Source organism: Bubalus bubalis, chromosome 15, assembly GCF_019923935.1.
Source record: "Bubalus bubalis isolate 160015118507 breed Murrah chromosome 15, NDDB_SH_1, whole genome shotgun sequence".
NCBI lineage: Eukaryota > Metazoa > Chordata > Mammalia > Artiodactyla > Bovidae > Bubalus > Bubalus bubalis.
In genome coordinates this window covers 40,262,406-40,406,584 of record NC_059171.1, presented here as the reverse complement: position 1 = coordinate 40,406,584, position 144,179 = coordinate 40,262,406, and the positions used below count along the sequence as shown (strand labels likewise).

General features: G+C 37.4%; 1 protein-coding gene across 2 annotated transcripts; it reads left to right on the top strand.

Annotated features, from left to right (window-relative positions):
• Window positions 1–26,180: 26,180 nt before the first annotated feature.
• PKIA (cAMP-dependent protein kinase inhibitor alpha) lies at window positions 26,181–124,951 on the top strand. Of its 2 annotated transcripts, XM_006071475.4 has the most exons (4): window positions 26,181–26,304; window positions 84,188–84,315; window positions 117,508–117,685; window positions 121,472–124,951. In XM_006071475.4, exons 3-4 carry the CDS (start codon window positions 117,535–117,537, stop codon window positions 121,549–121,551), a joined length of 231 nt encoding a protein of 76 aa, XP_006071537.1. In that variant the 5' UTR covers window positions 26,181–26,304; window positions 84,188–84,315; window positions 117,508–117,534; the 3' UTR covers window positions 121,552–124,951. The 2 variants fall into 2 exon arrangements, with proteins under 2 accessions (XP_006071537.1, XP_006071536.2); XM_006071474.4 differs by lacking the exons at window positions 26,181–26,304; window positions 84,188–84,315 and adding an exon at window positions 109,180–109,308.
• Window positions 124,952–144,179: the final 19,228 nt, after the last annotated feature.

Below are 144,179 nucleotides of genomic sequence, written 5' to 3'. Positions count from 1 at the left end.
TCTGTACCATGTGCAAATGTAATTCCTCGTGGGCCAGTAATCTATAAACTAAAGCTGTCTGAAGCCAAAACAAATAATACACAGTAAGAGCTCACATTTGGAAAAGTTCCACGGCAATTTTAACATCCTACTGGGCACTGATAACAAACATGTTCTTTCTAAGTAGAATCAATTCTTCATTGATTCTCTTCTCGGCAAAGACCTTTTTTTTTTTTTTCTTTTGCAAAGAACTTTTTGTTCATTATCTTCCATAGTCTTATTTGGCAGGAACTTTATTTTTTATCTTTCATAAATTTTACTAGAATATAGTTGCCTTATATTGTTGTGTTAGTTTCTGCTGTACAGCAAAGGGAATCAGCTATACATACATCCCCTCTCTTTTGGATTTCTTTCCCATTTAGGTCACTACAAAGCACTGAATAGAGTTCCCTGTGCTTCTGCTGCCTTTCTTTACATTTTAAAACAAGATGTTGGGAAAAGATTTGCAGCCACAGTTATATCTCCTGCAAAGGTTGGTGCTTTGCAGTCATGTTTTAATACCACTTACATTTTAAGCAGAGAAACATCTGGAGTTTTCTACTCTACATGGCCCTAATTCACCATAGTCTCAATCACTTTAGCTTACAGGCCATAAGGAAATAACACCTCCATTATTAAAGCAACATTTAATCCCATCTCTGTTTGCAGGTTATTGCTGTTGTCGTTGTTATTGTTGTTCAGTCATTTAGTCATGTCCAGCTCCTTGTGAACCCATGGACTCTAATACCCCAGGCTTCCTTGTCCTTCACCATTTCCTGGAGCTTGCTCAAACTCATGTCCATTGATTCAGTGACACCAACCAACAAACTCATCCTCTGTTGTCCTCTTCTCTTGCCTTCAATCTTTCCCAGCATCAGGGTCTTTTCTAATGAGTCAGAATAGGCCGAAGTATTGGAGCCTCAGCTTCATCATCAGTCCTTCCAATGAATATTCAGGATTGATTTCCTTTAGGATTGACTGGTTATGTACATATGAAACTGTATATTATATTTAAATAATTATATATATAAAATAAAAATTATAGTAGACTTTGAACTAAATCTTAATTGAGTATGATTTAGACACTAGAATTTCCCTACCAAGTAGAAATAACTCACTCGGATTCTCTGGTCTTTTCTGTAGAGGACAAACCAATTTTTCCAAGGGGAATTCTTGAACTCATTAGATATGTAATATTCATTATAATTAGCTTTATTTAACACCACAAAAAGGGACTTATTCACAGGCCATTTTACTCTCTTATTCCTCACCAGATGATTAGCGAGGTTCATTTTTAAACCTATAAGATATACTCTAGATATTTAAATGTGGAGCATCTCTTTCTTTCAAATCTCAGAAAGAAAGGTGTGCTTCAGTTTCCTTATAGAAAGGTCTAATATCTTGCCTCTCTTTGGAAAAAGGAACAAATCTTGCTTTCCTTATTCTTCTTTGACTTCCTCCCTTCATCAGCATTGAGCCTTTTTATCATTTTCTCAGTCCAAAGGATTATCTGTCTTATTCCAGGCCATTCAAAAATTGTGCACTACAGAGTGAATGAAAATAGTTAGCTTTATTTATTTAGCTTTATTTATAAAAAATTAAAACTGCTATGGCATTAATTCATAAAGAGTATAAAATTTCAATCTCTCATTCCATCAAAAAACTACTTATGACTTAGGGTTCAATGAAAGGCAATAAACAGTAATGTTTTTGGTGACTCATTTGACATCTTTACTGATAGGTTTTCATTCATAATGGTAAATATCAGACATATATTTGTGCTAGGAAGTTAAATTATATCTGGGCATATTTTAAATTGCCTTAATATTATCAATTAATCTTAGAACTCATCTTTAAGGTAAAATGTACTTTTATATTTTATAATGAAACAGTCAGCAAAATGTGCCATTATGGAGAGAAAAATGTAAAATTAATTATAATACCAACTAATGTTAACTAAGTCACTATTTTACTGAAGTATAGTTGACATAAAATATTATGATAGTTTCAAGTGTTTAACATAGTAATTCAACATTTAAATATATTTTAATTAATCACCATCATTCTAGTAGCCATATATCACCATATAAAATTATCACAGTATTATTGATCATATTCCTTAAGGTATATATTGCATCTCCATGGCATTTATTTTATAACTGGAAATTTTTACCTCTTAATTCCCTTCATTTATTTTTCCCAATCCCCTATCTCCCACACCTCAAGTAATCATCATTTTGTTCTCTGGATCTGTAAGTTTGTTTCTGCTTTGTTTTGTTTTAGATGTCACTAAAGTGAAATCCCTCGTGGCTCAGAGGTTAAAGTGTCTGCCTGCAATGCGGGAGACCTGGGTTTGATCCCTGGGTCAGGAAGATACCCTGGAGAAGGAAATGGCAACCCACTCCAGTATTCTTGCCTGGAGAATCCCATGGATGGAGGAGCCTGGTGGGCTACAGTCCACGGGTCGCAAAGAGTTGGAGACAACTGAGCGATTTTCGGTATAAAGTGAAATCAAACAGTATTTGTTCTTCTCTTTCAGGCTTATTTCACTTAGCGCAATACCTTCTAAGTAAGTCTATATTGCTGCAAATGAAAAGGTTTCATTCTTTTTTATGAATGAAAGGTTTCATTCATATATAATGAACTACTACTACTGAGTAGTAGTTCATTATATATGTATATATATATATGTATATATTTACATGTATGCATATACCATATCCTCTATCGATTCATCTATTTAAGGACACTAGCTACTTCCATATCTTGGCTATTATAAACAATGCTGTAATGAACATAGGGATGCATATATCTTTTCTAATTAGAGTTTTTCTTTTCTTTGGAAAGATACTCAGAAGTTAAATTGTTGAATCATATGTTAATTCTATTTTTAACTTTTGGGGGACCCTCCATACTGTTTTCTATTGTGGTTGCATCAGCTTACATTCCTACTAACAGTAACAATAAGGGTTCTTTTTTCCCCACATCCTTGTCAACACTTGTTATTTATTTCCTTTTGATGATAGCTCTTCTGATAGGTATGAGGTGATATCACATTGTGATTTTTATTTGCATTTCCCAGGTAATTAGTGATATTGAGCATCTTTTCATGTCTCTTTTGGCTATTGTATGTATTCCTAGAGCAATGCAACCCCTGTCAAAATACCAGTGGTATTTTTCACAGAATGAGAACAAATAATCCTAAATTTTTTTATAAAATGATCAAAATAAAACAATCCTCAGATAGCCAAAACAATATTGAGGAAGAAAAACAAAGCTGGCGGTATCACTGCATGGATTTCAGACTATACAACAAAGCTACAGTATTCAAAAGAGTATAGTATATTAAAACAACAACAGACACAGAATAGAAAACCCAGAAGTAAACCCATGGTTCTGTGACCAGTTAGTCTACAACAAGGGAGACAAGAATGTACCATGAAAAAAAATGACAACCTCTTCAATACATGGTGTTGGGAAAACTGGACAACTACTTGCAAAGCATGAAACTGAATTCGTTTCTTATAACGTACGTGAAACTAGTTCAAAATGGATTAATAGCTTAAATTTAAGACCTAAAAGCAAAAAATCCCTAGAAATAAACACTGACATCAGTCTTAGAAATATCTTTTTGGATTTATCTACTTAGGCTAGACAAAGAAAAGTAAAATTAAATGAATGTGACTGTATCAAATAGAAAAACTTTGGTAGAGTGGAGAAAACCATCACAAAATGAAAACATAGCTTACTCAATAGGAGATTTTTGCAAATGATATATCTGATAAGGGATTAATATACAAATATTGTAAAGAAATCATATAATTTAATATCAAAAATCTCCAAACATTCTGATTTTAAAATGGGCAGAGAATCTGGCTCTTGGCAGCTCCATGGGCAGTAGCCTGCCAGGCTCCTCTGTCCATGGGATTTCCCAGGCAAGAATACTGGAGTGTGTGGCCATTTCCTTCTCCAGGGGATCTTCCTGACCCAGGAATTGAACCAGAGTCTCTTGTTTTTTTCTCCTGCATTGGCAGGTGGATTTTTTTACCACTAGCACCATTTGGTGCAACAGAGGATGAGATGCTTGGATGGCACGACTAACTCAATGAACATGAGTTTGAGCAAATTCAAGAAGATAGTGAATAACAGGGAAGACTGATATGCTGCAGTTCATGGTGTTGCAAAGAGTTGGACATGACTTAGCAATTAAACAACAACAGAGAACTTGAACTAGTCACTTTTTACGGTGTTTGATTCTGTGCTTACATGCATTCTTCTTTCACTAACCTTGAGTATCAATATTCTTAATATCTCCATTTATAGCTGAACAAATTAAGACAGAGAGATAAATGACTTGTCTAAGTTACAAAGCTTAAATGAAACAAAATTAGACTCAACCCAGACCTGTGATTCAGATTCCTATACTTTAATCATTATGGCATACTGCAGAAGAGTAGAGAGAGATTTAGCTTTGAAAGCTTAGATTCCAGTTTCTAATGAGACTTCTTCACCATGCCTTGATGTCTAAGAGGAAAAAAAAAAAAAAAAACAGGGTTTATACTGCCATTAATGATAATACTACTTGGTCTTCCCAGGCAGCACTACTGGTAAAGAATTTGCTTGCCAATACAGGAGGCAAAAGAGACTTGAGTTCCATCCCTGGGTCAGGAAGATCCCCTGGAGGAGAAAATGGCAACCCACTCCATTATTCTTACCTTGTTGCAGAGAGTAGGACATGAATGAGCACATGAGCACTTTAGATAAATATTCTGGAGGGAAAAGAAATTGTTCAAATTTATTTTTAAAGTTGTTTCTTTGTCTTTAGTTTGACTTTGAGTCTTAATTTTCTCATGCTAGGATGAGAAGGAAAACAAAGCCTTAACTAAAAATACCAACTATACATGTATGTGTGTGCACATGTGTGTGAGTGTGTATGTGCTTATAAGTATTAAAGTGCAACTTACAAGTAAAGGCAAGGCCAGAATCTGTAAGGCTAAGGATTTTGACTTTATCATAGATGAAAGAGAAAGCAATTAAGTGAAAAGATATTTGAAATAATCAAAATTTGTAGATACTAGTCTGCTCAAGTAGAATGAAGGAGAAATGGCAGTGGCTAAGATGGTGGCAATGAAGATGAAGAACATTATACATGTATTGAGAGAGAGAGAAATGAGATAGGAGGAGATGGGATAAGATGAGTTGAGATTCCAGAGGACCTAATGATACAATCTATGCAGAAAATGAAGAAAAGTAAGAAACTGAGGATCAGTTTCAAAAATCCTAGGCTTTTACATTGAGTTAACTATTATGTGAATCATGGCACCATTCATTGAAGAAGAAGAGACTTGCAGGGACAGTTTGGAGGAAGAAATAATTGAAATTTAATTTTATACATCTTAATTGTAGAGATGTCGAGTAGGGTTCCTCAGATTTCTCCATTGAAAAGAATCACTTGGCAAGCTTATTGAATATATGAATTATCAGCTTTTCTGCATGAAATTCTGGTTCAGTAGTCTCAGTTGAGCATAAAGTACTGGATTTTTCACACTACAGAAGAAAAAAAAAGAATTGACAATCCCCATCAACTGATACAGAGTGACTTCCTACATATATTAAAGACAAAGTTCAAAAGAGTATCTATAGTATGCTATTTTTAATGTAAGGAAAAAGGGACTGTAAGAAATTGCCATGTATCTGCTCATTTGTTCAAAAGGAATTGCCGAAACTATAAACCAGAGGCTAGTGTAACTAACTGATTGTGTTCAGGAAGTAGATGGAAACTGGACAAAATGAAAGGAAGAATGTGAATGGGATATTTAATAGAAAGGATGAGGAGGAGATGTATACCTTTTTGTATGTCCGTGCCCCGGCTAAGTAGCTTCAGTCGTGTTGGACTATTTGAGACTCCATGGACTGTAGTCTGCCAGGCTTCTCTGTCCATAGATTTCTCTAGGCAAGAAAACTGAAGAGGTTAGCCATTCCCTTCTCCGGGGAATCTCCTGGACCCAGGAGTCAAACCCAAGTCTCTTATGTGTCGTGAATTGGCAGGTGGGTTCTCTACTGCTAGCACCACCATGGAAGTCCCACCTTTTTGTACAATTATGATTAAAACAATGAACATATTTTTAAATATCCAAGTAAATAAATAATGAAAATCATCCAAAATTTTGAAATAGCCTAAAAGGGAACACAAACAGTATCAAATGAAATTAATTTTACTACAAACAACAAAAGCACACTAAAGGGGGTGGGAAAGAACTAACCTAAGTAACTTTGGAAAATAATATTTTAATATTCTGTAATTAGACATACATTTAATGCATACTGGAAAACAAAAGGCAAAAAGAACTATATAGCAATATTGGAATTTTTTGCAAATTTATTTTTCAGAGGTGTACAGGTTGATCATTTTCAAGGCTGTATAATGTCACCCTGCTTATTTAACTTATACACAGAGTGTATCATGCAAAATGCTGGGCTGGATGAAGCACAAGCTGGAATCAAGATTGCAGGGAGAAATATCAATAATGTTAGATAGGCATATAACACCACCCTTATGGCAGAAAGTGAAGAGGAACTAAGAAGCCTCTTGATGAAGGTAAAAGAGAAGAATGAAAAAGCTGGCTTAAAACTCAACATTCAAGAAACAAAGATCATGGTATCCGGTCCCATCACTTTATGACAAATAAAGTGGAAACAATGGAAACAGTAACAAACTTTATTTTCTTGGGATCCAAAATCACTGCAAATGGTGACTGCAGCCATGAAATTGAAAGACGCTTGCTTCTTGGAAGAAAATCTATGACAAACCTAAACAGCATTTTAAACAGCAGAGATATTACTTTGCCAACAAAGGTTGTATTGTCAAGCCTATGGTTTTTTGAGTGTTGAAGAACTGATACTTTTGAATGTGGTGTTGGAGGAGACTCTTGACAGTCCCATGGAATGCAAGGAGATCAAACCAGTCAGTCCTAAAGGAAATCAACCCTGAATATTCATTCATTGGAAGGACTGATGCTAAAGCTGAAGCTCCAATCCATTGGCCACCTAATGCTGAAGCTCCAATCCATTGGCCACCTAATTCAGAAGCTCCAATCCTTTGGCCACCTAATGCAAAGAGTGGACTCATTGGAAAAGACCCCGATGCTGGAAAAGATGGAAGGCAGGAGGAGTAGGGGATGGCAGAGGATGAGATGGTTGGATGACATCACCAACTCAAAGGACATGAGTATAAGCAAACTCTGGGAAACGGTGAAGGACAAGGAAGCCTGACGTGTTGCACCCCATGGGGTTGCAAAGAGTTGGACATGACTGAGAATGACTGAACAACAGCAGTGAATTCTAGAATTCAGCAAATAAATAGATTGTGGATGATGATAATCAGGTTTCTAATTATTAAAGAAAAGAGTTACAAATAATGAAAGGGTAATGGAGGATAGAATAAACCCTGTGGTGTTGCATTGGAATAAAGGTACCAATTTGATTATATATATATATACTTATAAATATATATATATAAATAGATATATACAAATATCTGCAGATGTGTGTGTGCTAAGTCTCTTCAGTCCTGTCCAACTCTTGCGACCCATTGTAGCCTGCCAGGATCCTATATCCATGGGATTCTTCAGGCAAGAATAATGGAGCAGGTTGCCATTCCCTTCTCCAGGGGATCTTCCTGACCCAGGGATCGATCCTGCATCTCCTGTGACTCCTGCATTGCCGGCAGATTCTTTATTGCTAAGACACCAGGAAAGCCCTATCTGCAGATAGGTAGGTAGGTAGATAGATATGTGTGTATGTATACACACACCCACATAGATAATATGAAAACAGAGATATTTGTATATGTTTATGTATTCGTATTGGAGAAGACAATGGCACCCCACTCCAGTACTCTTGCCTGGAAAATCCCATGAACGGAGGAGCCTGGTAGGCTGCAGTCCATGGGGTCGCTAAAAGTCGGACACGACTGAGCAACTTCACTTTCACTTTTCTCTTTCATGCATTGGAGAAGGAAATGGCAACCCACTCCAGTGTTCTTTCCTGGAGAATCCCAGGGATGGTGGAGCCTGGTGGGCTGCCATCTATGGGGTCGCACAGAGTCAGACACGACTGAAGCAACTTAGCATAGCATAGCATAGCATAGCATGTATTCATATGTATGTTCTTAGCTCTGTATAATGAAGCGGCAATGGGGTAGCTTAGGTAGCAATGAGTACACCTCATACTAAGATTCTGGTTTCTAAATACCATTATTAATGCAAGGAACAAGAACTCCATGGAGAAATGACTAATTCAAGGCTTAGACAGAGAAAAGTAAAAGATGGATTTGAAGAATTTTATAATGCCAGAAAGTAAGATATTACTCCAAAAATTGTAGGAAAAATGAGACAGCTTGAAGGAGTACCAATAATCAAATATGGAACACTTTGAGAAACAAAATAATTAGTGATAATGATGGATTGTAACACATAGACTAAAATTAATATCCACAAGTTCACACTGAAATATATATATATCTCAGTGTGTGTGTGTATATATATATATATATATGCGAGTAAGCAAATTTGCAGCCATTATTATAGACAAGTCTTCAAAATTCACACCACCAGTAGTAATGAGACTTATAGATTGTTGGCACCTCTAATGTAGTGCACTGAAAAGGGCAAACATCTCTCCTGAAGTGTTTGCATTAAGAAATACACACCCTCAGTCTAACCAAGAGAAAATATCAAACAAATCCAATTTGAGAAAAATTCTCTGAAATAATTGACTAGGATTTTCCATTATTTCAAGGTCATAAAAGACAAAGACTGAGGAACTAGCCTAGATTTAGAGAAGAAAGAGGAGATATGACAAGCAAATGCAATATGGGATCCTGGATTTTAATCAGTACTACAAGGCAATAGGCAATCTCTGAATGCGATTCTATAAATTTGTTAGTAGCATTGTGACAATGTAAAATCCCTGGTTTTAGCAATCATACTACAGTTGTGTCCAACTCTTTGCAACACCATGGACTGCAGCCTATCAGGCTTCTCCATCCATGGGATTTTCCAGGCAAGAGTACTAGAGTGGGTTGCTATTTCCTTCTCCAGCGGCTCTTCCTGACCCAGGGATCAAACCCAGGTCTCCTGCATTGCAGGCAGACACTTTACCCTCTGAGCCACCAGGGAAGCCCCACTATAGTAATATAAAGTGTTAACATTTGGGGAAGTTGAATAAAGGGTACATGGGAACTTATACTGTAATGTTTGAAGTTTTTTGGTAAACTATATGCAAACACACAAAAACTTGGTTTGAACATTTCTGAACCTTTTTTCTGTTTCCTTGTGGAATAAAGCTGCTTGTTTAGGAATAATATTAATTCAGTGGGGATAAGATTTATACCGGACCAATCATAACAGTAGGACTTCCCTGGTGGCTCAGTGGTAAAGAATCCACCTGCCAAAGCAGGGGACACGGGTTCGATCCCTGGGCTGGAAGATCCCCTGGAGAAGGGAATGGCAACCCTCTAATATTCTTGCCTGGGAAATTCCATGGAAAGAAGTCTGGAGGGCTACAGTCCAAGGGATTGCAAAAGGGTCAGACACAATTTAGCAACAAAACAACAACAACAAGTCTTAACATTCATGGAAAAAAAAAATCCATGGAGTGTGGCACAGGAGACGTCTTTGAATGGCCATTTCAAGGCATCATATACTTAAGTGTCACAGTGAATGAAATGCATGAGCTATAGACATGTATGAGGCTTTGAAAAATCATAGAATCATAGAATTTTCTCACTGTAAAATTTCTTTCTTACATTTCCAACTTCTTAACATCAAGTTCTGTTACAACACTTCAGTGACAGGGAGTTCATGTTCTTAAAATACAGTTTACTTTATTGTTTAAGGGTTCTAGTTATCAAAATGTTCATCCTTTTATTAACCTAAATCTAATTGGTCTAAAGTCTTCAGTGTAGGACAGTCTAACTTCTTTTTCATAGGACAACTCCTATAATAGTTTAGAGCCATGGTCACATTCACTTCTTCATCTCTTCTATTCCCAGTTCCTTCAGTTACTTCTTATGTATTTTAGATTCCGGACAGCTTACTGAATTGATTGCTTTATTCAGCATAATATTATCATTCATTCACTGAATGTAGTTCAGTTCAGTTTCAGTCGCTCAGTCATGTCCGACTCTTTGCTACCCCATGAATCACAACACACCAGGCCTTCCTGTCCATCACCAACTCCTGGAGTTCACGCAAACTCATGTCCTTCGAGTCGGTGATGCCATCCAGCCATCTTATCCTCTGTCGTCCCCTTTTCCTCCTGCCCCCAATCCCTCCCAGCATCAGAGTCTTTTCCAATGAGTCAACTCTTCGCGTGAGGTAGCCAAAGTACTGAAGTTTCAGCTTTAGCATCATTCCTTCCAAAGAACACCCAGGACTGATCTCCTTTAGAATGGACTGGTTGGATCTCCTTGCAGTCCAAGGGACTCTCAAGAGTCAACACCACAGTTCAAAAGCATCAATTCTTTGGTGCTCAGCTTTCTTCACAGTCCAACTCTCACAGCCATACATGACCACTGGAAATGTGGTCATTCAAGCCTAAAAGGAGTTGTTTACTATTCTCTCTAGAGAATTCAAATGTAAAAGGTCCAATCAACCAATAATTCTTTACCTAACATGATTCATATGTACTAATTGATAAGGGAAATTAAAAATTCAAATTATCTCATTCTTTTTTTCTTTTTTCTTTTGGCTATGCCATGCAGCATGTGGGATCCAAGTTCCCCAACCAGGGATCACACCCATACCCTTTGCAGTGGAAGCATGGAGTCCTAACCACTGGACCAACAGAGAAGTCCCCAAATTACTCATTTTAAAGAGTGATTAGAGTATGCACTTATCTATAATGCACAGGAATTGTGAATTTTTTTTGGGGGGGGGCATCTAAAGTGAAAGAGGAGAGTGAAAAAGTTGGCTTAAAGCTCAACATTCAGAAAACTAAGATCATGGCATCTGGTCCCATCACTTAATGGGAAATAGATGGGGAAACAGTGTCAGACTTTATTTTTTGGGCACCAAAATCACTGCAGATGGTGATTGCAGCCATGAAATTAAAAGATGCTCACTCCTTGGAAGGAAAGTTATGACCAATCTAGATAGCATATTCAAAAGCAGAGACATTACTTTTCCAGCAAAGGTCCGTCTAGTCAAGGCTATGGTTTTTCCTGTGGTCATATATGACTGTGAGAGTTGGACTGTGAAGAAAGCTGAGTGCCAAAGAATTGATGTTTTTGAACTGTGGTGTTGGAGAAGACTCTTGAGAGTCCCTTGGACTGCAAGGAGATCCAACCAGTCCATTCTGAAGGAGATCAGCCCTGGGTGTTCTTTGGAAGGAATGATGCTAAAGCTGAAACTCCAGTACTTTGGCCACCTCATGCGAAGAGTTGACTCATTAGAAAAGACTCTGATGCTGGGAGGGATTGGGGGCAGGAGGAGAAGGGGACGACAGAGGATGAGATGGCTGGATGGCATCACTGACTCAATGGACGTGAGTTTGAGTGAACTCCGGGAGATGGTGATGGACAGGGAGGCCTGGCCTGCTGCAATTCATGGGGTCGCAAAGAGTCGGACACGACTGAGCGACTGAACTAAACTGAACTGAATATTGCCCTGTTGCAGGGTGCAGAAGCTTCATTGATGCTGCCTAATGATGTGTGCGAGATATCCTGATATTTACGAAGAAATTAGACATTCAAAAGAATTCTTTGTTCTCAAAAGACATATATATACAAATTTTCGCTTTGCTCTCTGTTTTTGTGTTTCTCAGTCTTTTTATTCATCTATTGGCACTTAAGCGCATTCACTAAACTGCATCATAAACTCAAAGTAGATTATTTCACTTTACCCTATATGAGATTATTATGCTTATCAACCAATATTTGAGCCCTTAACATGAGCAAATCATCTAACCTGTTAAGCACAAAAGGACAGAGTATGGAGTTGAAAGTGCACATACTTAGATTTGAACAAATTACTAATCCTTCTAAGTCTTCATTTTTGTACGTGTAAAATCAGAATAATTACAACATTGAACTCATAAGGCAGATGATAGAAAACATCTAGGTGCTACATAAAAAAAGTTTATTTGACTACCTGGAGAAATATCCATTCATTATTAACATGATGTGCTAATGATGCGGAGAAGGCAATGGCACCCCATTCCAGTACTCTTGCCTGGAAAATCCCATGGACAGAGGAGCCTGGTGGGCTACAGTCCATGGGGTCGCTAAGAGTCGGACACGACTGAGTGACTTAACTTTCACTTTTCACTTTCATGCATTGGAGAAGGAAATGGCAACCCACTCCAGTGTTCTTGCCTGGAGAATCCCAGAGTCAGGGGAGCCTGGTGGGCTGCCGTCTATGGGGTCGCACAGAGTCGACACGACTGAAGTGACTTAGCAGCAGTGCTAATGATGACGATGTTGATGAAGCTACCAGCAGGTGTTCTTATTAGGCCGGTAAGAATAGTGAGTAAGGCACAAGATCATGTGTACATTTGCTTTCTAAAGCTTCACGGCCTTTGCCTTCCCTCTGGCTCCACTCCTCATCTATTTAAAGATCTCCCAGGATAGCTCAGGTCTTCTCTTCTATGAAGTTATTCTGAACTACTCCTCTAGAATGAACTTAAAATATGTTGCTTCCACTTACATCAATTCACATCAAGTACTAACTTCTGCAGTGGAATTTAATTTCAGTCTTTGTCTCTCAATCAACTTGCAGCTCTTTTGAGGAAAGAAACTGGTCTTATTCCTTGAAATTAAAACAGTGCCAATCATGTAAGTCATAAATGTCAAGTTCAGCACATTGAAGTTATTTTTTCCTAATATGTTAAAGAAAACACTTTAGGGAAAATCAGACTCCATGTTCATACAGTCCTAAGAATGGACTTTCTTATAACTTGTATAATTCTGTATGTAGAAAGTAAAGATTAATCAATAGCAAACTTTCCTTTATTTATATGTATATAATCTTAAACTAATTTAAGAAAAGGCATTTCATCTTGCTGAGTTAAGTTAAAAACATTAAGCTTCTTAAATATTTAACCAAGAGTGAGACTAGCTTTCTTCACAATTCTGTGTTCTCAAATTTTAAACACTTTCTACTATCATCTTCCAGATTCAGTTACAGTGTAGTTCTTAACATAACCCCAAGTTTTAAAACTAATGAAATAAGGTTAAACATCTAGTGATTTCAGACTTTTTTGGTGAACCTAAACATTTCTTCAAAAATAATTCCCATTAACAACATCTACTCTTTCAGTCTTTTTTCTCTAATAAAAACAAGAAAAAATTCACAGTGACAGTTCCAGAATCATCCACGAGGGGGCAAACATGCCTCATATACACACAATGAAGCAAAAACGAGTAATAAACTGGCTTCTTTGGTGGCTCAGACAGTAAGGAATCTGCCTGCAATGCTGGAGACCCAGGAGGTGAATAATAAACTTGCTATACTGAGAAAAAATAAAAATTATATCAATAGAGAGATTTGACCCATATTAGAAAGAAAAGATGTTACATATCTCTTTGAAGATAATGTATTTGTTGAGCTTTTACATTTTACTCTTATTTTCAGTGCCAGAAGAACACCTGGAGATTAGAGCTAGATGTAACAGTGGACAAATGTCTCTTTAGAGATAAGCAAAGTACTTGAAAACACTGAAAGCTCTATTATACTTATTTCTATTCCAACACCTTTAAGATTAAAAGTAGTCTTACAAAATGCATTTCTAACAGACTTTATCAAAAATGCATACCTCACCTCAGATAATGTCATTGACGCAAAGGTCAAGAAATTGCAGTCAGGAATTTAGCAGAAAGAAACACAGAGAATTCCTGTGTAACAGAGTGAACTGTGAAGGTTCTAACTATGTTGGTTCTTACAATCCCACTATCAGCCCACATTTTCCGCTCTTGTGATCCAACACAGAGTTAAAATCAAGTATAGAAAAATAAGCAAATAAAACAAGTGCAGCGCTCAAGGCCTCATTCCCAAGTTCTCTGCTCTCCATGGTTAGAATGGTCCGCCGTTAGAATCACACTTCCACGTAGACTCTCTGAAGTCCCTTGGCCCTCACTCTCAGTTGGTATTGGCTGTGCAAAATGCCAGCCCCAGTGAAATGGAACTTGATGCCAATTCAGCATCTGTGCCAAACACCTAAACATGACTAGAGAAAAAAAAAAAAGAAAACCAGCAACCTTGCTAATTGGTCTCATTTAAATTCACATTCATTTATCCCATGTGAACTCTTAGTACTTATTAGAAAACTGACTGCTTAATCAATTCTCTTTTCTTCTGTGCTAGACAACAATTTTGTAACTCCTCTTTCTTTACGTCTATAACATGTCTTCCTCTCTCTGAATTCTCGGCTGCTTCTTGTTTCACTGAGACCACAGGAAGGATCAGAATAGAACATCTATGAACTCCAAACATCCAGTCTGCCTCCCTACCTGGGTCTACCTGAAACTTCCTGTTGCCTTCCCTCCTACTTTAGCACAAGACATGTATGTCTTCTGTTCTAAGGCAAAACCCTCTCTTTTGCACTGGATCTCTCATCTCTTGCTTAATCCGGGATTTTTCTTCTACTGTATCTCCTCTTCCCTGAATCTTCCATTAGTTGTTCTCTACCAGATGTTCTCATTAGCATACAAAGATCTAATATCTTCCGTCTTAAAGGGAAAAGAACTTTTTCTTTGTTCCCATATCAGTTCTAATCATTGTCCCATCACTCCACTCCTCTTTATAGCCAACTATTCAAAAAAAGGTAGCTCTTTTCCCCACTTACCTGTTTCTCCCACTTATCTGTTTTTGTCCTCTCCACTATATAGAAACTATTTTCTTCTCAAGGTTATTAGTGATATCTGTGTTTCCAAGTCCTGTATTAAATTATCAGTTCTCATCTTATCCACTAGTAGGATTAATAGTCACTTCTCTTCCTTCTGGGGCTTCCCTGGTGGCTCAGAGGATAAAGCATCTGCCTGCAATGAAGGAGACCTGGGTTCGATCCCTGGGTTGGGACAATCCCCTGGAGAAGGAAATGGCAACTCACTCCAGTATTCTTGCCTGGAGAATCCCATGGACAGAGGAGCCTGGAGGGCTACAGTCCACAGGGTCTCAAAGAGTCAGACATGACTGAGCGACTTCACTTTCACTTTCTTTCACTTTCTCTTCCTTCTAACACCTACCACTTGGCTCATGGGTTCCTGTTAGGGTTAGGGTTAGGGTTCTTACTTCTCTTCTCACTTCTTATATCCTCTGGTGAATTCTCTAGATATTGGAGTGTCTCGTGGTTCAGTCCTTCAACATCATCTATTCTCTGCCTACACCTACTTATAAAATGATTTTATCTTTAAATCTAAAGACTTTACATACCATGTGCTTAATCACTCAGTCGTGTTCGACTGTTTGTGACCCCATGAACAGTAGCCCACCAGGCTCCTCTGTTCATGGGATTCTCCAGGCAAGAATACTGGAGTGGGTTGCCATTTCCTTCTCCATTTACATACCATGATGATTTACAAATTTTCATCTACAGCCATGATGTCTCTTGCTATTGAATTTCAGACGAGTATATCCATTTGTCTACCTCACATATTCACTAAGATCTGATAGGTATCACAAATTTATTTTGCTCAAAAGTAGACCCTTAATCCTCTAAAATTCTCTTGTGACCACTGCCTTAAAGGCCCTAAATTATTTTTTTACTGACTTAACTGTCTAGTCCCGTCTTCTTAGCAATTTCCCTTTTGATTTTGTTGTTGTTTAGTCCCTCAGTCATGCCCAACTCTTTGCGACCCCATGGGCTGCAGCACACCAGGCTTCCCTGTCCTCTGCCATCTCCCAGAGCTTGCTTAAATTTATGTCTATTGAGTCAGTGATGCCATAGCCAGCTCATTTCACTCAAACTCTCCTCCCAGTCTCTGAAACACAGATAGTATAAGCCCAACCACCTACATATGCCAAGCCTCTTTTTCCAATGTATTCATATGGCTTGTTCTCACACTTTTTTCAAATCTCTACTCAAATGTTCCCTAAACACCTTGTATAGTTGACCCAACCCTTGCATCACTATGCTGCTCCTTCATGGTCCTTTCTACCAAATAGCAGGCTATATTTATACATTTATGGTCATTTCCTTCTACTGAAAAGTAAGCTCCATGAAGAAGAGATCTATTTGTTCACTCCTGTATCTCTTGTGTCTAAAACAGTGGCACAAATTAGACACTCCTTCAATATCTGCTGAATAAATGGATATCAACTTGACTGATGACCAAGCGCATTTCATTGAAACTTTCTTTTTAATTAAATTTAAATTTCTTCTTTTTATTAGCTTAAATTTGGTTTGAAAAATAGAGACAATTATTTATAAAAACTATTCAATAATCTATTTATTGGGGCTTCGCAGTGGCTCAGTGGTAAAGAATCTGCCTGCAGTGCAGGAGATCTGCAAGAGATGTGGGTTCAATCCCTGGGTGCGGAAGCTCCCCTGGAGAAGCAAACGGCAACCCACTCCAGTATTCTTGCCTGGAGATTCCCATGAACAGAGGAGCCTAGTGGGTTTCAGTCTATAGGGTCACAAAGAGTTGGACACGACTGAAGTAACTGAGCACACACACACACAGAATCTATTTATTACAATAGAAAAGTTTTTTCAAAGCCCGCTTTTTTCCAGGAGAGATTTTGGTTTTAGTTTTGTCAGATTCTTTAAAAACTTGAGGTTAAGAAATTTAAAAATCATTAGCCTGATTGTTTTATTTCATGACTTTACAAGATAATTTTTTTAAAAAAGAGTTTATCTCAGAATTAGTTATACCACACTATTGAATATATCATATGCCATTTACCAAGCATCTCACTTAAGTAAATATATGCATTTTACAATTGAATCTAGAGTTCCAATTACAGAATACTACCTGTATTATATAGATATGGTATTATGTGGCAATTCCTCACCAGTAAAAACAAGGTGAATTTTTAGTAATGTCTAAAGAAACAGTTTCTGTTCTGTTTGTAATCACTTCCCTTCTCTCATTTTCCTATTTCTGCTATAGATATTCAGTATCAAATACCAATCTTCAGACAATGATCATTTTCTAATACTCCTTTATCAGTGCTTTCATATTAATGCAGAAAATTAAACCTACCTATAATTACCCAAAAACAGTTCTATTTCTGTTACTATAGATTTGCTATCCCTGAACTACACTTGTGCATAATTTACATGATATGCTTTCTGACCTCATTGAAAAGGCAGATGTTTGTCATTAAAATTTTAGAATTCTGTAGAACATACTTAATCAACTTAAGCTGAGTAGCTATTCCCCTCAACACACATAAAAGTACTATTATTATAGAAATCCTCTTCCTATCCTTTCTCATAAATCAATTGCATAAAACAAAATTGATTGTCTTGGACTAAGCACTCGATTCTTTCCTGGTTAACTAAGTTTCTAGCTTAGTTAGAGCAGACCCCTATGCAGTGATGAGGGCAGGAGACCTGGCAGTCAGTGGGTGACAGATGCGTGGGCCAAATCACCCTGGCAACTCCTCTCCATAATAAATCTGAGAAGCTAATCTCTACTAAATTGTTAATGCCTGCTAATGAGATACTGGATACAGGGTTACTCCTTCAGATAGCCTATTTGCATTTTAATGAGTCTTTTCTGGAAGGACTCCTTAACCCAAAGCAGTGGTTCTAATGCTGACAGCTTCAGGCAGGGAGAGCCTCTGGCTCAGGTTTCATATTGTCTGTCCATTGTGGAAACTCATGGTATCTTTCACTATTCCACCTCTAACTCCAGGATATCAAATAGGAAGCATTGCAGACCTCAAAGTCACTATCTGAAGATTGTTTTTTTCAAAAAACAAAACAAAAAGGATTGTGCAATGAAAAGTCATAGATTAAAAAAATGATCTATTTCACCTCACCTTAGCCATTACTCATTAATTTATCTGGCATATTGCTGCATGTCAAGCTCCAAGCACACAGATGCAAACCCTACATGTTGATGTAAGACATTTATCAGTTCACTTTGTAATTTTCTGTTTACCCCTATGTCTCTTGCCATGGTACAGTATCTGAAGCAGTTAATTCCTGCCATTTGATAGCTTTAATTTTTGCTTTTCCCCTAGCACCCTCAACACTTACTGACTTCTATGAATAAAAAGAACCAGGCATACATATGTCTCTTTCAGTGATGGTTTTCTCAGGGTATATGCCCAGTAGTGGGATTGTTGGGTCATATGGTAGTTCTATTTCTAGTTTTTTAAGGAATCTCCATACTGTTCTCCAGAGTGACTGTATCAATTTACATTTTCACTAACAGTGCAAGAGAGTTCCCATTTCTCCACATCATCTCCAGCATTTATTGTTTGTAAGTTTTTTAATGACAGCCATTCTGACTGGTGTAAGGCGATACCTTACTGTACTTTTGATTTGCATTTCTCTAATAATGAGCAAAATTGAGCATCTTTTCATGTGTTTGTTGGCCATCTGTATATCTTCTTTGGAGAAATGTATATTTATGTCTTCCACCCATGTTTTGATTTTAGGTTGTTTGTTTTTCTGGTATTGAGCTGCATGAGTTGATTGTATATTTTGGAAATTAATCCTTTGTCAGTTGTTTCGTTTGCAATTATTTTCTTCCATTCTAAGGGTTGTCTTTTAATCTTGTTTATTGTTTCATTTGCTGTGCAAAAGCTTGTAAGTTTAATTAAGCCCCATTTGCTTACCTTTGTTTTTATTTCTATTACTGTAGGAGGTGGGTCAAAGAGGATCTTGCTGTGATGTATGTCAAAAAGTGTACCCCAGTGTTCATTACAGCACTTTCTACAATAGCTAGGACATGGAAGCAACCTAGATGTACATCAACAGATGAATGGATGCAGAAATTGTGGTACATATGTACAATGGAATATTACTCAGCTATAAAAAAGTATGCATTCAAGTCAGTTCTAATGAGGTGGATGAAACTAGAGCCTATGATACAGAGTGAAGTAAGTTGGAAACAGAAAGACAAATATTGTATATTAACACATGTGTATAGAATCTAGAAAGATGGTACTGATGAACCCATTTTCAGGGCAGCAATGGAGACACAGACATCAAGAACAGATTTGTGGGCATGGTTGGGGGGTGGTGAAGAAAGAATAGTATGGAAAATATACATTACCATATGCAAAATAGAGAGCAAGTGGGAATTTGCTGTGTGACACAAGGAGCTCAACTCAGTGCTCTGTAACAACATTGAGGGGTGAGGTGGCGGGGGAGATGGGAGGGGGATTCTACAGGGAGGGGACATACCTGTGGCTGATTCATGTTGATGTATGGCAGAAACCAACACAATAATATAAAGCAATTGTCCTCCAATTAAAGAACAAAGAAAAGCACCTGGCAAGAGTACTTTGATGGGTGAAGAAAACTAAACGATTATAAGAAACTCCAGTAAGTCCAACTTCATAGAATTAAAACTATAGTAGGAAGGACAATATGGTATGTTATGGGATTGTCCCAAATTACCACACTTAATCCCCACTACTGCACACAAATTAAAAGACATAATGAAACATCTATTTTGGCTCTTAAGGACAAGCCTATGTAATAGCCATTGTTTTCCTTATTTCAAAAAGAGAAAACATCAGGCTATGAATGGTAGGATCCAAGGCCCAGTCTCTTCAACTACAAAGCCCCTTGCCTTCACAGTCATCCTGGTCTTCTGGCTTCCTTCATCTTCTCATCCTCCCCTTAACATTACATGAACTTTTACCTCCAATACCTGATACCTAGCAAGTCCTTCAACTAAATGATAAATTATTAAGGCTTAGCATGTTCTGTCTTTCAAGGTATTTATTATTTGTTATTTCTTAACATCTGTTCCAGATAACTTCACATCATCTCATTATAACCTCACAATAATCTTCCTGCAGTTGAGATTCTAACCTTCTTTTTACTGTGAATCCCTTTGACAATCTAGAGAAGCCCATCTAAATCTTTTTAAAATAACACTTTTAAACTTATAAAATGCAATATATAAATTTCAAATGAAACTAATTGCTACTGTTTAAAAGATTTTAAAATTGTATTTACTTTGGCTGCACTAGGTCTCTGCTGCTGGCTGTAGTCGCAGTGAGCAGGGGGCTACGCTAGTTGAAGTGCACAGGCTTCTCATTGTGTTGACTTCTCTCATTGCAGAGGATGGGCTCTAGGGCATGTGGGCTTCAGTTGTTGGGGTCCTTGGGCTCAACTGCTCAGCTGCATGTGGAATCTTCCCAGACCAGGGATCAAACTCTTGTCCTCTTCATTGACAGGCAGATTCTTAACCACTGGGCTACCAGGGAAGGCCCTAATTACTAATTTTTAAATGCAGTTATTGGAATAACTTACAAACCAAATTTGTGATTTGGAAATTGGAAATGTATGGGCATTTAAGCTCATTAAATAACAAGATGTAACAGAGATTCTATTAACTACTATACTTAAAAATAGTTGTTGTTGTGGGCATAGGTTAACAATTCTGATACATGTGCATGGGAATTGAATAATTAAATAAATAGATGGTGGATGGTGGAAGCCACATTTCTCAATACTGAAATATGAATTTATGGATAAATAAGAAGAGAAAGCTAAAATAATCTGTTAATGGATTATAGTGCAGATATCAGTATATACTCAGCTCAATATAGGTATATCAATTTGTTATTTAGTCACTGAGTCGTGTCTGACTCTTTGTGACCCCATGGACTATACCCACTAGGCTCCACTGTGCATGAGATTTTCCAGGCAAGGATACTGGAGTGGATTGCCATTTCCTTCTCCAGGGGATCTTCCCAGCCCAGAGATTGAACCTGCATCACCTGCATTAGAAGTCGGATTCTTTACCACTGAGCCACCAGGGAAGCGGATATATTAATAGCTATATACAGAAATATTGATTGATATGTGTATATCCATGGGTTAGTACAGACATATATTTCTTTGCTCTCTCAGTTAAGAGAACCTAAAGAAATAATATCCCATTAACAATCAGCACATCTAGAGCCCATATTTTGGTTTCTATTACTACTCTCCAATAAAAGGAATCAGTGTTCCTTAAAGAACTGGGGCAGGAAATACACAAAATGAGCCTGGAGCATCTTGTGGTACCAGAAAGTCAGGAAGTGTTAAACACACCCATACACACACACGATAAACACTAGTACACACACACACACACACACACACACACCCCCAAAAGGTGTATGTCAAAAAAAGATAGCCACCAATAGAGAAAGCTCCCAATGGTGAGAGCTGGAACAATTTAAACAATAAAATAAAATACTACTGGATTATAACCCAAAGTATAAAATAAATATTCATGTATCTATACTGATATAAATAAACAATTGAATTAATTAATATTTAGGGGAAAATAGAACTTCCTATGTGCTCCAAGTGGTAAAGAACCCACCTGTTAATGCAGGAGACATAAGAAATGTGGGTTGGAACTCTGGGTTGGAAAGATACCCTTGAGGAGAAAATGACAACCCACTCCAGTATTCTTGCCTAGAGAATCTCATGGACAGAGGAGACTGATGGGCTACAGTGCCTCAGTAGTACATTGCAAAGGGTCGTACACAACTGAAGTGCCTTAGCACACAGACAAATCTCCTATGCAGAAGAATTCCAAATAGTTTGTGTACATACTCTGTTCTCAAGGAGGTGAAGCTAAACTCTCCACTCCTTGGGTGTGGGCTTCAAATAGTGACTTCTTCCAACAAGTGAAGTATGGAGGGGTGAAGGAGTAACTTTACCAGAGGAGAAATCTGAGACACTACCTCAGCCAGGTTATCAAGGTCAACATCAGCAGTCAAATCACAATGATAGTATGTACCCTTGATCTGACGTTATAAAAATGGCACTTTATCTGAGTGTTCTCCCAATAAACCATAATCCCAGTCTTATCATGGAAAAGCATTAGACAGATTACATTAGTGAGGTATGCTACAAAATCCTTGATCACTACTTCTCAAACCTGTCAAGGTTATCAAAGACAAGAAAAGCCGAGAAACTATCACAGCCTGGAGGCGCCTAAGGAACTTGATAACTAAACTGTACCGTGGTGTCCTGGATGGACGCCTGAAACAGAATGAAGGACGACAGGCAAAAGCCGAAGAAATCTGAATAAAGTACAAACTCAGGTTAATATTATTGTATTAATATTGGCTAGTTACTTGTAACTAAACTACTATTATAGTGGAAAGTGTTAATAATAGAGGAAACTGGGAATGGACTACAGGAGAATTCCAAACTACTGTTACAGGGAGGAATCTGTTTCTTGTACTTTACCTCTGTTTCCCATCTCTTTTATTTACTAAAAGGCTACTATTTATACATAATAGCCTGCCTCAGGGAACCCTGCCCTTCTGCCTGAATGTTAAACCAAAGTGTCTTTGTTCAGGGAAACACCTTGACTGTGTCCACAGGAGAATGGTGGCTTGGTTGCTGTGTCCAATTCTTGGGACCCGATGGACTGTAGCGCACCAGACTGCTCTGTCCTTGGGATTCTCCAGGCAAAAATACTGGAATGGATTGCCATTTTCTCTCCAGGTAATCTCCCAGACCCAAGAATCGAACCCAGGACTCCTGCATTGCATGAAGAAATCTTTTACCAACTGAGCTAAAAGGGAAGCCCAAATGAGAACAGCTTCAAGAAATAAGAAATTAACACATCTCTACCCTGAGGCTGGTCATTCCAGGAGATATTTGTGAGATAAATGGCCTTTTTACTTTACTTCCTCACTTTTTATGTTCTATAAAAGAACCTGGAATCCAGACCCTGGTAAGATAGGTATTTTGAGACATTAGCCTGCCATTTTCTTGGTCTGCCAGCTTTCTGAATAAAGTTGTTACTCCTTTCCTCAACATTTCGTCTCCCAACTTATTGATCCGCTGTGTAGTGAACAGACTGACCTTGGACTCAGTAGCACTATCTTAATTTTTTCTGTATATCTAAAACCATTATAAAAATATACAGTCTATTTAGTAAAATAAAAAACATAATGATGATTTGAGTGTAACATCAGGAGTGATGTTGTAGCCATGCGTTCCCGGAAACAAACTCACTTAGAAGGACAATGCAGATAGTGGAGTGCAGTTTATTACACCGGCAGGCCAAGGCACAGTCTCCTTTTAGCCAAGGGCCCGGACCAGTTTTTGTGAAAACCTTATATACCCTAAGTGTATGTGCATAAACCTGCCTCCCCAAATTCCCTGAAACTAGCTTGAACAAAGGAAAAAGAAAGATACAATCAAAGTTAACCTGTGATTCATATGGCTTAAGCCTAGGTAGTTAACAGTGGATAATTAATAGGCCTGTGGTCATACCCCAATAAGCGTAATAGAATGTATGATTCTATTCAGTTACACAGATAATTCAGTTCTGTTCAGTTCGGTCACTCAGTCGTGTCTGACTCTTTGCGACCCCGTGAATCGCAGCACGCCAGGCCTCCCTGTCCATCACCAATTCCCAGAGTTCACCCAAACTAATGTGCATCGAGTCGGTGATGCCATCCAGCCATCTCTTCCTCTGCTGTCCCCTTCTTCTCCTGCCCTCCATCCCTCCCAGCATCAGGGTCTTTTCCAATGAGTCAACTCTTTGCATGAGGTGGCCAAAGTACTGGAGTTTCAGCTTTAGCATCAGTCCTTCCAATGAACACCCAGGACTGGTCTCCTTTAGAATGGACTGGTTGGATCTCCTTGCAGTCCAGGGGACTCTCAAGAGTCTTCTCCAACACCATAGTTCAAGAGCATCAGTCCTTCAGCGCTCAGCTTTCTTCACAGTCCAACTCTTACATCCATACATGACCACTAGAAAAACCATAGCCTTGACTAGACAGACCTTTGTTGGCAAAGTAATATCTCTGCTTTTTAATATGCTATCTAGGTTGGTCATAACTTTCCTTCCAAGGAGTAAGTGTCTTTTAAGTTCATGGCTGCAATCACCATCTGCAGTGATTTTGGAGCCCCCCAAAATAAAAATAATTAGGGTATTCTTTTAGGTGATTGAGAGCCCCCGGGCTCTTCCTTCCGGGGGCCTGGTTTTCCAGTTGGTATGTCGTTTCCTTAGGTACTGATTATAGAGCTCAAAGTCCACAGTTCAGCCCAAGATGGAGTCCTGTTTTCAAGATAGAGCCTGTTGTGTTTCCTCCTTCAGGATACTTTGAGATAGTTATAAAAACTGCAATAGGAAATTATCTGTGACATATACTAGTGACAAAGTCACAGGCATCCCAATACTATTGTGGTTTGATGTCTGCATTTATAGTTAAAAGAAATGCTAAACACTGTTTCAGCTAGAGATTAGTGAAATCAAAGATACAATATTCCCACCCAGACTACAGACACCTTTTGATACATATCCCCTGCTCTTTGGTGGTATTCATGGCGTAATTTTATGAAAGTGAAGCTCAGAGAAATGAATTAGATTGTTTTAGCTTGCATTCTAGGGTCCAGAATCCTGAGTCTCGCTGGATTCTGTTTGCTACACTATCTCCTAATTTTGGAGCCGCTAAACAGAGGTTTGGGGATTCTCCCTAGATCAAGCCTTGGCCTTGTGCAATTACACTCTTTAGGTTTCTGGGCAAATTCAAGCCTAAGACTGGCCTAGACCTGTTATTGTTGTTCATTCACTAAGTTGAGTCTGACTCTTTACGAACCCATGGAGCGACTCGAGCATGCTAGACTCCTCTATTCCCCATTATCTCCCCAAGTTTGCTCAAATTCATGTCCAGAGTCTTTGTGCTATTTAACCGTCTCATCCTCTCCTGACATCTTTTGCTTTCAATCTTTCCCAACAATAGGTTCTTTCCTAATGAGTCTGCTCGCTCTTCACATCAGGTGGCCAGAGTATTGGAGCTTCAGCTTCAGCATCAGTCCTTCCAATGAATATTCAGGGTTGATTCTCTTTAGGGTTGACTTACTTGATCTCCTTGCAGTGATGGGCAATTCCAAAAGGAAGTTGAGTATAAGAACTTCACTCACAGAACCCGTGTCCAAGAGCCTTTCTCATTGGGACTAACTCAACATTGGGAAAAGAAACCCTGGTTTAGCTGTACAGAGGACATCTCTTTGGCATTTTTTTTCCTTCTAAATCCTCAAATTGTTGATCTAAACCGCTTAGGAGTGGGAGGGAGAATGGAAGACAGAGAGACAGAGATACCTGCCAATTTAAAGAGAGAAGAGCTTATATGCATAGATGCTTATATTATTCCCAAAGCAATTCTGATAAAAATCCTTTAGGAAAGAAAGAGATGCAGCCATCTGTTAATGGGGATTCGGCTTCTTTGTTTCCAAATGTTATAGCTCTCACCAGAGCAGCCATCCCACGTGAGGCAGGGCTGGTATGGGAGGTATTAGAGGGGAAACATCTGTTCACTAAGTACTCTACTTAACAGCAACAAAATCCTGGGCCACCCCGTCTTTGCTTGAGTGCTTTCTCTAGCCGGTCCTACTTCTCCACTCCTCTGGGAGTTTCCTTTTCCATTACGTAGGTAAGAGAGCAAGAAGTCCTGGCTTTCATAATTGTGAGTGGTTTGACTGTGTGTGTACGTGCGCGAGTAGGTGTGTGTGGGCGTGTGTGTGTGTGTGTGTGTGTGTGTGTTGGAGGAAAGTGGAGCCTGCTACAAAGGGCTTAGAAATCTAGTTGCCAATTTAAAATATTTTCGGAGTGCTTGAATGCTAGCTCCAAAGCGAATCCCACTCTCAAATTCAGCAAAATGAACAATACTGATAAGGAAGATGAAGAGGGTGGGAAACCCACACGCCGGAATGGAGCTGTCCATGAGGCGGCAGTGATAGGGGAGCGCTCGGGGGAGAGGCGCTCTGCAGAGAGAGTCTCTCGGCTTCTTCTCTCTCGGTCCACCTTTCGGCGACCCTTCTTCGGTAAAAAGCATTCATAGAAAATAATCCGAAAGCCGGGAACCCGGGCGATTGTCGGGCGCAGTTTCTGGGCGCGGGTGCCCGCAACCGGGAGAGATCCCTCTCCCCCCGCGGCTGTTGCGGAGTGTGGCGATCCGGCCCGGGGCGGGGGATGACTTCATGCGGCCGGAGCTCGGCGGCGGGAGCGGCTGCAGCAGCTGGCAGGTGGGGTGGGGGCCGGCCGAGCTGACCACGCAGCGCCGGGCGCGGCGGCACTGCAGCCCGGGGCAGCGGACGCCTGGGACGTGCGCTGCCTCGATCGCGCCCCAGAAGGTAAGCTGCCGGGCTATCATTAGCCTCGGCCCCGCTGTGCGGTGCTCTGCGCTCGGTTAATAATGGGGTTTGTGATACCCTGGGAAGAAGGCGATTGTCCCTGCTGCATTCTGTATTGGGGTGAAGGAGCAACAATTGGAAATGTTAATCAAGTGCTTGGGATCGGAGGAGCGGTGTTTTGGGGCAGACAAAGAAGGCGGTCAGCCTCTATATTCTCATTAAAGATAATCGACCGTTGCAATGCCAGACTCACTTAGATATTCAAAGAGTATTCAAAATGTAAAATAATTTTGAGTTGCACTTTTAAAGTTGGTGCCTTCAACCTTCGTTTGGGTGTTTTCTGGTTTGTGAGCAGCAGGTCCTTGGCAGGAGCCTGGAGAAGTCATCGAAAATCTTCCCTCTTCTTTTGCCTTCCTCCGTCTTCCCCCTTTCCAGTGCTCAGAATGGGTTCCATGCACATTTCGACGTCAAACGCCCGCTTCAACACCTAACCCTTAGAAAGAGTCTCAGATTAGAGATGAAACTTGCCTTCTGGAGTTCAGGTTGGGTTGTGCAGCACTTGTCTCCACTTTTCCCTTCATTTCTCTTGTCAATCATTTAGTTGATTTTCCCCTCCCCCCGTGGATGCTGTGGCTATGCACCGGCCAGCTCTTGTCAGCCCCTGTCCACCACCTCTTTTCCATGACTGATTTTGTCAAGGACTCAGAACGGGCATTGCCCTCCACCACGTTTGGATTGTTATTGTGTCCTTCCCCCAAATACAGGGCATGAAAACAATCCTTTCAGTCCAGTACCAACATGGTTCCCGATAACTCGCTTCATTGGAGTCACTGCAGCTACCCAAGACGGGTTTCGAGGACGGCAGAATCCGTTGGGCTGTGAGAAAGAGAGCTAGCTATACCTAACGTATTTTGCTCCTGTGCCTAAGAATAGGTGGAAGTAGGGATGTCAGCCAGCCTATCCCGTTTTTCTTGAAGCCTTTTTAGAAGGTTGTGAGACACCTAGCTGGGTAGGATTTGAAGCAAGTCCTCCGGCCAAAGCAAGCAATGCGTTTATCCTAGGATTCCCCCAATACCTCAAAAGAGTTTCCGGAGGCTTTCCCCACAGGCAGTGAGAAAGCCAGGGGAGCTGGCCAGTCTAAGCCTCGGGTTATTGGGGCATCCTCAAGTTTTTAGGGGTTCCGACCTCGGATTTCCCCACAGACGCCTTGCTACTGAGCTCAAGTGCCCATTCCTGTGGCCCACCTAAGGACGTGCATTTGAATGATATTGTGTTAAATGGTTAAGATGGCTGTGATGGGAATTGCAAATGTGCCACTTCCCCGACGGAGAACAGTTGAAATAAGCCGAATTGTGGTGTCTGTGTTAATAATATTCTATTTAGAAAGACATTTATTCTCTTTACATTTGAAATTATAGAGACAGTTTGACTTCAAAGCCCTGCAATTTTAACACATTGAGAGAGGAGATCAATGAAAAAGAGGACCAGGGTTGTATAGCTAAAAAACTGACCTCTGCTTATCTTTTTTTTTTTTTTTTAATACGGCTTTTAGACAAAGATACTGGTTCTGCAAAATCATGTTACCTCTATTATATATCATTATTGTTTTTTCTGATTACAGATTCTCTATTTATAAATACACTGTGGAAAGATTTGAGTTGGTTTCTTTGTTCCTACCTTCAGTATATGAGGCAGAAGGAGTAGGGATGGGGGGTGGAATTTCACTCCAAGTGGTCTACTCCAGAAACTGTTCCTCTGAATCATGAAAACCTTTGGACCGAAAAATTTTTTGGCTTGTTGTTGTTGTTATTATTATTATCCGTTGAATGTGATTTGGGTTTGAGATATTAAATTTTCAAGATTCTGAAATTTTGACACAAGCACATCAACTAGACAGGGAAACAAAGAACAAAAACAGCAAAACCCTTTCTTTTACGACCTTTCTTACCTAATCGTAAAATATTTAACCATATGAATAATTATTCTGAATAATAAGTGAAAAGCATAGTAAATAATATTTCATTTTTAAAATAATAGCCCACGGTCTACAAAATACAGGTTAGTGCAATTGATCTTAAGTACAATAAAAATTTCTATAATTTTAAGAGGCATATTTATGTTGAAGATAGCACATGAAAATATGCTAATGATGGTTAGAAATTGAAAGTGTCTTTTACTTGGTTTCTGAAGAATCTGAATTGTTTGCCAAGAAGTGGGTGAGGACTAGGGGACTGGTGCTGCCTAAAATCATCTTACCTGCCAGTGATTTTACAGGTGAGATGAAGGCACTAAGTTATAGATTATGGTTGGAGAAGCCTTTAGGGAAGAAAGAAAATCAGATAGAAAATAGAATTTCCTATTGTAGTACAACTAAGATAAATAAATTTAAGGGATTTCTGAACTTAGACCTTGCTACATTTAAACAGTTTCTGAGGAAAGTTTCTAAATTCAAAGCCTTGGGAAGAAACAGTTGTGTGATATCCTGACTGAAACTGATTTATGACTTTATTTCTTTTTTTTAAAAAATGTTTCCCAGAGAAAGGAAAAAATAATCGCCTGGTATTGAGGAGGAGGAACATCAAATAGAAGGGTGTGCACTATTAGATGTTAAATGAACTGTAGGAATGTTTTGTAGGCTTGACAAGATAGATTTGAAATCGGTCTGTTGCTTTCCAATCAAGTAAAAATGTATTTAGTCTGGTGGGTGGTCAGTGTTATCAGTAACTTTATTGTCATTATGCATGCATGCTCAGTCATGTCTGACTCTGTGACACCTTGGACTGTAGCCACCAGGCTCCTCTGACCATGGAATTTTTTTTTAGTTTTTTACAAATCCCCTTAAATTACCCCATGACCAGCCTAGACCAAGTAGTCTTTATTCCAGTTTGTGCCCCATGACATCACACCCCTATGTCGTCTTTGTTCCATTCACCCACATGTTGAAAACTTAACATCTTATACTGCTTCTTCCATGAAGCCTTCTCCGTAAGCCTACCCACCTTCCTTTGTGTCTCAGATGTGTTTCTCCCTTGTTTGAATTCCTATGGCATTTTCCATTTTGGTCTGCCCTTTAGTTTGAACATGATCTGCTAGAGAGCAAAGTCTGTGACTAACAACTTTTTATTACCTGCAACTCATAATACAGTGCTTAGCTATGTATATGCAAACTAGATGCTCAGCAATTTGATTTTAGTGAAGAAATTAGTTATTATTTTCCAGGGGTGTAGATCCACCTACTCTCATAGCCAAGTTGGGTGTGTGTGTGTGTGTTTAGTCACTCAGCCCTGCTGACTCTTTGCAACACTATGGACTGTAGCCCACCAGGCTCCTCTATCCATGAAATTTTTTTCAGGCAAGAATACTGGAGTGGGTTGCCATTTCCTTCTTCAGGGGATCTTCCCAACCCAGGGATCAAACCTGCATCTCTGGCGTCTCCTGCATTGGCAAGCAGATTCTTTGCTACTGTGCTACCTTGGAAGTCAAAAGCCAAGTTAGGCTCTAAATAATGTCTGCAAGTACCACTTTACTTGTTTAAAATCCTTATATAATGAATAAATAGTGAAAGTACATTCAAATAGTCATATTCAGCAAAAGTTATTGTGAACTTACATGCCCTTAAATGTATATTGGCTCATCCATATTAAAAAACATAGTAAGCATCATAAAACAAAACTTCCACTTATCCAAAAAGTCATTACCAAGACCCCTGTAATATATAATGAGCCTTATGCTTATATTTTCTTCTAGCAGTTTCATAGTTTCTGGTCTTACACCTGAGTCTTTAATCCAATTCAAGTTAATTTTGTGAGTGTTACAAGATTTATTGGTCCAGTTTCTTTCTTTTACATGTGAATATCCAGTTATCCCAGAGTTCCCTTATATGTACCTTTTCTCTTTTCTCTTGCTGCTCTTAAAATTCTTTCTTTGTCTTTGATTTTGACAATTTAATTACAATGTGTCTCAATGTAGCCATATTTGAGTCCAACCTATTTGGGGTCTTTGGACCTCATGGATCTGGTATCCGTTTGTCATCCCAGGTTTGGGAAATTTTCAACCATTATTGCTTTAAATATACTTTGTGTCCCTTCCTCTCTTTACTCCTGGAATTCCCATAACATGTATATCATTTATTCTTTTTCTTTTGTCCTTTCATTGGGTAATTTCTAGTGTCTTATCCTCTAGTCTGCTGATCCTTCCTTCTGAATGGTTGAATCTACCTTTGATACTCTATTGAATTCTTCAGTTCAGTTATTGTTATTGTACTTTTTAATTCTAATATTCTTGCTTGTTTGTTTTTAATATGTCTATTTTCTTGTCTTGTTCACTATTATTTTTCCTAATTTCGGTTAGCTGTCTGTGTTTTTTTGTAGTTCACTAAACTTCCTTAAGAGGATTATTCTGAATTCTTTGACAGTTCCTAGATCTTTACTTTTTTAAGGTCGTTTATTGGAGCGTTATTAGTTTCCTTTGGTGGTGTCATATTTGCCTAATTTTTTGTGATCCTTGATTCCTTACATTGGTATATGGATATTGATTAATTTGGCTCCTCCTCCAAACTTTACTGGTAATTGTGTTCAGTAGTATATGGGGTATGAATTAGTTTCTTGGCAGGACACCAGGACAGCAACATATATATATACACCTGGTGTATATACACCAGGACAGCAATATATATATACAGAACCTATATATATATATAGCTCACTGTTTGGGGACCCAAGTCAGGCCAGAGTGTGCACTGAATTCCCTGGTCAGATGAAGACACTGGTTTTGCTTTGCAGATGGGGGTCAAGTGCCACTGTATCTTGGGCTGTTGAATGGGCTATATAGCTTCCCATGTGCTCTGGTTAGACTCTTGGTTGGTCAGACTGAAGTCTTTTTTTCCAGTGATGAGTAGGGCTATGAATTAAATTCCCTGCCCAGGCACAGCAGCAGGAGAAGCAACTTTAAAGCCAGCTAAGCTCTTTTGTTGTCTTAATTCAACCTGACCCACGCACCAGGTTCTCTGACTGAACAAGGTCACTGGCTTTTCTTTGCAAACTATCAGCTGTGCCTTCTCTAGGTTTGCTCACTGCTGGGCCACACAATTTCTAGGAGTCGTCACCAACCCTTCTAGTCATTCGGGGCAGGAAGACTCCCTTCACAGAGTGGAGATGGGGGATGGGTGAACTGGGGAAGGGCCACTCCAGCTATGCTTGATTTCTTAAACAGTTGCCCCAGTTGGGAGGAGCTGGGAGCTACTCTCAGCCTTGGCTAAGAATTAATCTCCCTGCCCAAGCATAGTATAGGAACCCTCCACACCTGATACTCTTTGCTTTGGGGGTGATTGCTCTGTCTGCCTGCCTCTTGGTTAGCGTGCCATTGGACCACACAGCTTCAATGATTTATTGCCAGCCCTTTTGTTCAGATGGCCGGAAGACACTCTCCACATTGGTAGGCTGTGACTCTGCTCTTTCCCTGGGGGTAGGCAAACCAGGCTCTAGGGCTATATGAAAATCAGGTAGGTCTGTACCCCTCTGATTTCCCTGGTTGTAGTGCACCCTAACCTGGCTCTAGAGATGAACAAAGACACTAGTTGTGATCATTACTTGGGCACTGCAGGTATGAATTCTGTCTGTCACAATCCATGTGCTGGCTGTTGCATGCCCCTTACCCCTTCATCACCATCCCGCTTTCAGTAGTCAAGCCCTGCAGATTCCCTGCAAACCCAGTGGAGCAGATCAGAGTAGTGGCTCCCACAAAGCTACCCCAATGCTAGGGGCAGTGCTCGCTGTCCCCCAGTTCTCTTCTCCTACTGGAAGAACCAGACCTTCAGTGGTGCTCCACTGGCCTGGGGGAGGAACAGTGTAGTCTAATACAGTCTGTCTTGGTCTCTGTGGTGCAAAAGTGCTTCAGCCTTACCTCTGTGTTCTAGAATTCTCTCAAATAGCGTACTGTTTCCAAATAATTTTTGGTTGTTCCTCCTGTGAGGGCGAGTGGAGCCAGGAATGACCTTGGTGATGTCACCACACTCTGGGCTTACTTTCACAACATGATATTTCTGGTACATGAGATGAGGTTCTCCTTTTATTGTTATCCCAGCTTTAGGACCTGAAATCAGAACTCTTCACTAGCCTTGGCACAAAGGCAGCTGAGAAGACTAGGAAGCAAGTGCCAAGGAGGATAGTGAGTCAAAGAACCTTGATTCATAGAAAAGGAATCCCAGAAGGAGCTCTAAATGTTGTACATTCCAAATGATTTATTTAGGATTTTCCAATCAAAATCATTTTTACGAAAAAGAAACAGCCCTCAGACTTGGAGTACTATACTGCCAAATATGTGGAAGAGCATTGCCAGCAATTGAGTGGTGTAGTCTACTCTGAAATATATTCATTTTCCTTAGGATGGATGTATGTCTGCCTGAAAGTTAGTATTTCTTTCTAATAATGCTATACTACAGTAATATATTTGCTTTTTCCAAGAAATTACATAGCCCTCAGGTTCTAAAACAATTACCAGTATAAAAGTACATTAAGGTTTTTAGCTGATACTTAAGGAAACCAGTATGAGCTAACTGCTTCCTACTGATGCTAGTATTCAGACAGGTGTGAGAAGACCATTAACCTAGAAAAAACAGAGAGAGATGGAAAGATGGAGAGAAAATACTCAAAAAAAGACTACTTAAACTGCTGCTTTCTTTGTTGTTGTTCAGTCACTTAGTCGTGTCTGACCGACTCTTTATGACCCATGGACTGCAGCACGCCAGGCTTCCCTGTCCTCCACCATCTCCCAGAGCTTGCTCAAACCCATGTCCATTGAGTCGGTGATGTCATCCAACCATCTCATCCTCTGTCATCCCCTTCTCCTGCCTTCAATCTTTCCCAGCATCAGTGTCTTTTCAAATGAGTCGGCTCTTTGCATCAGATGACCAAATTACTGAAACTTTGCTTTCTTTATATGTCCCAAAATATGATAATAGCTGTGTAAGTTCCTAAAATAAATGCAAGTTTATGGAAACTTCATAATATACCTAATATGAGGTAAATTTTTACTTTATTTTATAGTTTATTTTTATTTTGGTAAAATGTCCCATAACATAAAGTTTACCATTTTAGCCAATTTTAAATGAAATCTAAGATTTTAATTAGATTAATTTTAAAAATAAAAAGATGAATTTTTAATCTAAAACTACCTTATTTCATATTTAAGTACCTGCATTATGGTATATCTTTTGTTGTTTTTTCTTAGTTTCTCTTTAGAGTATCTTTTAAACTTTATTTTGAAACAAAATAATGAAATCCCAAAGATGCGAGTGTCTTATTTAAGCTAAACTACATAATGTTGGAATATCTGAAGTGTGAACACAATTGGCAAAACTTTTAACTACCTTCCTTAGAAGAAGGCTGCCTTGATTTACATTGTCTCAGAAAGGAGAAACGGAGAGCTTGCTGGGGATTGCATCATGCTTTACTTAATTAGACATTAACATGCTAAAAGGACAAGGATGAAGCAACATGTTATAACATATTTTTGAAAAGCTACATAAAGGTGAAGGGTTGAAAGAATACAGGCAGACACACCCTAGACATTTCACAGCAATATTTAAAGTATGCTGTTTCTTTAGTTGATTGGGATGGAGGAACCTATTAACAAACATTTCCCCTATGTACTTTTGTCCTTATTGCTGTCTAATCAAGCGCTCATTAAACCAAGCATTCTAACTTTGGCCTAGGTAATCAACAAGCCCATATCTTAATGCACTTCGATGAGCATGAGACTGAGGATTCTTGGTCATTGCAACACGAACAGCAGCAAAACCTGCTTTGTTCCTTCTGTTGTATACTGCAGAATGTGGATAGAGAGAAGTCAGTGATGTCTTTAGGCCATTTTTGACAGTTCTCTCCACGAGGTTTCACACTTGGGTTCTCTGGTAATCAAAGTGTAGTGAAAAATAACCAGGGTGCCAATGCTCTCTCTCCATTCACAAAATTTAATGCTTCTGGGATTTGCAGAAATAATGTTGAATTTGAATTGGTTGTACCCAGTAGGCACTGAGAATAATCCATCAGACTCACCAAATCCAAATTCAGATTTAAAGCCAGTGAAATTTTAAAGATTATAAAGATTTCCGTATTTGTGAAGTCACTATTTCACTACAGAAATTAAAATCTGACACCAAAATAAGCTGATATTAAAAAGTCCGTTTAATAAGGGGAGGAAGATTGGCATCTTGGCCATAGTAAAAAAAAAAAAAATCAATAAACTGTTCAGGTAAAATACTTGTGTTTGAATTACCTCTTAATACATGAAATGGAAAATGAAATAAAATGGCAGTATAGCGTTAATGGAAGGAAAGCAATCTGGTTGATTTCAAAGTGTGTGAGTGTAAATAAAAGAGTTTTTTTGTTTGTCTGATTTAATCACAATTTTATTCTTGAAACTTTCAGGCAGCTAGCTTTTGGTCACTTTTAAGATCAATCAAAAAGTTCTAAACATTGTCTTCAAGGTTTGCTACTAGGCCCTCCTCTTCCCTTTCTCTCTTTAATTTTTTATTTATTTTGGGGAGTTTGGGCTACCGTTTATGTCCCAATCATGTCTTTCAGGAAGTTAATTTGGACCTTGAACCCCACCTAGTTTGAATCCTACCCCTACTGTTTTCTATCTTTATGACTTAGGATAAGTCACTTAACCACTGTGAGTTGTTTCTTGATTTAAACAGGAAAATCATAGGGTTGTCATGAAGATTAAAGAAGGTAACATAAGAATTTATAACATAGTAAGGGTTAATAAATGTTTCCAGCTTTTATCTTTTTAATTTTTCTGAGCAATTTACAATGAGATCTCATTACCACAATTGTTCCCCAACTTTGTGAACCTCTTCCTACTGCTCTCTATTTTAAACTAAGCCTTGAAATGACTGAACTTCATGGGAAGGTGTCTCAATAAAGGTAATCCGAGTGGCAGGAGAGGTTGGAGCTACTGCAATGCAAAGTTGTCAGGCTCTGATCTGGCAGAGGCTGTGGGAATTAGACTTAGCTTCTATTTTTAATTATGCAAGTAGTTGATTGGATGAGTTGGGAAAGCTCAGTTAGCATCTTACTCTCTTTCTGAATTGTACCATATGTCTAGTCACTCTTTTCACTGACTCATGATCAGACATGATATCAAGGTTGTTGAATATGGGTGTTGATTTCAGAAGCTAATGTTATAGAAAGTGGGAATTGCTCTCTGTCTTAAAAGCAATAGTTGACAATTTAATTTTTTGGTAATACAGTGTTGAAACTCTGGAAAGAAGGCAACTAAGGTCTTGTTAACATTCACTTCCTCTAACAAAAGCCTTTGAAGATAATCCCACTATCTGCCTTGTTCCCCAACCTTTTTTTTAAATGTGTAACTATTGAAGTTTTTTAAAATGTTAATATCATTAAGTTGTCCAAAAAGGAAAATTAATCTGTAACTCTATTGTACATCATATACAAAGAAATCTTGGCATATGGTATCTTTCTATTTTACTGAATCTCAAAGAATTTAGAGCGTACATGTAAGAATTTTAATGGACTATTGTTCATTACTGTGTGCTACTGAGTAGATTCAATCACTAGCAACACCTTTAAACAGAATTAAAAAAATAAAGCCTTAATTAATATGAAAACTAGTACCAGAAACACCTGCCTATAACAACTTTACTTTTAGTACAAAGACATGCTTTAGTGTGATAACAATTTTGTTTAGCTTAAAAAACACATAATTTTATATTTTTATATGACTTTTATATGAACCATTTTGGTTTAAGCAAACAAGTACAAAAAGTGCCTAAAACCTTCCATTTAATATATGAGCTGTAGTTGTTCAACAAGTGAGCATTTTGTGGTGATAAATAGCTCTTGCCAAATTGGCAGTAATTTATTTCTGTTGGTAGAGTCTAATCCTGTGTGTGTGTGCCTATGAGCATGTACATGCATGCACGCTCAGTGTGTCCAGCTCTTTGCGACCCCATGGACTGTATAGCTCACCAGGCTCCTCTGTCCATGGAAATTCTCCAGGCAAGAATACTGGAGTGGGTGGGTTGCCATTTCCCAGGAGTTCTTCCTGACCCAGGGATCGAACCCGTATCTCCTGATTTGGTAGATGGATTCTTTACCACTGTGCCACTTGGGAAGCCACAAATCATGTGTACCTAACCTAACCTTATTCTTGTAAGTAAAAAGTATAAGACATTTTAAAAAGTTTGTCCTTACTTCCTAAACCAATATTTTTAATCCCCGTTTGAATGCTGAATTCATTAGTTAGTCACCAAAGGCTTGATGCATAGATTTTGTGTATAATCTGATCTTCAAATGATGTTGCACACAGTGAAAATTCCTGTTTTAAATATACGTGTGCATACATGTATATACAAATATTATACAGAAATTATACATATAGACATTCCCCAATTTATAATGGTTCAACTTAACGATTCTTCAGATTTACGATGGTGCAAAAGTGATACTCACTTAGTGGAAAAAATATTTTTTGAATTTTGATATTTTCCCAGGCTTGCACTATGCAGCTTGATGCTTTCTGGTGATGCTCAGCAGCAGCAGCTAGCTTCCACTCCCAGTCAGCCATGTGTCACAACTGACACACTTTACAACCATTCTGTTTTTCACATTCAGTAGTGTTCAATAAAACAAATGAGATGTTCAATATGTTATAAAATAGGCTTGTATTAATTGATTTTGCCCAACTGTTGGCTAATGTGAGTGTTCTGAGTATGTTGAAGGTATGCTATGCTAAACTATGATGGTTGGTAGATTTGGGTATACTGTTGTGTCAATTGCTCAGGCATGTCTGACTCTTTGCGACCCCATGGGCTGTAGCCCACCAGGCTCCTCTGTCCATGGAATTCTCCAGGCAAGAATACTGGAGTGGGTAGCCATTCTCTTCTCCAGGAGATCTTCCGGACCAAGGGGTTGAACCCCAGTCTGCCACAATGCAGGCAGATTCTTTACCATCTGAGCAACCAGGGAAGCCCTGGGTGTCGTATAAGTGTTTGCAATTTATAATATTTTCAGTTAGCAGTGGGTTTATCAGGATGTAATGCTATATAGTAAGTTAAGTATTTTATGTGTATTATATATTAATTATAATCACTTATGTGTCTATTAATATATATACATATGTATGGATTATACATGTCTGTTTTCATGAACATCTGCCTTCTGTTTCAAATATTTGATTATATTTAAGATAAAAAAATTATTGGAGAAGCATTTGAATAATTTTTGTTTCCAGAGTCAAGTTTTGCAAAGAAAATTTATGTTTTCACTATGTATTTTTCAAAACTTATAAGAATATTTTTGAAATTTTAAAGTGATTCTTTAGTATATGAATACAATATATTTCAGGTACTACATATGTTATTTATATATATATATATATGTAGATTTATACATATTTAAGTGTTTTAAACCTGATCTTACTGGGTTATAACTACTATACAATCATGTGAGAATAGTAGTATTGCTGTTTTTCAGCTTGGAATATGTTTCTGTTTCATTTGATTATATTTTATCCATTAAATGCTCTGGGCTTCCATTATCTCTTTTGTTTTAAGGAATACATTTTATGGTGCATTAGAAATTTATTCTTCTGTATTTCATGCCATAATTTTCAGTGTCTCACAGAATCCTAATTTGGAATGTTCTCACTTGAATTGTGTTTCAGAATAGAGACTTGCCCCTTTTGGAACCATCAGATCTGTTGGTTAGGTATTTCTCATTTATTTTGTTGGGGAAAGGGAGGAAGGAAACTGCACTTTGGAACTTTCTAGTTTCTTTCTACACTTGTACCTAAAAAAATTCACTCTCATAATAAAGCTAGAAACATGAGATTGGCAGTTACATAGTCCCAAATTAGGACAACCCAAAATACTGTAGTTTTTTCAAGTAAAAGAAGCAAACTTGGTCTGGCATTCATTTTGATCTTCCTCACCACCCTAACCCAGGTAGTTTACTATTAGCCAGATTTTTTAAAATAGCCACTTGTTGATTAATAATTTCAGTTTTTCCATTCTTAGATTCATAACAGTTTTATACAAAGTTTTAACAAATCTGTGAGATGGATTATTGATTTCCTCTTGATTTCTGATTAGTTCTGTGATTTAAAGATGCTTAAAGAACAGACTTCTCAATTAGAAAATATAAGCATAGTAAAAGCAAACTTTTTAAAATTAATTCTGGGATATATTCTCTTGATGGTAAAGAAATATCTTATAGATGTCTAATGTTTGGATGCTTTATAAATAAAAGTAGTATGATTAATCATGTATTAACCTATACTATCAGAAATGCCTTCTACATCCTTTCTAGGACACAAATATGACATTTCTATATTGTTTTCATTTAATCATTTTAATGAAGTATTACACATGTAATATTTCATAAAAACACACTGCATCAATTGTAATACTATATAGTTTAGGACTTTTGATTCCATATGTGAATATATTAACTTCCGTTGAAATTGCTACGACGTAGGGTCAAAATTAACTGGAAAGTTATTAGTGTTATTATTCTGGTTTCTAATAGCTTCTGTTGCAAATAAGTTATAGAGACAAAAATATCCCTGGTTTAGAGCTTCCGCACTATTAATGACATACTGAGATGTCTCTTGGCTATCAGTAAATGATATATTTTAGACCATAGCCTATGAAATGAATTGCCAGTTGGCAGGCAGCCTTTGACAATAAAAATGCACAGATGTTTGCTACTCTACCTTTGCAAAATCATTGTATCACATAAGTATGATCTTAGTAATTGACATATGACTATTAATGTTCGATCATTCTCTATAATATTCCTGTTACCAGTTATTAATAGTATAATGGGTAGACAACAATTCTGTGGTATGTATTCATATTTTTATTTAAACTCAATTGTAATCTATATTTCAGTGGTGTTTTGGTAATATATCTACCACCTCACTTAAGTAGAAGGAAGTTTTCTAGAGGTTTCATGTCAGCTTTTAAATAAAGTAGTCTTTATCTGGGGCTTCCCTGGTGGCTCAGATGGTAAAGAATCTGCCTGCAGTGCAGGAGACACACGTTCGATCCCTGGGTCAGGAAGATCCCCTCCATTTAATTATTTTTGTTTAAAAATACTAATTTTTTTTCATGGTCTTTAACTATAAATATTGGAATTGTCTATGGAACTTATAAACATAGGGATAAAGCTTATGAATCTTAATATATTTATAGTATATGCTCACCTTTATATAATAGCTCACAGGTAACCTTCACTATTAAGTATTTTTAAATGCTTAGAATAGGAAACAATACAGAAACTAATAAATTAAAATTGTTTTTTGTAGTATGTTAAGTGAGAAGAGAATGTTAAATAATACACAACGCATATTTACAGCTTGGTTTTCAGTGTCATATACATAGAGAAAAAAGACCTAAAGAAAATTTTAAAAATCATTTATCAATGGTTAACTCAAGAAACAGAGTCAGGGTGACTCTTACTGCCTTTTAATCTCTTTCTGTATTTCCAAATTCATTGCAATATATATGCATTACTTTTGGAACTGTTTAAGAAGAAATGTGCCGGCTTGGATAATTTTTTTTTTTTTTTTTTTTTATTTAAACATTGCTGCTGCTGCTGCTAAGTCGCTTCAGTCGTGTCTGACTCTGTGCGACCCCATAGATGGCAGCTCACCAGGCTCCCCCATCCCTGGGATTCTCCAGGCAAGAACACTGGAGTGGGTTGCCATTTCCTTCTCCAATGCATGAAAGTAAAAAGTGAAAGTGAAGTCGCTCAGTCGTGTCCGACTCTTAGCGACCCCATGGACTGCAGCCTTCCAGCCTCCTCCGTCCATGGAATTTTCCAGGCAAGAGTACTGGAGTGGGGTGCCATTGCCTTCTCCTAAACATTGTCAGGTATTGTTAAAATGTTCAAGTTTTACATAGCTCTCTGGAAGACCTAAGTTGGTCATAAAAACACTGAATGTATTAGAGGAGGGGGAGATTTCCCTCATCCTGAAATAATAATGATAATATTTTTAAAGCATTAAATAATTTTCAAAGCATTTTTTACATACATTTTCTCTTCAGACCACCCTAATTCTCTAGAATTGGTAGAAAAAGGATTATACTCATTTAGCAGAGGGTATGGGAGGGAATTAAAGTTCATAAAATTTAGCAAATTGCCCATTTAAGAAGTGCACAGTTATTAAGTATCAGCCAGATTTCAAACCTGTTTCATGCCATGGCCAATCTAGTGCTTTCCTCTGTGCTGTAGGAACTGGACTCGTTTAAGAGAAAGTGGAAATAGACCTGACTTTTGTTCTAGTTACCAATTTGCCCAGAGACCTCACTGGAGCCTGAACCAGGAAAACTTACATGAATTTCTTTGTTCAGTCTAAAGAAATGGCTATATTAGATAAGTTCCTAGGTTTAATTTTTTTTTAAATCTATGTTGTTTTTCACCCTATTCCCATTTGTGTATCTTGTGTCTGTAAATTTCTACAGAGAACCATGCCTCTTACCTAAAGGACTGCATTGCTTAATGAACAAACATTGACAGTGCTGATGCTGAGTGAAGTAACATGCCAGTCTAGTTTGCATGGACATAATGTTGACATTGGTATCTTTCCTAATGGCTCAGAGACGGTAAATAATCTGCCTGCAACACAGGAGACCCAGGTTCAATCCCTGAGTTTGGAAGATTTCCTAGAGAAGGAAATGGCAACCTGCTCCAGTATTCTTTCCTGGGAAACTCATAGATGGAGGAGCCTGGTAGGCTATAGCCCATGAAGTCCCAAAAAGAGTTGGACACGAGTGAGCAACTAAACAACAACAAAATCTAAAATTCACAGAAAATTCTCTCCTATAACGACATTGGTCAACTGAAATGTAATTCACTAAGTTTCTGTGTGTGTTAGTCATTCAGTCACTAAGTTTCTATTAAGCATAGTTTAAACAGATCTTTATGAGATCTGCCTTAGCATTTTTATGCTCCTGAAATATCATCACTATAACCTGCTTTTTAAAATAGTCTTGACACCTACGGAATACTTTCACCTCCTACAGAAAGCAAGAAAAAGAAAGCATTTATGTTTTTAATTTCAGTGAAAGGTTCTTGATTTAAGAATTAGTCATTTACTGTCATTTGAATTTCAAGTGTGCTGTAAGTAGTTGGGGTTCTTTCTGTATGACTTCTCCAGAGTTTTCACATATATCATCATTAACTTCATCTTTCACTTGGGATTGGTAAAATAAAAAGTTTATTTACTACTATTTCTTAGTTTTCTTCATTTCAAATATTCAATGTCTTTTCAAAAATAGTATTATAGTCTTATACTGTTCATTGATAACAGATAATGTTAAGAAATTGTGATTCTTGTATTCAGTTTAAAAAAATGAGGAAGTAAAGAAATAATTACTGTAACAATTGTTTTTTCTCCATTTAGCTAAACATATTTTTTTAGATTCTGAGACTATGAATCCCAATACTAAATGTTATATATACAAAGAAGTGAAAAATAATACTTATTATGATTTCTCTATACTAAACAACTGTTTTACAACCAATTAGAAGGACTTCCCTGCGGTCCAGTAAGACTTCGCCTTCCAACGTAGGTTCAATTCCTGATAGATGAGCTAGGATCCCATCTGCCTCGCAGCCAGAAAACCCAAACATAAAACAGAAGCAGTATTACACCAAATTCAGAAAAAGACTGGTCCGTGTTAAAAAAAAAAAAATTGTAATTTCCCCTCAAAATAATCCTAAGTGGCAAGCAGTATTATTACATATTTTACATATGGACAAACTGAGGCACAGAAAGATTAAATTATTCATAGTCATACAGATAGTATGGTGCAGATAAATGTTTAAAATCAAGTCTCTATTTTTGTGAGATTCCATATTCCCAACCCCTATAATGAATATAAGAGTTTGATACCTCCTATTTGTCATATGCCCATTAACTAGCTTTGTGGAAAGAGGTTGGGGGTGGGAAGAGGGAGGAAAAGAGGAAAAGGAGAAAGAATAAAGGGTGGCAGAATTGTCAGAATTTTGCCAGCTTGTAGATACGGTGTGTTATATCTTATAATAAGGTTCAAATTAAGGACTTGAAGAGATTTACATAGAATAAATAATTTTAAATTTCCTCAAGGGAAGTTTCTGGTAATATTATCAAATGGAGACAGCAAGTCAATTTCTATCTAATTCTAATTCTAATTAAAATGCTATGGCAGGTGCAGTGTTGGAACAAAAACAGTTCTGGTAATTCTCATGGTAATAATTCTACCTTAAGTTTATTATCTTTTTTCCACACTTAACACTCTCAGCTTACTTAATTTTAATACCTACCCTTTTTCAAAAGTACATAAATTCTAATTAGGCTTAAATCATAGGAAAATTGAAGAAGTTTAGAGCCTGTAAAAGAGGGAAAGCACCCATTTCACACTCCCAAGTCCAGCTCTGTCCATTTCTATCAGAGCTATTCCACCAAGAAAGGAGGACTTACTCTGATTGGTCAGATTTATTTGAGCGTTCACTGAACCATGTTCTTTTACATAGGGTCACTGTGTTTATTTAAAGGTACACAACAGCAGTTCCCACAGATTTTTCTTGTCTGTTGCCTGGTTCTATTACAGCAGGTAAGTGGAGTGAAGATCCTCAGAACCGAAGCCTCAGTCTCTTGTTTCTGTTTTGTTTCATGCACTAGCCATAGCCATGTCACTCAGTCGTGTCTGACTCTTTGCGACCCCATGGGCTGTAGCCTACCAGGCTTCTCTGTCCATGGGATTTTCCAGGCAATAGTTACTAGGGTGGGCTTAATCTAGCAGAACAGTAAACTCCTCTGTGTTTCACCGGCCATTTCCATGCAGATGAGTCAAGCTCCATTTAGAGCCTGGAAAATCTTGCTTGCTCTCTCATCAACTTCTTCTTTCAGTATATACTCAGAAAATGGTAACATGCCCCGGGTAAGCTTTTACCTCAGCTCTGACTCAAGGTTATCAGGAATTCCAAATCTCTGACATGTTCTGTATCTTAATCAACAGATAATTTGTACATACTCCCATGCAGTTGTGGCTCAGTAGGTAAAGAATCCACCTGCATTGCAGGAGATGAAGGAGACTCAGGTTCGATACCTGGATTGGTAAGATTCCCTGGAGGAGGGCATGGCAACCAATTCCAGTATTCTTGCGCAGAAAATCCCATGGACAGGGGAGCCTCGTGGGCTACCATTCGTGGGGTCGCAAAGAGTCAGATATGACACTTTTACACTGCTCATGCAACTGGAACCTATATCTGTGTTTATGTGCTTCAAGCTAGGATGACTGTAGATTTTAAACAAGATAATTTAGAAATTTTACTAAACATTTCTTATGTGGCAGGCACTGTTCTAGGTACTCTTGATAAAGTGTTAAACTGAGCACTTATAATCAACAGTCTCAGAAAGGGTGCTTAACATTAAAATTGAAACAAGGAAGATATACAGAAATCATACACAAAACCAACAAAAAGATGTCGGTTTAATATGCATGGTTGGCATTTTGGGGGTAAAAGACATCTAACACAAGGAGTTTTATAAGATTAATAATAAATAGTAATGTCATTAATCTTGTAAATAATTAATGGGCTACAGTCCATGGGGTCGCAAAGAGTTGGACATGACTTAGCAACTAAACACCAAGGCTGTCAGTGTAGTGACCCTTTGCTCTTTATTCTTCAGGTGGCATTGATACTGTGCAGTCAGAAGTAAGAGGGAATTACGGAGCATTCATGTCATAAATTAATGTAGATTGAGCCTGGTGATTATCAAAATCGGGTTGAATCAGAGGTAGTGCAAGAATGATGTTCTTTGGAATTTTTCCTTGATGACATCATTATCTATCCTTGAGTTACAATGATAGAAGCCAGTGAGTAATTTATCAGTTTGGTTCCCTGTGGGAACTAAGTTGAATGATGTTTTCTCCTTTAGTCATTGACTTTCTACAGAGATAGCGGAGGCACTTCAAGTTTCCCAGACAAGAAATCTACCAGTAAACAGCTGTGATGGTAGATGTGTGTTATTTATGGCCATGGGCTTGGTGAGCTGCATTTTGACTACTTGTCAAGCATTCTGACATATTGGAACAGAAAGTGCTATTTAAATATAAACAGCAGTTTTTATTGAATTGCTATTAGTCATCTCTATGAGGAAGTGACCTATTAAGTAATAGATCCAAGTATAGGAGACCTGCCATGAAATAAGATTGATTTCTGCTAAAGAGACCTTAAAGTAACTACATGTTTACATTTGTGGTTTTTCTTCAATCATTTGTAAATTACCACAGAAAAATGCCATATAAAAAGCTATCAGAATTTACTTTCCAGTGTAGTTTCCTAGGCATTCTCTATCTCTCCCTCTCTTCCTCTCTTAGACCCAGACGAAGAGCAATGTGGGTCTCAAGCTTTAGTGAGAATCAGAAGGCTTGTCAAAACAGTGATTTCCGAAGAATCAGCTGGGAATTTGCATTTATAACAAGTTTCTAGGAGAAACTTCTGCTGTTGTTACGTATTTGATGAACCATTGCTCAAGTAAAAGGAATGGGAATTTAGGAAGCAGAAAGATTGAGAGCTGTGAAAAGCTGCCGGCAGCCTCTAATCTGGGTCACCAAGCTGTCCTAACTCTGGGGAAGATCACCACGACTGCCGCAGGGAGCTCATTGAAAGTAAATGGCCTTCCTCTGAGTGGAGGCTGAGGGCGGCAAGATAGAACACTCCTGACCTTCCTTCCCTCTCTTAAACCCAGGTTACCAGTTAATGGGCCGTTTAACCTCTCTTTGCTCCATTCTTTCTCAGATTCAAAGTGGTAATGGTAATTTCTTTTCCCTGTGATTAAAAAACAAGACAAAACAAAAATCTCGATGGTGCTTTCCCTATGTGAAAATTTTCTTTGGATTAATCCATCTATTACTCACTCTGATGTAGGAAGGAAGAAATTTAGCAAAATTTCTCTCACTCTATAAAGTGTTAGGCTTTTAAGTTTAACTCTTTAGCAAAAGTTACCAAATACCTATTCTCCACTGCCTGGGGCTAGCTATTTTCTTGACTAAGACTTGGGGAGCCACAGGGGAACAAGTACTAGAAGAGACTCTAAAAACCCTGTCGAATCCACACCACTTCCATCACCGCCAGCTCTCCATTTAATCCACTGCTCTTCTCACTCTTTCCACACCAGGAACACCAGCCTCTTTGTGCTTTCAATACTCTAAACATCCTCTCGTCCCAAGACGTTTATAATTTCATCTTCTGGAAATGTTTAAGAAAAGTAATCCATATACACATACATAGATTATGATACTAGAGGGTATGATAATAGATAGGTTATGACTACCTTGACGTCTCTGCTCAGATGTCACCACATCAGTGAGGGCTTGATCATCCTATAAAAATAACTTTTGTGCGTCTCCATGCAGTTGCACATGTTAACCTTCACATGCTCCATTCCATCCCTGATTTGTTTTCTCTGTATGTTTGGTCCCATCTGCCAAACAGTGTATTTTGGTGTTGGTTTATTTTCTGTCTCTTTCCTAGGTAGAATGCAGATTTCAGAAGGGTGGAGTCTTGAATTTTTTCATTGCAGAACCTACAATAATCATTGATATGTAAGAGTCACTCAGTAAATATTTCTAGGATGAAAAAAAGAAAGGTGGTATATCCTTACCATAGGGTATTCATGAAAATTTTGGCATTGTTTGCATTACTTACCCAAAGGATTTTATACTCAAGTCATACTTAACTACTGGCAGTTCTTTAGAACTATTGCTATATATGCTCTTTAAATCATGCTGTAGCCTCTGCCTATAATACTCGTTTCTAAACCTTTTTTTGTCTTTCACATTAAAACACATATCAGGTGTACTATTCTTCAAAAGTATTTCATGATAAACTCATTTTTTCTCTGTGTCCTCCTTCCCACCCTGGTTCCCTCTCCTGGTACTTATCTAGTGGTTATGTTATACTATTCGGTCCAGTTGAAATTCTTTCCAATTTACCACAAACCACTTGAAAGCAGAGACAGTTTCTGACGTCAAAAGCACAAGCTCGAATGCCTGGCATATGACAACTCTTCGTAAATGTTCAGTAAATGGATAGTAATCCACCTTAATCTTTTTCTTATCATAAGAAGCTACTCTTCATTTCTCTAAACTTCTAAAATTTCCCTGAGGGATATGAGAGTAATGGTAATAAAAATATTTAACAATATGAAATAAAAGACAATAAAATAATAATAAAATATTAAATAAAAATAATAAAAATCAAGAGGATGGGCACTTATGATAACTAACTTGAAGATTAGCCTAGTAAAAACTGGAATAGTTCTCCCAACTATCCCTGGGTGGAGAAGGTCCCTTGGAGGAGGGAATGGCAACCCACTCCAGTATTCTTTCCTGGAGAATCCCTTGGACAGAGGAGCCTGGCAGGCTATAGTCCATGGAATTGCAGAGTCAGACATGACTGAGCGATTAACACACAAACTCACAGGCATTACACACTCACAGGCTTCCCTTATAGCTCAGTTGGTAGAGACTTTGCCTGCAGTGCAGGAGACCCAGGTTCGATTCCTGGGTTGGGAAGATCCCCCGGAGAAGGAAATGGCAACCCACTCCAGTAACCTTGCCTGGAGAATCCCATGGACAGAGGAGCCTGGCAGGCTACAGTCTATGGGGTTGCAAGAGTCAAAAACGACTTAGCAACTAACTAGCCCCCCCACAGGCATTACAGTTTCAACAGAGGAATTTCAACATAGGAATTCAACATATGAAACATTCAGAACACAGCAGATCTTTAGGAGTCAAAGCTTGTTCTAAACTTTATGTAGCCATGGAGACTGGTAGAATTTGGAGATGTTTAAGGTAGTGTATGTGACTGAGATTTGCATGTTTGAAGATGATAAAGACCCATCCCAGCAGAAAGATCTTACACACAACTGAGAAAAAAAAACCACTGGGCATTGTGAATGAGTGTATGCCTTGGCAGAAAGATGTTACATCTGTTCTTCCTACATCTGTGAGTGAATTATGCATGATATTACAAGAGGACTTTAAAATATGAGCAATTGGAAGCAAAAATAATAAGGAAGTGCATAGAAATGCAGTGAGTGAGTATTGAAAGGCAGATGTGGTGTGCCGGTAGGTCTGGAAGTCAACTGTGAGAACTTTAAGTTGATTAAATGTAACACAGAAAATGTACAAGAAAAAGTTGATGAGATCAAATTAATAGGCAAAATAAACAGTTTCCTCAACAGTAACATTTTTGCTGTATCAAAGTATGAATAAAAAGCAGCACATAAAGGATTGAGAAAATGAGTGTAATAATTCCTTTGTCACATGACTAGATCTAAGGGGAAAATTAGAACTCTATCTCATTGTATGGAGGGAATCATTGTTAGGAAATAGCATTTAAATTGAACAAGGATATTCAGGCATGATCCAAAGATAAGAACTTGCATCCCATTTTCATAAACTATGGTGCACAACTATCAAACAGTAGTCAGTATGGAGGTTGCAGAGAACAAACTTTTATTTGGGAGCTGGTCTTCCCTGGTGGCTCTGTGGTAAAGAGCAGTGCAGGAGATGTGAGTTCAATCCCTGGGTTGGGAAGATCCTCTGGATAAGGAAACAGCAACCCATTCCAGTATTCTTGCCTGGGAAATCGCCATGGACAGAGGAGTCTGTCGGGCTAGAGTCCCTGGGGTCACAAAGAGTCAGACAAAACTTAGCGATTGAACAACAACAAGAATTGTACTTCTGGAGACACAGATTCAGGTAAAATCTAAAGAGTGCTCTGTAGAAAAGAAAGAGTCATTGCTTATAAAGATAAAAGGTACAAGGTTGTTAAAGCTATCTGGCAGGAATTATGATTGACGCAGGAAAGGAAGTATTTGTCCTTAAGGGATTCTCTGCCACAAGTTTTTAGGGTAAGGGTTTGATAAGTATCTTGAGTTTCTGGAACCTGCTCTGGATGCTTACGTCAAAACAATAAGTGATCAAAGTTCAGAGTCCACGTCAGCTGAGATGTGCTAAGTCACACTTGCTCAGTGGCCTCCTCAGAGGCTCCATTTGAGAGAACTCTCCTAGCAATACCAACTCAATTTTGATTTTCGTTTTAAACAACTTACCTTCATTCCTCAAATCTGTTCGGAACTGGTAAGCATATTCTTGTCATAGTACTTACTGTCTCTCACTGCATTAAAATGTATAATCACTATTAGTCGTTTGGTTGTGTCTAACTTCTGCGACTCTGTGGACTGTGGCCAGTCAGGCTCCTCTGTCCCGTGAAATTCTCCAGGCAAGAATACTGGAGTGGGTTGCCATTCCTTTCTCCAGGGGAATCTTGCTGACCCAGGGACTGAACCTGGGTCTCCTGCATTGCAGGCAGATTCTTTACCGTCTGAGCCATCAGGGAAGCCCTATCTATATAGTATACTGTATATAGAAGTATATATATATTTTTTTTTAAATGTGTACTTTTGTAAAAGCTTTGTGAAATAACAGCTAAATTGTACTCAAATATAATTTTCCTTAACATTGGCTTAAATATTCACTATCGTTTATATTTTTTCCGATTAGTCCAGAATTATCAAATTAGAGAATTATCATTTTGAGACTAGTTTTTACTGACTTTAACTCCCATGTTCCTAATGAATAAACTAAGATTTTTTTATTATTAATATCTTCTGACCATTCAAAATTTGGATTGTTTCAAATGATTCTTCTTCCATCTCCACCAGAAATTTAGCTTTCTCTTTCTCTAGTGTAAGAAGAGCCTGTCTGCTTCATACATTTATGTCACTTTCTGATTATTATTTTATAATCTCTGTACTCCCCTAATTTTTAATTTAATGTTAGAAACTAATGTTGGCCCTTTCTCTAGTCAAGTCAGTCCTGTAGCTTCCAGAACCAGTGTCTACGTATACATTTCTAAACGACGTCAACTATAGTTCACCAAGCTCTCTAGTTTTTTATAGTTTTATCACCTATTTTCACCTATACTATGACCTTATTTCTCATTCACATTTCAAAATTAAACTTTCAGAACTCCATTGCAACAATGATCAGTGGTGGTTAAATGAACTTGTAAAAGATAACCAAAAGTTAAAGTACTGTAACCATTAGCAATATAAAAGTCCAACTACTGTCTGTTCTGCAAATTAATAGATAGTTAATACTAAAATTTGTAGTTTCACAATGGTAGTGTGCTTCTTTCGAACATTTATTACATTCCCGTTATATGCCAAGCACTGACTGACTCTTTGATTTCATTTTTGTCTCAATTGGTGACAAGTTTCAAAAATTTTGTTTTCCAAACACAGAGTGATAACTTGGTCTAAAAGCATGCTGTGGTATACACCAAATACTAAGATATGCATTCCTTCCATCCTCACTTTTCTGTTTGCATTTATCCCATCATAGTTTAAATATTTATTTAATTTATTTGTTTGGCTGTGTCAGGTCTTGGAGAAGGCGATGGCACCCCATTCCAGTACTCTTGCCTGGAAAATCCCATGGACGGAGGAGCCTGGTAGGCTGCAGTCCATGGGGTCGTTAAGAGTAGGACACGACTGAGCGACTTCCCTTTCACTTTCCACTTCATGCATTGGAGAAGGAAATGGCAACCCACTCCAGTGTTCTTGCCTGGAGAATCCCAGGGACGGCGGAGCCTGGTGGGCTTCCATCTATGGGGTCGCACAGAGTTGGACACGACTGAAGCAACTTAGCAGCAGCAGCAGCTGTGTCAGGTCTTAGCTGGAGCACACTGGATATTCAGTCTTCGTTGTGGCATGTGGAATCTAGTTCCCTGACCAGGGATGGAACCTGGACCTGCTACACTGGGAGCATGGAGTCTTAGCCACTGGACCACCAGGAAAGTCCACTATCATCGTTTAGATTCTGTCACTTTTCACTTCAGCCCTTATAATAGTCTCCTATTATGGGAAGTCTCCACTTCCCATCTCTTCTCCATTTGTTAATTTCCTCAAACACAGTTCATACACACAGAACATCATCTGAATGATGTTCACTACTGATGGCTGCTTGCTTTCTCAAAAACATTTAAAACATGCAGAGTCTTAGAGGGAGAATGCTATCACCACCTGCTTACTTGAGCCCAGCGTCTCAGAGGATGAAACTTCTTTCAGAAACGAGGAGGCCCTGCACGGAAATGAAATGAGGAAGTGCCACAGAAGAGCTTATGGGCCTTTTAATGACTTCTCAGAAAATATGCGTACACACATACCCCTGCACAAGATGTCCAGTGTGGTTTCAAAGAGATTCTCAGAGACCCCGTATGTCTTGAATACTGGGTTAAAACTCCATTTCCAGACATTCTAAAATTTATAATAATGCAAAATTTGCAATAATGCAATCCAGAGAGCTGTGCAGTCAGACCAAATGACTTATATCCCTTATAGTATTATTTCTGCCAAGTTGCCCCATCTTCTATTGGCTTGCATAACATAAAATTCTTGCATAACAAGAATTTTTCCATCTTCCGTTGCATCCTTTATACAAAGACTATATAAATGCACGTAATGTCTTGCATATTATTTCTTAGGGTTAATAGATACCTGGTGTCCAGTATAGAGTTTCATGGACTACAGGCTAACTATTCTATAAAGGATAAACTAGTTCTTTGAAAACTAGACTGTTTATGTATTTCTCAACGCTCTCTGTTTCGGTTATTCTCTCTTACCATTTCATAAATTCTTTTGATGTCTCTTCTGTACCATTTGTACTGAAGTGAAACAAAGCAGGATGTTTTTGTTTTCTCCATACTTTGACAGAATTGTAAGAATGGAGGCTAAGAGGCTGCCATGGTGGCAGAAGTGACAATCAAAACGAGAGAACCCCTAAGCGGGTGTGGTTTTCCGACTTCAGTTATCTGGGGGTTGTTTTCCAGTGCTAAAACTAGGATGTTCTGAATTTTGCCATCCTGAAAGGAGTTAGTGTTTCCTTCAATTGCTATTATGTTTCCTCTAAAATTCTTATTTAATTCCATTGACCACTGAATAAATCCAAAGTAAACTCCTCTGCCTGCCTCTCTAGACACTTCAGCTATTTAACCTATCACTACAGCTTCATCATCTCCCCTTCTCCTACATATAAGCCTATGCTGTCTTCAACCTGCACAAACCTCTCTTTGCTCCAGTGTTGGGGAGTTCTTCTAATCTCTGAGGCAGTTTTCGTTCTGTTGATTATGCCAAGATTATGCCAGGATTTGACTTTTTCAGATGTGATGCATATGAAATCTACTTTACATGTGTAACACGATTATATAATTAATGTTAGACCAAGAGTAGTATTACATGACACCTAATAGTGGCTATGATGTTATAAAACCAACATCTAAGTACATATATGTGTGTTTTTTCATATATATTCATGTCTTTCAACACTAACCTCACCCTCTACGTTCTCTTGACTTAAAATGTGCTTTACTTTTTTATTTTCCAGGCCATTGCATGTGGTACCCTCTTTGCCTAGAATTCTCTTTTCTCGATACTTCTACTTGCCACAACTTGGCCATGTAACAACCGTATTTGGAGAAAACTTTTTCCCGCCCCTCTTACGGGTTGCCCAGCTCCCTGTTCTAAGCTCTGTCTATTCACAATGCACTGTAACTCCTTGTTTATTGTCTTAGTTCATCACTGTGTCACCAGTGCCTGTACAGCACCTAGCATATGCAAAGCACTCGAATGAATGAAAGTTGGTGACATTGAAATGTACATATAACTGGTTTAGAGGAGTTAAATGATAATTGTCATTGAAATCCATAAAGATATTTATGCTTTTGATCCAGTAATCCAAGAGTCAAAAACTCAAATGATTTAAGGGTCAGACAGGTAAGCTAAATGTGCAGTGTTGGCCTGGGGGGAAGGCAATGGAGAATATAGGTTACTGTACTTGCCTCACGTAAACACATTCAGATCCACAAGCCAAAAAAATCATAACCTCTGAGTCATTCTAGAGAAATAATTCTGTAGGGAAAAAAATTAAAAAATAATTTGTAGTAATGTTATTTGTGAATCTAACTGTAATAAGGGAAAAAAGAACACAAATCTAATAACTAAAATAGGGACCTGACTAAATTACATATAGATCATATCCACTAAATGTTATATATTCTTTAGTATGAAATAATCCCCCAAACTGTAATATATGTAAACTGCATTTGTTGTTAGAAGCGATGAAGGAATGATGTCAAACCCTATGTTTGCTGTAACTGCAGCCACGCACAAATGTGCATCCTTGTTTAAAAAAAAAAGGATTATGCAAAATGAAGACAGCTATGTTAGGGTGCTCAAAATAGAAATGATTTTTTTTTTAAGTTCAGCATTTAATAATGCCATCATTTTCCAATCCCAATCTCTGGAGAAAACTTTGGCAATATCTTTTTGAGTCTTAGAAGATGGCACCTAGCAAGCAGAACCAGGTTACTTTGGGTAAGAGCTGAAGAATATGAATTGTGGGCTGAGCTAGAAATAACATCGTCATAGCAACCTCCAAAGATTTCATAGGAAAAACATGGCTTGGATTTCTTTTTTTTAAGGAGTGTGACTAACAAGATCGCTTTTGAAACAGTTCTGATGTAGTGAGGGATAAGATACAATAAGTTTGATAAAGAGTTTTGTTGAGATTGGGATATGGTGGCTAACCTTGAGATCAAAAGTGAGACTCCCTAGTGTAGGCTTAGCACATTTCATTTGTTGATTAATGTTTAGTGATTTAACACTTAATGTGATGCCAATCTGCCTTCCCTGCATATAACAGTATTTATTTAATAATAAACTTTTAATTGGAGAAGGCAATGGCACCCCACTCCAGTACTCTTGCCTGGCAAATCCCATGGACGGAGGAGCCTGGTAGGCTGCAGTCCATGGGGTTGCGAAGAGTTGGGCACGACTGAGCAACTTCCCTTCACTTTTCACTTTCATGCATTGGAGAAGGAAATGGCAACCCACTCCAGTGTTCTTGCCTGGAGAATCCCAGGGACGGGGGAGCCTGGTGGGCTGTCGTCTATGGGGTCACACAGAGTCGGACACGAGTGAAGTGACTTAGCAGCAGCTAACTTTTAATAATATAATAATTCTATAATGATAATGATGGTTTTTATAAGTTAGAGAGTTCAGTTCTCCTTATCCAGAGACATTTAATGTATTTTTCTGATTCTTTGTTGTTGTTTAGTCACTAACCTGTGTCCGACTCTTTGTGACCCCATGGACTGTAGCCCACCAGGCTTCTCTGTCCATGGGATTCTCCAGGCAAGAATACTGGAGTGGGTTGCCATTCCCTTCTCCAGATTTCCCCAATCCAGGAATCGAACCTCTGTCTCCTGTATTGGCAGGCAGATTCTTTACCGCTAAGCTGCCAGGAAAGCCCTTCTGATTCTTTATAAAGACTCAGTTTTCTGTTCTAAGCGTTTTTCTGGGATAATATGTATAACCTCCTGGAAACAGATGCCTGTAGAAATTGAGGTAACATTAGTGGGGAAATTATTGTAACTTCTTCCTTGGAAAGGGCATATTCCATCAGTCTCACTGCCTCGTTTGTTAAGCTGAATTGCCATCCTAAATTACAAATCTTTTCAGTGTCCAAAATTCCTGCAAGAATTTATGTGTTAACCCTATTCTCTCTGAGTTTAGATGAGAAGTGTCCCTCAGATTATTTTATAAATCCCAGGAGGTTTCCTATAGTTTTCAAAAGCTGGTCCAGCCCACTGGCCGTGAAATTGCTCTCTTTATACAATGAAAGTTTCCTGAAGCAAATCAAATATGTGGCTTTGTACAATATAGCAGCTAATGTTCTAAAGCTGCTAATTCTTTTGATCATGCTAAAACTTTGAGTGGTTTCTTGACTGCATTCAGAAAATCTGCTTCTGATAACATAATCCTGTGGTATCAACTTTGTTATCTTGCACAAATAAGCAGTCCTGATATAAGGTGGCATGGTTAAGGAGGAAGACATTTTCAGTAATTACATTTAAGAGGAAACTTCTAGTTTGTCATTTTTTTCCAGTTCAAGGTAGATTTTTATAAATACGGGTTTATTATAAAGAGCAATATCTCCAAAATATACTATTGCTCATAACACATACAAATTTTTGACTCTAACTTTCCGTGTAACATTAAAAACAAAACCAACAAAGCACAGTCAAATCACCTATTACCTCAAAACAAGGAGCTGCGCAGCAGCATCGGTGTAATGAGTTAAGCCATATGAACAAGGAGCAGGGCCGAATTTGAAACCCCTACAGTTCAGGACTCATCATGGAAACTGGCACCTGATCTTCCTTATAAGTAACCCACTTAGTATGTTCTTCTGAGGCTAATGGTAAAACTAACCGTTTTTAACCATCTGCTAAGGACAGAGATCATGTTATGGAACTTTGATTTCTATTTCCATTTCTAAGCATTTGACTGTTAATTAAACCTCAGATTCTTAAAGAACTCTGTCTTCTATGTGAATGGGATCTGTCCACTCATTCATTCAACATTTACTGAGCTGATACTTCATATAAAAGACTGAATGAGTGGGTTAAAAAATATTTGAGGAAATTACTGTCTGGTTAGTCATACAGCTGATCTTCACTCATACTGAAGTTTTGAATCAGAAAAAAAGAGTTGAACCAATATTTGATAAGTTTTGCACATAAATAGTTCTAGAGAGCATAGAAGAAAAGACGACTTTCCATTGGAAAAAAAAATGACTTTTCTGAATAAATTAATATATATCTTAATCATTTGTATTTCAAAAGAGGGGAAAGTTTAACAGATTTTTTTCTGTGAACCCCTACTGCTTTGAGGCATACAAAAAATTTGTTGCTAATTTGAGGCTTTCCCTTTTTAAAGTCATATGCTAAGTTGAGCAATTAATAACCTTGAAATTTAGGAAACTGACTGACATGGACTACCTAGGAAGTTGTTTGCACTAATTTGATTTATAACTCTGCCCTAATCACTTGTAAAACTCAGCTAGACAGCAGTAAAAAGCCCTCTGCTTTCAAACCTCATGATGAAGTTTTCCAAGTTAATCTGAATTGGTTTCAAACATGATGCAAGGATGGAGATCACCGAAATTTAGTTTCTCTGTACAGCCGCATACAAAAGAATGATATTAGACCACTCTCGTACATCATACATAGATATCAACTCAAAATGGATTAGAGACTCCAGGGTAGACCTGAAACTGTAAAACTCCTAGAAGAAAATATAGGCAGTACTTACTTTGACTTTGGTTTTAGCAATATCTTTCTGGATATGTCTCCTCAAGCCAAGGGATGAAGAAAAACTAAACAAATGGGACTATTATCAAACTACAAAGCTTCTATACAACAAAGGAGACATCAACAAAATGAAAACTTATCAAATGGGAGGAGATATTTACAAATCATTTTTTCTAAATATCCAAAATATATAAAGAATTCATACAGCTCAAAAACAAAAAATCAAATAGTCAGATTAAAAAATAATTAGATAAGCCGAATAGCTGTTTTCCCAAAGAAGGCATATATATGGCCAACAAGCATGTGAAAAATGTTCAACATCACTAATTATCAGGAAAATGTAGATCAGGACCACAGAGAGAGATCACTTCAAACTCATTAGAATGGCTGTTATCAAAAAGACAAAAATAGCAGGTATTGGAGAGAAAATGAAGAAATGGAAACTCGCGTGTCCTTTTGATGAGAATGTAAATTAGTGTAGCTACTATGGTAAATGATCATGGAGATTCCTCAAAAAATTAAAGCTATCATGATTCAGCTATCCACTTGTATTTACCTAAAGAATACAGGAACACTAATCTAAAAAGTTATATGCACCTCTGTGTTCGTCACAGCATTGTTTACAATAGACAATATATGGAGACAACCTAAGTGTCCACTGGCAGATGAATGGATAAAGAAGACACACACATACACACAATAGAATACTGCTTAGCCATAAAAAGATGAAATCTTGGCATTTGAGACAGCATGAATGGACCGTGTATGTTAACTAGAATGAATCTCAGATGGAAAAAGACCAATATCTTATTATTTCACTTATATGTGGCATATAAAAACAAATGAAACAAACGAATCAAATGAACAAGCCAAATTGAGACAAACAAGTAGACACAGATAACAGAGTACTGATTACCAGAAGGGAAGAGAGTGGAGTGAGGGCCAGATGGGCAAAGGGTAAAAATATGAGAGATGAAAAGTAGACTTTAATAGTGAGCACAGTATAGTGTATATGAATGTCAAAATTTAATATTGTACACATGAAACGTGTCATAAACCAATAAAATGTAATCATTAAATAAATTTCTTTAACATGAAATAGCAACATACTTTGTCTAAGTTACTTAGCTTCAGGATTTTCATTTGTACAGATTGAACAAGAAGAAGTACCTTCCTTCATTGGTCTGTTTGTTTTCTAAAATTCTAAGACTAAACTGTTTTACAGTGACTTCATAAAATTATTGATAAAATGCTTTCATAATCATGAAAATAGTATGATAAATATTATGATAAATAACTAAATAAAGATAAATGTGTAAGAGCTTCATTTTCTCAAACTGATAAAGTATTTTTCCTAAATGTATATCTCAAGAAGAATTAAGCTGCACAGATACAATATTCACTAATCTTCCTCAAATGATATGAACTTAATATCAGGAACCTGTAATATATTAATACCTTCATAATGGAATTCGGATTTTCTCAGCAGAAAATGATCAGGGCGTATGTGAATGATTTTTTTTTCCCCTATATTCCTGTTGGATTTGTTATCATGACCTCATTGTATATCATTTAAAATGTGCTCTTAAGCATTTGCCAATTAAAGAAACTCAATATAAAGACACAAGGACCCCATCTGAGTTTGCTGAATTTGCACTGTGAATAAAACCATGTGTCATTGGAATCTAGTGTGTTATAGGAATTTTTTGCACAGTGCTAAGTCAGTTCAGTTGTGTCCAACTTTTTTCTCCCTATGGACTGTAGCGCACCAGGCTCCTCGGTCCATGGGATTCTCCTGGTAAAAATCCTGGAGTTGGTTGCCATGGCCTCCTCCATGGGATCTTCCCTACCAGGGATTGAACCTGTGTCTCTTATGTCTCCTGATTGGCAGATGGGTTCTTTACCAGTAGCACCACTTGGGAAGCCCTTTTTTGCACACTTAGCTCTTAAACTAAGGGCTTCCAGGTGGCTCAGATGGTAAAGAATCTGCTTGCAATGCAGGAGACCCAGGTTTGATCCCTGGGTTGGGAAAATTCCCTTGGAGAAGGGAATGGCTGCCCACTCCAGTATTCTTGCCTGGAGAATTCCATAGACAGAGGAGCCTGGAAGCTCTTAAACTAATTTGTTTTGGATTCTGGGCAAATTACTTGGTACCTTGGTTAAGTGAACTTTTGAAAAATATTTCATGTGTAGAGTCACTTCACATTTGAGCTAATAGCTATGTGTTTGCTAAGTATTTTGTGAGGAGAAAAGAGCAAAGAAAGCTAGATTTTCTTAAAAACACTGAACTGTAATGTGTATGTAAAGACTGGGTAATTACTGGGCAGAAACAGGGCTGCCAATAAAGGTCAAATATATGCAGCTACCTTCTTTTGCTGAAAATCTGTCCTAGTTCCATGTTAAATTTTATATTAAAATGATACTCCATTTTCCTATAATGATATTATTATAACACAGAGGGTATATTTCTGACCAAAGACTCTACATCCACAATATATGATAAAAGCAAAGGTGTGATTATTATCTACTTTTATTATTTACTCATTTAAATAGTAAAATATATTCTAAACCTCATAATGGACAAATATATGAAGTGTGAGGTGGTTATATGTGTCTCTAGTTTATTTTAAAAAGGCACATATCACTATGTTCAAACTATATTTCTAGTATATCATAAAGTATAGCTACATAAAATGAACACATTAACTTTAATTACCACTTATTTACACTAATAGAAGTCTGTTCCCCAACAAGAAAGATCTACATATGTATATGGGTGTTTGTGTGAGTTTAATGACTGACATCTTTTTAAAAACTGTCCAAGAAAGTTTAAAGTAATGAATTTTCATGTACCATGAGGAGGTAATCAAAATCATTCTCCCATATTTCCTTAATTCTGAGGTGCCATATGTTGTATATGTCCTTAAGTTAGTAAAACTGCTTTTGGAAAGAGAAAAAGCAAGTATAGCAACTGTGCACATTAGAAGGAAGATTCTGGTCTTTTAAATTTTATAATGAAAAAGAGGTATGAAGATGGAATACATTTTTTATCTACCTTAGAATTAATTTGAATTTAAGATTAATTTCTACGATGTGTGTGTTAGTCGCTCAGTTGTATCCAACTGTTGGCAATCCTATGGCTGGTAGCCCTCCACGCTCCCTTGTCCATGAAGTGTTCTCCAGGCAAGAATAATGGAGTGGGTAGCCATTTCCTTCTCCAGGAGATCTTCCCAACTCAGCAGTTGAACCTGGGTCTCCTGCATTGCAGGCAGATTCTTTACCATCTGAACCACCAGGGAACCTTGGTATGCAATCTTTCTTGAAGAAATTTGTAATTTACTATGAGTGATTTAGAAATTTCCAGATTTCCATTCATTTTTGAATTTCGATATTTTGGCTAAATCCAATTATCTGTGGCTTCCCTGATGGCTCAGTGGTAAAGAATCTGCCTGTCAATTCAGGAAATGTGGTTTGACCCTGGGTCAGGAAGATCCCGTGGAGAAGGAAATGGCAACCCACTCCAGTGGTTGTGCAGATGGCTCTGCACATCACAGTTGGATGGATTCTGAGATAACATCAGAAGGGCTCTTCTCTTATACTTGGAACATTCTCTGAAATATCTTTCAGAGATATCTTGCCTGGGAAATCCCATGGACAGAGGAGCCTGGTGGGTTATAGTCCATGGGGTCACAAAAGAATCAGACACAACTTAGCAACTAAACACAACAATAGTCAATTATTTGAAATCCTCTCTCAATCTAGACTGCCCATGAGGCCAGTGCTTGAGTTGATCCTCTAGAGAGCTTCATGGAGAGTATAGTAAGGAGAGCTCTTGTTGAGTAATTTATAGATGGTTAACATCATTACGAATTGCTCCCAATTTTATTCATGATTCTGAACCCTTGAAATCATTGAAATATCAAAAGAATGAGTATAAAACTATTAGGAAGAGTCAATACTTGAGCCTACTCTCACGGTCTCTTTGAGGCAAAGGCACATTCTGTGCAGAAGTGTAAAGAAATATATTTTTGGAAAAATAATTCTAGTTACAGTTAGAAGTTGGTGAACTCTGAAGTTTCTTTTATTACTGGTGAAAGAGTTTAGAGCCATTGAAAACATTTCCCTCTAGACATTGATATGATGAACTTATTTTAATCAGCAGTTACAAAAGTTGACCCAAGTGCTAGGCAGTAGTGAGTAAGTTACTGGGCAAAAATTGTTTCTTTCTCTTTGTACAAAACCTGGATGCATCTTCTCAAAGGACAGAAGTAACCAGACAAAAGGGACGTTTATTCAAAACTATTGAAATTGGAGAGAGATTGAACTCAACTCTGCTGAAACAAAAGCACTCAAGGAGTACCTGGAGAGCCTTCTAAAACTTTTGAAGGCGGTGTCAACACAAGAGACTCTGTCTCCTGTAGCACCATCAGCTCTGCACATCACAGTTGGATGGATACTGAGATAACATCAGAAGGGCTCTTCTCTTATACTTAGGACATTCTCTGAAATATCTTTGTTTCTTTGGTTTATCACCAAAATTATTATTTAAAGGAACATCCTTTTTGTTTTTTTCAGATACACACAGGGAATGCTATTTATTAACTCTCACTATGTGCTAGAGTTATGCTGACAGTCCTCTTATATATCCCTATGTATCAGACAGGAAATGTTAAGACTCCTGATATTGGTCCCATCTGGTTAAATAAACTGTTTAAAGGAGGATATTCCTGAACTGGAGAGGGATGTCTGGGACAAGAGCAAGCCAGATGGAGACAATTTAATCAACCATTTAGTCTTATCTGGAAGTCTGATAAAATTCAAATACCCATGTCTGGCTTATATGGAACTTATTTTTCAACGTAATATGGCTTGTCTATTTTTCATAAGAATTTGGGATGAAAAGGAAAAAATAATTTAATCTAGTCAATAAAAGAAATACTGATGATCCTCATATTTCTTTGAAATGCTTTGGTAAATTTCTTGACTTGTCATCTGACTGATTTTTACCCTTTTCCAGAAAAAGCTTACTGTGAGGAAGTAAGACTTAGTGCTTTTCCAGTGCATTCTTGGTATTCTTCCAACTCTTCTGGAAAACATCATTCTATCACATATTCTTATAGAACTGTCAGCTGAAATGAGGAACCCTCTTTCACAGATTCTGAGACAAACGTATCCGGACATTCTTAAAGAGACCATATCCAAAAGGCATATTTAAAATAATTAGTTCATCATCATGCCCGGGCAAGACTGCAAGGTTGCTTAGCAACAGAATCAGGCACGCTTAACAGGAACATGGATGGAAACAATGGAGAAAAGTGATCGAGATCTTAGCAACAGAATCAGGCACGCTTAACAGGAACATGGATGGAAACAATGGAGAAAAGTGATCGAGATCTTATAAAGGCAAATTCTTTGAATTAAATCTTCATGAAAAGATATCATGGAAAGAATGAATTTTTTAACCTAGGAATTGTTTCCTGAGATTGGTACAACATTATTTCATAGCTAAACATCAACCACTTTCCATAGACTAGTTAGAACAATGGTACTTTTAGTCTTTATGTAATTTAGGGCACTTACAAAACAGTATTATCAGTGTTAACTTAAAAATGCAAAATATTTCTATGCTGTCCCATTTTCTTTAAAGCTGTAGAACATAAAGAAACAAAGATACTTACAAAATATATACTTCAAATATATTTGATAAATGGTGTATTGTATTTTATGTCATCATACATAATTCAACTATAAAAAGCAAAGCTATATTCTTTTACATTTGAACAACATATAAATATATATATGTGTATATATGTATACATACATACACACAAACATGCATTGTCTATCTATCTAGTTCCATTTCTAGTAAAAAAAAAAAAGAATTAAAGAAAGAAAAATCCTACAAAGCATTATCTCTTTGGGATTCCAAGACTGACTAATTTTTGACTAGTTTGACTGAATCGTCTGATTTTGTACTACAATACCTGAAAAAGCACTGACTTGCTTCTGTTAGTAAATGGAAACAAATCCAGCACATATGGGTTCTCTTGGTGTAATACGTAAACACCTAAGAAGCTCGGTCAAAGAAGAAGCTCGACATCCTGGCAGAAACCTCTACTCTGACCCTAGTCTCATCTCTGGCTTGGACAATTCACTTAACTACCATAGACCTCATGTTCCTCGTGTATAAAAGGAGACCTCCAGATTATTTCCACATTAAAACTCCTAAAGCTCATGGCCATCAACTCTAAGTAGCATCATTCATTTTACTCATGTGAAATTGGTTGTTTTACTGAATCGGCTATTGGACTACTGTCTTTATGTAAGTATTAGAAGTAGCAGGCTTGTTCACCAATACATTCAAGTATCAGAAGATTTTCAATACTGGCTTTCTTTTGTTGTTTTTCTCTTCATGCCTGATTACATGTTGCTGAACTGCTTTTTAGTTTCTGGAAGCTAAAAGCAGGCAGATGCAGATATCACATGAGCAGCCCTTTGTATCACCAGCCATTCTGTTTTTAAAACAACTGGCTTTTTTGCACAGCTTTCAGAAGAGGGTTAGATGAGCAGATCTGTTTTCCTTTTCTTGGGAAGTTTTGTAACAGCACCAAAAGGTCATCCTTAAAATGTCAGACAAGATCAACAACAAAATCTTGGAAAACAGCCAGCCCACCAAGGAAACAAACCCCAAGTACTATTTACAGATGCTAACTATAAATAAGCAGTAGAACCCTAGAGTGGAAGGAGAGCAGGGGAGAAAAATGCTTTGTAGGCACAGCAAAGAAATACTTTCAAGAGATGCCTCATGGCATAGAACCCTTGGGAACCAGTAGCAGCAAATAGACCTGGCCCTTAGCAATTGGTAAAGGGCTCATTCATCAGGAAGTTGGAAGCAAGACGTCTAAGATCATGAGTCAGAGAAGCAGAATCACGAGCCACAACCCACACTGGGTGCTGTACGCTATTGTTAAAACAGAGTTAATGTAAATATTTTAATTGCAAGGAAGGGAAAAGGTGGCTTTTTAATCCCACTAGTTGATGTCAGGCCAGGTTTTTGATTATGCAACAAAGGATGTAGCCCTATAGCCCTGATAGACAAGTAGTAGAGAAGAGCTGTTTTCTTCCCACAAAAATACCACTTCTCCTACTAACAATTCCAAAAGGGCGAGAAAGCCTTTAACAGAGAACACATTAAAGCAGAGTTGCAGATACTTAAAAGCAGAAACTTAATATTGATGAAAGAAGCAAGAAGGTTTAGGAAGAGGAAAGGCTACAGAAAATGATTAAAGTTTTACACTTTTAGTTGATGTTTTTAAAATTATGAACAGAAATGGAGAATTCTCTGCCATTTGTATTTTATCCATGATTCATTAGAAGTTTACTAGGATGAAAAGTAACTTGCTGGCAAATGTGGAAACTAACACTGAAGCCATAGTATAAGCCAGAGACATATTTGTAGCAAAGGATTTCACAGCTTTGACCTGGTTGACACCAGAATCATATTATAGTTATACTTAATATTAGATTTTTAAATATTAAATGTATATTCAGGAGAAAGAGTCAATAAATTGTACATAATATATTACAGTAGTAAATGTTAGGTTCTTTTCAATGAATACTGTATAGTCTTTTTGCAGTCTTTTTAAAGAGACTCGTTTTAAATAAACATTGTTTCAAATTTGGGGAACGAGAAGTTTAAAATAAGAGTAACCAGATTTCTACAGTCCATTTTCAGATGCTCAAAGTGAGCAGGCTACTAAATGGAGAATGGTGGAGGCCATGTGCTAATCTGTGCATTCCTTGCACTGTTTTAATTTTATATCAATACATCTATAATAGGCAGGGGTACAAATCACTCATTTTTACGCTTTTCAGGCAAACTTATACACAGGAATAACAGTCACCTTCAGAACTTTCTTTTCCACCTAATTAGAATAGACCTTAAGCAAAACTGTGATGTTTGCTTGTTTCATCATGCTCCACTTTCCAAGTTTCCCCTGTGAGTCTATCTGTTGCTCTGTCCTCGTTGTTTCCTAATACCCTCTGTGGAACTCTTATGCCCTCAGGTTCTCATTCCTCCTCCACAGCATCAAAATTTGCTTTTGAATCATTCAGGTTGAGATAAAAGTGACTAAGGTCTTAAAGCACCACCAGTATTTGAATTTCAATGGGAAAGAAAGATTGAGGGTAAAGGGATGAGATTCAGAGATAAAGGGATGAGAGTTGACTGCAGACCATCAGTTAGTAGATGGGAAGACATTTTTAGGCATCAGAACTTTTCTGCCTCTCCAGTCATAGTACTAATTCTGTAAGCTATACAGTCGGAGAGATGCAATCATAGGAAAGTCTCAAGATACCAGAAAAGAGAAACAAAACTGTTTCTTCTTAGTTCATAAATAGGCTATAGGTCTACTGAAGAGAACATTAAAATTGCCTTTTCCTGAGCCCCGAAACCAGCCAGCAGGGCAAAGGAGTTGAACAATGTGGCATTCGTATTGGTTAATGGCAGAGAAAATTCAGTGTGGAATTACAGATGCTAAAGCAGATATAGGGATGTTATTTGCATGTTTGCGTCCGTTGTGTATGTATATGGAAGCCACTTCTGTCATCTAGGAAAAGCCATTTAAACCTTCCAAAGTTATTAATTCATTGAGGAGAAACGATTAGCTTCAACATCATTTTATTGCTAAATTCGGTAATATTTGAAGTATGAATCAATAACAATGATTTCCTTGAAAGGTCTCTTAAGGCTATTGATTTTTTTATGGCACTGGTATGAAATGGGGTTGCTCTGAAAGAACACAACAGGTAATACTATCTTTCAACGATTTTGGCAGTAGTAATTGAGCAAAAACTACAATATGATAAAAAGCACAGTTAGTTTTCTTTGTCTTGTATACAAAGTTAAAAGGTGGAAAAACCCTACATTTTATTATTTTATATTTAGTAGTTATGTAAATTAAAACAAACTGATCATATTACCCATTATGGTTATTCAGTTACCCCCAAAAAATTTTACTTTGAAAATGATTCCTGAATATGGATACATTTTGTATTCAGAATCATGGGGAAAAAGAAGCCTCCGTTTAACTTATGTGGGTGAATCCCATAGTTATTGATCATTAATGAGGGAAAGCCAACTAATTTTCCAATATTTCATCATTTTCTACTTTTTAACAAAAGAGGGATTTTATTGCTTAGTGCAAGGAACTATAGCCATTATTTTATAATAATTAAACATAGTATGGCAGAAAGTGAAGAGGAACTAAAAAGCCTCTTGATGAAAGTGAAAGAGGAAAGTGAAAAAGTTGGCTTAAAGCTCAACATTCAGAAAACTAAGATCATGTCATCTGGTCCCATCACTTCATGGCAAATAGATAGGGAAACAGTGGAAACAGTGTCAGACTTTATTTTTTGGGGCTCCAAAATCACTGCAGATGGTGATTGCAGCCATGAAATTAAAAGACGCTTACTCCTTGGAAGGAAAGTTATGACCAACCTAGATAGCATATTCAAAAGCAAGAGACATTACTTTGCCAACAAAGGTCTGTCTAGTCAAGGTATGGTTTTTCCAGTAGTCACGTATGGACGTGAGAGTTGGACTATGAAGAAAGCTGAGCGCCGAAGAATTAATGCTTTTGAACTGTGGTGTTGGAGAAGACTCTTGAGAGTCCCTTGGACTGCAAGGAGATCCAACCGGTCCATTCTAGAGGAGATTAGCCCTGGGTATTCTTTGGAAGGACTGATGTTAAAGCTGAAACTCCAGTACTTTGGCCACCTCATGCGAAGAGTTGACTCATTGGAAAAGACTCTGATGCTGGGAGGGATTGGGGGCAGGAGGAGAAGGGGACGACAGAGGATGAGATGGCTGGATGGCATCACTGACTCGATGGACGTGAGTCTAAGTGAACTCCGGGAGTTGGTGATGGACAGGGAGGCCTGGTGTGTGCAATTCATGGCGTCACAAAGAGACACGACTGAGCAACTGAACTGAACTGAACTGAACTGAAACACAGTATAATCTATAAAAATATCAAATCACTAAGTTGTACTCCTAAATCTTTTGTAAATCGTCTATACTTCAGTAGAAAAGAGGGATTTTGTTTTCTTATCAGATGTTCTTTTCTTTGTTAGAAGTGAGGAAAACAGCGCTGATCTAAAGAAGTCAGTTTCTTGATTTGCCTGATGGTTGTAAATATGAATAGACGTGTTCTCTATAGAACAGTAGCTCTAAACCAAAAAGAAGGCTGGCTCTGACATATTTTACAAAGAAAAGTGTGACAAGATATAGCAATCCTTTTAAATATTTTTGAAGTTTAAACAATTTGTGTACTCTGCATGAATTTTATCTTTCAACTAAATCATTCTACTCTCGAATTTATGATGTGTGATCTAGGTGAATTTATAATACTGAATATATAAAGAAAGTGTAAGTAGAATTCACATATCTCCATATCTTATGTTGATGGCATTTTTAAATTAAATTTATTTTTAATGCAGGATAATTGCTTTACAATGTTGTGTTGGTTTCTGCTGTACAACAACGCTAATCAGGCATCTATCACCTCCCTCTAGAGCCTCCCTCCCACCCACAGCTTTCTACCCCTTTAGGTTGTCACATGGCACCGGCTCCAGACTGGGCTCCCTGTGTTATGTAACAGCTTCCCACTAGCCGTTTTACACATGATAGTATATAGGTCAATGCTACTTTTTCAGTTCTTCTCACCCTCTCCTTCCCCTTCTTGTCCACAAGACCATCATCTACATCTGTGTCTCTATTCCTGGCCTGTAAATGGCTCATCGTACCATTTTTCTAGATTCCATATATATGCATTAATATATGATATTTGATTTTGCCTTTCTGACTCACTTCACTCTGTATAACAGGCTCTAGGTTAAATTCTAATACTAAACTATTATTGTTTCATAAACTAGGAGAAAATTGTTCTGATAACAAGCAGGAGAGGCGGGCAGGGATGATAGATTTTCCACTCTTTCTATTTTTTGTGAGCCTAATTACTCTCGTTGACCAATTAATGGCAACAAAGTGACAAAATTTTCCTGACTACTAATTAATTAGCTCTAATTTCACTAGTTTTGTTACTGCTAAGGCTTCTACTATTTCTGTATGTGAGTATCTTCTTACCCTACTCACATAGGATAGAAAATTATCCTATTTTCCTCTTCAAACTTCCTCACATGTAGAGAACTCAGTTCATTGACTTGAGTCAGATGATACTTATAATCAGAGAAAAAACAAAGAAGAATTAATATAATGCCAACTACTGTAACTATTAATTAGAAATTATGTTTTGAGGGTTTTAAACAAAAGAGGGGTAGAAATGATAATAGTTTAATTTTAGGAAAATTGTAGTATACAAATAGAACACAAAGAGACACCACAGATAATTTTCCAGGAATTTAATGTATTTGATATACATACAATATGTGCCTATGGATGGTGAGCAACTAGTAGTAAAAGAGAATCACATAGTTACATTTCTGGACAAATCAGGTTACCTAAAAGATGTAATAATGGCACTGTTTACCTCAATAATTTCTTAGGCATTCTTTGTTGATTCTCCTGGAGGTTACACCAGATTATCTGAGTAAAAGCTTTACAATAACTTCAGCACTGTGGGATAGGCACACAGTAAGAACTAAAGGCAGGGAAGGAAATGCATAAGTAAGAAGGAAAAAGAAATGAAAGAGCTCAAAGATGTATTACTTGGCTATCAGGTGCTAGGAGAGTTCATTTTGCTTTCTTTTAATCTTCATAATGCTCTTGTCAGAATGATATTAACATACCCATTTTTTAGACCAGTGACCTTTAACCATAGATTGCACTTGATTGTCTGCCAGGTTTTCAAGTCTGTGACGGGGACAGTAAAGTCCGAAATTTCAATCCCAGTCAAATCAAGACCTAGTAGAGACACCATCATGGAATCACATAGCTTAGACTCACATCTGACCACATTAAAATGTTTGTTCTTCTACAGGATGATAGCCTATGTTTTAAGAGGAATGATCATTCTTGCCCCTGTAACAATTTCTCTGAGTTATTTGTGCCAGCTAAAGACTTTGATTGATTTTCATATTAGCAAAGCCCTGGAATTACATGAATATGACTAGTTATCTACCTATCTAGTTATTTTTAGAGAAGGGATGCAGAGCTGTTATCAGATTCTCAGAACTCAAACTATCTAATCAGTTCAGTTCAGTTCAGTCGCTCAGTCGTGTCCAACTCTTTGTGACCCCATGAATCTCAGCACGCCAGGCCTCCCTGTCCATCACCAACTCCCAAAGTTCACCCAGACTCACGTCCGTCGAGTCAGTGATGCCATCCAGCCATCTCATCCTCTGTCGTCCCCTTCTCCTCCTGCCCGCAATCCCTCCCAGTATCAGAGTCTTTTCCAATGAGTCAACTGTTCGCATGAGGTGGCCAAAGTACTGGAGTTTCAGCTTTTTTTTTTTTTTTTTAATTTTATTTTATTTTTAAACTTTACATAACTGTATTAGTTTTGCCAAATATCAAAATGAATCCACCACAGGTATACATGTGTTCCCCATCCTGAACCCTCCTCCCTCCTCCCTCCCCATTCCATCCCTCTGGGTCGTCCCAGTGCACCAGCCCCAAGCATCCAGTATCGTGCATCGAACCTGGACTGGCAACTCATTTCACACATGATATTTTACATGTTTCAATGCCATTCTCCTAAATCTTCCCACCCTCTCCCTCTCCCACAGAGTCCATAAGACTGTTCTATACATCAGTGTCTCTTTTGCTGTCTCGTACACAGGGTTATTGTTACCATCTTTCTAAATTCCATATATATGCGTTAGTATACTGTATTGGTGTTTTTCTTTCTGGCTGGAGTTTCAGCTTTAACATCATTCCTTCATAAGAAATCCCAGGGCTAATCTCCTCTAGAATGGACTGGTTGGATCTCCTTGCACTCCAAGGGACTCTCAAGAGTCTTCTCCAACACCACAGTTCAAAAGCATCAATTCTTATGCGCTCAGCCTTCTTCACAGTCCAACTCTCACATCCATACGTGACCACAGGAAAAACCATAGCCTTGATTAGACGAACCTTTGTTGGCAAAGTAATGTCTCTGCTTTTGAATATGCTATCTAGGTTGGTCATAACTTTCCTTCCAAGGAGTAAGCGTCTTTTAATTTCATGGCTGCAGTCACCATCTGCAGTGAACTATCTAATAGTTGACATTAAATGAGGTAATTAATTCCCCTTCTGGGTTCAAGCATTATAATTATTTTTAATCCTTACCATGGTCCCTGAAATAGCTATAATCTCTAATTATCAGTAAGGAAACTGAGAAGTAGAGAAGTCTAAGCAAGTGAGAGGGCTGGAATTCAAATCCAGGTCAGTTTCATCTCTTGAACATGATGAATTTTATACCCTACACTGCATTCTATACTCTCACTGTAGATAATCAGTAAATGTTAATTTATTTCCTTTACCCCAGTTGGGGACAAAGAACACAGGTATGTAAAAATAATGTAGAATTGTAAAGCAGTTCCTAAACCAGTACAGATTAGTTTTAATGTAAATGATATAACAATAATGCTACTCAGCAGTTACTGAATAATTTATATTGTGCTGAGCTGAGCATGGAAAAAGGAAGAGAGTTCCAGAAAAACGTCTATTTCTGCTTTATTGACTATGCCAAAGCCTTTGACTGTGTGGATCACAATAAACTGTGGAGAATTCTGAAAGAGATGGGAATACCAGACCACCTGACCTGCCTCTGGAGAAACGTGTATGCAGGTCAGGAAGCAACAGTTAGAACTGGAGATGGAACAACAGACTGGTTTCAAATAGGAAAAGGAGTATGTCAAGGCTGTATATTGTCACCCTCCTTATTTAACTTATATACAGAGTACATCATGAGAAACGTAGAGCTGGAAGAAGCACAAGCTGGAATCAAGATTTCTGGGAGAAATATCAATAACCTCAGCTATGCAGATGACACCACCCTTATGGCAGAAAGTGAAGAGGAACTCAAAAGCCTCTTGATGAAAGTGAAAGTGGAGAGTGAAAAAGTTGGCTTAAAGCTCAACATTCAGAAAACGAAGATCATGGCATCTGCTCCCATCACTTCATGGCAAATAGATGGGGAAACAGTGGAAACATTGTCAGACTTTATTTTGGGGGGCTCCAAAATCACTGCAGATGGTGATTGCAGCCATGAAATTAAAAGATGCTCACTCCTTGGAAGGAAAGTTATGACCAACCTAGATAGCATATTCAAAAGCAGAGACATTACTTTGCCAACAAAGGACCGTCTAGTCAAGGCTATGGTTTTTCCAGTGGTCATGTATGGATGTGAGAGTTGGACTGTGAAGAAGGCTGAGTGCTGAAGAATTGATGCTTTTGAACTGTGGTGTTGGAGAAGACTCTTGAGAGTCCCTTGGAGTGCAAGGAGATCCAACCAGTCCATTCTAAAGGAGATCAGTCCTGGGTGTTCTTTGGAAGGACTGATGCTATAGCTGAAACTCCAATACTTTGGCCACCTCATGCGAAGAGTTAACTCATTGGAAAAGACTCTGATGCTGGGAGGAATTGGGGGCAGGAGGAGAAGGGGATGACAGAGGGTGAGATGGCTGGGTGGCATCACCGACTCGATGGACATGAGTTTGGGTGAACTCTGGGAGTTGGTGATGGACAGGGAGACCTGGCGTGCTGCAATTCATGGGGTTGCAAAGAGTCAGACACGACTGAGTGACTGAACTGAACTGAGCTGAGCTGAGTATTAAGTACTTTACAAGCATTCTTTAATCTAAACAGCTTCCCTGGTAGCTCAGTTGGTAAAGAATGCACTTGCAATGCAGGAGACCCTGGTTAGATTCCTGGGTCAGGAAGATCCCCTGGAGAAGGGACAGGCTACTCATTCCAATATTCTTGGGCTTTCTTGGTGACTCAGATGGTAAAGAATCTGCCTGCGATGCCGGAGGCCTAGGTTTGAGCCCTATAGATAGTATAAACGTGCCCAGGTGGTTAAGATAGCATGATCATGTACAAGCAATGAAACTGAGAAAGAGTTTTCTGGGCTGATAGTTAAATTTTGGCCAAGACATTAAGGAGAGAAGGGATGAGCTTTAGTGGGGAGACTGGGAAGTTATTCATTGTAGGGAGAAAACACTTGATGGAAGCCTTGTACTGCTTGCTTAAGAACTGTGACCTGATAACTTGAAAACTGAGGTTCTGGTGAAAACTGAAGGCATATTTTTTGTAGTGTGAAAAAAATTAATAACCAGTATCTATTCATTTGTTCATGTTTGAACACAACTGTTTGGTAAATGTGTTGAAATGACTTAAGCTCTCTTTCAGGTCTGGACTAAATGTTTATATCACAGCATCAGGGCCCATGGGGCAGCATTTGCAAGTCCAAACTTAACTCCCTCTTTCTTAGTGTGGGAGGTGAGTATCTGTGGACTTGCAAAGCAAACAACAGCAACAACAAACTTGTAGTATTTTCTTTTATCTATAATTATTAATAATGTTGTGAAGAAACCCAATTTGATATATTTATGCCAAAGTATAAATGAAATCTTTTTTCCCAGTTTTCTTGGGATTTAATTGATTTATAATATTGTATTTGTCCAACAAATAGAATGTGATGATTTGGTATATGTATATATTGTGAAATGATTACCACAATAAATTTAGTTAAGCTCAATTCACATAATTATAAATTCTGTTTTTGTAACAAGAACTTTTAAGATCCTTAGCAACTTTCAAACATACAATATGGTGTTGTTAATATGGTTATTGTGACCAAGCTGCACATTATATCCTCATTTATCTTATCTCATTTATCTTATAAGTGGAATATAATTGGAAGTTTTTATCTTGTGATCATCTTTACTCATTTTCCCTATCTCCAGCTTCCTGCTCTAGCAACCATCAATCCATTCTTTCTATCATAAGTTCAGTTTTTTAGATTTTACATATAAATGAGATCATAAAGTATTTATCTTTGTCTGATTTATTTCATTTAGCATAATGCCCCAAGTCCACCCGTGTAGCTACAAATAGCCATATTTCCTTCTTTCTAATGGCTGAATAATAGTAGGTTGTTTTACATCCCATTTTATTTATCCATTCATCCATCAAAAAACAGTAAGATTGTTTCCATATCTTGACTGTCATAAATCCTACGGTGAACACGGAGGTACAGATATCTTTTGGGGGTAGTAATTTCATTTCCTCTGGATATATAGCTAGAAGGAAAATTGCTGGCTCGTATGTTAGTTGTATTTTAATTTTTTTTGAAGAAACTCCACGCTATTTTCTATAGTGGCCGCACCAATTTACATTCTCACCAATAGTGCATAAGTCTTTCTCTTTTCTCAACAGGCTCACCCAACACTTGTTATCACTTGTGTTTTTGATACTAGCCATTCTAACAGCTGTGGGGTGGCATTTAGTTAATTTAATTAGTTCTTCCTATAGAATTTTACTCATTTCTACATATATTATCACATAAAGATTTTTGGTCATATCATAGTATCAACATGATAACCTAGATCAGCTAATTCTGTGTTCTCCATTTAAATAACAGTAAATCACACAAATATTTCTGAAAATATTATAATTAATCTCCAAAGATAGTTTATAATTCTGTATGCTCTGCTTTCATACACATGTGGCATTCTTTTGACTTTCAGTATATCTATTTATTATATTTGCAAGGCTTTTGTTAAAATAGCTGGTACACAAATCATTTCCTCATTGCCACATGATTCTATTTGTATTTTTGAGTTATTAACCTTTGCAATACAACAGTGGCTGGAAATTAGAAGGCAAAATAGTGCTTCCTTTTGGCACTTTTTGGAAAGAATACTTGTAAATCTGAATTACTGATGAAAGAAAACTGATTTATTTTGCATTCTAAATTTATATGGCACTTTCTTTTAAGCTAATGTAAATTAGACTAATTATAAGCTATCCTTTTTCCCACCAGAGCAAATAAAAATAGAATTTGTAGAAAAGTTTTTTCCTCTCCACATATTGAATCATTGTTCTCCACTTCTTTGAAAGTTAATTCTGATGAAGATGTATTTATATCTCATTGAAATCTTTGGCAAAACCTTGGCATCCCTTTGAGTAATGACATACCACACTATGCATGTGTGCTTAGTCATGTCCAGGCTCCTCTGGCCATGGGATTCTCCAGGAAAGACTACTGGAGTGAATTGCCATTTCCTCTTCCAGTGAATCTTCCTGACCCAGGAACTGAACTCTCATCTCATCTCCTGTATCTCCTATATTGACAGGCCATTGAAATACCTTTAAACAAATGAACAGTAACAGCTTAAATGGCAAATATTACTAATATTGATACAATTTACTAAGGAGAATATATTAGAATATATTAAAATTCAGATAGACAGTGAAAGAACAAATTTAATTTTCAACTAAATATCGCATTGATATTTAGACCATTGGTTAAAACATGAGAACAGGTTTCTTCCGCTTCAGGGAAGCAAAATACTTGTAGATCACTTAACATTTATAAAGCATGTTCTCAGTCTGTAGGTATATATTTCCTTTATATATGTCATTTAATTTAACTACATCCCTCTGTAATTGATAGCATTATCCTATTTGCAGATGGGAAACAGGTTCAGAAAGATTGAGAATGATAACTAATCCTAGTAAGTAGCAAAACCTAAACTGATCTAATTCCAGGGCAAAGCTCTTTCTGACACATCAGTGTGGGTCTTTATCTCTTTGAAAACTGATGAACATTAAGAGCTTTCTTCCAGAAATATGCGTGGAGAAACAACATGAGCAATGATAAATCAGTAATCTCAGTAAACCATTAGTGTGTGTGTGGTCTTGCTTTCACTGATAGATCTTTTTGCAAAATTGCTTTCCTCTGAGATGTTGGACTTTAAATATTTTCTCTGGAGGCTTTTCTAAATTATAACTATCAGAAAATGTTTTGCTTGAAGGCTAAAGAAAAATGAAAGCTTACTTAACTACACCTCATAATTCCTGTCAGGGTAGGTATTATGAACTCTACATCTGCCAGGATTCAAACTTAAATAAGGTGCCTCCACAAACTGTTCATTTCTCTATGATTTCTTCCTGATATTTTGAAGTAGAAATAATCTGATAACTATTCACGAAGGAGAGAAACACTTTTTCTTGATCCTCAACATCATGTTGCCGTAGGCTAATTCTTACTCTCTTCCATTGCCCCTTAATACAGAGAATGTGTTTTGGGGCCTCTCCCTCAGTCTGCTCCACTCCGAGTGCATCTTACATAAACCTTCTCAATCAGCCAGTTTTTGCGAAATGGTCTTAGGGTTGGTTGTCCCCTTGTATGTATAATTCTGAACTTGTCTACAACTTAAAGTCAATGGAGCGTAATGGTTAAGAGAATTGGCACTGATTTGCAAAAAAGTCGCACACGACTTAGCGGCTGAACAACAGTAACAACAACCAGACCAGAGTCCAAATACTGCCTATGCCCCTAATTAGCTGTGCAAACTTGGAGAAGTCATAAAAGACGAGAGTCCTCATGCAGAAAATGGTATAATAAATGCATCTACCCCATATGGCTAATGTGAACATTAATGGAATGTGAGATAGTGCATATTAAGCATTAGCACAGGGCCTGGCTCTTGTTAGTCATACCTGCTCTTATTGTCAGTTATTCACTTTATATTCCCGGTTTCAACCCAGTGCCTAATATATAATAGTTGTTCAACACATATTTACTAGATAAAACTAGTTCTGATACTTAAGCAATGGGCCAACAGCAGAGTAGACACCCCTACTTATCACTTTGTCCTCAGAAAGAGAGAATAGAGGCAAACCAGTCATCATCATCTCTTTTCTCACTCTAAATTTCCCATCCAGCCCCAGTAATAAAATAATATTCCTGAACCCTAACAAATTAGAGAATTTTTCAAATCATACTATTTGAAAATGGTCAGGCTTCCCTAATCTAATAATGGACTTTGCAGGTGGTGCCAGTGGTAAAGAATCCAACTGCCAATGCCCGCCAGAGATGCAGGTTCGATTCCTGGGTTGGGAAGATTCCCTGGAGTAGGAAATGGCAACCCACTTTAGGTCCCAGGACCTCAAGGTCACCAGGTATATATTAATGCAGTCTAGTTAAGATAAGTGATTATAGTTCATAAACTGCTTATGAACTCATTTGTGCCTTTTAAAATTTACCACCTGCAAACTGCTTTGTTCACCTGTGAGTCTTCCAAGGGTTACAACAGACACTGGCACGTGGAAGGTATTTAGGAAATGTTTGTTGAATAAATGAGTAAATATGTGAATGAATAGAAACTGTGAAACACTAACACAAGAATATTTTTCTTTCCAAAAAATAATGAAAAATTTTCATTCAATAAGAATCATTCTTAGTACTGATAGATAACTTAGTAGTTCCTATTCAATACAAAATGTTCCACTCCGTTTTTTTCTGATATTTTACAAGTTATTAATTAATGGTTTTCCTGGTAGCTCAGATGGTAAAGCATGTGCCTGCAATGCAGGAGACCCAAGTCTGGCCCTGAACTAGATTTTCCTTTTACATTCGTTCTCTGTTCAGTGCAGCGCCTGGGTAGCTAAGAGAGGAGCTTGGTTTCTCAATAGCCAGCACCTTCATTTTAGAGGGTTTGTGGGTTAGGTCTTAGTCTCTAAATTACCATATCCATGAGACTTATTGGCATTCTCTTTAAAATCAATTTAAGTCGTGTCCAACTCTTTGCGATCAGTTTGCCCAAGTATATGTATATCTGGTTGTCTGCTCTCTCTCTCTCTCTCTACACACACACACACAAGCACACAAAGAGAGAGATTTTCCTTGACTTAGGATGGGGTTATGTCCTGATAGACCGATTGTTAAGTTGAAAATATTGTAAGTTGAAAATGCATTTAATACACCTGACCTACTGAACAACATAATTAATTGTCAGGGCTTCCATGATAGCTCAGTTGGTAAAGAATCTGCCTAAAATGCAGGATACCCTGGTTTGATTCCTGGGTCAGGAAGATCTCCTGGAGAAGGGATAGGCTACCCACTCCAGTGTTCTTGGGCTTCCCTTGTAGCTTAGCTGGTAAAGAATCCGCCTGTGATGTGGGACACATGGGCTAGATCCCTGGTTTGGTAAGATCCCCTGGAGAAGTGAAAGGCTACCCACTCCAGTATTCTGGCTTAGAGAATTCCATGGACTGTATAGTCCATAGGACAGCGACTTTCACATTCACTTTTCTTTCACTTTCAAAGGCAATACAAAGATCAATGCTAATGAATTAATGGGTTTGGCAGTGAACTATTTACTGACCTCTATTTTCTTAATGAGATATGAATCAACTCACCAGCTGAGTCTGAGGGAAGCAGAGAGGATGGAGGAAAATTTGAGGAGAGTGGGTAAAGCTTCTAAGAAAATGGTCCTTAAGAGGAATTAGGAAGAACTTACTGGTAAGTCTGAGCAGTATTTCCAGTCTTGAAAACCCATTTGAAGGTGGTTTGGTCGTTAATTTATTGGAATACCAATTTGCCCTGCCGAAAGATATTTTTCACATGCCTGGCTATGTTATAAAGAAGTAGAAAAGAATGAGAGATAACAACCGACAGAAAATTCAATTAGTGTTTTTAAAAACTTCTTCTGCTTACCCCACTCCCCTTCTGGGGAGCCTTCACAGACACAGCTGCCCTCCCAGTCACACGTACCCCAACAAGGCAGCACTCCATTATCAAAAAATTCAAAGAAATGGAACATAGATTTCCACGTTGTTAATTTAGCAAACTCAAATATTATACATAATATCTTCAGTTGGCAAAAATTTTTGCAGTATAATTTAGTTTGATCTTTTAACAAGTAATTTGTCAATGTCTAGCAAGATAAAAATGTTAATAGTGTATTACACATTAATTCTAATCTGGACCCTTATGCCAATAAATAATTTACATCCATAAAACTATTATATAAATAAAAGTGCTCATTATCACATCATTTTTAATAACAAAAATTGGAAACACCTTTAATTGTTAATAGGAAAATAATTTAGTAAATTATACCCACTTATTAGAAAATTACACAGTTGTTATAATTACAAGACTATGAAGCAAAATAGAATAATGCTTAATGAGGAAAGAATGAAGAAAGCTGACTTAAAATTTTGTCTCCCTTGTGACAGTGATTATATAAACATAATATTTATTAAAAATTAAAACAAGATAAGGTTTTGAAAGCTCTGTAACAGTAATAAGGATTTTATGTTTGTTTCAAAATGTTAACATGGCTATTCTTTATAATTTTTTTTATAGGCATAATAGGTTTTTTCTACTCCCTTTCTTAAGAATGTCTGATTATTACTTCATTTTTCCATTTCATAGTTTCAAATAAAATCTGTGATTTTATCGTCAGAGAAGATTAGACTTAATTTGACACTTCATAATTCCAAGTTATTTGGTATAAAAAGACCACATGCACTTGTAAGTTCTTTAAAAAATATAATTTCAAGACATTTTTTGTGCTTAATCTTGCCTAGTCTGGAGATTAAGCAAACTACCTAAAACTGCTGGCACTTTTTTTTTTTTTTTAATTTTTCTCCTTTTTATTCATTTATCTTGCCCCTCACAGAAATGATAACAAATGAGTCTGCAGGTGCAACTGCCAATTTCTTAAATCCCTATTATCCACATTACAAAATCATACTAGTAAGAATGTTTCCATTATTTTCAGAGCTCTTTCGTTTTTATGCTTCAGCATTCTGTAGGACGTATCTTATATAAGTGCAAAACTTGGATTCAACTTCTGGAAGCTTTTGATTTCTTAGTTCAAAAGTAAGAGATCCTTAATTCAGCCATATGATTCATAATTGTTTGTACAGTAAGAAGCTCCTAAATCATGCTTTGATGAATACCTGGCAGTTTTCTTGCCATTTTCCAAAAGTTCTTTATTAAACATTCTCTCTCTCTCTCTTTCTCTCTCTCTCACACACACACACAAACACACACACATTTTGATTAAAAACACAGACTTTGTCGTTATAAAGTTTAAGATTCTATTTCCAGTTCTATAGTATCTGGGCCACTTCTCTTTAGGCAAGTAACCTAATGTCTCTGAATCTTGTTATTTTCATCTCTAAAATGGGGATTACAATTACATCAGAGAGTCCTCAAAACATCTGTAGTGATTTCAGAGTTTCTTTTTCAGAGTCAGGTACAAAGCAGGCACTCAGTAAATAACTAGTGCTTTTATTAATTTATTATTATTTCTGTGTTTAATTTTAACTGAGTCAGTGAGTTCCTATAATAAAATGCAATTTCCAGTAAATCAAGTAACACCTGTTATCAGCAAAAATTTTAACTGAGTTCATTATTTTCTATGTAACTCAGATTAGTGTTCTGCCTTTTTTCTGTGCCATATGTAGGTGTTCAACAGATGAAGTTAATAAATGTATGAATGCATGAATGTGTAGATGAATGATTAAATGCTTATTTTTGACAAGGTAGAAAAAATATAACACAGTGGAACAAATAAAATAGCCTATGGAGAAAAATGGCAAACTCACATATGTGCCCAGGGCCAGCCTAGGAAAAATTGCTTTTTTTTTTTAAGGAAAAAAATGTGTCAAATAACTTATTTAGCACTAATAAAAATAATGTCATATCAACCATGCTAAAATAGAACATTGAGCTACAGTTCCGTTAAGTGGTATTGTGCCAGCACTCATTCAACAAGTTGTGCCCGACTCTGCGGCCCACACTCCTCTGTTCATGGGATATTCCTGGCAAGAATACTGGAGTGGGTTGCCATTTCCTCCTCCAAGGAGTTTCCTGGGAATCGAACCTGTGTTTCCTGTGTCTCCCACCTTGGCAGCTGGATTCTTTTATTGGATCCTTTTATCACTGAGCCACTTGGGAAGCCCCTGAGTGACATAGTCTAAATTTATGGAGAACTTTTGAGATGGCTGATAAAAAGATGGTTGAGTAACTTTGAGCAGAAAAGATAGAAATGGCTTTTTCTACATTCTACTGTGCCTTTAAGTAAAATGCTTCATAATCTTGCTGCATAGCTATATGTCATTTGGCTTTAGGCACCTATTGTGATTTACCCTGTGAAGATAAGGTTTTGCCATGGAGAGGATTTGTAGAAGTAACACACTTTCCAGTACCATTGGCAACCACAAGTACCAAAACTCCAGTTTAGGTGAAACTACTATCAAATGATAATATCATTTCCTTGTGAGTGTTTTGGGAAAAGATGGGCAGGAAATGTATAAAAGTCAATCATTTATTGACTGAAATAACATTTCATCATTTTGAAAACATAAAATACATTAAAGTTGGCAGAGCATTGTACGTTAATATTTCACTGTACTTTAGACATTGCCTACAATCAATTGCCTACCTACAAATTGTAATAATTTCTGCCCTTTGAAACACTATCATTTACTAAAGTCCATACATTAGTCAAATGCCTTAGTTTTTACCTAATTCCCTTCTTCTGTTTCAGGATTTCATTCAAGACATCACACTACATTTAGTTGTCATGTTTCCTTAGGCTCCTCTTGAGATTGATGGTTTCTCGGACTCCGTGGTTTGGATGACGAGAACAATTTTGAGTTAGTCAGAATTTTGTAGGATGCCCATTATTGGGATTTGTTTGATGCATTTTTCGTGATAAGATTAGAATTATGTGTTGTGGGGAGGAAGACCACAGCGTAGAAGTGTCAGATCACAAGTGTGCATAGTGTCAGCGTGCATTATGAATGCTGAGTTGATCTTGATCACCTGGCTAAGGTAGTGCTTTCCCGAGTTCTTCATTGTAGAGTCACTCTTTCCGCCCTCTTCTCTTATATACTTTTTGGAAGGAAGTTCGTGTCCTCAGCCCACAACTAAGGAATAGGAAGTTATGCTTAAGATGGAGTATCTACATAAACTATTTGGAATTCTTTTTCACAGAGTTTTGTCTATTCTCATTTATTTATTTATGAATCAAATTATTTACATCAGAAGAACTCATGGATTTTTATTTTACATTTTGGGTAATCCTCTATTTGTTGCTTAAATTGCTTTAGTCCTGAACCTTATGAATTCTTTCAGTTGGCTTTTGTGCCACTTTGATGTATCCCCATTTGGATGGTTTGTTTGTTTTTACACATCCATACCCTATATGATGGTCTGAGCTCATCTTGTATATTTACTGCCCCAGTCTTAAAATCAGCTATTTCTTCAAGGATAACTAGATCTTATTGGAGAATGGTATTAGACACGAGGATCTGGGTTTGGAGTATGCTAATTGTGATGCAAATATCGTTGCTTCCAGGTCTTCTCAGCCGACAAAGCAGAGATAGTGTGTGTGTATATTAACCATATATATATACACATATCTATAAATACCTCTCTACGTAACTGTGTATTAAGCTAATATGAATATTAAACTAAATATGAATGTATATCGAGGTTTCCAACTCTAATCTGTTATCACATAGATCATTTTAGCCCCATTTCTTGCTTATCTTTAAATTGCGACTCCAGCAAAGCACTTGACTTTTAGAAGTGAGAAAGTAAAATTGTAGCAACTTTGGGAAGCCACGTTATCTAGCAGAATAATTCTTAAAGGGCAAGGTGTGCGTCATCAAATTTTAATTTACAGGAGCCTCCAATCCATAACCACCAACAGAACACACAAAAAGCTTCAAAAAAAAAAAAAAAAAACACCAAAAAACCCTGTTCTTCCAAGCCTAAGTATGAAGAAAGGGGTTGCTAAAAACAGAAAACTGTTTGGGCAATACACACACCCTTCAGTGGAGGGTACCTGGTGGTTCAGATAAAGAATCTGCCTGTAATGCGGGACACCTGGGTTTGATCCCTGGGTAGGGAAGATCCCCAGGAGAAGGAAATGGCCACCCACTCCAGCCATTTCTCACCTGGGAAATCCTATGGACAAAGGAGCCTGGCGGGCTCTAGTCCATGGGGTCACAAAGCAGACGTTACTGAGCGACTAACACGTTCACTTTTCACACCATTCAAGATAAATGCCAATGGAAATATTGCACCCATTCCCTACTTTCTGTGATTTTGGTTGGGCCAAGTGAGGCTATGATCTTCCATGCCACCCCACTCCTGCCCTCCAGAAAAGGTAGCACTCTGATTCCCCACCAGGTTTGCAACCCACTCTAGTATTCTTGCTGGGAAAATCCCATGGACAGAGGACCTAGTCAGACACAACTGAGTGTCTGCATGCACACATGCATCCATAGTGTGTATATCAATCCCAATTACCCTCCCTCTTCCGCTTGGTATCCATAAATTTTTCTCTATGTCTGTGTCTGTATTTCTGCTTTGCAAATGGATCATCTGTACCATTTTTCTAGATTCCATATATATGCATTAATATATGATATTTGTTTTTCTTTTTCTGTCTTACTTTACTCTGTATGACAGTCTCTAGGTCCGTCCACATCTCTGCAAATGACCCAATTTTATTCTTTTTTATGGCTGAGTAATAGTCCATTGGGGGTTCCCAGGTGGAGCTAGTGGCAAAGAACTTCCCTGCCAATGCAGGAGACATAAGAGACATGGATTTTGATCCCTGGGCCAGGAAGATTACCTGGAGGAGAGCATGGCAACCCACTCTAGTATTCTTGCCTAGAGAATCCCATGGAGAGAGGAGCCTGGAGAGCTACCATCCATAAGGTTGCAAGAAGTTGGACATGATTGAAGCACTTAGCATCAGTTCAGTTCAGTCGCTCAGCTGTGTCTGACTCTTTGCGACCCCATAGAATGAAGGACGCCAGACTTCCCTGTCCATCACCAACTCCCGGAGATTGCTCAAACTCATGTCATCAAGTCGGTGATGCCATCTAACCATCTCATCCTCTGTCTTCCCCCTCTCCACCCGCCCGCAATCTTTCCCAGCATCCGAGTCTGACAGTGAGTCAGTTCTTCACATCAGGTGGCCCAAGTATTGGAGTTTCAGCTTCAGCATCAGTCCTTCCAATGGATATTTAGGACTGATTTCCTTTAAGATTGACTGGTTTGATCTCCTTGCAGTTCAAGGGAATCTCAAGAGTCTTCTCCACCACCACAGTTCAAAACCATTAATTCTTTGACACTCAGCTTTCTTTATAGTCCAACTCTCACATCCTTACATGACTGCTGGAAAATAGTGTGTGTGCAACTTAGCATGCACACACACTATTCCATTGTGTGTATGTGTGTGTGTTTGTACACACATCTTCTTTATCCATTCCTCTTTTGATGGATATTTAGCTTGCTTCCATGTCCTGGTTATTGTAAATAGTGCTGTAATGAACACTGTGGTATACGTGTCTTTTAGAATTGTGGTTTTCTCAGGGTTTATTCCCAGTTTTCGGGATCATATGGTAGTTTTATTTTTAATTTTTTAAGGAACCTCCATACTGTTCTCCATAGTGGTTGTATCAATTTACATTTCTACCAACAGTGTCTAAGTGTACTCATCTTTCTATAGCCAGGATTATTATCACCCTTCTCTAGCAATCCAGCCAGAGTAGTTCCAGAATATACTGTCCACTGCAAGAATTAAGATCTTATTGTGTCTTCCTATAGCATTCTGTAATAATTTTTACTGTAATTATGAATTTTATTTGAATGTCACATTACATTTAATTCTAGATGGCAAGATAATGATTTTAGTAACAATAACACTAGTGTTAGCTTAACCCATGATATACTCTAGCTGTTCAATAAATGTTTGTTGAATGAGTGAATGAATAAATGAATGCATGAATCGTCAGCTTGAAATCTTAATCATTTTACCTTTAAATAATCTGTTCAAATACATAGTTTTTCAAAAAAATAAGGACTTAGGATCCTAAACTTCATTTGATAGAGGAAATTTTTACTGACACATTATCTTTAAATACCTCCAGGTAAAACAATTAACCCAGGAATTTAAGGTTATCCATTTAGACTTGCAAGCCAGTAACTAATACCTCCTGCCCCCACTATATCAGATGGTATCAGTGCTCGACTCATAACTCCCCAGCTTCATCATTCCAATATATACTGATAGAATCATCTAACATATGCAATTAGCCACTCTAGGACAGGTCAGAGGAGAAGGCAATGGCACCCCACTCCGGTACTCTTGCCTGGAAAATCCCATGGAAGGAGGGGCCTGGTGGGCTGCAGTCCATGGGGTCGCTAGGAGTCGGACACGACTGGGCAACTTCACTTTCCCTTTTCACTTTCATGCATTGGAGAAGGAAATGGCAGCCACTCCAGTGTTCTTGCCTGGAGAATCCCAGGGACTGGGGAGCCTGGTAGGCTACCGTCTAGGGGGTCACACAGAGTCGGACACGACTGAAGTGACTTAGCATAGCATAGCATAGGACAGGTCAGAAGTGTACAGGAGTTAATATATCTGGGTGTAGCTCTCAACCAAGGACAGAAGGGGACTGGAAGATAAGTACTTCAAGTTTCTCACTCAGTCTTGAAATAACTCTGAGACATGTTCTATAGAGTTTTAGAGAACTCCCCTAGAGGACTGACAGCAGTTTTCTGCAGGAGAAATCTGTTCAATAATGTACCTCTATTGATTTATTTCCATATCTCTGCTCTCAAATCCCACTCCACTCCTGAGTTTTCTGGAAGAACCTCCCAGATGAATAGTTTGCATTCAAATTCTTGCCTCAGGCTCTGCTTCTAGGGGAATTCAAATGATAGCATCCTACCAATCCAGTGCTCCTACAGAGCCATCACTGCTACAAGTATGAAGGCATGGCTCATTTTGGGTCACCCTGCCTGCATCCTAATACTTTTAAACAGATTGGAAACAGCCTGACCTTGAAGAGAAAAATAGCTTATATGAGAATGGCCAATGGATAAAGGAAAAGAGAGACAGTGCCATTTGTTTTCCATTGATGATAGTATGAAATTTACACGCAGATGGTCTAACAGGTGTGACTATAATTTGAGGAGACTGCCCCCTTGGTTACTAAGGAAACTGCTATTATTATTGTGGAAACACAATCTCACTTTATTGCTTCACTTGTAGCCTTTTTCTTAACTCTAGTATCGCAGCCAACAGATTCATTCTTTTCCCAGGACTTCATCACAAAGAGACACACATGTGCACATACACATATACACACACACTTTTGTGTATGCCAGTGCTAGAGAAGACAAGCTCATGGTGCGTGTATGCGATGGATACTGTAAATTACAGGTCTCCATGAAATACTCTTCTGCAGGTTTCATGAATAATTAAGTTTAGTAAAATTAATAATTTCCTAAAGATCTTGATGAAAACTGAAGAAAGAAAATTCTAAAGAAAACAACTTAGAAACCTGCCTTTTTGCCCTCACTTTGTGCCTTAATGAACAAAGGAAAACAGGGACTTTTTTTGGAAGTCTTTGCTTGGGTTGAAGACTGTACTATTATGTTAAGTTTATGAGTATGTAAACTTTTTCATCTCCTGCACTGGCAGGTTCCTTACCACTAGTGCCACCTGGGAAGCCCATGCAAACTTAGGAAGCATGAAGTTTCCAAAAGCTGTTATACAGTTTAGAAGATGTATGCTTGGATGTTTACTTAAAACTAAAAAATGAGGTCTATATGTACAAATAATTTCTCTTTTTGTATCCATTTCAGTTTTCTGAGTTTCTGGAAAGGCCTGGTATCTCCAAAGGAACAGTTTCTGATAGAAGTTTGGAGGTCTGATTCAAGAAAAAATAATCAAGGATAGCCAATGAATTGAGGACAAGAAGGTTTCCAATCAGGTAGGAACACTTAATCTCATACAATCACCTTAAATAAAGTGTGCTGTTAGCTGGATATGATACAACTGCTTGGAAAAGATGGATTTATAACCTACCCTACAAGGAAACTATCCCCAGTTCCCTTGGAGGTTGTAGTGTTTATCAGAGGGAACCTTGGGGGAAAATGAGTACAATAACAGTATGATGCTTTTATCCATTTTTAGCTCATTGTTGCCACGTACCCTTGGTGATCATGGTGCCTGTGATTTAGTCCCATGAGCTTAGGTATGTTGAACAGCAGTTAACCCTTTTTAGTATTTTCTCCCAAGACAAATCGTTTTTATAGGTTTTTTTCCATGATCTAGTAGCTTATCACAATTAAGCATCAAGTCTCCTAAATGAGGTATAGTTCCAGTCATTCTAAGGAAATTAGCTTGATTCTTATTGGGACACATCTTGGTCTTGGCACATAGTGAGTTCACATAAGGAGTTACAAGGAGAAGAATGGGACATGGGAAAGAGGAGTTCATTGTTCCTGTGCACATCAGAACTCCTCTGACAATTGTATTTTCATTAGCAATGTCAACTTAAAAAATATTCACAACCTAAAGGTTGAGAGTTATGTTTTATTTGGTGGGAATTTTTAGGACTTCAAGATCAGGAGGCAGCATCCCAAGTAACCCTGAAAGAACTGCTCCTAGGAGGTGAGACGGGGAGCCAGGTTTTATAGAAGTTTTGCAACAAAGGGCAGGTAGACTGACCGAACATCAGAAGATCATTGTTAGTTAAAGAAAAATCAGATCTTTCAAGTTAAGTAGTTTAGCACTTTTCTATGTATGGGAGAGTGCAAGAGTCTGGGCTCATTGAAATCATTCCTTTGATATGCACCTCAGCTATATGGAACCAGTATCCTGTGTTTTCATATCTTGAGCTGCCTCAGGGATGACCATAGAGAGTGGCTGCAGTCTGATCTCTGCTAGATGGTAGATAGTCTTTTTTCCTGAGTTCCCTCAGGGCTCACCAGTTTACCATCAGTGATGCCTACAATCACTGATGACTTTCACATCTTTTGTTTACTGATATGCCAGACATTTTCCATTTTTCAGAGTTTGTGATAAAATCTTACAGTAAAAGGAATAATGAAGATGTCCCATTATATGGCAGGACAAAAGATAGTAGTGACATAAAAATCAGGGCTTATCTGTCTTATCTGCAGTTAAAGACTCAGTGTGTAGCTGAGTATATTTGGCTCCTTATCAATATTCAATAAGAAAACCATGTTGAATGACTTAAGGATGAATTAATGAATGAAAAAAAGTTAATATAGTAGAAACTGTTTTATCCTTGTATTTTCTTGTGTGTTGACTTCTGTATTTCAGGACCTAGCACTCTTACTGACACATAGAACAATTTATTGAAAGAATGAAACCTCACAATTCTAAGAATAATTTTAAGACCAATACAGACCTCATATTTGTCACGGTCTATGACAGAAGTATCCAGAGATGAAAGCCTGGATCTCAATCTCAGCTACTGATAGAGTTAACAGAATCTATCAGGTTTTAATAATTTACAGTTCATCCTATTACATTTAGGCATTTACCTACATGAGCCATACAATTAAATGTTGACTGGAAAAAAATGCACAACCTAAAAGTTGAGAATTCTGTTTTATTCAGCAGACATACTGAAGACTTAAGTCAGGAGACAGCTTCTCAGATAGCTCTGAGGGACTGTTCTGAAGACGTAAGGGAGGAGCCAGGATATTTAGGGCATTTTGCAAGAAAAACAGGTAGTCAGAACATCAAAAGATCACTGTTAATTAAAGAAACTAGACATCTCAAGTTAATGAGTTTAGCACCTCTCAATATCTGGTAAGATGCAAGAATCTGGGCTCATTGGAATCATTCCGTTGATATGCACTTGAATCTAGGGCCAGTATTCTGTTTTCTCCGTCTTGAGTCCCCCCAGAGTGCAGCTTTGAGCGTGGCTGTAGTGGCCGGCGGCTTGATGACTATAACATCCTTTGTTACTGATATGACAGGCAACGTCTTTGTCCACATAAATGACTTGAATATGGATAGCACATCCCTGGATGTGCAAAACATGATTCTTGGAGCATTTTTACAAAGTCAAGGGCAATTTCAGAATCACTAGCAGCTAAAATTGATATTTATACGTCTCCACAGGTAGGTAGTAAACTGCTGTTGCTAGCTTCTTTATTCCCAAGGCATAACAAAAAGCCATGTAATTCAAGAAAGAAATGTAAAATTTAGCACAATGCCATTTCCACAAAACCAAACACACAGATAATCAGATATACATACACACATATTCAAACTCTCTCAGATATGAAGTAATAATCTAAAATAGGACCCTGGAACTCATTGCAAAATAGCAGATGTACTAATATTTGATGATTTTCTTTGATTTATGTTTGATATTTATATAGATATATATTAATAACATTCAGAGTTGCTATATGGAAAAATAACTTTGTACCAATATTGTCTTTGTCTGTGTTATCGATAATGTATGAGATTACCTCTCTGCTCCATCCTTTTCCTGTAATATCTTATGGGCAAAAGATGTAGTTATCAGTTGTTTTTAAAATTTCTAGATAGCCAGAAGACTAATATCACTTAAATAAAGAAGGCAAATTATCCCAAAGTAGGTGGCTTTGTTATGGAACATAAAGTCCTCATAGTAAAGGGGAAGAATTTCATAGCTAAAAGCCTTCAGTTGAAGAAGATTTGTGAGTAAATATGTATGTTGTTTCAAAGTGGACTCTCTTTTCTATAATTAATGTCTGGGACTTATCTTTGGTACCTAACGGATTTTGATTTTAAAGTATTATTAGGTAATATACCAAAGAATATATTAAATTGGATGCAAATTATGAGAAACTATAAAATAAACTCCTTCAAACACACCACCAAAACTAGAATCAAAATTGTTGAACCTTCTCTCTGTTCTCTACCCCGGTTTCACCTTCCTTTCATCAAAGAAACCACTCTCATCTTGGCTTTCTATTCAGCATTCATTTAATCTTTATGTTTTTGGTTCATTTAATCTTTATGATTTTGCTTTTTATTGAGATTTATAAAAATTGATATCATACTTTAGTCTTCTGTGCTTGCTTTTTTACTCAACATCATGTTTCTAAGGTTCGTACATTTTGTTTTAACTCATGTTCATTCATTTTACTGGAGAAGGGAATGGCAACCCACTCCAGTATTCTTGCCTGGACAATCACATGGCCAGAGGAGAAAATTCCATATTGTGTAAATATAAGAAAATATATTTATTAGTCTATTAGTGATATTGGGACCTATTATGAACAGTACTTCCATGAACATTTATTTTAATGTTTCCTAGTACACATGTACAAGAGTTTATTTAACATAAGTAAAAGAGCACACCACTAAGAGTAGAATGGCTGAAAATTCAAATATTCAACTTTAAAATATTATGCCAAGTGTTTTCCAAAGCTATAGAGTCTGTTTTTAGTCTTTCTGTTCTATAGCCTCACCAGTAAGAATGGGCAATCTAGTCAGTATAAATTCTCTTCTGGTTTTTGTATTAGTTTGCTCGGTTTCCCCTAAAAAAATATACCACAGACTTAATGGCTTAAAAAAAAGAGATTTATCTTCTCCCGGTTCTGGAGGCTGGAATTCCAGGATCGAGGTGTTGGCAGTTTGGGGTCCTTCTGAGGTCTCTCTCCTTGAGTTGCAGATGGCCCCTGCCTTCTGGCTGTGTCTTCACATGTCCTTTTCCCTGTGTGTGTGCATCTTTGGTCTCTCTTCCTCTTCTTATGACACTGGTCATAATTAGGTTGAGAATCCTTCATTTGTTTAAATAGTTGCCTGTGTTTCCTATTCTGTGAAATTCCAGAAAATATCTTTTCTCCATTATTCTGTTGTTTATCTTTTTCTTACTTATTTCTTATTGTTCTTAGTGCTTAGTCACTCAGTTGTGTCCGACTCTGAGACCCTATGGACCATAGCCTGCCAGGCTTCTCTGTCCATGGGGATTCTCCAGGCAAGAATCCTGGAGTGGGTTGCCATGCCCTCCTCCAGGGGATCTTCTCAACCCAAGGATTGAACCCAAGTCTCCTGCATTGCAGGCAGATTCCTTACCAGCTGAGCCACCAGGGAAGCCCTGGTATTGTTCTTTAAATACAAGCAAATAATCCTTTGTCGGCTATATCTGACACAAATAAGTTATGTCTTGCCTTCTTACTTTTTAATGTTATCTGGTGATAAATAGCAGCTCTCAATTTTAATGAAATCAAATTTATCTTTTAGCCTAGTGCCTTTTTTGTCTTACTTTTATAGTAGATTTTCTTCTGAAAGTTCTGGTGTATCTGTGTTCTATATTCAAGCCATTAATGTATTTAGAATTGACTTGTATATATATATACTTCCCAATTTCTTTGTTTTCTTATGAATAATTAAGTTTTCCAGGATCACTTTGGAATGATTTTTTTTAGGTGTGTCTGAGCTATTCTTGGACATTTGACCATTCATATGAATTTCAGAATTAGCTGGTATGCAAAACCTCTGTTAAATATTTTTATTGTAAATATATTGAATGTTTAAATGAAGTTGGGGAAATTTTACATCATTATGATGGTCTCTTTATTCATAAATAAAATGTATTTCTCCATTTATTTATGTTTCAATGTCTTGCACATCTTTATTTGGATTTATTCCTAGGCAACTTTTTTTTTCTATTTTAAATAATTTTTAAGCTCTTCCTTTTTGCTGGATTAGAGAATCCAATACGTTTTTGTTTCTTGATCTTACATCTATCCATCTTGCTAATACCGCTCTTAGAGAAGTTTCTTAGCAAAAATGAATAAATGTAAAATTAAATAAAAATGTTTTAGGTCAGCTCTGGTCAATAATAGAACTGTCTGTGATAATGGAAATGTTCTTATGCTGTGCTTGTGCTTAGTCGCTCAGTCATGTTTGAGTCTTTGCGATCCCATGGACTGTAGCCCACCCTCCTCTGTCCATGGGATTCTCTAGACAAGAATACTAGAGTGGGTTGCCAGGCCCTGCTCCAGAGGATCTTCCCAACCCAGGGATTGAACCATGTCTCCTGCACTGCAGGTTCTTAGGCTGTCAAATCTATAACCATTAGTCACATATGTTTAAAAAAAATTTTTAATGCAAATTCAATAAAATTCAATAAAATTAAAAATTCAGTTCTTGAGTCACACTTGCCCACATCTCAGGTATTTAATAGCCACTTGTTAATAAGGGACGCTATACTGGACATTTGGCTCTAGACTAGTAGACTGTGGAGCCATGCAGTCCTGGGATTTTATCTTTGTCAGTGCATAATGAGATCTTTTCACGTGCCTATTATTCTGTTATTAAAAAGAGAAGTTGCTTAACAGTCATCTCTAACTTTTTGAAATAATCCAACATACAGCTTTCACCACCCATGAATTTCTTGAACCATATTTATGTTTCTAAGCTACTTCTTGAATCAAGTGTTCATTTGATTCATGACCTTATAAATGCAATTTTGATCATTTTCCCCTGAAATCTCATATTTGTATAACCGTGTGGAAATGCATTTCCTACTTTTTTGCCCTCTTGTAAGCTCTTCCTGTATTTTAATCCTCATGAGCTTATATCCCCTAATGTTAAATACTTAATATCAGTAGCTTGTAAAAAAATTTAAGAGATTATTGGTAAGCTCTTTTTTCAATCATCCATACATTTAAGCAGTGTGTTGCAATAAGAAATAATACTTAGTAATAAAAAGACACAAGTCATAGTTTTACCCATAAAAATGAACTTTATATGCATTCAAGTAAGGTTTATATAAGGTATATAAAATTTATTCTCATTCTAAAATTGTTATGATTATTTGGGCTTCCCTGGTAGCTCAGCTGGTAAAGAATCTGCCTGCAATGCAGGAAAACCCCATTCGATTCCTGGGTTGGGAAGATCCTCTGGAGAAGGGATAGGCTACTGATTCCAATATTCTTAGGCTTCCCTGTGGCTCAGATGGTAAAGAATCCACCTGCAATGCGGGAGGCCTGGGTTGGATCCCTGAGTTGGGAAGATCCCCTGGAGAAGGGAAGGGCTACCCACTCTGGTATTCTGGCCTGGAGAATTCCATGGACAGAGGAGCCTGGCAGGCTACAGTCCTAATTTTCCCCAAACTTTAAATACTTACTATAAATAGTTTGTAAAAAAAAAAAAAAAAAATGAGATCACTGGTAAGCTCTTTTATTTTCAATCATCTAGACATTTAAATAATGTGTTGCAGTAAGAAATAATCCTTGGTAATCAAAAGACTCAAGTCATAATTTCACCCATAAAAATGAACTCTGTATGTATTCAAGTAAGGTTTATATAAGGTACATAAGATTTATTCTGATTCTAAAATTGTTATGATTATTTAGAAAATCATGTTTGAAATATGATAAGATTCAAAGGCAATAAAGGTTTGAAGTCTTTAAAGAATCTATAAAGAATTCAAGCATTTTACCTTTCCCCTTATTTGACATTCACCTGTCCTCCTCCTTCTTTCACTTACAGCATGCTGTAGCTGCAGTTAACACAAAGCCATAATATAATGTCTAAATATTCTGTACATTTTTTAATGAATACTTTGTTTAAAATTGTTATAACCTAAATTCTTGATTCCTCTTTCACAACTTTTTCTATCCTCCATGCTACTGCAATCAATCACGTGATAGAAAAGTATTCCTTTTTTTTTGTTTGCTAATCCTTTTTTAAAAATATCATGTTTCAAACTATCATCAGTTCAGGAAACATTGGAAAATGAGCCTCAGAATTCCCAGCATTAATGTTTTGTTTCATTGGCTATCAGGACACCATTCTTTGCTAGATTTCTCCCCTCCTCACTTGCCATTCGCAGTCTCCTTTGTGATGCCTCCTACCCCTCACAAAATTCAAAGACACTTGCTCCTTGGAAGAAAAGCTATGACAAACCTAGACAGCATCTTAAAAAGCAGAGTCAGACATCACTTTGCCAACAAAGGTTGATGTAGTCAAAGCTAAGGTTTTTCCAGTAGTCATGTGCGGATGTGAGAGTTGGTCCATAAGTAAGGCTGAACCCAAATAATTGATGCTTTTGCATTGTGGTGCTGAAAAGACTCTTAAAGGTCCCCTGGACAGCAAGGAGATCAAACCAGCCAGTCCTAAAAGAAATCAAACCAGTCAATCGTAAAGAAAATCGACCCTGAATATTCACTGGAAGGACTGATGCTAAAGTTGAAGCTCCAATACTTTGACCACCTGATGCAAAGAGCTGACTCATTGGAAAAAACCCTGATGCTGGGAAAGATTGAGGGCAAAAGGAGAGAGGGGTGACAGAGGATGAGATTGTTAGATAATCACCAACTCAACAGATGTGAGTTTGAGCATATTCCAGGAGATAGTGAAGGACTGGGAAGCCTGGCAAGCTGCAGTTCATGGGGTCATAAAGAGTTGGGCATGACTTAGTGACTGAACATCCTACCCCTCAATGTCTGTTAGAACGCCCTAATGATCATTCCCAGCCCTTATCACTCTCCACCTACTGTCACTATTTGTAAGTTTTACTCTAGTTCCATTACATTAATGAGAAGATGTCTGTGAATCCCAAATTCATACTTCTAGGCCTAACCATTCACCATGCCTCCAGACTCCTAATTCCAGTTTCCCACTAAGTATCTACAATCTATGCACAGTAGACATTTCAAATTTAGCAAATAAAGCAAAATATTTTGGTTTGATACACCCATTGCACTCTAGTTTCTCCTCATAACTCATCCAATTGTTCAGGCCAAAAATGTTAAATCCATCCTTAAACTCTCATTTTCCCACAATTCCCACATCCAGTCTATTAGAAATACTTGTCAGCTCTAACTTGAAAATACATTCTGAATCTATCTACCTCTCACCTTACTGTTGCCATCTCCACTGTACTCGGAGCCATCACCTCTAGCCTCATCTAATCCAGTAGGCAGCCTCTTCAACAATCTCCCTGCTTCCCGCTTACCCCAATCCTTATAGTCTTTAACCAGTACAATAGCCAGAATAATCTTAAAAAAAGCATAAATCATATCACATTATTTCTCAAAACCGGTTACCATCACTCTTAGAATAGAAACTTTGCTATTTTTACCTATTTATATGCTTTATTCAGTATTTCTCCTGCCCTCCCCAGCAAACTCATCTACTGCTACCATTGTCTCACATAACCACACCCAGAATTTCTTCCTGCAATGGCCTTCCCAGCATCAGGGCTTTTGCACTTGCTATTCCCTAAAACCTGGAAGATTTTGAAAATCGGTAAGAATCCTCCCAACAGAGATCTTAGGTGGTGTTTACATGTCATTTTGTAGAGTTGTTTGGTAGAAGATACTTTGCTTTGGAGACTGTTCACACATGTAGCAGTTTACAGGTTGGTTAAATAGCAAATGTGAATTGATAAAGCTAAAACAAAAAAGAACTGCACATAGGTCTCATTTGCTATTTAACCAACCTGTAAACTGCTACATGTGTGAACAGTCTCCAAAGCAAAGTATCTTCTACCAAACAACTCTACAAAATGACATGTAAACACCACCTAAGATCTCTGTTGGGAGGATTCTTACCGATTTTCAAAATCTTCCAGGTTTTAGGGAATAGCAAGTGCAAAAGCCCTGATGCTGGGAAGGCCATTGCAGGAAGAAATTCTGGGTGTGGTTATGTGAGACAATGGTAGCAGTAGATGAGTTTGCTGGGGAGGGCAGGAGAAATACTGAATAAAGCATATAAATAGGTAAAAATAGCAAAGTTTCTATTCTAAGAGTGATGGTAACCGGTTTTGAGAAATAATGTGATATGATTTATGCTTTTTTTAAGATTATTCTGGCTATTGTACTGGTTAAAGACTATAAGGATTGGGGTAAGCGGGAAGCAGGGAGATTGTTGAAGAGGCTGCCTACTGGATTAGATGAGGCTAGAGGTGATGGCTCCGAGTACAGTGGAGATGGCAACAGTAAGGTGAGAGGTAGATAGATTCAGAATGTATTTTCAAGTTAGAGCTGACAAGTATTTCTAATAGACTGGATGTAGGAATTGTGGGAAAATGAGAGTTTAAGGATGGAAACACCTGGAGTAACAGGCAAATTTGGCCTTGGAATATGGAATGAAGCAGGGCAAAGACTAATAGAGTTTTGCCAAGAAAATGCACTAGTCATAACAAACACCCTCTTCCAACAACACAAGAGAAGACTCTATACATGAACATCACCAGATGGTCAACACCGAAATCAGATTGATTATATTCTTTGCAGCCAAAGATGGAGAAGCTCTATACAGTAAGCAAAAACAAGACCAGGAGCTGACCGTGGCTCAGACCATGAACTCCTTATTGCCAAATTCAGACTTAAATTGAAGAAAGTAGGGAAAACCACTAGACCATTCAGATATGACCTAAATCAAATCCCTTATGATTATAGAGTGGAAGTGAGAAATAGATTTAAGGGCCTAGATCTGATAGATAGAGTGCCTGATGAACTATGGAATGAGGATCGTGACATTGTACAGGAGACAGGGATCAAGACCATCCCCATGGAAAAGAAATGCAGAAAAGCAAAATGGCTGTCTGGGGAGGACATACAAATAGCTGTGAAAAGAAGAGAAGCGAAAAGCAAAAGAGAAAAGGAAAGACATAAGCATCTGAATGCAGAGTTCCAAAGAATAGCAAGAAGAGATAAGAAAGCCTTCTTCAGCGATCAATGCAAAGAAATAGAGGAAAACAACAGAATGGGAAAGACTAGGGATTTCTTCAAGAAAATCAGAGATACCAAAGGAACATTTCATGCAAAGATGAGCTCGAAAAAGGACAGAAATGGTATGGACCTAACAGAAGCAGAAGATATTAAGAAGAGATGTCAAGAATACACAGAAGAACTGTACAAAAAAGATCTTCATGACCCAGATAATCACGATGGTGTGATCACTGACCTAGAGCCAGACATCCTGGAATGTGAAGTCAAGTGGGCCTTAAGACAGCATCACTACGAACAAAGCTAGTGGGGGTGATGGAATTCCAGTTGAGCTCTTTCAAATCCTGAAAGATGATGCTGTGAAAGTGCTGCACTCAATATGCCAGCAAATTTGGAAAACTCAGCAGTGGTCACAGGACTGGAAAAGGTCAGTTTGCATTCCAATCCCAAAGAAAGGCAATGCCAAAGAATGCTCAAACTACAGCACAATTGCACTCATCTCACACGCTAGTAAAGTAATGCTCAAAATTCTCCAAGCCAGGCTTCAGCAATATGTGAACCGTGAACTTCCTGATGTTCAAGCTGGTTTTAGAAAAGGCAGAGGAACCAGAGATCAAACTGCCAACATCTGCTGGATCATGGAAAAAGCAAGAGAGTTCCAGAAAAACATCTATTTCTGCTTTATTGACTATGCCAGAGCCTTTGACTGTGTGGATCACAATAAACTGTGGAAGATTCTTCAAGAGATGGGAATACCAGACCACCTGATCTGCCTCTTGAGAAATTTGTATGCAGATCAGGAAGCAACAGTTAGAACTGGACATGGAACAACAGACTGGTTCCAAATAAGAAAAGGAGTTCGTCAAGGCTGTATATTGTCACCCTGCTTATTTAACTTATATGCAGAGTACATCATGAGAAACGCTGGACTGGAAGAAACACAAGCTGGAATCAAGATTGCCAGGAGAAATATCAATAACCTCAGATATGCAGATGACACCACCCTTATGGCAGAAAGTGAAGAGGAACTAAAGAGCCTCTTGATGAAAATGAAAGTGGAGAATGAAAAAGTTGGCTTAAAGCTCAACATTCAGAAAACGAAGATCATGGCATCCAGTCCCATCACTTCATGGGAAATAGATGGGGAAACAGTGGAAACAGTGTCAGACTTTATTTTGGGGGGCTCCAAAATCACTGCAGATGGTGACTGCAGCCATGAAATTAAAAGACGTTTACTCCTTGGAAGGAAAGTTATGACCAACCTAGATAGCATGTTCAAAAGCAGAGACATTACTTTGCCAACAAAGGTTTGTCTAGTCAAGGCTATGGTTTTTCCAGTGGTCATGTATGGATGTGAGAGTTGGACTATGAAGAAAGCTGAGTGCTGAAGAATTGATGCTTTTGAACTGTGGTGTTGGAGAAGACTCTTCAGAGTCCCTTGGACTGCAAGGAGATCCAACCAGTCCATTCTGAAGGGGATCAGCCCTGGGATTTCTTTGGAAGGAATGATGCTAAAGCTGAAACTCCAGTACTTTGGCCACCTCATGCGAAGAGTTGACTCATTGGAAAAGACTCTGATGCTGGGAGGGATTGGGGGCAGGAGGAGAAGGGGACAACAGAGGATGAGATGGCTGGATGGCATCACTGACTTGATGGACGTGAGTCTGAGTGAACTCTGGGAGTTGGTGATGGACAGGGAGGCCTGGCGTGCTGCGATTCATAGGGTCACAAAGAGTCGGACACGACTGAGCGACTGATCTGATCTCTGATGTGTTTTAAACCGTGAACTTTGAGTGACTAGACATAGTTTCAGTATCAATATTTAATTCATGAGAATTAGCTAAAGTCTTCTAAATACCCATTACCCCCTACAGAACTTCTGAACAGATATCATGACAAGGTCCATGGATCTGAATTTTAGCGAGTACCTCAGTTGATTCTGTTTCAGATGGTATTCAGTCCTTTAAGAGACAGCAAGCTGGGGGTACAGCAGTAAAGAATAACCTGCCAATGCTGGAGACGCAGGTTTTATTCCTGGGTGTGAATATCCCCTTGAGGAGGAAATGGCAACCCACTCCAGTATTCTTGCCTGGGAAATCCCAAAGACTGAGAAGTCTGGCAGGCTCCGGTTCATGGGGTTGCAAAGAGTTGGACATGACTTAGTGACGGTACAACAGGCTGGTGTATTTGCTGAGATATGAGGAGATCAGATTCAGTGCTTTTTATCATGCAGCTCACCAATGAGATGCAACTGAGCTTCAAGTGACAAAAGAGAAAGAGGATCAAATTATGTTTGATGAGAACAGGATATTTAGATAATTACAAAGTAGTTTACCACAAAATTATTAATATTAAAGGAGAAAAAATAACTTTACAATGGAGAAGACTGATACTCCTTACTCAAGTGAGTAAAATAATATTCCAGTAAGGTTACAAGTCAAAATTTGCCAAAATGATTTGTAGGATGCAGTAAGAAGAACAAGAGCTTCACCACTGTGTTATTCCTGCTAATTACACATATCCTGAATCTAATGAGACAAATACAAACTAAATCCTACAAAATAACTGATTTATAGTCATTAAAATTTTCTAGTTAATGAAATTTAGTGGAAGCCTGAGAAAATTTTTTAGATTAATACTAAAGAGACAGGTCAACTAAATGCAATATATGATTCTGGGCTGGTCATTTTATTATGAATGGCTTGACTGGGACAATTGACAAAATGGAAAGGGGACTCAATATTAGATAGCCATGTAGTAATGAGTCAGTGTTAATTTCCTGATTTTTATGATTATATTTGAATATATTGAATATGTTTGTAGGAAATACTAGAGGACTGGGGGAGACGTTGCATTGTGTTGGCAGCTATTCTCAAATGGTTTGGAAAATTAATTGTTTTTATTGTCATTTTAACTTCTATAATTTTTGAGACTGCTAAAAAAAATACAAAATAAGAGGAAAAGATCCCTAAGTTAGGTAATCCTCTTTTTCTTGGAGAATCGCAAAGTTAAAAACTCATTTATACCATTGTAAAAAATTGTGGTCAACTTTTCAGTCTATTTGTGTTGATTTATGTTATTAACAGCATAACATCTTATTTTCTATTCAAGATTTTTTAATTTTTCCCTAATTATGCATTTTGTTTTTCACTCTACCAATGTCTATGAATTTGGTAAAGTTTTCAGTATCAAAATAAAATACAGATTCATAGAAATGAAAATAAGTTCTTAGAGAAATTTATGAATGTCTACCTGCCTTTAGAAATGGAGTAAATTGGCATGAAATTTATAAGGGAAAGAAACTATACAGAACACTCCCTTGCAGAAACTCAATATGGTTGCATATGTTTATCTGTTAAGAGGTCTATGATGAAACAGTAGCTATATGTTCAAATTTACATGCAACTTTTTAAATCACATTTCATATCAGTCCATGTAACTGGACAATTCAGGAAGTAAATTAAAACAATTCTTGCTTTCAATACTTCCTAAGGTCAAGACTTAGAATAATGGAAAACTTATCTTTCACTCTAAGAAACCTGGGCGGTTATTAGTTAAAGCAGATGTGTTGTCCTACTGGCCTACACCTGGTTATAAATAGCAGTATGACTTGAGATCACCCTGGACACAGAGTGGACTCTAAATATAGCTTTTCCTTTCCACAAAGGCGTTTTACAAGAATTGTACCTTTGTGAAGGATACGGACACTAAAGTCAGTGACTCTTAGTCATAAAAAAGACTTGAAATATTTTCTTAGCCTGGGAACTCACATTTCAGAGGCATAGAAACTGAAGTCCAATGAAATTAAATATTTCGCCCGGCATCAAACGGCAGACAAGAAATAATGACAGCCCTCAAGCCTCTATCTTCTGAATCCATCGAATGCAGCATATAATAGTTTGCAATAACTGCTTATTTTCATTGCCCTCAACACCACATTCCTTCTGTGCCTTATCCCTCTTGCTTCTTTAAGAGGGATGATAATATTATCAGCAAGCTTTAGTTACAATTTTTTTTTAATTTTGCTGTTTTGTAATTCATTTTTGAAAAATAGTATTTCTGTGTTAAAAATGTGTGAGGACAGTTTCCTTCATTCTTGAAATACCTCTCTCTGCATTTACCATCTTTTATTGTTAAAATATTGTGTAGCAGTAAGTACAAAAACACATATAGTAGAGGAGATAAGTATGAGGCAACAAAGTGTGTGTGGAGAGGATGGGAGGCAGGCGGAGGTTAGAGCTGACATATCTTAAAGGGAAATGGGAAGAGGGGGAAGAGAAGAAAGATTTATTTGTTTGAAAAAAATATAATGGCAAGTTAGACAGGGTCTAAACTTAATACAATATATTTTCCTTAATTTAAGTCCCAGGTTAACTTCCATTGTTTGCATTGCCACAGACAAGAAAATAAAGCAAAGAGATTTTTGTGTACCATAATTTTACATTAATTTCGTAAAAATTTCTATAAGACTGTAAAAATAAATTTAAAAAACAGAAGTCTTATCTTTCACTTATTTTACCTGCTTCCTTGCACTTTAATAAGTTTGTAAATGACATTTAAGTTCAATAGATATGATTAATTCTGTCCCACAGATTTTAAATGTACTGGTGATTGTGTGAGTGTGTGTGTGTGAGTGCGTGCATACCTTTACAGACAGTAAAATAAAGTTCTTGATCAAATAATTATTATCATCTAGACTAAAATCAGATATGATAAAGGGGCCAGCCATTGGTAAGTTTAAAAGTCACCCTGGGTGATTAATACATGTAGCAGGACTGCAGGCTTCTCTTTCGATGAAGCACTTAAATGCAAGTATAACTAACCATGGCTCTAATTTCATATCTGAAATCTGCTTTATTTAGAGTTCTTTGGCTTGTTCTGTTTCTGTAGTCTTTGTTGTGCTATAAAAATATCAGAATTGTGAATTAATGAACTGATATGTAAAAGTGAAATACTGGAAGATAAGATAAACATAAAGTCCTCTAATTGTCATGCAAATAAGTTTGGTTGACACAAAATTGGAAATTAGATAAAAACATTACATGCATGCTAAGTCACTTCAGTCATGTGCAACTCTTTGCAATCCTATGCACTGTAGCCTACCAGGGTGCATGGGATTTCCCAGGCAAGAATACTGGAATGGATTGCCATGCTCTCCTTCAGGGGATCTTTCCAACCCAGAAATTGAAACCACATCTCCTGTGGCTCCCACATTGAAGGCAGAATCTTTACCCCTGAGCCACCAGGGAAGCCAAGAAAAAGACATTAATAAATCATAATGCTGAAATTAAAATCTTCTACTTATGTCAGTACAAAAGAAATCCTAATTTGTACCACAAAGTAATGAATTCAGTACTTTTCATTTGTTAAATATGTGCCTAGTACCCTGCACTGTGCATATAAAACTTCGGAAATTTGGAGGACAAACAAGAAAAACAGAAGCTCTCTACCCTCAAGTTATTTATACCGTAGTCAATTAAAGTTCTCTACTTTGAGATTTTTTAATTCCTCAATTTATTGTAGTATCTTCATCGGTTTTCTTTGTTAAAACCAATCTTTAGCTCTTAAATAGTTTCTTAAATGTTCCTGTTAATGAAATACAGTCATAATAGTAACTTTCAATGCTAATAATATAGTTGATAGGAGAAATGTTCAAAATTGACTGGAAAGTGATTTTGATAATCTGCAAAATATCATGAGGTTTCCCAGGTAACGACTTCTCTCCTATGCAAAAATGCATTTATTATTTATTGTCTAAGCTTATAAAAACCATCTTACTTTATTCATATACAAGTTTGACAACATTCTTTAATTCATATTTTAAGGTATTTTGTTCAGTTATCTTTCTGGAAACTGTTGATTTATATATATTATATAAATATGTAGTTTTCAATGGCTAGATAAAAAATGGCTTTTTTAACTGCTTAAATTTGTGTAATTTATATTGTCCTTCAGCATTTCATTTTCTCACTGAAGCCTACTGATTTCAAAATACCTGAAAAATCTGAAAATCCCATTTAAAGTAAATGTATGGAAAATTTTCAAGATAACATATAATGATGGTAGATAAGAAGAGTATTAAACATTGTGCTGAAGATCATTCCATTAATAAAGAGATTAATCAATAACCCTAACATTCAGACATACAATAAAAGGGAAAAACATTAATCATAGTACTGAGCAATGACACTATCAATAAAGGGAGCTATTGAATATTGTATAGGCAACTAGTATCTGCAAAGCAGATAAATTGGCAGTGATTATGCATATATTCAAAATATGTTGAAACACAGTCATAAAAACAGTTTTCTTTTTGGCAGAAAAGAGGCATATTGAAGTATTCAAGCACTACTTCAACTGGAATAGACAGACACTGTGCAGAAAGTACATGATTGTAAAAGAGCAGATATTAGCATTTGTGTGAATATGTGTGCTTTTAATTAATGCATTTTCATTCATTCAGAAAGGAAAAGAATGATAAACTTACTTTAAATGTGGCATTGTGATAAGCTGAAGTTCCATTCTTAGACTTTTACTGCTGTTCCTTGGTGTGTGTTCAATCGCTCAGTCTTGTCTGACTCTTTGCAACCCTGTGGGCTGTAACCCACCAGGTCCGCAGTCTGTGGAATTTTCCAAGCAAGAATACTGGAGCAGGTTGGGGGATCTTCACAACCCAAGGATCGAACCCCTGTCTCTTGAGCCTCCTGCACTGGCAGACAACTTCAGTATTCACCAAAGAATACTATACTGTCATTTATCAAATTAAAAATTTGGAAGCAATCCTAGGATTCTCATTATAGAGTCCCCTGCCTTCATACTCCCCACTCAATAAGAATCCCGGACTTTCCTATATGGGAACGCTCTCTCCAATGCACACCTGCTCTGTCACTCTCCAGGGCCAGCATCTCTGCCTCAGCATCCTAGTGAAGTCACTCCTATTTCAGTGTGTGCAGGGCCATTTTTAAACCTTTCTCAGTCCTAGGTAATTGCACTTTTAGAAGCTTCACCCTAAATGTTATCAAATGATTTAAAATATGCTGGAGAAAAACACGGTCCCAAAGGATAAATGCACCTCAGTATTGATTGCCACACTGTTTACAATAGCCAAGGCATGGAATCAACCTAAATGCCCATCAACAGAGGAATGCATAAGAAGATATCTCACACACACACACACACACACACACACAGAATCAACCTAAATGCCCATCAACAGAGGAATGGATAAGAAGATATCACACATGCACACACACACACACACACACATATATACATAATGGAATATTAGCCATTAAAAAGAATATAATGAAATAATGCCATTAGCAGCAACATAGATAGATCTAGAGCCTATCATACTGAGTGAAGTAAGACAGAGAAGGAACAATATGATATCCCAGAATCTAAAAAGAAATGATACAAATGAACTTTAAAAACATTAAGAGACTCAAAGACTTAAGAGAATGAACTTATGGTTGCTGGGGGTGGGGTACTGTATGGGGAAGGATAGCTAGGGAGTCTCAGATGGACATGTACACACTGCTGTATTTTAAATGGATAACCAGCGAGGACATACTCTATAGCACATGGAACTCTGCTCAGGGTTATGAAGCGACCTGGGTAGGAGAAGAGTTTGAGGGAGAATGGATACTTGTGTATGTATCGCTGAGTTCTTTCACTGTTCACCTGAAACTCACAGCATTGTCAATCTGCTATACTCCAACACAAACTAAAAATCATCCTTATTTTTATTAAAGGTGACCAAATCCCATATTCAGTATAATTATAGATAACTATATGAAAGTTAAAGTAACATTACCATTGATGAGTTGTAGTAATATTAGTTGGAAATATCAATTAAACAAGTTTTTATCACAGTTTTGTAGATTTTTATTCATATTTCAGAGCCATTTTTCAGGTGTCAAACAATTTCTAAGTCCTTCTCAAGCTCCTGTTCCCTAGTGAATGTGCTTTTACTGTCACAGCGCTGAATAGCCACGACAGCAAGATGTCTGAAGATAAAGACCATCACATGGATAAGTAGACCAGATATGTGGAAGTGGGAATGCAAAATGTTTGCAGAAAAAATATAGAAATCAAGAAATGATAATATTAAAAAGCCGGGTTCTGTAGGGATGTCAATAAAATATCACCCTACATAGTAAGTCTCAACACAGTATGTGAACTGCTTACATATTTAAAATAAATGCTGATGGCAAGCCATCAATAAAAAATTAAGTACAGTATGTTTCAAAATGAATGTTGGAAAATGTCAGTTGGTTTTATAACTGGTTAAGTCACCTATCAGTTTCATAACAGTGTTTCTAAACCTTTATTATTCTATCTTTAAAACTGAGATAATGAGCATTCCTATTTGATATACTTGTTGATAAATTTATGCAATATGCATAAATGTCTTGTGACCTTTCTGGAAAATACTTGATATTTTTGTTATTATTATTGATAAATAATTAGTAAACAATATCTGTTTTGTTATGGTCATAGTTACAACTTGGAACAGAACAGACAATATTACGGAGATTGATTTGATCAGAAGGAAAAGTTAATAATGAGTTGTTTTGAGAAGAAATGTGTTGATGTTCAAACATCCTTTCCAAAGCTAAATATTTATTTAATGTAGAAAAATAGTCTTAGTTTAATGAGAAGGTACAGATTTTAAAAGTATATTTCCTCTTTGGACTCTTAAAGAGCCAGAAAAGGAGATTAAACAAAGGCTTTAGAGAGTATTATATAATAAAGAACAGCACCAGCACCAGGCTGTTGATGCTTTTGTGGTTTTGATGTGAATAACTCCAGGGCCCTGTTCTGACACCAGTACTACCACTCACTGTGTAAGATACAGGCAAGTCGACTAACCTCTCTCTGCTTTAGTTTCTTCATCTGTAATGTGCAAGTAATATTACTTGTCACTTGCCAACTGGCAGTACTTCTTCAGCTAATTGACTGTCTCAGCAGGGATGTCTCAAAGATCAGCTAATAAATGATTTATAAATCCACTGAAATATTAAGTGATGTCAAAAACCTTAACAAAAGGACAGAACAAATCATTCCATGTATTAATTGACTTAGTCACATATATTTTATATAAAATAATGTAAAAAGAAGTAGCCTTCCATAAAGTGAAATAGAATAGATTAGTTGGAATTCTGGAGTGCTTTTTGCTGCTCTTATTTTTAAGAATCTTGTCATAATTAAGGATACACAGAAGAACACGTGTATTAGAGGAAATAACAGTTCATCTCTTTATATTGATGAAAAGTATTGTGAGACAAGAAAATGAAATAAATACGAATAAAGAAACGTGCTTTCTGAGCTTCTTTTACCACTGACAGTGGTATAACCTTGACAAATTTACTTTAACAATTAAGATCTAGAGTAAGATAATTAAAAATAAATCTACAATATACTTTTGGCAGATGTAAGAACAATATACAAAATCTTGTGCCAAGCATTCTGAGGGACTCAAAGGACTCAGAGGTCAAAGAATATATAAGAAGAAGAGTACCATGAAGATAATTAATGCTTCCATGTGTGTGTGGTTACTTCAGTCCATAGCCAAATAAATATTATAATAAAAAGTACTCAGTATATAATACTGGAGATGGGGAGGTGGTGTGGCTGATAAACTAGGCTTGAAAGATGAGGAGGATTTTGTCATTGGGAGAGATGGTCACTCCAGGTTGAGAAGATAGCTTGAGAAGACCAGTAAGAGAACACCAGAGATATTGCAAGTGTTTACTGCGATCTAACTTTGTATACTTGGGAGAGGTAGTATAGGAGAACAAAGCAAGTAAATTAGGCTGGCTTCAAATTTCAGAAGGCCATGCAAAAAACCTAAAACTGTATTTTGTGGGTTCCTAGGAACCAGTAACGGAGAAGGCAATGGCACTCCTCTCCAGTACTCTTGCCTGGAAAATCCCATGGATGGAGGAGCCTGGTAGGCTGCAGTCCATGGGGTCGCCAAGAGTTGGACACGACTGAGTGACTTCGCTTTCACTTTTCACTTTCATGCGCTGGAGAAGGAAATGGCAACCCACTCCAGTGTTCTTGCCTAGAGAATCCCAGGGACGGGGGAGCCTGGTGGGCTTCCGTCTATGGGGTCACACAGAGTCGGACACGACTGAAGTGACTTAGCATAGCATAGCATAGGAACCACTGAAGATTTTTGAGTATTTTATGTTTTAGAAAGTTAATTCTGGTGATAGTGTAAAGGGTAAGTTGGAGAAGAATAAGTTTAGATAACTAAGTAGTTAGCCTGTAATTGCAGTAGTTGAGAGAGAAGATAAAGGGAGTGACCAGAGAAAGAATGGAAATGAAGAATATGTAAGAAACACTGAATAGATAGAATTAAGGAGGTTTGGGAATTGATTGAATGGGAAGAACTAGTGAGATGGAAGTTCAGTTCAATTCAGTCGCTCAGTCATGTCCAACTCTTTGCGACCCTATGGACTGTAACCCACCAGGCTCCTCTGTCTGTGGAATTTTCTAAGCCAGAATACTGGAGTAGGTTGACATTCTCTTCTTCAGGGAATCTTCCCAAACCCAGGGACTGAACCTGGGTCTCCTGCATTGCAAGCAGATTCTTTACTGTCTGAGCCAAAATGATAAACATAATAAATAGTTTTGGGAGTAGAGGTAGAGATGTAGCAAAGCAATTCCATTTGAACTTAATGAATTTGAGTTTTTAAGGACATCCATGGGTCAATATCCAATAGGCAGTAAAAATTCCCAAGCTACGCTTCAAAAAATTATCTTGCCCCCAAATTATAGATTTCATAGCCATCTATACACAGTTGAAAATTAAGACAATTGGGACAAATGGAATATATGGGGCAAACAGAATATAATATAAACAATATAAACATAATATAATATAAACAATATGGGACAAACAGAATATAAAGAACAAAAAAGAGAAGAACTTCTCTGGTAGCTCAGACAGTAAAGCGTCTGCCTACAATGCAGGAGACCCAGGTTCTATCCCTGGGTTGGGAAGATCCCCTGGAGAAGGGAATGGCAACCCACTCCCGTACTCTTGCCTGGAAAATCCCATGGACTGAGGAGCCTGGTAGGCTATAGTCCATGGGGTCGCAAAGAGTCGGAAACGACTGAGGGACTTCACTTTCACTTAATAGATAAGGGAGGGAAAGAGCAAGAAGAAATATAAGGAGACTATGAGGGAATCAAGAGTGCAATCACAATCAGAGCCAAGGGAGCAAGAGGTTTCAAGGAGAGAGGAATAACAATGTAAAATGTTATATGTAATTTAATATAGATGATTATTATGAAAAGCCCATTGAATTTTGTGATTAATCTGTAATTTTGTGATTAGTTCTGGTAAATTGATAGATATATAAGTTAAACTTCAGAGGAATTAAAGCAATGTAAAGAAGAGATTCTCAACCCCAGACCACAAACTAGTAGCAGTCTGTGACCTGTTTGGAACCAGGCTGCACAGCCCCTCCCCAAGGCTCGTGTTACCAAAGTGACGGTAACCAAAACGAGATTATGGAGTAGACTGGACACAAGCAATAAGCTTTAGGTATCACTGTATCCTATCACCCCCAGATGGGACAGTCTATCTGTAGAAAAACAAGCTCAGGGCTACCACTGATTCTGCATTATGATGAGTTTTATGATTCTTTCATTATATATTACAATGTAATAATAATAGAAATAAAGTGCATAATAATTTTTATGTGCTTGAATCATCCGAAACCATCTCTCCCCCTAACCCCCAAACTGGTCTGTGGAAAAATTGTCTTCCATAAAAACAAAAAGGTGCCAAAAATGTTGGGTACCGCTAATGTAAAGGATGCAGGAAAATTAGTATCTACCTCTTGTAAGTTTACAAATAAATGAAAGTAAAAGGTGAGTGTTGTAAGAACATGCAGAGTTAAAAGATGAAATATTTTATAACAGGTAAAATGTAAGTGATTTTATAGGCATTGGAGAAGGAGAGAAAAGGCAGGAGGGCATGGGAGGGTTGAAGGAACAATAATAGGGGCACTAGTCGAGTATTCATGTTGGCAAAAGGACTCAGATAAAGAGATGGTAGTTGTGATGTGATGATATAGAAAGAGAAACTGAAGGAATTTATGTAGGATGACCTTGACATTCTCCATAAAGTCAATAGGCAAGGTTTTCTATGGAGAGTAAGAAGATGAAATACGACTTAAGAAGTGCAAAACAATAAATTGTTGTTTTTAGGGATGGTAAACAGGTCAGCTAGAAAGGAGCAAAGAAATTCATGAGTAGCTTTGAGGTCACTTGTTGCCTAATTAGATACTATAAATGTTTCCTCAAGCAAGGTAGCCTGTGTTTCTGGCTTGGTAACACTTTTAGGCTCAGATTTCTCATTACAAAGTTTTTTTGTTAGGTACTGTGGGAAGAAAACAAAAAGGATTTGAATCTGGCTGAAGGAAGAGAGAAGTAATAATACAATGAACTAGGTCATGAATTTACAAAAACAATATGAAGATATGCCCATGTCATTTAAGGAAATATAATCTTAAATGAAGGCATAAGGATCACAATTATCACATGACTGGGAGATCAGAGATGATGAATAGAGGAAAAACAGAATAATCATTAGTATCAAATGTTGGAAATTCTTGAACTTGAGAATTTTTATTATACACTGAAGATCAGGGACGATATAAAGAACTCCCCCCGACAAATGTAGATGGGTTGTTATTTCTAGTAGCATTAATCAAAAAGTTACTGTGAAAAACCATCAAAGACTAGCTGTTTTTTCCTCATGTTAGGCAAAATTCATTCTGCCAATACTTTGTCATTTAAAAAAAGTCAGTGCCTTGGATTTAGAACAAAAGAGGGTTTGACTTGGCAGCATTAATATGTGTCGGCATCATTGTGTGTTATAACTCAGTATACGAGATTGCTTTTTTAAAGTGTACTTTTGATAGGACACTATGCAAACTCATAACAATAAGGGTCCCATTATACTGAATGGTATTCCAGAGCATGCAGTATCATAATCTAGTGCAGGAATTATAATTGTGCTTTAGCAAAGGAGACTTTTGTGGAAAATTTCAAATTGTTGCTATTAATAGAGTGCTGTTCTTGATTTCTTTACTGTCACTCACTCCAAAGTGTCACCAGGAAATAAACCGGTTCAAGAAAAAGGGGGAATTAAAGTAGCCTTAAGTTTTGGCACCCTGTTCTGAGCTCCTGAGACTTATTTTGAAACCCTCTGATATGTAAGACTGGGGGGTTTTTAGAAAAAGTTACTAGATTCTTCGTAAGCATGAATTAGATAAATAAGTAATACCTTATACAGGAAAAGAAAAAAGATAGTGCTTAGCATGGAAATAGCTGATATTTCCAAAATGTTTTAGGAATCAAAAAACTTGCTTAGTGAAGTTCTTTACTAAAGGGTTCCCTTCTCTGTAGTGTTGGTTGGACAGCTTTCTGTTACTGTGTATATCAGCAGTACTCAAAATTTGGTCCCCCAACTCCTGCATGTCCCACAAACCCTTTAGGTCATTCCCTGAGATACTTCCAGTGGATTCACAAGTTCAAAATAATTTTCATACTAATACTGATGCTTTTTCACTTAACTAACTGATGTTCGTTTGCAGTAATGGTGCAGACCCAAAGTGGGGAAAACTGCTGACACCTTAGCATGAATCAAGTCAGCACCAGCAAACTCTGCTAGTAAGCCTGGTATTCTTCACCACCACACACTCAAGAGTTAGTATTTTTAAAATGCAAGATTTACCTAAGAATGTACATGATCAAACAGTAAAGATATATTAATCTATTAAAAATATATACAATCGCCACCCTTGAGTAGAGGTCTTTTTAATATTCTATGTGATGGAACTGGTACATCACTAAAGCAGGTACCCACCGCATGGCTATCTTACGTATTTGTATGACTGCTTGGGTCAAGAGCTGAATTTGCAACTTTTCTCATGAATCACCATTTTTACTTGAAAGACCTGACAAGCAAACTATGGATTTTCAAACTTGGGTATTTGGCAGAGACTTTCTTGAAAATGAACAGAGTGAACTTGTCACTTCAAAAGAGGCAAAATCCAACTGTATCCAATGATAAAGGCTGAGCTTTTAAACAAAAATTATAATTTTAGAAAATGTGTTAGCTGCTCCTGTGAACTTGTCAGTTTCCCAATTCTTAAAAACTTTTCTGCTGAGATAGATGGCATTACTAACAAATGAAATATTGTATAATGATCTATGGTACCATTTGGAAATTTTGCGTAACCCAGTGAACCAATATTTTTCCAAATGATATTTTTTAAAACATATGTGGTCAAAAGATCCATTTAAAGTGCAAAGTAGACAATAGATTTTAATAAAGCAGTATGGGAAGCATATTGATACGGTTTTTAGATTCCCCATTTCAAAATTTAAATATCGACAATTATCTGAAAAAGCTATTAAAGTTCTCCTCACTTTTCCAACTAAGAAATCTGTGTGATGCCAGATTTTCTTCATATACTTCAACTAAAACAACATATTGAGACAGATTGAATGCAGAACCAGATATGAGAAACCAGATGTCTTTTATTAAGCCAGACATTTGTGAAACTAAGCCAGAGAATTTCAAAATGTAAAATAATGCCATTCTTTTCACTTTTTTTCTGGCTTTGGAAAATATATTTTATTTCACTATAAATATATTATTTGTGGAAACATGTAATGGGCTTGTTATTTATATTTTAAGTCAATTAATAAATATTTAAAATTTTCAGTCTTAATTTCTCATATAGTAAATATTGACAGATGTAACCATATATACAAAATCTCATTGGCAGTCTCAATAATTTTTGAGAATATAATGGATATCTGAGACCAAAATGTTTCAGAAACACTAATGTATAGACCAAGCCCTAAGCACACAGTAAACTACTCAAGGACTTTTAACAAATTTAATGTTATTTTATAAAGTAACAATTGGGAAGTCATGGAATTGCATTTATAAATGATAAATAGGAAGTATTTTCCTTCTGTTTTAAAAGCAATCATACCATTTATATTAGAAGACTTCAGTGCCTGTGATGACATTCTCTCCATTCTTTCTTCCAAGTCTGTGAGTCTCATTTCATGTGTCCCCATTTACAAGAATAAAATTAGCATGTTATCCAGTCACCATTTGGCTCATGACTCAATGTCACTATAAAAATCATTTAAGCAGCTTCATAGAACCAACTTCTCTTAGGATACATCTGTGTGGACGCTTTAATTTGTTTAATATAGGAGACGTAAGTACAATCTATTTAAATCTATAAATTCCACTAGGGTGAAGTCTTCTGGTTTATTCTCTCAATCTGTGTAAATGATATTTAAAAGGATAAAGGGCATGAATAAGGGAAAGTCCAATGTGAATAATCTCACTTTAGAAATCCATTAGACAAAACAAAATTTAGAATACCAATATACTGTTTGCTTTGTTAAAAAGAGAGAGTGAGACTTTTTTAAGAAAACAAGATTATTTTTTAGTCATGAGTTTTTATTGGATTTTTAGATATCAATATTTAGAGACATGCTTTAAAATTTAATCTAATTTTAAACAGTACAATACTTAAATAATAAAGTGTCTTTTCCTTTCTCTAATCAGACTTTGGATATTAGTATAAATAGCTCTTGTGTATAACTAGAAAAAAGCATATTATATTTTTATAGATATTAAATAAAAGAATACTATCTTTTCTAAATATGACAAAATACTACAATTTTGTCATGTCTAGAAAATTCTAATTATAGCAACATAAACAGGAAGGTCTAATGAAGAATCAAGGCCCACCTTTGGTAAATTTTCCAAATTTTCTTCCAAGTTTATTTTATATAAGGCCAGAATATGTGCTCACTGCTACTCTGTTAAACTTCTACCAGCTGCAGACACTTATTAGATATTTTTTGTTGTCATTTTTGGGTGAATATCTGTCAGACAAAACATTTGGCAACAGTTTCCCCAGAATGTCTAAGCAAGCAAGAAGTCATTATACAGTGATTATAATGCTGTAAAAGTTATTTCCAGTCTCTGGTAGTCATTTCAATAAATTTAAGAGCTGTGTCTAAATGTTTAGTTGGACGTGGAAAGATAGCTGCTATGCGTGTAAAAATTACTGTTTTGAGCACCTAATGGAAACTCACTAAGGAAGTGTAATCATGGAGAGAGGAAAAAAAAAGATCCAGTTTCTAGCATCTATATATCTTATTTCAAAATGTAATTAAATTCTTCCTTCATGTATTTACATATGCATTATTTGTCAGCTGTTGTTTTTTTAGTGAAAAATAAGTTTGTCTAGAGTAAGAAAATGTAAGAAGAGTGGTATACTACTTTACAATAATAATTATTATATTAATGATTATAATGTGTGCCATAATTGAATGCCCAGTAATTAGTTTCTGAGGTTTATAATTGGATGCACATCAGTCTAGCAAATATATTTCATAAATGCTTAAGGAGAAGAGAAGTTTACACAAGTACTCTCTTACAATTCTCATTATTGTCTTTACTCAATCCAATTGAAAACTAGGCATACACATTTCAAAGGTGAACACAATATACGTGTATCAATACATCTCTCATAACCCTGTTTCTTCTTCCTTGAGCTCATTTTTTTAGGAGTACCCTAATAAAAATTCAAATTAAGTCATTGGCTCCCCTCTTACAAGTAGAATTACCACATCCCTAGGAATTAACATCCCCAGATATATAAATCATAGCATAGTACACCTTTTAATTTATATCTTCTCATGGAAATTGTCACCACTTTTTTGTGTCTCACTCTGATATTTCAAATCTTGTTAAATCTGTTATCAGCAAGGTGAATTAGAAGTAAACTCCTACATACATGAGTATTATTATGAGAGTCTATGTTTGAAAAAAAAAAAAAGAAAAAATGATAATGACAAAAAACAAGGAACTTTATTGCAGAATACAAAACTCTTTATGCAAAACTCACAGACCTAGGTTTAAGCCATAGTTCTGTGCTCCATTTAGCAGTCACTTAACATCCCTGAAACTTACTTTCATCAATTAAAAAAAAGATTTTTGTGCCTGTGTCATAGCACTGTTATTAGATGAGAAATAATAGCGGTTGTGCTATTTTTAAAGCCTATGTTTTAAAAAGTCATAAAGAGACTCAGAATGAAAGACAATAACAATGGATGTGAGATTAACTTATTCCTGTAACTCTTTTTATCAGATATATTTGCTGGATATAAGAAGATCAACGACTGATTCTTAATTTCCACAGCATGTGTCCTTATTTCAAAACATGACCATAGAAAGATATCTGTAAAGATATCCAATTATACATCTTTAAAGTAACATAGAAACTAAGTACTATGTTTGTTAATGGTGGTGAAATAAGTAATGAAAATATTGTTATATTTAATGGTACTGAATTACTTCAAGGTCAAAAACTATCCAAATTCATAGCTTACCCATAGACAAGCAACCTGGTAGAACAGAAAGAGTGGACTGGGAATTTGTAGACCTTCATTCCAAACAATTAATTATGTGAAAATTGGCAGATTACTTGAACTCTCTGGTCTTCAAATTCTTCATCTATAAAACTTTCCAGAGTTTTAGAATTTGGTAATTTAGTGTAGGGCTTCCCTGGTAGCTCAGACAGTAAAGAATCTGTCTGCAGTGCAGAAGACCTAGGCTCCATCAGGAGTAGGGATGTGCTCTGTGGCTACTGATGAAAGGTTATCAATATATTTCTTCTTCATTGTTCAGTTCTTTTCAACATACTTTTATTCAGCACTTATAATGCGCTAACGGCTCTACTAGGAATACTTTGCAGTTAAAATATTAACAAAATTCAGTTCCTGTCTTGTCAGAACTTGTGATATGTCTAGAAGGTGAGTCAACCATAATGCTAGTTAGAGTTTTAGTGCTCTTCAGTTCAGTTCAGTCGTTCAGTCGTGTCTGACTCTTTGCGACCCCATGAATTGCAGCACACCAGACCTCCCTGTCCATCACCAACTCCCGGAGTTCACTCAGACTCACGTCCATTGAGTCGGTGATGCCACCCAGTCATCTCACCCTCTGTCGTCCCCTCCTCCTCCTGCCCCCAATCCTTCCCAGCATCAGAGTCTTTTCCAATGAGTCAACTCTTCGCATGAGGTGGCCAAAGTACTGGAGTTTCAGCTTTAGCATCATTCCTTCCAAAGAACACCCAGGGCTAATCTCCTTCAGAATGGACTGGTTGGATCTCCTTGCAGTCCAAGGGACTCTCAAGAGTCTTCTCCAACACCGCAGTTCAAAAGCATCAATTCTTCGGTGTTCAGCTTTCTTCACAGTCCAACTCTCACATCCATACATGACCACTGGAAAAACCATAGCCTTAACTAGACGGACCTTTGTTGGCAAAGTAACATCTCTACTTTTCAGTATGCTATGTAGGTTGGTCATAACTTTCCTTCCAAGGAGTAAGCATCTTTTAATTTCATGGCTCTTAAACAGGCACAAATCAGGGCCCATGGGAATACTAACTGATGAGATAGGGGAAAGAAGACAAACAGAAGATGGGATTTGGCTGAATTTTGATGGCTAAATCCATTTCAATAGGCAAGTTTGGGGATTTCCCTGGTGGTCCAGTGGTTAAGATTATGCTCCCAATGCAGGTGGCATGGGTTCAATTCCTGGTCAGGATGATTAAGACCATGCATGCTGCCCTCTCCCCTACCCCAAAAAACAAGCAGACTAACAGACTTGAACAAATGCACCATCAGAGAAGATCTGGGAAGATAAATGTATTATTCTGTAACATACAAAGTGTGAGAGTGAGTGGTTAAAGTTAATGCACCAGAAGTGGGTTCTTCCCAGGTTATGGGAAAACTCAGCACTAATCCTGGTAAGAGTTTTTCTTATGTTTTACAGAGAATAATTATAAATGACATCAAATAAAAACCAACATGACTTGGAAAATGATTAGACATGGATATTAAGTAAAGAAATAACTAAAAAATTGGGGTAGCAAAAAGTCAGACATGACTGAGCAACTAAGGACAGCATAGCACATGGTCAACATGGTGTATTAATGAAGCAGATTTTCTCTATTTGTGTGTTTAATTATTGTCTAACTTTTTTTTATTGAATTTGAAATGTTTGCAAAACCAAGTGGAAGTCCCTATTCAGCAGCCAGTTCCTCTTGTGTGTGAGGAGCTTGGGAGAACATTCTATATAGAAGATGCATACTTTTGTATTATCCATAGTGAGAAATTAGAAGCATTGAAATTAGATGAGTTATTCAAGTCAGTAAGTAAACAAGGTCAATGACTGATTCTAAATCTCCACAAAATGTGCCCTTATTTCTAAAGATGACCCTAGAAAGGGAAATCTGTAAAGAATACAAAAGTCAAATGGGATGGAACCGGGACAGTATGAAAGCTAAGTAAGTGACAGCTGTTGTTTTTTTCTTTTTTAATCAGCACTTTTCCACCATGTGCCAAACACTGTGTTAGGCTCTTGAGATACATAATCCAAGTAAATTTTCATGATCATTTTGGGAACTAAGTATATTATCATATCTATAAATAAAGAACTGAGTACAGAGGGATTAGACATGACATAACAAGTAAATGGAAACTCTAGATTCAAATACAGATACATCTGATTCCTATTTTGCCCCTATACCTTTTAATTTGTGCTAGGGGAGAGTTTTGAGGAGAATGTAACTAGCAGTATCATGTCACAGAGAGCTCAAACAGGATGGACCCTCACAAGAACCTTGAAGCAGTTATTTAATGTTAATACAGATTATTTAGTGATCTGTACGAAAGTAGTCTCTGTAAAAAAAAATAATAATAATAAACCTATACAAAGGCCAGTGGAATAGAAAAATTCTAAAGGTTGGGTCAAGAAAAATGAGAAAATAAAAGTAGCTGAACTCTTCTGATAAGTTTGATGAAGGAAAGAGAAGGTAGTGCAAAGATGTATGAAGGTTGAGGAAAGGGTATTGAGTTGAATGGTTGGTTCAGTTTTTTAAGTAAGGTAACACTTGAACATGCTTATAAACTCAAAGAAGAAATCCAGAGGAGAAAAAAGACACAAATTACCGAGGGCGGGGAGGGGGTAGGGGATGGATTCAGCAAGGTCCTATCGGAGGTTATAAGAAATAGAATCAATTTGTCATTGTTGTTCAGTCGCTAAGTCGTGTCTGCCTCTGTGACTCCATGGACCATAGCACTCCAGGTTCCTCTCTCCTCCACTGTCTCCTAGAGTTTACTCAAATTCATGACCCTCAAGTCAGTGATGCCATCCAGCCATGTCATGCTCTGTTGCCCTCCTCTCCTGCCTTCAGTCTTTCCCAGCATCAGGGTCTTTTCCAATGAGTCCCTTTTTCACATCAGGTGGCCAAAGTATTGGAGCTTTAGCTTCAGAATCAGTCCTTCCAATGACTATTCAGGTTTGATTTCCTTTAGGATTGACTTGTTTTGTCTCCTTGAAGTTCAAGGGACTCTCGAGAGTCTTCTCCAGCATCACCATTTGAAAGTATCCATTCTTTAGTGCTCAACTTGTTTATGTTCCAACTTTCACATCTGTACATGAGTACCAGAAAAACCATAGCTTTGACTATACAGATCTTTGTCAGCGAAGTGATGTCTCTCCTTTTTGATATGCTGTCTAGGTTTGTCATAGCTTTCCTTTCAAGGAGCAAACATCTTTTACTTTCATAGAATCAGTTGCTGCTAAGTCACTTTAGTTGTGTCCGACTCTTTTTTTAACTGTATTAGTTTTGCCAAATATCAAAATGAATCCGCCACAGGTATACATGTGTTCCCCATCCCGTGTGTGACCCCATAGACGGCAGCCCACCAGGTTCCCCCGTCCCTGGGATTCTCCAGGCAAGAACACTGGAGTGGGTTGCCATTTCCTTCTCCAAAGCATGGAAGTGAAAAGTGAAAGTGAAGTTGCTCAGTCGTGTCCGACTTAGCGACCCCATGGACTGCAGCCTACCAGGCTCCTCCATCCATGGGGTTTTCCAGGCAAGAGTACTGGAGTGGGTTGCCATTGCCTTCTCCTCATAGAATCAGTAGCATGCCTTAAAAAAGAAAGCAGCTAGTTTATCTAGAAAAAAAAAAATAGTGATTTGCAGAGAAATACATTTGAGATAGGAAAAAAATTAAGAGAACTTGTAACAGATATCCTAATCTTTTCCAAGAAGAAAGATTAAGAGTCATCGCTTAAGGCAGGTAGTATCTGGTTGTGTGGAGTAGAAAGGGTTTGAAATGCTTCCCACAGACAGCAGCATAGTGAAGAGTCAACCACAGTGAAACAAAAGAATTTCTGCACAACTCATATACAAATAATTGAGTAAAAAATGTTTAGTTGAGCCAATTGGCACAATTTTGTGGCTTCTTCTGGTAACACTCAGTCACCAAGTAATGAGATCAAGGAAAGTGCACCGTGCTGTTTTCCGGGTGATGTTTAGGAACATCAGGGTGACAGTAGAGCAAAGGCACTTCTTGATGCTAATAAGACACTGCACGAAGTGGCGGGCAGTTGATCCACACTGCGCTAAGAGGAAACGAAAAGGAAAGAAGGTTAAAGAAATTAAAGATATGACCAGTGTGAAGAATAGATTCATTGAGAGTAAGAGGAAAAGAAAAAAAAAAAAATACGTGGTAATGGTCACAGAAGGGAATTCCAAATTCAAGATTCTAGAAATGATAGAATTTTGAATGATCATTTTTTTTTAAACTATCACTTCAAGTGTCACTAATGATTACGTCATCCAGCTGTCCTGCTTTACTTAGTAGAAAATGGAAGGCCAGAAGGTCAAGTGATTTTTTTTTTGACTATCACTCCATGACCCAATGGCAAAGCCAGGACTAAACCTAGGATCTTCTGAAAAGCATTTGGAGATTTTATTAAATCTCTGTTAAATCACATTGGCATAAAGAAGAATGGTAAATATAGTCAAGTGATTGGAAACCAATGTTATCCATAATATAGTAAAACGTGCAGTATTCATATATTGCCTATTTCAAAGCTTGTATTATGCTCTTCCCTTTTTCCTCTTTCAGCTTGCTCTTACAGGAGAGATTTCCCCAGATTAAATTAATAGCTCTCTAGTTACACACTGGAAGAAGAACTAAGTTTTAAGGAAGGTGCTTGACTACCATCCCGAACTGCACTGTAAATGGCATCAATTTATTTCAAAGTGACATATGTTTATTTTAGCATGTCCATGATGGGTTCCACAATTTTAGCTTCTTCTGCATTTCATATATTTTGAAAAATTTCCTTTCTCTTGATTATTGGTTATGCGTTTTTAAACTGTAGTCAAATGTACTTTGAATCTCTAGGAATAGGAGAGAAATTGTGTTATTTTAAATTTCTGTTTAAACAAAATCAATCCAACAGAAATTCATTATTCATATCTTAATATTCATCTGCCATTCACCTTCAGGAAAAGATATGGGTTTTTAACATAGAAAATGAACTTAAAGACTTAACATTTGGTGATCTTTTGTAATTACATGTATCACGTATTCTACTTTGAAAATATTCCTTCATTAAAGATTTAAGTATGTGTGTTACCATGTCTGTTTGGGAAAACTCACTTTCATTGACTCCTTTTTAAATTTGAAGGTTTTGTTTCAAAGATTCAATCAAGAAAGATTATCCTTCTTCTCAAGGAACGACTTACCAAGGGGGCAACGAGGGAGCTATCCTGCACTGGGTGGGAGAAGTACTTGGTCATTGGTATAGTTTAGCATTGCTGGTGCATGGTGATAATAAAAAACAAACTGGATTTTGGCCAGTCTCATTATTGTTCTTAGATTCTCTGCAAGCAACGCCCTTGCTTACTACTTACCTCTAGGATGGAACCCTTCCCCTCCACTCGCACCACCTTGGTATGCTACTGATCTCAAGTTCTCCTCTCTGGGGCTGAAGACTGACTAAAATGATATTAGAGAAGGAGAATTTTATGATCTAAACCAGGTGTCCACAAACTGTGTGCTCAATTGCTCAGTGTATCCAACTGTTTGTGACCCCATGGACTGTAGCACACCAGGCTCCACTTTCCATGGGATTTTCCAGGCAAGAATACTGGAGTGGGTTGCCGTTTCCTACTCCAGCGGCACAAACTATGGCATGCAGGCCAAATCTGGCCGTAGGCCTATTTTTATAAATACAGTTTGTTTATTACTTTTATTTCATGTATTCTTTCTGACTGCTTTTGCATTACAACCACAGAGTTGAGTAGTTGGATAAAGACTATGTACTCTCCACATCTAGAATAGTTACTATCAGGCTCTTCACAGAAAACGTTCCCTGACTATCAGTAATCAAAGTATTACTTGCTTTGTAGACATGTAAGCAAGACAGTTATTTCATATTCATATTATAGGCCAGTTATTTAACAAGTGTTTTTATTAAGTGTTTACCATTGTCCACCATTACATTTACCTATCAATTTTTCTCTTTTTTGTAGCCCCTGCTATGTGGATATTTGTTAGCAATGACTGATGTGGAAACTACATATGCAGATTTTATTGCTTCAGGAAGAACGGGTAGAAGAAATGCAATACATGATATCCTGGTTTCCTCTGCAAGTGGCAACAGCAATGAATTAGCCTTGAAATTAGCAGGTCTTGATATCAACAAGACAGGTGAGTTGTTTGACGTCTGTGAAAATGGAGTGATTTGCAGCATTTCACTAAGCAGGATTAAGGCATGAAAAAAAAACACCTTTGGAAGTAACCTAATAGAGTCATAAACAGTTTTATATATAAGGTAAGGTAAAAGGCAGGTACTAATCTCTTAATCACGCCCACTCTGCTATACAGTTTCCTACTCAGATGCAGAGGCCTTAATCTGATTTTACTAATGCAATCAATGAAACACAAGAGTTTTTTAAAAAATCCTCATCTCTATAAAAGCTCTTAAATATCTTATGAAGAACATTTAACAAAGCTGGAGCTAGGACAATACTGGCCACCTCTAACATTTAACAACATAGATGTTTAACAAGATACACAGGTGAGTCTGACAGACCTCAATTTCAAGAACCATTTCAAAATAAAAGGGTCTCCAGGAACATTTTTGTTGAGAATGGAAGTAAAATGGTTACATAAACAAGTTTTAGGTAAGAAGTTCTTTTGGATTTCCTTGACTCATAGACTGAGTTTGAAAAGTTGTCATATTATTGGGCCCCAAAGTCCTACCCACCAAATCTAACTTGACCAATGAAAAAGTAAAACAAGTTTGACATGTCAAAATACTTCTGAATCCCCTGATAGTTCTTCCATCCATAGCTTTTGCAAGTATCAATGCTGAATGTATTTCTCTGAAAACAAAAAATTTGTGCAAAAAATCTTTTAAAGTAAAAAGCAGTTCATGATTAAGGAACCACAGTGTTATACATATGAAAAACACTGATCAATTTCTGATTTGTGATAACAACTTGATATTGTTGTTGTAACTTCTATGCTATTAGAATTTTTATGCCAAGCCTTCCAGTTATAGTATTGGAAAACTGAGTCAAAATATACATATATGAATGAAATAGCTCAGCAACATTATCTTAAAATGCTTAGGGACAGAACTTTATTCAGTGATTACAGGTCAGCAAGTTATACCTTGGTCTTTTCAAATTCAGGTTGAAAATAAAACCATAACAATCACTTCTATGGAGCATACACTTGAAGTATATTTTAGTTTTCATTGTTTCTCTATCTTTACTACTGGGAGTTAATTTTTAAAATTAACTGCTAACTCTGAGAAAGCCTGTAGGGAATCATTCCAATTTGGTGGCATAAAGAAGTAGATATTTTTTTCCATCAATCTTTGAGAATTTGTTAATCTTTTTAATTAAATTTGTATTCTATATAAATATTCTATTTTAAATCTACATTAATTTAGCCACTTTTAACATGAGGATATTTTTACTCATAATGTAGTTAAATTTATTTTTGTTGTTGTTTTCACTGAAATTAAGACCCATTAGCCACAAGACCTTTCTTATACCAGAGATTATAGTCTCAATATACATTATGTTAAAATTTAAATAAATTGAAATTTTATATTAATACATAAATACATTTGTATTTGATGTTAATATACTATAATTGAATATTAATAATTTAAAATAACTCAGAAATCTTTATGCTTCCAAATGTTAAAATATTTCTACATGTTAATTGCAATTCAGTGGGCTCTGAAAGAATTTTGTTTCTCTTAAAAATCACAAAGTCCAGACTAAGGCAAAGTATAAATAGCACTGACTATTATTCTAAATACAAAGACCTAAAAATAATAACTATGACCAAAAGTCTAAAATATTTAAAAAATGACAACTGTACGGTGACAAATTAAATAACACTAGCTGAGAATAGTATGGGACTTCCTTTGTAGTTCCTGAATATTTCGGCTTCTTTTTAAGTTTGTGTTCAACAATATTATTGTCTCATGTTTATCTTGATTTGTTAACAAGCATCTATTTAGCCACAGCTCTGTGTCTGCAGCATTATGCTGAGCCCTGAGAAGTGTCCCTGGATACCCAGAAAGTCCCAAGCCCCATGGAGTCAAGATTCTCATCTTGTATTTATGCAGTCACTTTCATCTTTAATATTCTACTGTCTTGCATCCGCCCTAATATGACTTCTTTCTTTTGGCTGCCAAGAGCTTCTCCTGTTTATCAAGTTCTTATTTCATATGCTAATCTACACATCTCAGGTTCGGCTAGCTGCATACCTTGGGGGCTTCCTCATTGCTCTAATAATGAAAATAGTACCTGAACATTCTATATAATGTGTCATATTTTTGAAACTCCTTTAGAACAGAATATGATTTTTATGTGGAAAAACTGCTTTAAGTTTCCCTAAAGAATGGTGTGGGCTTCCCTGGTGCCTCAGACAGTAGAGAGAAGCCACCTGCAATTCAGAAGACTGGGTTCCATCCCTGGGTCAGAAGATCCCTTGGAGAAGGGAATGGCTACCCATTCCAGTATTCTTGTCCAGAGAATGCCATGAATAGAGGAGCCTGGCGGGCTAATGAGGTTGCAAAGAGTCGTACACAACTGAGTGACTAGGCACAGCACAAAGTATGGTGTATGGTGAGGTGTCTTATATGTACTTGTTAAGCATAAAGGAGAAATTGCCCTCAACGTTTTCAGCCAAATAATGGACAGCCTACTTACCTCTATGAATTTGAGTTATGCTAATAAATTCTTAGTAAAAATTTGCAAGACCTCCAAATATTTTGTCTACTAAGCCATTGTTGCTTAGTAAATACGTGTAAATATTTAAATCTTTGAATCAAGAATTGCCTGCAGCTTGCACTCATTAAAGTAACCCAATATGAAGAGAAAGCATTTTTTCATTTTGGTGTTTAGATTGTTGCTAAGGGTGCAATTATGAAGGTGGTTTTATTGGATTTGTACATAAGTTCCATCAGGGCAGGCCAGAGGCCATCATAACTATCCAACTAGGGGGTAACCACCTGACATGATGTCCTTCCACTGTTGTTTTTTAATTTAAATTAATTAAACCTCTGAGAAGTCAGCTAGGTTATCATCATGTGTTCAAAATAATGTAAAACACAATTTTAAAATATTTCTTAAAATAAGACAGTCAAACATCAAAAGGTAAGCTTGTTCCCCACTTCTGATTTCTGCCTAAAGACACATTTGATTTCTATAACCGGCATAATTACAAGTGCCATGCTATGACCTGGCCATGAGATTTCTCAGCTATTTATCAAAAGCATACAGCATCACTAATCACTTTAAAAACTCAGTTATTTTTTCCCTTTTTGAGCCACGCTCTCCCAGAACCAGAATTAGTCTGCCCTTGAAACATTTAGGGGTTCCGAGGTGGCGCTAGTAGTAAAGAACTTGCCTGCTAATCCAGGAGACATAAGAGACGTGGGTTCAGTCCCTGGGTTGGGAAGATTTCCCTGGAGGAGGGAATGGCAACCCATTCCAGTATTCTTGCCTGGAGAATCCCATGGACAGAGGAGGACTGTGGGCTACAGTCCATGGGATCGCAGTTGGACATGACTGAAGCGGCTTAGCACTGGCACTGAAACATTTAAGCTGTTTTCTTTCTTTTTAATATTTATTTATTTATTTGTATATTTTGGCTGTGCCAGGTCTTAATTGAGGCATGTGGGATCTTTAGTTGCCACATGCCCAGGGATTGGACCAAGAATTGAACCTGAGTCCCCTGCATTGGGAGCATGGAATCTTAGCTACTGAGCTACCACTGGCTAAGTCCTAAGGGAAGTCGTAAGGTGTTTTCTTAATGGGGCGTTGATTACTAGGAAAATGTACTTGTCTGTATGAGGATTTCAGAATATTTCCAAAAAGAAGAAATTTCCAAAAAGATATGTTGAGAGTCAGTAAACAAAAGCAGTCATTTTTATTTTGCCTTTATCCTTGTTTATGTCTCTAACAGAAGGGGAAGAAGATGCACAGCGAAATCCAACAGAACAAAGTGGGGAAGCCCAGGGAGAAGCAGCAAAATCTGAAAGTTAACACTCCACTTTGACCTTCTTCAACACCTGACGATGTCTCCAATCTCCAGGCCTGGCTGGAATGCATTTATGTCCAAGAGTGAAAAGGGGAAGAAGAAAATGGCTGTACTGCTTTGCAGGAACCTGCTTGTTCTGTTAAAAGTGGGGGCAGAGGCTGTGGCTGCAGACAGACTTTTCTCTACCTCTGGCATTAGCAATGGTTGAAATCATGTGGCTTGTGTTTGGATGTCATTTTTGTATGGATCCTTTCACTTGACCATATGATGAAATGCTTGTAGAGAGTAGCAGTGATCTAGATGATGATTCTTCCTGTAGCATCTGGCCCCTCACAATGTCAGAGGATTTAATTGTGTCTAATAGCAAAGGGTTGGTTGAACCCCAGAGTTTAAATATCTCTGGCCTGAGTATTCACCCAGTAAAAGAACCATCCAGAAAGTACTGTTTTTAGCATTATGTATCTGTGTGTTCCTGCTTTGTTATTTACACTGTTTTGTATTGTACAATATAGATGCTCAGCACTGCCCCCCTTCTCCGATTGCTTATGAAAAACAAAAATGATGCACATTACTGTGAATTTTTATACCACTCATTTTTTAAAGGGCTGCCTAAAAATTCTGCTCCATAGTGTGGTGGTGTACACAAGATAGGACACACTTTTTTTTAAAACAATCTGTCCCCTTAATTCACTGCTGATGAATTAAGTCTAACAGATTCATCAGGACTCCTTTGCTTATTATACAGACATTTGAAAATATCCATTAATGTGAATATTACCTGAATTCAGTCTGTTTGGTGTCTGCACAGACCAGAGTTCAGTCTGCAAATTTTGTCTTATTCCCAAATGGAGAACTTTTTCTGACTAATATTTTTATTTCAAATTGTGAGAATTTTTGAGAACTGGGAATATGGGAATGAGAATAGAAAATAATACTAAGCACTGGAAATATTTTCTTCTCTTGAATCAAATTTCTTACAGTGCTGTATGATACTACTAACATTTGGAGGACAGCTTATCTCCATGGAGCTGAAAAAGATGGAGAAAATGACCTTGCAATCATGTGGACACCAATCACAAAAGTAAAGCCCTTGTGTTGTATTTTTCATGTCTTTTTTCAGCCCTATCAGATCCAAATGTTATTATGCACTTTTTAATGTTTGTAAACTTTTACTAATAATTAGTGTGAATTGCATTCTGATACAATAATAATCATCATTAGAAGCTGACAAAATCCTTATTAATACTGTTGATGGCCTCTGCTGTGTTTTGACATCGTGTTTCTTAAATGGAAAGTTTCTATGAGCTGTGTAATCCCTCTGGTCAGTATTATGAAATCATTTCTCAGTGGTAATAAATAAGGCACCAGTGATATGCCAATGGCTCATGAATTACTGGACACATAGCAGGCAAAAGGAAGACCTTTACAACAAAGACCCCACTTAACTGTCCTCAAGGTCTTAGACATCATTCCATATGAAATAGTTTCAGCAGCTTTTCAACGGGTAATCTACCTGGATACACCAGGAACTCAGCCCTCCTTTGTAGTTGCATGAAGGATGCAAGGTAAGTTTGCCCTCATCTCTCTCTACAGTACTTTCTGAATGAGTGGGATAGGGGCATGGATATCACTTGGTCCTCAAGCATATAGTAAAAAAAAATTAACAGTGTAAGTCTTTGAGAAAATAGGAAAGATTAAATTTTAGAGTACTTCCTTCTGCTTAACCCAATAGGATCCAAAACATCCAGTTAATATTCAAGCACATCCACCTATTATTACACTCACAAGTGGGAAAAGAAGCTCCTGAGGCTATTGTAGACAATTTCTGGTAGTCCGTTTAACACATTCAACCCATACAATCACTTTTACAGTATCCTTATTTATTATACTCATAGCTTTTTTGTGAATGTAGGTAAAGTTCTCTCCATCCTTAAAATTGTGGAATTCCAAATTGATTTCATGTGATTTTGTAAAGTTTAGGACCAGTGCTGAGTATATGTGGAGGATTTCTATTCCTGTGTGATATATTATTATTAATGCATGTGGTATCATGCTCGTCTTTGAATATCTATAGTTGCTAAATTGTGAAGTCATATGGAGCTTTTGAATTATTTTTGACCTCTTACTGCTACTTTGTATGCTATATTCAAACCCAGAAAAAAAAACCCTATATTCCCAAGCCAGAAAATTACCAAAAGATTCACATCCTAAAATGTTGCTCAGCAAAAGTTCATATTATCTTCCAAGTTTTACCATAATATCTTTTACTTGAAATTCAATAATATACATGGAATTGATACTTTAAGGAAAGAAGGAAAGAGTAGAAAACTAAGACATTGATCTGATAATACACATTGAATGCCTGTTAACCAACTGACTTTATGCTATTCACTTCACAGCCCATATTCTCCCATTTAATCCTCAAACAATTCAGTTAAAGAGGTACTATTATTCCATTTCACAAATCAGGAAATGAAGATTGAATAAGGTATAAGTTTTACAAGCTTAAAAAGCTAATAAATGATGAAATAAAAATTGAACCTGTGTTTAACTCCTGAGAGTTTTCTACTACACATGCCATAAATCTGAAGCCAGTTACAGAGCATGTTTATCTGGAAGGGAACTTTTAGGGATGGACTAGCTCAATCTTCATATTTTAGAGGAGGAAACAGTCCTGAAAAGGGCATTTGTTTTTCTCAAGGTTACCTAGATGAGCAATAACATAGATGTGAATAGCAATTGTATTTTTAAAAAATAATAATAATAAATTTAATTAAAACGTTTTTTGAGTTATACTTCCCAAAAGACATTTTTTCTGAAATGAAGTCTGCTAACTTAGCATGGTTTAGATTTTTTATGTTCCATGCTACTCATTTTGTTTAACTAGAAATGTGAAAATTTCAGGTTTTCAACTGATGTGCAACAGGTGTAAACTTTTCAAATTTACCCTTTGTCAGTTTTAAGCATCCTGTGCTGACATATTGATATCATAAATTCATAGTAATGTTTTTCAGCAGATAAGAGGCAGGAAACCTCCAATTTTTAGGTAGCACCCCTAGAGCTGTGCACAGTAAATGCTCGACACCTGTGTCTTACTGAGACAGTGGAAATGCACTGGTTTAGAACATAAATGATATTGTTCTCTTTGGAGAAGCAATAAGAGGTAAAGAAATGTAACTGCAGGCAGTGGTTTCTGACTGAAGTCACTAGTAATAGGGTGGAAATGTCTAATCATCAAGTGAAAACAGGAAAGGAACTATGTTTATGATGTCTTAATAGGCCCTAAACTGTTCTTTAATTATGAGTGGCAGTCTCTGAAGTCATTTGTGAGCTTGTATGACTTTTGTATTTAGCGATGTTGCATGCTCACATACTTGATATTAAAAATAATACATTTTTCTGAAATGTATGCAGTCTATTAAGAGTATTTATTGAACACACATTATGTACATGATGCTCCGGAAAGTACTGCGGGTGACAGAGGAGAAGGCCAAAGCTCAGTCATCCTATGGTGGACGTACCCAGCATTCCAGCCTCACTTTTCCTGGCCTCTACACCAACAATGTTCACCTCCATCCCATGCTGGTAGCCCACTTCCTGGACTTTATCACCTATCAGAGACATCCCACCTCTCCAAATATTGAACTCCAATATCACTGCTGTCTTCTTACTTGCTCACCTGCAGGACAGTGGTTTTCAATCAAAAGAAACACAAATGTTTTTCAGAATCTTCTGAAAGTTTTTACAGGGCTCCCTCCTCTCTCTGCACACACGCAGATACATTTATGCACAAATACCTTCTTCTCCTTGGAAACATTCCCTGTGAGAGTTTCATATCTTTTTACTTCCTTCCCACCCCCACCTCCGCACTTTAAGAACCACTTATCTAGAAGAAGTTCAAGGAAGTTCAAGGTTTTCTGATGAACCCACCCTGTTCACTGAAAAACTAAAATGAATCAACAAGAAGGAAGAAGGAATGCTCATAGACACACAGGGTTTTACTATATTATGGATAATAGGATAGAAGAGCAAAGAGTATAACTCTTATCTTAGTGTTGCTTTCTTTTCAAAGTATTTTTCCCACATACAGAGACCAGGGCAGGGCTTAGGAGAAAACAAGCACCAAATAGCACTCAGCCTGAATTCAGGCAAAGATATAAGCCAAAGGCAATAAAGGGTGTGTATCTTTAAGTTCTTCTTACTCAGGTCACCAGGATAAAATAACTACATAGGAATTTGGGACAAAATACTAGCAAACAATGCAACTGGTTTGTGTTAGTCTCTCGTGTCTCTTGTAAATGTTTTGCATCTGTCTAGTCCAGGATATCGGAGAAGGCAATGGCACCCCACTCCAGTACTCTTGCCTGGAAAATCCCATGGACAGAGGAGCCTGGTGGGCTGCCGTCTATGGGGTCGCACAGAGTTGGACACGACTGAAGCGACTTAGCAGCAGCAGCAGTCCAGGATATGGGGATTTGGGGTCCTGGCCATCTCTCATTGTAAAGTTGTAATTAACAACGATCTGACTATCACTCATTATCTTTCTAATTTGTACCACATCTACTTTCTGATCATATCAAGATAGATATTTTGTCAGCAACTCTTATCTTAGCCTGGAATCCCTGGCAATCTTTCTCTTCCATGTTTTCAATTTTCCTTGCTTTCTTGTCTTAGTCTCTCTCTCCTGTCCAATCCAACACAACCAAACCATCTCCCTTCTCTCTGCTTGTCTTCTAGATGACTGAAAAGTTTATAACAATGTTTATTCATTGTTTGCCACCTCAGTTTAGACAGAGTGCTGCACAGCTCTTTTTTCCTGTCCCTGGGAACAGAGGAAGTTTACCATTTCCTAAGATTATTCCTTCATCTGAGGTTTTAAAACCATTTTCTTTCTGACCTTAACAGGAGGTCTGTTAGTTATCCTTTTCACTGACTTTACCCTTTTCCACAAATGTGCTCAGGTTCTCAAGTTCTCTTTCCTTCACTGCTTGTTTCCTAAAATAACAATCTACACTCCCTGTTTTCATGCTTCTCCTCATTTCTTATTCTCTTGCAGTTTGACTTCCAGCTCATTTTTTTTTTTTTTTTCATTACTAATGACATCTGACCTCTCAGTAATGGTCAAAGAAGCCCTGGACAATGTGAAAATTAAAAAGTGATGTTGTCTCAGATGTCTCAAGCTTCACCTAAAACCAAAATTAATGATTTTATAATTTTGATTGATATTAGCATGGCACAGTATAGCTATATAATACAAGTCTTCTTGAGGATAAAATCTACATATCCCAAGAAAAAGTCTGTTTTGTCCACCAGGTTCATATCTTCGTATGTACGTGTCTTTTCTCTCTGACCATATTCTCTCCATGTTTCTCAGCTACATCCTCTGATCCTATGGTGTCCATTTCTTCATAGGGGTGGTTGTTACTTGTAAGCACTAACCTGGGGCTCATGCATCCAGAGATGGGCAATATTATCCTGTGATGTTTTGGAGTTCTCTGTTTCATTATACCCTGGGATGACTGTCAGTGATATTACCAGCTCCTCCAACAGCAGTCACATACATGCAAAAACACTTAACATCTTTGTATCCAGTCCCATCCTAGTCCTCTGAATTAGACCTCCTAAACAAATATATCAATCCAAATGGTTAAATATAATGGATAGTTCATGTACATTTTATTAGCCAAACCTATGGAATTTAATCTTATTCACCATTGTGTGTGTGTGTGTGTGTGTGTGTGTGTGTTTTAAGATGTCTCATTTGCCTTCCTTTTTTTCCCCAGGAGTATTTAATTTAGTTTGTTGTCTTTTGTCCTTTTCTCTTTGGCAACTCTTCACTCTCCTTGATGAGTTCTTTTATTTTCTACATCCCCATTACCTCCCTAGAATTCCATCTTTATTCCTCTTACCTAACCCCACTGGATGGACATGAGTTTAGGTGAACTCCGGGAATTGGTGATGGACAGGGAGACCTGGTGTGCTGCAATTCATGGGGTCGCAGAGTCGGACATGACTGAGCGACTGAACTGAACTGAACCCCACTCTACACTCCTCTTCCACTCCAACATCATTAGTTACCGTATTAGCCATGATGATTCCCATGTCCTCATCACTGGCCCAGAGGTCACTCCTAATTACCTGACTTATTGGATAGCTTAACATGGGTTTCCCAAGAGCATCTTAAAATTCAACATTCCAACACTAACTCCAGGATATGACACCATTCCCTTACCTGACTTCCTGTGTTACAGATCCCATATAATAGTGCTACTGGTTTCCCATCAACCTTACATCAAAATTCTCAAAACGTCTCTTAACTCTTCTTCCTCTAATTTTTTTTCAGTCCATCCAATTTTAACTACCTCTTGAAACTGCCCACTTCCTTTTGTCTGCACTTTAATGCTTTAAATCATTTCCTATCAAGTATGTCTGAGCAATGGCCTGCCTTGTCTGACACTCTTTCTAACCATCTTACAACCAGAAGTATCTTTCTAATAAAAAAGTCACACGGTTTCCCTCCTCTAATTTGACAAATCTTTCCATTTAGTCACCCAACACTTTTTTTGGTATAAGTACCATATTTTATCTTTATATAACTCCTTGGTCTGTATTAGCTGTTTTTCCTTTCCCTAAGATGTTCTTCATGCTTGTTAGCAAATTCTCATTGACCTTTCAGACTAGCCTAACTTCACCCTTTTTTAAGAGACTTTTGGACTTGCTTCCCCATTCTCAAGCCCTAGGAAACTTACTATTCTATGTATTTTGCTGCCCTAACACTTGGTCTGGAAACATATCTCACTAAACCACAGCTATTTGTTTTCATACGTATCTCTCAAAGTAGAATATGAACTCCATGAGGGCAGCAGCCCTCTTTTATTAATGCTTGTATCTTTATTGTCTATTAGATACTCAACAAATATTTAGAATAAATGTCTGCTCTCCTGAAGCTCACACTATAGTTGAGACACGTTTCCACACAGATCTATTAGAGAAAAATGCAGTTCAGAGATAAAGTTAATGTTTGAAAATAGTAAAAGTTGCATAAAATTGCACTGCAGAAAATAAACATTTGATTTATATCACCTAATCAGTGCAATAAACTTCTAAGATTTCATTCCCAAATTATGCTGCACACACACATACACACGAAGATTTGATATAACTTACAGAGATGTGCTGTTTAATATAGTACAATGTACAAATAAATGAACAATTCAGAGTGTGTCATTTAGCTAAGCAATTATCTTGGTAAAGGTATTTATTGGCATTCTGTAGTATGAATTTCCTTCAGTTTGTGGAATTGAGATTATCCAAAAAAGGAGGTTGTATCTTAGTCTTCAGACCTAGGCAACACATTAGCCAGAGAGGAAGATCTCTGGGGAGATGTTTGTGGGCTTTGAACAAGAGTACATTGGAATTTCTAAATATGCTTTACAGAAGTGTACTCTAATATAGACTAATAGCCTAACAAAATAGGAGTTCTGATAAGAATATGATGAATTTCAATGGCAGAACTCCATAGAAAAAAGTGGGAAATAATGTAAGAAACATGTTTTTGTATACTCAAGAAAAAAGCACATTGATACATACATATATTTATATATACGCATATGGGTACATGCTCAGTCACTCAGTTGCATATGACTCTTTGCAATTCCAAGGACTGTAGCCCACCAGGCTCCTCTGTCCATGGGATTTCCCAGCAAGAATACTCGAGTATGTTGCCATTTCTTACTTCAAGAGATCTTCCCCACCCAGGGATGGAACCCACATATTTTGTACTGGCAGGTGGCTTCATTACAACTGAGCCACCTGGGAAGCCTATATATAGACATATATATAACCTTAAATTATTTTCCCTGAATATTGTATCATTTGAAAAAAAAATAGAAAAGTAGTAGTAATCAAATTAACACTGGAAACCTAACAGGACTAAAGAAGTATCCTAACAGGACTAACAGAAATAAAGAAGTATGTTTTTGACTGTGAAACAAAGAAATAAAAATGGCCAAGGTAATGGTGTAGGTAATTTTTAACACAACACATGTTTGCACTTTGGCTGCCATGATTCATTTTACACATTTCACTTGAGTAGGATGGTGTGACTATTATGACTGTCCCATTAAATTTCTAAGTTTTCTTTTACTCCGCATGCTCTTTGAAATCCATAAAACAATATATAACTGTGAATTTTAAGAGGATAAAAGCTATGTAAAAATAACTATAGCTAGGGAGTGACAACTTAAACAGAACCTGCCTTCCCAGATGGCCCTAAATAAAATTCAGTAAGTCGTCAAATTTATTTAGGAAATATTTATTGAGCTTTTAGTAAGTTTAAGTCTCTGCATTTGATGCTGTAAGGAATGAAAATTTTTAAAGACTTTTAAGAAATTTTTAAAATCTTTGACCAATGAAACTGAAATATATGATGGTGACCATGTTTTTTTCTATCAGCATTCCCAGACTTCCCCATCATGACTCCGTTCCTCATTGGAAGAATTTTCCTTCTGTTTCCACTGTCTAATGAGAAGCTGCTTTTTGCTCAGCTGATTCCCAGGCCTTTGTAACAAAAGTGGGAGAATAGATCTAGACACAGGTTAAAGTGATAAGAGGAAAAAGAAAATTTATGAAGAATCCATGCCATAATTGTTCTTTATTGAGTTAATGATTGAAGCAGATCAAAGAAAAAAACAAGTTATCCAGCTAACATGTTTAAGTCAATTTGTATAATAAAAAGCTAAGAAATAGAGGATTAGAAAAAGCTGTGAAACTAGGTTTCTAGAAGTTTGGGGGGTTTGACAAGAGGCTTCAATGAAGAGAAAAAGAATTGTATCAGTGTAATGTGGACAAAGGACAGAAAAAAAGAGCATTTTTATAGGCTATTAGCTATAATAGCAATTAATTAGCTATCCTTTACTATTTTCAAAGAGATAAATGTAAATATTGGGAATACTTTTCAATCATTTCTGTGTTTCAGATGAGACTTCTTTTGTATGTGGCTCCACACGAAGAGAGGGCCACATGATACCCTGTTTTATTGACATGTACTCATTTAATTGTAATGGTAAGACAAGTACATATATATTTGTAATAAATATCTAAGTATAATAAGCAATAGTAGCTGAACATGGAACATCCCATATAGATTCTTAGGGAGAAATGTCACTCAACAGGAAAGATCAACTGAAGCACTGGAATGATTTTTTAAAATATATTTATGTATTGAAGAAAGAGAGATTAGACATTTACATAGGAAACAAAATGACAGAAACCGAAGTCCACAGGTAAAAAAAAATGCCATCATATATTTTTTAAAAAACTATCCAAATTAGCTAGAGCATACTCTGAGGAGACATTTAGACAGATGCAGGAGTAGAAATCTGAGACCCCCAGAAAGGAAACCTGGGAGACCCAGGAGCTTATGAAAGTCACTGAGAACTCAGACCAGCTCCAAGAAATCGCTCATAGGGAAGAGTGTGGGCATCAGCACATGTCCCAGGCACAAAGACCCCAAGATACAGCTGGGGTCCATGCCCAAGTGCCTACCATAGAAACAGAAGAATTCTGAAAGCTAGAGTTAAGTTTTTACAGGCAGGCTTAGAGTTTCAAGATAAAAACAGACACAAGGACTTACACCAAGGTTAAGAATCCAACAGCTGAAAGAAACAGACGTCAGAGGAAAAATGAGAAGCAGGAGAGACGCGTGCAACCAGGCATAGACAGGATCCCGCCCAGGAAAGCAGCTGCCACTGTCCTTTATCCATGTTTCTGCTCGTGCCCTGAAGTACCCCTCAGTTTTATAGACTCCATACCTCTCAGCTGACAACGTGGTGCAAGTACAAGGGAGAAATGTCTTTTAGCATCATATATGGGGAAAGAAGACTCGTTGATCTTCTCTCAGGGCAATAATAACTATCATGTTCTGAACATGCACTGCATGTTTGATTACATGAACCCCATTTCTCATGACCTCTTTGAAATGGGTAATCTCTCTCCTTATGAATGACCAGTGTAAGGCTCAGAGAAGTCAGATGGCTTGTCCAAGATCACATAGCTTTTGTGTTGTAAAGCCAAGACCGAAATCTATGTCCATCTTCTCTGACATTTCCCATGCTTTTCCAACTCTACAAGTGCTGTCTAGTAGAAAAATAATGCAAGCCAAAATGCAATTTTTTTACGTTTTCTAGTAGCCAAATTAAAATGAAAAGAAAGCAGTAAAATGACCCAATATATCAATATTTTTAAAATGTCCATTAATATCTAGTCAATACAAAAATCAGTGATACATTCTTTTTTTGCTTTTTTATGGTGCCAATTCTTCAAAATCCAGTGTCCACTTTACATGCATATCTCAAATCAGGCTAGCTACATTTCAAGTGGTCTGACTTCCCTATTGTAACATCACAAATTATATACTCTATTCTCCTTTTCAAGGTTTAAAAAGAGAAAGAGTTCACTTTGGGGACACAGGGGTATATAGCTATATGTATATATAGGGGTATGCTAAGTTGCTTCAGTCGTGTCTGACTTTGACACCCTGTGGACTTTAGCCAGCCAGGTTCCTCTGTCTATGGGATTCTCTAGGCAAGAAGACTGGAGTGGGTTGCTATTTCCTTCTCCAATATAGGTGTATATACATATAAAGGGCTTCCCTGACGGTCAGCTGGTAAAGAATCTGCCTGCAATGTGGGAGACCATGATTCAATCCCTGGGTTGGGTAGATCCCCTGGAGAAGGGAACGGCTACCCACTCCAGTATTCTGGCCTGGAGAACTCCATGGACAGAGGAGCCAGGGTTGCAAGAGTTAGATATGACTTGGCGACTAAACCAACAGCATATATATATGAAGATGATCCACCTATTTTCTCACCTGAGCTTCACCTTTCACCACCCTAATCATCAACAGATCAAATGGGAAATTCTGTGAAGCCTGTAACACTAATTTCAATTTCCTCCTGAACAGGTTTTAATAGAAGTCCCAGGCTTACAGGGCTTCCCTCGTAGCTGTTGGTAAAGAATCTGCCTGCAATGAAGGAGATATGGGTTCGATCCAGGGAAGATCCCCTGGAGAAGGAATTGGCAACCCACTCTAGTATTCTTGCCTGGAGAATCCCATGGACAGAGGAGCCTGGAGGGCTACAGTCTTTGGGGTCACAAGAGTCAGACACGATTTAATGACTAAACCACCACCACCCAGGCTTACACCCTTTTCCTCAGTACTTAATTCCCCAAACTTTTGCTCTAGCCCTTCTCATTACCAAACACAGTCTCTGGCCCAATAAATTCAATTCCTTGGAAACTGCATTTGTTTTTCCTAGTCATTGCTCTTCTTGCAGATTCAAGAGATTTAAAATACATTTCTAAGAAAATCCAAAATTTGTGTCCTCCACAGGTGTTCCTTCATTGGCTTAATCAAGGAAAACACATCAATTAAGACATTTCCGAACTCCAGCCAACCTGAGCAAAGAAAGCAAACTGCATCCCTGAGGCCCATGCTACAGTGAATTCTGAGTAAACAACTTCTTAGTGTGTTAAACACCCAACAGTATTCTGCCTGCCACTTGTTGGAATCACAATTGCTTCACAGTGTTGGGTTTTTTTTCTCCCTGTTCTCAGAACAGTGCCTTGTTGTACTTCCAGCCCATACAAGAATATTTTGAATGAGTCTGACTTTGCAAAGACAGCACTTGCAGCTGAAAATAGGAAAACATGACCATCTGTTCCCCGCTTCATATTCAATCTGACAATATCCTAATACAACTGTCTTCCTCTTTGACTCCATCCTACTCGGCAACCTGCCTCATTCCACCAGTTTCTCACTTAAGCTTCTTCACTTACATTGTGTCTCTCCACATTCCTCTCCTCCCACTCACCTATCACTACTTTCCTTTGTTTTATCACTAAATGATTCTTATAATCCTCAAGAATACCAAGTTAATTGCTTGCCATTTTCCATTCTTCCAACTCCAGATACTTCTTTCCCTCAATCTCTCTGCCTAGCACTTTCTGCACTCCTCAGCTACTACCTAACTTTTAATGGGAGAAACAAAAAAAAAAAAAGGAAAAGAGCTCCAAACCTAAGCTTCTAGGATCAACCTGAAGTTTGCCGGAAGTAGGGAAATAAGCCGTATCTTTTGGGGAGGGACAGGGGCTTTCCAGATGGCTCTAGTGGTAATAGAACCTGCCTGCTGATGCAGGAGGCATAAGATACGTGGGTTCGATCCCTGGGTGGGGAAGATCCCCTGGAGGAGGGCGTGGCAACCCACTCCAGCATTCTTGCCTGGAGAATCCCATGGACAGAGGAGCCTGGCAGTCCACGGGGTCTCAAAGAGTCAGACAGGACTGAAGGGACTTAGCACACACGCACCAACACAAGCCCTGGGGAGGAACAGGGGCATAATGGAAAGTGGAGAGGAGGAACGCATAAATGACACTGGTGGCAGGAGTAATGTTCACCTTTGTGCGTAGTCGCTCAGTTGTGTCTGACTCTTTGTGACCCCATGGACTTCTTTGTACATGGGAATTCTCCAGGCAAGAATACTGGAGTGGGTTCCCATGGCCTCCTCCGGGGGATCTTCCCAACCCAGGGATCGAACCTGGTCTCCTGCATTACAGGCAGATTCTTCACTGTCTGAGCCACCTGGAAAGCCCCAATTTTCACCTCTATCACTACAAATTTCCAATGACTCATTTACCAACTATGGGAGAGATGATAGTAGAGGATACCAACTTCCATCACCACCAGAAATCAGAAATTTCACAAACTGCCCAACTATCAGAGAGATACCTTGATTTTTTTCATCTATCCATTCAGTCGAACTCCAAATGACTGATAATTCTAGGAAACAGTTGGCAAATATACTTAAGAGAGATTGATTTTCATATCAAGGACCCAGAACTTAGACTTCTTCTTATTGACAAAATGTATAATTTTGCCCAATTTAATTATCTACTCTGAGTACCAGTTTTTTGTCAGCAAAAGGAAGTGATATAGCATCTCTTAAGGATATCGAATAATAATAGATAAGGGGAAAGTTGAAAGATTAGTTAATACACATAAAGCTCTGAAAACAGTGCCTTCAATTCAATATAAATATTAGCTATTAACATTGTTGTGTTGTTTTATGAAATATGTATTTATAGTCTAAGATAACTCAGAGAGAATAGTCTAACAGCTTACACTTCTTTACAGGCAGCCCTACTCAATGGCACAGAGGTTTTACTTATTTACTATTTGAACAAGTATGAATAAGTTCCTTCTACACATCAGATTCTTTCAAGATGCTAACTATACAATGGTTCAACCATAGGGATAATCTCCAACCGTGTGAAGCTTGAAGTGAAGTGAAGTTGCTCAGTCGTGTCCGACCCTTTGCGACCCCATGGACTGCAGCCCACCAGGCTCCTCCATCCATGGGATTTTCAAGGCAAGAGTACTGGAGTGCGTTGCCATTTCCTAGCAAATGAAATAATTAGAATATGTACTCTAATCTAATGCAGGAAAGTCAAATTTTGAGAAGCAAAATTTGAATTGGGAGGAAAGAGAAAAAGAGGGAGGAAAATCACTTCAGGACTGCCTTAGGGTCAGCTCTAACTTTTTCTTATAACTGATACATTTGAAGTTTCACAGTGTCATAGATAGGGGACATTCATACTCATAATGCAATAAAGCACAAAGCCCTCAGGGAAGGGCCTTGGGAGGACAGGGGGAATCACTGGACAGGCTCAGTCATTTGACGATGTTAATTTCTTATTGGCACCTCTGAAAGATGTTTTCTTCTTTGCCTTCTAATTTAAGTACAGACAAAATTCCTTTCTCTTTGTTTCCCTTAGTAAAGCTGAGGCCAGGCAAAAAGTCTGATAAACACCAAGGAAATCAAAAAGAGGAAAAACAGAGAGAGTATAGATTAATTGGCTTATTAAAGGAAGGTTTCTTCTTTTCAATCTGGTTAACTGCAATCCTAGATCTCCAGGTCTCATTACTCATTACTCATGAGACCCTCTAAAGCAGAGGTGACCAACCTCTGGCACTGGTCTGTGACCTGTTATGAACCTGACTATACAGCAGAAGGTCAGAGACGGGCAAGTGAGGGAAGCGTCCTTGCTAGAGTTGCTCCCCATCACTCTCCCATCACCCCCAGATGAGACCATCTAATTGCAGGAAAGCAAGCTTAGGGCTCCTACTGATTCTGCATTATGTGAGTTGTATAATTATTTCATTATATTTTACAATATAATAATGATAGGAATAAAATGATCAATAAACATAACACACTGGAGTCACCCTAAAACCATTCCCCTCACCCTGGTCTGTGGAAAAATCATCTTCTGTGAGACCAGTCCTGGTGCCAAAAAGATTGGGGACCACCGACCTAAAGATAGATGAGACACTACCCAAAAAATTCTCCCTTGGAGACTCTTCTTCCTCTAGTCAGATATGTCATGAAAGCTGTCTTTAATACATACCTATTTCCAGCATACAGTATTTTCTGCATGATTCATACTCACGTTTTATTCATACATACCAAAGAAGTATTTTTCATTGATTTAAAAACAAAATAGGCCCGAAGCCCTCAAAATCACAGCTAGCATATATAGGGATTAGGAAGCTACTTACTAAACCAGAAGAGCTGACTTTTAAAATGTTATCACTGTTAACAATTTTTAAATAAAACGAATTCTCCTCTTTATCCTAAGTAAACTCTATATAATAGACATTTTGATTAGTCAAATATTTTCCATAATTGTCCTTGAATAAATATTTTTGTTAAATAAAGCATGTTCCTCAGATAGGAAAATCAAGTTATTTAACAATAATTAAATCATCACTCATAAATCTCAAGTGTAAAATAAAACAACTCTATATTTTTATTTCTGTCGAATCATATTTCTGTAAATATCGATAAATGATAAGTAATAGATTTCTGCCTCCTGGTGGCCATTTGTGGTTCTAAAAGAAAAAATAGCCTGTGTTTCTTAAAACACAACAAAGAGATTTTGTTTTAGAATTTTGTTTAAAAGGCTACTCATTCTGGAAAGCAATGGTAGGTCAGCTTGGTACCAAGAAGGGAAAAAGTCAGCAGTGGCAGCCAAGGACATGAGTGCCTTCCAAGGGCACTGTGAAACACAGTTCCCCCTTTTCACTCCATTGGCTTGTAGGTTATAAACATATGCACATAAACTCAAGTCCTCAGGAAACCAGTTTTGATCAAACAGAAATGTTTACCAGGTAATTCTAATACATTTATCACAAATATCTTCCCTTAAGCCTCACAGCCCTGTTACAGTTTGGTTTGCCTTTAGCCAAATGGAATAATCTTTATGGAGTATTCTTTATATGTATTTTCCTGCAGTAAGGTCTCTTTTGTCAATCAGATATGGCCACAGAAAGGTATGCTTCTTTGTTTGGTTAAGTTGCTTCACTTGGCAATAAAATAAAACCTTTGGGAAGTATCAAACACGCCTTGACAGGAACATAGCATTGCTTACTAAAATTATACGTGAGAAATGCAGGAGGTTGGTCAAAATAAAAATTTACTGAGGTGATTTAAAACCAGGATTTATCAAAAGCTGAGTCAAATTTTGAAGTGTTTCCTCAGTAGAAATAATAGTGAAATATGTTGCATGTCATGTCACTAACATTTAACTAATAAATAGTTAACTTAAATATTTATAAGCTTATGATACAAAATGTTTTTTGACTAGAAGGAACATGTTTCAATTGACAATCTTTACAGCTAAAATTAATCTGTAAAATTCTGTAACTTTGAAATTGTTATATAAATTAACTCAAGACTAATTAGACTCCTTGGAGAAGGCAATGGCACCCCACTCCAGTAGTCTTGCCTGGAAAATCCCATGGATGGAGGAGCCTGGTGGGCTGCAGCCCATGGGGTTGCTAAGAGTTGGCACGACTGAGTGACTTCACTTTCACTTTTCACTTTCATGCATTGGAGAAGGAAATGGCAACCCACTCCAGTGTTCTTGCCTGGAGAATCCCAGGGACCGGGGAGCCTGGTGGGCTGCCGTCTATGGGGTCGCACAGAGTCGGACACAACTGAAGCGACTTAGCAGCAGTAGCAGCAATTAGACTCCTAAATCATGTTTGTTTGTTTGTTTGTTTGTTTGCAATATGAGGGTTTAGTTGGGAAAGAAAATATTTATAATTTATTCTATATATCTCACAGTATTCCTTTGATTAGTGCTGGTCTGCAAAAGGGAAAGAATCGAATGGATATCATTTTAAGCATAAGTAATAAACATAATAAGTTAACTGAATCCAAATTACTAAACTTACTTGTATGTAAAATATTTTGTTAAACACTAGTGAAATTTGTTTGTCTTTTAAACTATTGTTTTGAAATATAAAAGGATTGCATTTCCATTGAAGAATGTCCTCTTATACAGTTAAAGAAACAATGAATTCATGAGAAGAAATAATACACATGACATATAAGGACAACTTTCATTTATCATGACAGCTCTTTAGTATACTTTAAGATACATTTTAATTTTAGAGTCTGGGAGTGTAGATGAGGGAGTTGGTGATGGACAGGGAGGCTTGGCGTGCTGCAGTCCGTGGGGTTGCAAAGAGTTGGACATGACTGAGTGACTGAACTGAACTGACATTTTAATTTTAAAAATGTTAATAGAAATATTTAAATGTATATCAAGTAAGAAGTAGTATGATGAACTCATATCTAGTCATTATCCAGCTTCAACATTATCAGTTCTTGGGGAATCTAGTCTCATCTACATTCCCAGACTCTAAAACCCAATGGGATTACTTTGAGGAAGATTCAGACATCATATTGTCTTCCTTTTAAATACTTCATTTTAATACTTTCATTTTAATACATTTTAAATACTTCACTTAATACTTCATTTTAAATACTTCAGTTTGCATTTCTAACAAAAAAATTGTTTTATATATTATTACTGTAGCATTATCACAACTAAAGAAAAGAATAATGTCATTATCAAATTGTCACTACTCCACTTTTTTTTTTTAAAGGTTGGGCGATATTTATTTTCTTTAAACAAGGTCATAAATAACAAAGAAACATAGAAGTTCCCAGACTTCGGACCCTGAAGCAGGACAGGGATAGGAAGTTATGGGGTCAAAATGTGGAGGGGGCTACGCATCACCTAAGACAGTCACAGAGAAGATGGGCTGCAGGAGACTGCCCCTCCCTACCCTTGGAAATGGCGTGCCTGGGCAGCAAGGAGGCTGAAGTGCTGTGATGAGGCAGCTGGAAGAGGGCAAATGTTGAGGATGCTGGACTGGACTGTTTCTATGAAGGGTGACATGGAAACCACAAACGACTAAGATAAGCTGCGGGTCTAGAAAAGGCAAGCGGGCACTCTGCATGCCTCCAGGGACCAACTATGAAAATGGTTAAATCTGCTTCTTAAAAACAACTCCATGGGCCTTAGCCTGTGGCTTTGTATGTGGGCTGTAGTCAACCTGGGTTGCTTTATGGCAGGTGAGGGCTCAAGAGGCCCCTGGAACAGCCTGGCCTCAGCCCAGGGCAGGTGCCCAGACATGTGGGAGTGGGACGTGGGCCCTCCCTAGATGGGAGGCCATGTGCTTGGACTGGCTGAGCCTGATTTTCAGGCTAGTTTCTTGTGATGCTATCCACCACCCCTCCCTCTACCTAAGGATGAGATCCTGACCTCTCTGGGTCTTCCAAGCCTAGAATAATAAGAAGGGGATAAAAAGGTATCTGACTGGTGTTTTATTTAAAAGGGAAAAATAAAGACCATCTTGCACATGGTCTAGCCCATGATGCAGGGCAGGACCATGGCAAGAACAATCTCAAGCAATGGAGGTCCCTGTACCTGGGGAAACATGGGGAGTCATAAAATGACTCTATTGTTAGTTTGAATCTGAATTCATAAAAGGTCCATATATTATAATTTTGAGAAGTCTCTTAAAGTTCCTTTTTAATTATTTAGAATAGCTTTAAATTTGTAGATTGAGCTGACAGTACAGAGTCCCTGTCCAAAACCGGCACAGTTTCAAACCCTATTACTAACATCTTACACTATTTTGATTGTTGTTGTTCAGTCGCTCAGTCATGTCTGACTGTTTGAGACCCCATGGATTGCAGCATGCCAGGCTTCCCTGTCCTTCACCATCTCCCAGAGCTTGTTCAAACTCATGTCCATTGAGTCAGTGATGCCATCCAACAATCTCATCTTCTGTTGGATCTTACACTATTATGATACATTTGTTCAAATTAACAAATATTGATACATTATTAAGGACTAAAATTTATATATTATTCAGATTTCCTGGTTTTTACCTAATGTCATTTCTCTATTCTGGGATTTTATTCAGGATATCACATTATGTATACATATTGTCAGATCTCCTGAGGCACTTCTAGCTTTTGGCAGTTTTTTAGACTTATCCTTCTTTTAAATGACTTAATGTTAATGAGTCCTGGTCAGGTATTTTGTAAAATATCCCTTAGTTGAAATTTGTCTCTGACGTTTTTCTCGGGGTTAGACTCAGGTTCTGGGTTTTGAGAGAGAAGATCATAAAGGTGAAGTGCCATTTTCATCACATCGTATCAACATATGCCACATATTTGATGTCATGTTGATGTCGACTTTGATTTCCAGGCAGAAGTTCTTTCTGTCAGGTTTCTTCTTTGAAAAGTTATTCTTATTCTTTCCCATCTCTATGCTGTACCCTTTAGGAAGAAGATGTGTGATATTTAGAAAGAAGATGTGTGATCATCATGTACAAGCCCACGCGAAGGAATGGAGAGTGATATATCCACTCCTTTAAGGGCTAGAGTGTCTATAATTCACTTGGGATTCTGCATGGAGATTTGTCTCTTTTCCCCCATGCATTTATTTATTCCATATTCATGGGTCATATATATTTATCTTATATTTTGGTTTATATTCTAAATAATTTAATATGTAATTCATGCATGTATGGGTGCTCAGATGTGTCCAATGATCTGCGACGATGGACTGTATAACATATAGATTGTAGTCTGCCAGGTTCCTCTGTCCATGGGTTTATCCAGGCAAGAATACTGAAGTGAGTTGCCATTTCCTCCTTCTGGGGGTCTTCCTGACCCAGGGATCAAACCAGGGTCTCCTGCATTGGCATGCGGATTCTTTACCTTTGAACCACCTGGGAAGCCCTATATATAATAAATAATGCAAAACAAAACTGTTTTGTTTATTACTCAAATAGTTTCCAGCTTTGGTCACCGTGGATTCTCTCTATTGTCTCCTGTGCCTCTTTGACTTATTTTCTCAATGTGGAGTTTTTTTGAGGGCTTTCTTCCTTTCTGGAATTTCAAGATGATTTAGGGATAGTTTGTGTATTTCCTGCCCCATCTCAAAAATCTCATTTCTCCAAGAATCCCTGGCTGTTTTATGGGAGAAGAGGATTAGAAACTAAGATCTGGGTGCTAAATGTGCACATTGCCACTGTAGTCTCCTAAATGTGTAATGATTTTTTAAATTTGCATACATTAAACTTCAATCTTCGGGCTGTAAAGTTCTGTTTTTACAAATGTATAATGCTATATATTCAGTATTGCAATATTGTATACAGTAGTTTTGCCACTCTAAAAATCACCTGTGCTTCACCTATTCAAGTCCCCAGCCCCTGAACTCCAAACAGCCATTGAAGTTTTTACTATATCTGTAATTTTGCCTTTTCCAGAATGACATATAACTGAAATTGTATATTATAGTTCAAAGCCTTTTCAGACTGGCTGTATTCATTTAGCAATATGCATTTAAGCACTCTGCAGTTATCCATGTCTTTTTATGACTTAATAGCTCATTTCTTTTTATAGCTGAGTAATATGGCATTGTAGCCAGAGTTTGTTCATCCACTCACTTATTAGAGGTCATCTTGGTGGCTTCCAGCTTAGGCAATCATGAGTGAAACTCTTGTAAATATTTTTATGAAGGTCTTTGTGTGGACAAAAATTTTCACCTTAAGTTGGTAGACAACTAAAAGCATAATCACTAGATTGTATAAACACTATATTTAGCTTTGTAAGAAAGCTGTCTTTCAAAGTGGTTGTTAACATTTTGTCTTCCCACCAGAAATGAATGAGAGTTCCTGGTGTTCTGGGTCCTCATCAGCATTTGGTATTATAAGTTTTTTGAAATGCTGTCATTCTAATAGGTGTGTAGTACTTTCTCAGCTTCCTTATAAGTTGCAATTCCCTAATGACAAACAATTTTGAGTACCTTTTATATGCTAATTTAACATCTGTATGTCTTCTTTGGTGAGGTATCTATTCAGATTTATTGCCCTCTTTCTAGTTGGGCTGTTTGTTTTCTATTTTTTGTTTTCAAGACTCCTTTCTATATTTGGGACAGAAGTCCTTTGTAAGATAGGTGTTTTGCAAATATTTTCCCCAATATGTGGCTTCTTTTCCTTTTTTAAACAGTGTCTTTTATAGAGCAGAAATTTTTATTTTTAATAAAGTCTAAATTATGTATAACTGCGTATTTATAATTCTTCTCTCCCTTATAATATTGTTGTCATTCATTTCTTTTATTCATATGCTAAATTTATTCATATCCAAAATTGTTGCTATTATCACTTGAAGTTATCATTAAAAATAAGAAAAATAAAATAATTCTTAATAAGAATATAAGTAAAAGATAATATAAATACATTTACTTGTTAAATAAATAAAAATAAGTAAAAGGAAATAAATCTTATTAAGAATAAGAAAAGCTTTTGTTTTACCATCATTTATTCCTTCTCTTTTCTCATGTTCTTCCTTTCTTTATGTAGATCCAAGTTTTTGTCCTTTATCATTTTCCTTCCTTCTGAATTCCTTCAGCTACTGTTTTTCTGAGAAAGTCTTTATTTGTCATTGATTTTTTGAAGGATAATTTCATTAGATACATAATTCTATGTTAGTATTTATTTTTCTAATACTTTAAATATTTTTCAGGGGTGTTTGTTCTGAAAAACTAAAAATCCCATTTCAAGCTCTAAAGAATATTGGTGTTTCAATTTCACAAGACATAAATAATAATGAATTACAATTTAACATTTGATAAAGGCCTCCTTGAAAATAAGCCATAGAGGAAAGGCTGTTTCATGGCTTTCCTGAAATAGTCCCTCATTGTGACCTAAAAAGCTTGGACTGGGTATGAAATTAAATACTCAATATGCAACAGACTCAAACCAAGTTACTCAATTTCCCATTAAAAAAAAAATACCTTCTCAGAGTTATGATTTGTCTTTAAATTCTCAGCACTGAGAGAACAATATAAGAAATCACCCACAAGAAAAAATATTTCTCAGCTTTTACCCAAAATCACAGATGAATACATTGGGCAATGTTCCTTGTACACAGGCCCTCTGAATAAGTTCCTCTGAAAGTTAATATGAGGTCAGAAAGAATGCATTTTCTCAACATATTAAATACAGTATTTCCTTCCTGAAAAGCTAGCCCGAGACATAAGTGAAACATACAAAATCTAAATAAAACAAAACAAAAACAACAAACTAGAGATTCAGATAAAACCAAATAGAATGGTGAAATTGAAAGGACTGCTCTGACCACCAATACCCGTGACTCCAACATTCAAACGACTTCTTTCCCTAATAGGATTCTCAAGTGCACAATTCCACTTAGTATCATTGACTTTAACCCTAACCTACTGAATATAAACTGTTTGACACTTCCTGTGTGTTGTGAACAAAGACTGTCACCGGCCATTTCAGTAAACTGAGGATGATCAAGCCATCAACCCAGTTGCCCCTTGTGGCACACCCTGGGGGGGATTGAGAATGGAGAAAAACAGGCTGCCTGCCACCAAGCCATCACCCTCTGAAGCCACCCCCAGAGGTGCACCCTGAGGGGATTCAGGATGGAGAAAAACAGGAACCTGGCCTGAGCATTCCAGTGAAGAACTAGGACAGACAGGAGTTGTTTCCATTCACGCAAAAAATCCACACACTTGATCTGACTAGTCTTGTGTACTTAACAAAACCCCACGTGGTGCTATCCTGCTTAGAACCAAAATACTTCCTGCTATTCTTAACAGAATTTAAATTTGTCTCCTGGCTGTCTTGCAATTGTTTTTGTGAAGCAAGACACCAATTGGCCCCTTTAGTCCCAATTTGCCCATTAGAATAGGCTATTTGCTTTGGGGATAGAAAGCAACTTAAAGAATAACAGAATTATCATTCTTTCCTAATTTTGGTTGAGAATGACCACATTTATTTCATAAAAAATAACAAAAAGCTTATGATTGAGAATAATATAGGGTTTAGTTATAAAGTTTCAGTTACATGTCCATGGAGAACAATCTCCCTAGGAAATAAACTCTTATCTACAATTGCCTCAAAAGATTTACTGTTCTGAGGATATGGGATAAAATAATATTGAAGGTTTGAGGCAATTATTTTGATTTCAATTATGGTTGAAAGTACCTTGTCACACTGCTCTGAAACTATCATGGATTAAATATTTAGCAAGTTATGTAGACTATAAATTTTAGTAGACTATAAAAAGATCCATACAGCAAGTATTGCTAGACAATTATGGGAAGAGTTCTCCTTCTTAGTCTCCACGAGTATGCAGATGAAATTAGGCTAAAATGAAATATCAAGGACAACTTT

Bases quoted from the DNA above. Each gene is read 5' to 3' on its own strand.
- PKIA (XM_006071474.4), top strand. From the start codon at position 109,207: ATGACTCAATGTCACTATAAAAATCATTTAAGCAGCTTCATAGAACCA. The intron at 109,309-117,507 runs GTAAGTACAATC...TCTTTTTTGTAG, and splicing joins ATTTGTTTAATATAGGAGAC to CCCCTGCTATGTGGATATTT. The intron at 117,686-121,471 runs GTGAGTTGTTTG...TGTCTCTAACAG, and splicing joins TCTTGATATCAACAAGACAG to AAGGGGAAGAAGATGCACAG.